This window comes from Hibiscus syriacus, unplaced genomic scaffold (genome assembly GCF_006381635.1).
Source record: "Hibiscus syriacus cultivar Baekdansim isolate YM2019G1 unplaced genomic scaffold, ASM638163v2 tig00110893_pilon, whole genome shotgun sequence".
NCBI lineage: Eukaryota > Viridiplantae > Streptophyta > Magnoliopsida > Malvales > Malvaceae > Hibiscus > Hibiscus syriacus.
Window position 1 is genome coordinate 863657 of NW_024062901.1, and position 144179 is coordinate 1007835.

The 144179-nt window shown below is 34.7% G+C and overlaps 4 protein-coding genes, 1 non-coding gene and 3 pseudogenes across 7 annotated transcripts; 3 read left to right on the forward strand and 5 right to left on the reverse strand.

Moving 5' to 3' along the window:
* The first annotated feature begins 10902 nt into the window (after positions 1–10902).
* LOC120145031 (ATP-dependent DNA helicase Q-like 4A) lies at positions 10903–20366 on the forward strand. The gene is given in 27 exon segments (XM_039158944.1): positions 10903–11043; positions 11612–11706; positions 11793–11966; positions 12420–12477; positions 12604–13029; positions 13394–13567; positions 13654–13784; positions 14066–14426; positions 14505–14636; positions 14981–15067; positions 15167–15294; positions 16073–16193; positions 16280–16431; positions 16503–16638; positions 17326–17449; positions 17530–17600; positions 17681–17749; positions 17926–18048; positions 18135–18293; positions 18393–18473; positions 18558–18729; positions 18852–18900; positions 19212–19347; positions 19431–19525; positions 19611–19688; positions 19796–19819; positions 19821–20366. Coding segments are annotated over 26 exon segments (3705 nt in total). The 5' UTR covers positions 10903–11043; positions 11612–11677; the 3' UTR covers positions 20236–20366.
* A 358-nt stretch (positions 20367–20724) lies between these two features.
* LOC120145187 lies at positions 20725–27035 on the reverse strand. Of its 3 annotated transcripts, none has more exons than XM_039159079.1 (11): positions 26695–27035; positions 25671–25795; positions 24940–25384; positions 24713–24822; positions 23691–24474; positions 23025–23486; positions 22615–22803; positions 22299–22526; positions 21844–22180; positions 21524–21692; positions 20725–21398 (listed from the first exon to the last, which is right to left on the reverse strand). In XM_039159079.1, the coding sequence occupies exons 1-11, from the start codon at positions 26872–26874 to the stop codon at positions 20918–20920; spliced, it is 3510 nt and encodes a 1169-aa protein (XP_039015010.1). In that variant the 5' UTR covers positions 26875–27035; the 3' UTR covers positions 20725–20917. The 3 variants fall into 3 exon arrangements, with proteins under 3 accessions (XP_039015010.1, XP_039015009.1, XP_039015011.1); XM_039159078.1 differs by having other exon boundaries at positions 21524–21707; XM_039159080.1 differs by lacking the exons at positions 24713–24822; positions 24940–25384 and having other exon boundaries at positions 21524–21707; positions 26695–27034.
* An 8956-nt stretch (positions 27036–35991) lies between these two features.
* On the reverse strand, positions 35992–37517 carry LOC120145359. Its single transcript, XM_039159214.1, has 2 exons — positions 36824–37517; positions 35992–36744 (listed from the first exon to the last, which is right to left on the reverse strand). Exons 1-2 carry the CDS (start codon positions 37187–37189, stop codon positions 36142–36144), a joined length of 969 nt encoding a protein of 322 aa, XP_039015145.1. The 5' UTR covers positions 37190–37517; the 3' UTR covers positions 35992–36141.
* A 1254-nt stretch (positions 37518–38771) lies between these two features.
* LOC120145343 lies at positions 38772–42821 on the reverse strand (annotated as a pseudogene).
* Positions 42822–43907: 1086 nt separating this feature from the next.
* Positions 43908–104990, reverse strand: LOC120145059 (annotated as a pseudogene).
* A 6793-nt stretch (positions 104991–111783) lies between these two features.
* Positions 111784–113852, forward strand: LOC120144960. Its single transcript, XM_039158887.1, has 7 exons — positions 111784–111942; positions 112297–112396; positions 112487–112607; positions 112696–112817; positions 113241–113362; positions 113446–113605; positions 113717–113852. Exons 1-7 carry the CDS (start codon positions 111816–111818, stop codon positions 113835–113837), a joined length of 873 nt encoding a protein of 290 aa, XP_039014818.1. The 5' UTR covers positions 111784–111815; the 3' UTR covers positions 113838–113852.
* A 275-nt stretch (positions 113853–114127) lies between these two features.
* On the forward strand, positions 114128–114212 carry TRNAM-CAU. The gene is given in 2 exon segments: positions 114128–114165; positions 114177–114212. It is a non-coding gene; the product is annotated as a tRNA-Met (tRNA).
* A 28227-nt stretch (positions 114213–142439) lies between these two features.
* LOC120145345 overlaps positions 142440–144179 on the reverse strand; it is a 3080-nt pseudogene continuing 1340 nt past the window's right edge.

Genomic DNA, 144179 nt, shown 5'->3' on the forward strand with positions numbered 1-144179 from the left:
TGGGATGTTACAGAAACGTTCCTTATGATTTTCGGTAAGTTATTTGCATACTTCTGCAGTCGTGTTGGTGCTTCTATAAATATTGTCACGGTATTTGTTTTCTGATTGGCTTGTTGGTGGTCACGTATTGTCAGATCCCCTCTTTTGTAAATGCTCGTTTGCTGATATAATCAGAATTGTGTAGCGAAGTAGTCTGCCAAATTGTTTGGTTTGCTCACCACTTCTTTATTACATCGTAAAGCATCTCATTCGACAAAAACAAGGAGTTTTATGAAGGTTACTAGATTGTTTTGATGTTTGGAAGGTTTCATTCTCTTCGTATATTTAAGCTTAATATTTTAATTTTATGTATGAGTTTATTGTGACTACTGTCTCTAATTTTCTCTTTAGATGCGTTGTAATTTTGATTCCTCCATTTTTATTAATGAAATTCAGTTGTTATTGTTAAAAAAATACTAGAATAAGGAGAAGAAGAATCAAACAATCAGTCAAACATGTTGAGTCAGTTGATTTAACGTGCCACGTCAGCATTTTGTTATTATAGTAATGACTGTAAACGACGGGTGATTGAATTGTAACAAATTGATAATGTTAATGATCGATTTGTTACTTTTGAAACTTTAATGAGAAAAAAACTTTATTCAAACATTAGTGATCGTTTATATAATTTACCCATAAAAATAAGACACCAAACTATACCTTTAAAATAACATCAACACATGTTGGTCGAATTCAATGTACGTTACTATACAAGAATTTAAAAAGTATGATGAAGAAACTATTAAGGGCAAATTTAGCACAACTTTTGAAAAATCACTTTTAAAAGTGTTGTAGAAACAAAATTTTAAAAGTATTGTACAAAAGTGTAATTTAAAATTTAATTGTTTGAGATTATTATTTAACAGTAAATTTTAAAATATAAAATATTCATTATAGTCATTATGTTGTAAATTAAAAATATAATATTTAAATTATATTTATACTTATTAAGACTATGATATATAAAACATATCAACTTAAACTATAGTAAAAATATAAAGAAATATTTTAAGATAACTCATTAATAATATTTTTATATATGAAATATTTTATTAAGAAAAAAATCTATTATTAGTATTTTTTAACATGTGAACATAAAATTATTATGAAATAATAATTTAAATACTTATTTTGACAAAAAAAGAATATTACATAAAAACATTAATAACTAAAATAAATTATTAAGTAATAAATATTTTTTAAAGATGTTAGTATCAAATTATTAAAATAAAATGTAAACACAAAATTGAGTGGAGTCAATGTATTTGTAAAAGTAAAAATATGACTTGCTTCCAAACGTAAAGTTGAAACTAAAAACTGAAAAAACTAGAAATATTAGTTTTTGCAATTAATATCATCATTTCTACCGTATTTTTTTACTTTTACCTTTTAATATTAATTTTGCTGTTGAAACATATTTTTTACCTAAAAGTGTTTTTAAAAAGTCACGCCAACGAGGGTTGAGTATTTATTTTAAGTGAATTCTTTTTAATGATATAGTTCAAACATTTTTTATTAAGTATTTTTTTTAAAAATAACAATTCACCATCAACTGTTAAATGATTAATTTCCTTCACAGGTCAAAACGAATTCGATTATAAAAATACGGGTATAAATTTCATTTTGACAAACGGGTCGAATTATCCCGCCTAGGGATGATAAACGGCAGGTCGAGTGTGGATACCCCCTCCCTTATCCCCATACCCACATAATATTTTTAAATTCACCACCTGCCCACCACCTATGATGGATAAATTTTTTCAAATCCACACCCGTCTCCGCGGGTACATTAATAAATACATCCCCATACCTACTACCCAACTAGAGACGTATTCGGCTAGACCCGTCTGACAACAACCTTAAGTTTTACACAAGCAACAAACATAAAACAAATACGTCCATTAAGAAGCATAATATTAGTCTCTAAAATTATACATAATATTTGGTTAAATTATAAGTTATATCTTATACAATATTAAGATTTATAAATTAGTCTCTGGGCAGTCGGATACGGGTGGGTAAGATCTTAAACCCATAATCCGCCCACTACCTACGATAAGTATCACTTTCTAAATTTACACCCGACCACTACCACTTAAATTATATCTATCTCTGACCCAATTAAAATAAGAGAAAATAACCTCAGTGACCGAAAATTCCTTATAATATACGATTTTGACCAACTTTTTTCGATTTGCCAAAATGACCAACAAAATCGTAATGCGATCTCTAAATCACAACGCGATCTCCAGTATCGTAAATCAGTTTTTAGATTCGCAACGCGATTTTGACTATCGCATTGCGATTTTCAAAATTCGTGTTGCGATTTTAGAAAATCGCAATGCAAATATGTAAATAACAACGCGATTCTGACTATCGTAACGCGATTCTGACTATCACAACGCGATTCTAACTATCGCGTTGTGATAATACAAAATCACAATACGATTTTCAAAGCGCCATTAGTATCGCAATGCGTATTTTATTTTCAAATTCCAAACACGAATATTAATACATCCCGTAATCGCAACTCTTAACCTAAAACCTAAATCACAACTCAGTCCCATATCCATTCTTACTCTCTACGGTGACATCCGTCCCCATCTCCGACGAAATCCGTCTATCTCCATCTCTCAGAGCCACCCTCACAATCATTCACGATCAGAAATGGAAAATCAACCAAATCAACCACCGAGAGTTAGTTTTTTTAATTATTTTTATTTTGAAATTTTTGCATTATTATTAGGCTTTTCATATTGAAATTGATGATAAGTTTACTGGTAATTTCAATAATAGATTAACCATTTCACTTAGATTACTTATTAAATTCATTCGATTGCTGCCAATACAGCTAAACTGTTTAGTCTTTAACCCTGTAAAGTTAGTATTTGTCTTTGTTTTGTCTTTTGGTTGAAGTAATGCAATTCATTCAAGTTTCAATTTTAGACAATGACTATTTGAAAACCGGGATTTCATTTTCGTGTTGCGATTTTAAGTTTCAGGAACTATTATTCTTCTGCAAATTGAAACTTGAATGAATTCATTACTTAAAAAACAAAGACAAATACGAAATTGACAGTGTTTAAATTTAAGTTTGAAGAATATACTACTACTCTTTATGCTTATTATTATTTTTGGTATATCTTCACAGTGTAGTTTTTCTAACTTGGTATGTTATTGTTTTTTAGAACTTTTTTTCGGCTCAATTGACCTTAAGGAATAAAATAAGCCTAGTCACTACAATTGCGTCGAAGCTTTCACCTGTACAAAAAAATTGTTTGAGGATACTTGCTTCGGGCCATGGCTGAAAGTACGACATCCGGAGATGCTATGTTGACCCATTTGTGGCTTCAGACCATGACTAGCAATCTACCGAGAGTATAAAACGTGATAATGAAGAGATATGGTTTCATTTTCCACCGGCGTCGTGTTTGGGCGGGAGGAGTTTGCTTAATCACTGGTCTACGCTTCGGACACGATGATGTAGGTCGATACACTAGTCATATTACCCCCCATCATGGTTATCCCGGGTTTTTCCTAAGCTGTCAATGAGAAGCGAATTTACACGTCGACGACTTGACGATTATTGAATAAGAAAGATAGTTTTACTCGGAGGATGACGTCGATGTTGTCCGAGTATGACTTTAGTACTTTTGCATGCCAGCTTTTTAGGCAGAGAGCCAGACAACCTATTCTAAGGACCTAATATATTGGTAGAGGACCTAAATGCATGGAGCTTGTTTCCGTGGGGTTCGTATCAATGGAAAACTACCTGGAATAAGTTGTCGTCTGCCTTTGATGACCGCAAAAGTTTGTGTGGTGATGGTTCCAAATACACTTTGTCAGGCTTTATTTGGGCCTTTAAGGTAAGAATTTCTATATAATGTTTCCAAAATTATAATTAATTATTAACAATACTAATGTTTGTGTATTATATGTTTTGTAGATTGGATATTTGAGGCTTTCCCGACATGCAGACATATGCATTAAAACTTCAAATGATATTCCTAGAGCTATTTCCTGGAAGAGGAAATGGCGGCTGTGATTTGGGAAGAGTTACTATGGTATACGACAATAAATGATGTAAGTTGACACAACTACATATATAAACAAGTTATTACTATATACGTTAACTTTGTTTGAGCTTTTATGTTAGGAGGCCAACACTCCATTACAGAGGCTGACACCCACGGAGGCTGAGCTTTCCACTGATTGGTGGCAAGCTAGTAAGCATTTTTTTGATGGCACGGATGATGAGTAGTCTCCACTTTGAGAGCCATCACCTCACCCAGAGCCATCACCTAATCGACCACACTATATACCTTTACAACGAGAGCCATCACCTATTCTGTCACATCATCGAGCCTCTTTTCCACCATCACCTCATGATAGGCAACCGGCAAAGATGCCACGACATTTATCTCCATGTTCTCCACCTCCACCTCCACATCCACCTCCACGGGATGAGTTAGGGGAGTTACGTGATGAGGTCAATGCCTTGCGTGAGGAGGTCGGTACTTTACGCGATGACAATGGTGCATGGCGTGACGAGGTATCTACTTTACGTGGTGAGGTAGCGGCTCTACGTGAGATGGTAGCATCGTTGCAAAATGAGGTCATACTCTACGCAACGTAAGTTTAAGATTTTTCATATATATTTAACTTGATTTACTCGTAATTTCACTTAGATTAACCATTTCACTTAGATTGCTTAGTAAATTCATATGGTTGCTGCAAATACTGCTAAACAGTTCTAAAATAACCCTGTGAAGTTAGTATTTGTCTTTGTTTTGTCTTTTGGTTGAAGTAATGCAATCCATTCAAGTTTCAATTTGCAGAAAAAGAATAGTCGCAACACGAAACTTAAAAATCGCAACGCGAAAATAACTATCGCAACGCGAATTTGACTATCGCAACGGGATAATCGCAATGCGAAATAAAAATCACAACGTGAAAAGCACAATGCGAAAATGAAAATCGCAACGCGAATTTAGTTTCGCGTTGCGATTTTCTCATTGCGATTTTTATATCGCATTGCGATTATCCCGTTGCGATAGTCAAATTCGCGTTGCGATAGTCATTTTCGCGTTGCGATTTTAAGTTTCGTGTTGCGATTTTAAGTTTCAGAAACTATTCTTCTTCTGCAAATTGAAACTTGAATGGATTGCATTACTTCAACCAAAAGATAAACACAAATACTAACTTCACAGTGTTGCAAATTTAAGTTTCAAGAATAAACTACTACTCTTTATGATGTCCTTGAACATGCACTAAACCTATATGTTGTCATTTTAAATGTTTATATATATTTATATAAGTGCTTACTTCTGGAATGTTATCTGATGCATTTTGTGAACTATGATAGAATAATGACTTGGGTGAATACCGTGCAAGTTTGAAACATATTTGTCTTTGTTTTCACTGTTTAATATCATGTCTGTCTATTTACTGATTTATGTATTAATTTATTTTTAGCGGCCCGATAAGGTGGATGCTTTACGTCGGGTTTTTCTTGCACGACGGGGTTTATGCATCAGAAGGCGTGCACATGCCATTACGTCTCCGTTTACCCCAATAGTGCGAAGACTCTGTAAGAAGAAGCCCGACTCACCTATCATCGTTCAAGAGGCCTCTCCTATCGTTAAAGAGGCCCCTATCATCCCTCAATAGTCCCCTCCCATCGTTCAAGAGGCCCCTGTCATTGTTGAAGAGGTTTCTCCCACCATTCAAGAGCCCAATTCATACGACGTAATATATTGAATTATTGAGAAACCCCCTCACGTGCCGGACATGATGGATAACTGTTGGCTTTCGTATGAGTTACCGGCCAGTACCATTCCGGCAGATGAAGTGAAGAGGAGACAACTACCGGAAACAATTCTGGATAATACCCTTTGGACTAAGACCGCAGTTGATTTTTATCTACATGAGCGGAGCCAGAGGTGTTACGCTGACATATACAAACTCAACGATGATATGCATTTGTTGATTGATCGGTCTTGGTAGGGTGTGTTATTAGGGGTTGAAGACAAAGGCTATTTCGATGGGGGGTAAGTCTTATATTTCTTCTTATATTTCATTTTGATTAATTTTTTTTTAAATTTATGTAATTCACTAATATATGTCTTTTTGTAAAACAGCATATTGATGCATGGGTGTCACGTCTTCTAATAGTAAGGAAATTAAGGAAAAATAAAAAAAAAACGCGATATACAATTATGCCGACGTCTTTTCACGTAGTTCACTTGAAGAATCAACGATAGGAATCATATGTGTTGGCTAATGGACAAGCTAAACTTTATCCTGCATGGTGGGAGGTCGATAAGGTTAGTATTTATTTTTAAAATATTTTAAAGGTGTTTATAAATAAGTGCGCAATTTGAATTATTACTTATGATTGCAGGTGTTTATCCCTGTTTTGGAACGTACTCATTGGCTTCTCGTCGAGCTTCAGCTCCTATCCCTGAAGACAATAGTATATGACAGCATGATAAATTACATATCATTGTCTGATTTGAGAGATATTATTAAGGGATTGAGCTCTCATTTGGCTAAATTCTTGGATGCGATTAGTTATTGGACTTATTATGGAAACAAGAAGCCAAAGAAGTTCAATGTACAGTCAGAGACGAGACCGCGCCACAACAAACGCAGGAAGCCAGAGTGGATTGTGGTCCTCTCGTATGCATGTGCTTGAAGCGTTTGACGACAGGAAGTACACAGTTTCTACCTCCCACCGATAGAGATAGAGGTGTAGTAGGCTTGTGGTTTTGGCATTTTATGGCTAGAGCGATATATGCGAGACGCTGCCTACCTGCATCCGTGTTATGAAAGTGTCCATAAACAATTTATAAGTCAAATGCAAGTGTTGTTAAGTACCTAGAATTCAATAATAATTTGTTGTTTGTTGGTTTTAGATGTGTAGAAAGTGTTGTTTGAGCAAATGTTTAGTTTCTGCAGGTTAATCCTGAAGTGAGCTGCGTGAAATTGATGTATGTGTGCATAAACAACTGTCTGGGGTACACTTTTTTTGATTGTTTAATTGATTCTTAAAAGTCTGATTTGTTTAAAAGTTGATTTGTTTAATTGATGTGTAAATAATTCTTATTTGTGCTTGTTTAATTGATTTGTAAAAGTTGATTTGTTTAATTGATGTGTAAATAATTCTTAGTTGTGCTTTATTTAATTGATTGAAATGTAAAAGTTGATTTGTTGATTTCAATCTACATCATATTGAAGGCAAAAGACCTGTTGAAGGTATACTTTCGCAACGCTAAACTCAAAATCGCAATGCGAAAGCCAAAATCGCAACGCGGAAGTTAATTCGCGTTGCGATAGTCTAATACGCTTTGCGATTTTCTCGTTGCGATAGTCAAATTCCCGTTGCGATAATCAAATTCACGTTGCGATAGTCAAATTCGCGTTGCGATAGTCAAATTCGCGTTGCGATATTCAAATGAATGTGTAATAAGTGATAACAACTTAACAGATCATAGCAATGTTCAAACTCAAGTTACTAATACATGCCTAACTGAAAATGTTAAAAGTTTACACATAAAATACACATAATAGTCAAATTCGCGTTGCGATATTCAAATGAATGTGTAATAAGTGATAACAACTGAACAGATCATAGCAATGTTCAAACTCAAGTTACTAATACATGGCTAACTGAAAATGTTAAAAGTTTACACATAAAATACACATAATACAACGTTTTCATTGAAAAATCACCTAAGTTAATAGTCCCAAAAGGTGAAGCCGGTTGTGATTAGGATTTTGATTTTGATTGCGATTTTGATTGCCTTTTTCTTGACACCATATGAGCTTTGGATTTTTATGAGGATCCATATTTTGGTAGAGGAAAAGATGATGTGATGCACTGGTGATCCATGTCAACCTTGTATAGCACTTTCCTTGCACCGACTACATGTCGATCTCTTCTTCTCTTCACCCTTAGACGGTATACGATCGTCACTTTTGGTCGGCCAGGTAGCCTTCTGTCCATGGCTGGTGGCAAACTGTTGTAATTCATCTGGTATGTCCCTCAGAAGGATGTAATAGGGTAGATAATCTCGGCATAAGTCTGTCGATATACTTCTGTAGTGTAGCATCCATAGCGTATGCGCTTGAATCATCTTGGTTTAGATGAAGAGCACTTTTATAACATGGCCACACGGATAACCAGATGTTTGCCATTTCATACAACTACAGTCTTTGCATTTAGATCGACAAGCCCATTTAAGTTATTATCCAGTACTTCAACAAGTGTTTGAACATGGTTCAACTCTCCATGACGTGACTCCATAACGTTTCGTTATCTTTTTTCAGTCCATGGTGTAACACGATGTTCCAATGTTCCTGTAAATTTAAATAAATAATACTTAGTAAAATATATGATAAGTTACGAATTTAAAGAAATAATACCTGCATGGTTTCTTTTCTTGTAGTACCACTGTTGAATAGAGGCTCGAAAAAAATCCATTAACATAGTAATGGGTAATTTCCGGGAATGATGACTTAGAGCGTTGATTGATTCTGCACTATTAGACGTCATGAAACCATATCTTGCTCCAAGTTGATGTACTCTTGACCATCTTTCAAACCCGACATCTTCTAGTGTTTGAGCACACTAAGGCAAAACACGTCTTAAACAATTTATATGCTTATTAAAATCCACTTCCCGATAAGCTTTTACAGCCTTCCAGTATGTCCATTTGTGATTTTTTATACCAGCAGACCTTGATTTTAGATTTCTATACAAATGAACACCACAAAGTCCATGAAAAGCATATGGGAAACACCTTCTAACAGCGTTGTCAATTGAGTTTGCCCTATCGGATATGATTGTCAGATTGCTAATAGGTGGGAGACACCCTGGTTCACACACACAAAAATAGATGGGAGACACCCTGGTTCAAGAACCCAAGTTTTTTCTCACCATAGACAGGCAAACAAAAAGGTGTTGGGTGGTTTTTTGGCTGAGTTAATGTTTTTGAATGGCAGGGTATATCGGTTCAATGATTAGTATATCTCATTTGCCACCAGCCAAAAAACCACCCAACACCTTTTTGTTTGCCTGTCTATGGTGAGAAAAAACTTGGGTTCTTGAACATGTATGTTTATCAATAAAAGTCCTAACTTGAAACATTTCAAAATCTTTTATCCTATTTGCAATCATATGCCACGTACAGTTTTTGTCAATCATACACCTTGTTTCGAAACGATCTTTGCTTGATTTGTTATCTTTTAGTTGATAGCCATCTTCCACACATTTCGTATACAAAGCTATCTTCAAGTCTTCCTTTGTATCAAAACAATCATCTTTCTTGATACGAATAATTTTTGTGTAACAATCAACTGCTATTTTTACCAACTCTTCTTCTAGCATCTGAAGTAATTCTGGCATATTACAGTTATACTCCCGTGGCATTTTCTTCGGGGATTTTTCTTCGGGGATTTCTTCTTCTTCTTTTTCTTCTTCAGGGTTATATGAATTACAGAATGGATGTTCAACATGTTCATTCACAGTCGTAACTTCCTCCTCATTATCATCAACAACATCTTCCTCGTCAGCGGCTGTTTCATCATCAAAATTCGGGTATTGACCAATATCAAAATCATTACACGCAGGGTCTGTTTCTTCTTCTGAAACATCATCAAAATCCGAGTATTGACCAAGATCAAAGTCCGGGTATTGACCAAGATCAAATTTCGAATACTGACTAGTACTTACAATTTTTTCTGTTGGCTCATAACTGGTCAATACGAAAACCGGAATTTGGTGCTGAAAGTTGATTGGGATTTGGATTAGGGAAAGGTTGTGGGTTTTGAGATTGTGTTTGGTATTGGAAATGTGGTGAAACAAAATTTGCTTGGTGATGAAATTGTGGTTGAACCATTAAATTTTGAGCACCATAAACTGGGGTTGAAAAACTTAGTTGATTACTACCCGCTACTGACCCAGCTTCACTACTTATAGGTTCAACAACATACAATGTAACATCATCTTACGAAACACTAATGTAAGCAATGAATCGTTCAACATCTTCATTGTCGGTTAACAAATAAACTTTACATTTTCTCTGATAAGATAGCCTAAATCCACTTAAGGGCTCTAAATTCAATTTATTTGCAACACGTAACATTAGAGTTTCATAAGTTAACTTTTTTAATGACAGTTTTAGCTGAAGATTCATGGGTAAAGGCATATATTGTAAAACACCATGAACATTCTCCCATGACCCTCCAAAACACAAATCTATCCAAACACGATCAACATTAGATGATTTCACTATTGTAAATTAATTTACTAAACAAACGAGCTGCGAAACTAAAACATGTTGCCGGATGGGGAAGGATGTCGTTGGATATAGGAACGGATGTCGCCTGAGAGAGTGATAGATGGAGATGGAATGAGTTGCGATTTAGGGATTTAGGTTATGAGTTGTTGCTGCTGCGTAGTTATATACCCAAAACATTTGTGTTGCGAAACTAAAACCTGTTGCGAATTTGAAATTCAGCGTTGCGACAGTCAGAATCGTGCTGCGATAGTCAGAATCGCGTTGCAATTTACATATTCGCATAAATCGCAACGCGAATTTAGAAAATCGCAATGCGATAGTCAAAATCGCGTTGCGAATCTGGAAACTGATTTGCGATACTGGAGATCGCGTTACGATTTAGAGATCGCATTGCGATTTTATTGGTCATTTTGTTAAATAAAAAAAATTGATCAAAATCGTATATTATAAAAAAATTTCGGTCACTGAAATTATTTTATCTTAAAATAAATACAATATAAAATCTACGAAATTGTATTTTAAAAGCGCTTTCTCTCCTTTCTATCATTTTGCAATTGCGAACTCCTTTTTTTGCTCTTCACAATTTTATCTCAGATTAAACCCTAAAAGACTCGAGATCAAAATAAGGCCAGATCATTCTTCGGTTCTCTTATCTCTTCATCCCATTCAATTCAAATTTAGGTTCACTCACTGTCATTCTGTAAGTGCATTTTCAAGTAATTTTAGGCACTGTAGCTCTTTAATAGGGTGATTTGTTTAGATTCTTTCTGTTAATTTGAATGAGGCGCAATTTATCTAACCATTTTATTTTTTTGCTTAAATAACCAATTTATCTGCTTACATTTTCTGAATTTATTTATTTTTAATTTTCATGATTAGTACAATTGTAAATGCCAGCGATTCAGTAAACCTGTGGAAATTTTATTTTTGACAGAATAATGTTTTTCATTGAAGCATTTGATGAAATGGTTACGTTTAAACTGTTATATTCCACTTACTGTGAGTGTTTTTCGAGGAATAAGTTATTGTGTATTTTTTTAGAATGCATGAGAGCTTGATTTTAGGGTTCGGGAGAGGGTAATGAGTTTTTACTTTCTTTCTTTCTTTGTTATTTTTTGGAAAAACGGTTTGGGTTTCGAAAATGGGGACAGTTCCTGCTAGGTGCAGGTATTACTCTTTCATTTAAGTTTTGTCGCTTTTTGTAGGTTCACCATCGTATCTCTCTCTCTCTCTTATTGCTCGCATGACTAGGTTTTTCCCTCTTGCAGGTTGTTTAATGTTGAAGTTTTAGAGCAATTAAACTTTCATTAAGAAATCAAGATTTATGGTAGTCAATGGCCAGGAAAAAGCATACCATGCCGGCGTACGACCTTCTTTGTTCTATAAATAATGATTGTCTGTTATTTGCTTATCTTGTTTGCCTAATTGTTTATAGTTTTTTATATGCAGTCAAAACAATTCAGGTGAAGGTTACCAATGTGATGAAAAACTTCCCAAAGTCAATTGGTTGCAGCATGTTGACGCTCATGATAAATTTTCATGCCAAAAGAAGTTTCTGTCAACGAATTTCCTTTTCTCCATGGGAAGGCAAAAACCTTGTACTCAAGGAGAAATGGTTACACAGTACGTCACTGTTCTATACTTTGACAGTTTTTCTTTGAGTATCACTTATCAACTACCCCCCCTCAATATTTTCCTTGTAATATGAATTATACTTATTGGTTTAGGTTTAGTACAATTAAACATTGTATAAAGCAAAATCAGCTGCGTGGTTCCTGCTTAGTAATCTGAGAGTCCACTCTGTAAAGATACTTTAAGAAGCAGAATTGCATAGCCTGACATTTGGTTATTAGATGAACAATAGGCGTTCTGGTAATTGCAGCTTTACATAAGGGATAGAAAACAATATAATGATGTTGCTATTAATCACAAAGCAATTATATTATAAGTTTTTTTGTAAGATTTATTTTATTGCATTATAGTACATAATTTAAAGATTCCAAGGTACATTATCTTAGTTTCATTCCATTGACCTATTTATTGATTCTTCTAACATACTTTTCTCATGTCTTTAAGGCTGATGTCCTGTCAGATTCAAGATTCCCAAAAATTCCAGCATTCTCAGGTTGAAAAGGTAAATTTGATCGGAAGGATTAACCAGTGTTAGACTTAGATTTTGTATTCTTTGATATCCACTGCTTGGATGTTCATTTATTTTGAATTTTGATGTCTTGGGTCTTTTTGTGGAAATATTCCGCAGGCTTGGCAGATTCTTTCCAGCCTTCCAACATCTTGCAGGACCTACTTAAGACCAGGAACAACTGCTCCAGTTAAGACTTCAGTTGATGAGATTTCAAATAATCGGAGAAGAAGCTCTACCCTAATGGAGTCATCAGACATGAAACAGTCTGAAAATATGCATGTCCATCCTAACAGCAATGAAACTGATGACATGATCAATGGATATGGAAGGTTCTTGACTAGTTATTTTCCATCAAATAATGCCAATTCTGTGGAAGGTGGAAATAATCAACGAGGGAACAGTGAGATTAAACCATCAGTGTTCAGCCATAGTAATACTAAAGTATTAGGTGGATCATTAAGGAACCAAACTGTCCATGCTGAGCAACTGGGTCTGCTTGCAGAGGTTTTGACTAATGAAATTGATGACGATGACCTACTTAAGGTAATCCCTTTTGCCTTATCTACCATGGTGATATTTTAGTTGAAACCGGTTATGTTTGTAAATTGATTTACTTCTCTGTCTCTCTTTCCAAGTCAAATGCATTTTCAACTTGAATTTGCTGTCATTTAGTTATCTTGTTGCAGTTGATTGGGCATAGTTTCTACTGTATTAAGGTTTTCTTTTGATTGCTTTAACTAGAGTACTCCTTGCTAGCTATTCTGATGTTGTTAGTTATGCTGATTTTATGCATTTCTTTCTCCTTTTACTGAACTAGTAATAAGGTTCCGTGATTTTATCCAACTTCAGTTATTCTTTCTCATAATCTATACATCATTATTAATCTATGTCTATTATTAAATTTCAGGATATTGACGTGGACCAGATTGTCTCAGAACATTATCAATCAACTTCTACACCTCAACCTTCAGTTTCTAAACTTCCACCCATTACACCAAGTGTGGATAAAAGTGCTTTTGCTGGACAAGAAGAAACTTATTTACCTCCTGAATTATGCTCAAACTGCAGTCATTGGTGTAAGGTATAAATCTTATCTTCATTTGTATTCAATCTGGTGTCATTTCATTTTCTCCTAGTTTATATTCCTTATTCCGGAAATCAATGCAGTTAGGACATTGCCCAGAAGCTGGTAGTCATGTGCAGGAGATGAAAGACACGTTGATTGCTGTGTCAAATGAATTACTTGACAATGCTACCAACCTGAGTCCAGAGCAGATAGAGAAGCTTCGTCAAGATAGGTTTGTCCTTATATTTTCAGTTTTCCACACTTCATTTGAAGGGGATTTATTGATATTAGTTTGTTTTGAGGCAACCATAATGATATTCACAGGAGAAGTAGAGTTAATGAAACCTATTAAATTAGGAATTATGGGGATAATGTGCAATGGGTGGCAATGGAAACTGGTCTTTGTTATTTCATTTTCTGCATTTTGTAATATGTTCAGACCCTTTTCAAAGAGTTAAAAACCAATAACTCCTATATTTGTGTGTCTATTAATATACTCATGTTTATGGTCAGGTTGCAGCTAAATAAGCAAATTCAGCAGCTTGAAAAATATATATGCGATGTGGAAAGGAAAAGCTCAAGTTTTTTAGCATCAACGACACACACTTCTCATTATGGAACACCACAAACAGCTTCATTCAACACTAACACAATTCAATTTGATGCCCAGGTTCATTTACGTAATGAACCAAATGGGTATGACAATTGGAATTCATCAACAGATACATTCTCCTCTGTAAATAGTTTTGGTGTTCCATCAGGTCCTATTGAAAGAGAACCATATGTTCCACAGATTATTGATGTAAATTATATTGAAGGCTCAAATGACCAAAAGTGGAGTAGTAGAGATTTTCCCTGGACTAAAAACCTGGAGGTGTGTGTCTTATTTGTTAATAAGTTTTCATGGTCCATACGTGATCTTTTCTAATGTTTTTTGCCACTTTCTGTTTAGGAAAATAACAAAAAAGTGTTTGGGAACCACTCATTTCGCCCCAACCAAAGAGAGATTATTAATGCTACTATGAGTGGCTATGATGTTTTTGTTCTTATGCCTACAGGAGGGGGGAAGAGCCTGACATATCAGGTAAAGAGGTTTTCTCAAGGCCTGTTTCTAGTACTTTTGTATTTAGGCAACTACTAGTTTGCTTGCCTCTCTCAGCCACTTTTGCTATTACATTCTGATGTATTTTAGTTGTATTGACTTACCTTGTCTCTGCTGGTCCACTTTTGTGGAGCTAAATCTTTTAGATGTCATGCAACATTTGTTTGTGAAACATATACTGTTTTATGGACTATGCTTTTATTCTTAACTTTAGATTTTGCTTTTGATCTCTAGTAACAAGGGATAGAAGTTTTCTAGATTAGGCTTTGGTTATGGTCCGCATGACCATAAAGGACTTTAAGCATGTTTTTGTTCTTCTATTTCAGCTGCCTGCTCTTATCTGTTCAGGAATAACATTGGTGATATCTCCCTTAGTGTCACTCATCCAAGATCAAATAATGCATTTGTTGCAGGTAATATGTTATATACACTTGTTTATCTTTTATTTGCATGGTTTGTAAGCTGCTTTCATGATGAAATGTACTTCCTTTACCCATTTGGTTGCATGATAGGTAAATATACCTGCTGCTTACTTGAGTGCCAATATGGATTGGACTGAACAACAGGAGATCCTTAGAGATCTTACTTCTGATTATTGTAAATACAAGTTGTTATATGTTACACCAGAGAAAGTGGCTAAGTGAGTATTATGTGAATCTTTTATATTATTGCATGTAGCATTGACAGATATCTGCAGTAATTACTTTGGTTGCAATCACTTGCCTGTATTTCCTTGAAATAAGAGAGTTCATTCTAGAAATCACGAAGTTGGTTCAATGGTGATTTCTGGAATTACTTGGTGAACCAGTTGGATTGTTTTTAAATAAATAAAAAAGGAAAGGAGACAAGAAGTTGGTTCACTAATGACTTTCTGTAACAGAAAATGATTACATTCTGTGGTTATTACTTTTTGCAAACTATACCTTTATTTCTTTTAACTGTAAATGTGCTGCATTTTACTGCACTAAAGGTTGGTATTTTGAAGTCAAAATTTTCATAGAACCTAACGTGATGGTTATCAATAAGGGAATGGTTTTGAGATAACATTTGTAGATAAAATATTGCAACTTAGCCTTCTAAAGTTTTGCTTGGTTATTTTCGAAACATTGAATACCCCTTTTCTTCCATTCGCCTTTCCATGGAGAAAGCCCATTCTTTCTGTACTGTTAAACTCCCTCTCTATGTAATGCTTGGAATTCTTCCCTTTATAATCTTCCTCGATGGTCATTTAATGTACATCTGGTGGGAATTTTTTAACTATTGTAATATTTTTCCTATGGAGAAAGCCCATTCTTTCTGTATCATTAAACTTCCCCTCTATGCAATGTTAGAAAATCTTAACTAATACATATATGAATAATGAGCAGCATACACATTTTTATGTAGTCTTGGTTGTATAACCTCCATCTTGATTACAGGAGTGATGTCCTGTTGCGGCACTTGAACATTCTAAATACATCTGACTTGCTTGCAAGGATTGTTATTGATGAAGCTCACTGTGTGAGTCAATGGGGACATGACTTTAGGCCGGATTATCAGGTTGTAAACTTTGAAATTTTCTATACTACTGGCCACATTCATGTAACTTCTGTTTGACATTAAGCTGGTCCATAAACTTTGTCTAGGGCCTTGGTATCTTGAAGCAGAAGTTTCCAAAAACTCCAGTTTTAGCTTTAACTGCAACTGCAACAGCCAGTGTAAAAGAAGATGTTGTGCAAGCTCTTGGTCTCAATAACTGCATTGTATTCAGGCAAAGTTTTAATCGCCCAAATCTATGGTAAGTGCTGAATCAAGATGGAGTTTTAACTTAATGTTTAGATCAAATCATCACTGGTTTTGATATCACAGGTATTCTGTTATCCCCAAAACAAAGAAGTGTGTGGAAGATATTGACAAGTTCATTAAAGAAAATCATTTTGATGAATGTGGAATTATTTATTGTCTTTCAAGAATGGATTGTGAAAAAGTTGCTGAGAAGTTGCAGGTTTGTCTTTCTGTTTTTTTAAACAAGCTGTTTCTACTATTTAAAAGCACACTACGATAGATTCTCTGGTGCAAACAAGGCATTCAGGCTCAAATCTAGGGCCTCTAACCCAAATCTTACCTCACACTTACTACATGAGTTAAGCCTTGGTGGCACACTTGTGATAAATTAGTTGAAAGATGTTTAATTCTATAGGTACAAGTAAACACATTAAGGGGTTAACATGTTTCTGTTGCCCTTTATTGAAATCTTCTTTGGTTCTCTTTTCCTTTTCTTGGTCAATAATGGTTACTGTGGCTATGAAACATTTTCATGATGAAAGATTTTAACAAAAATGAAAAAGAAATTGTAACAATATTTATAGTCAGGTTGAGGAAATTAGTTTGAATACAGATAAGCATTGAAGTTCTCTCATGTCTTTGGGCTCTAATTCTTCCATTTTATCACATTAGAGTTGTGTTGTCCACATCCAAGTAGTGAATAAGATTTTACAGCTTGATGTTTTGCCTCTCTGCTAGCAAAAAGACTGTTATTTGAACTAGGATATATATTATTAAGAAAAGTAGAATATTTTAGTCGCCTAATCCTTAAAACTTCATAATATTGAAATCCAAAGTACTAGGTTTTATGAGAAATCAATTATCCATTCTCATTTATATCATTCATGCCTGTTATGTTGCTTTTCAGGAATATGGACATAAGGCAGCATATTATCATGGTAATATGGATCCTTCACAACGTGCCTTTATTCAGAAGCAGTGGAGCAAAGATGAAATCAACATAATTTGTGCTACAGTAGCATTTGGAATGGGTATCATTCTCTTCCCCCCCCCCCTCCCAGTTGCTTCCTTGATTAACTAAATACAACCATGCATTAACACTTTTTTTCAGGTATCAACAAACCGGATGTTCGCTTTGTCATTCATCATTCTCTTCCAAAATCAATTGAAGGTTACCATCAGGTAAAAACTCGAGATTAAACATCATGCTGTGCTGCCTAAATAAATTTCTTCATGCTTAATGTGTTTTTACCATTTTTTAGGAGTGTGGTCGTGCAGGTCGAGATGGTCAACGCTCATCTTGCTTATTGTATTATAGTTACAGCGATTATGTAAGTTGCTCCACTTTATCTGATGCATATTCAGGGTTTTTGTTAAATCCTGAGGAAAGGAGTCTGTTTGCCTTGGGGTCTGTCTTCTTTCACATGTTAGGACTAGGATGAATCAAGTAACTGGTGAGGTATTTCTATTTTTTCCTATTTACTTATACATATTAATTCTTTTGAAGATACGCATCAAGCATATGATTAGTCAAGGTGCAGCAGAGCAAAGCCCCTCAATGAATGGATATAGTCGCTTTAATAATTCAGGGAGGATTTTGGAGACAAATACTGAAAATCTCCTGCGTATGGTATTTATATGAATTCCTGGTATCCTTGATTTTATTATTGTTATAATATTTCAATAATATCTTAAGTTATGATCTCAATGTTTCAGGTTGGTTACTGTGAAAATGATGTTGATTGCAGACGTCTTTTACAGCTTCTGCATTTTGGAGAAAAATTCAATTCTGCAAACTGCCAAAAAACTTGTGATAATTGTTGCAAGGTTAAAAGTTCTGTTGATAAGGATGTCACAAATATAGCAAAACAACTGGTTAGAAAGAGCTTTGCATTTCTTTTTCCTTCTCCTCCCTTTTCTTTGTTTAGAATATGAACATATAATTTCAATTTGCTCATATCACTTCTTGCATAGGTTGAACTAGTAAGATTAACAGGCCAGCAGTTTTCATCATCGCATATATTAGAAGTCTACAGAGGCTCCTTAAGCCAATTTGTGAGTCCTAAACATGAAGCTTGGCCGTTGCTTATTCTATTTTCTTTTCTGATTGCAATCTTTTTGGGGTAATGCTGAAACTAGGTCAAAAAACATAGACACGAGTCTTTCAGCCTGCATGGCGCGGGAAAACATTTAGCCAAGGGTGAAGCTTCCCGCATAATACATCATCTTGTTGTTGAGGAATTCCTTTTGGAAGACGTTAAGAAGAGTGATATTTATGGATCTATGTCGTCAGTGTTGAAGGTATCCATAGGTTCCTACCCATCTCAACGGTCACTTTGCCAAATCGATTATTTCAAAAAAAAGGAGCAAGATGCTTCTCTTCTCTTGCCTTGAATATCATACATACTCAATTGCTGCTTGACTTGTTTCTAGAATTGAAGGCTAAAACTCTTTTCCTTGGTGGGCAGGCAATAATAATAAGGTTCAGTGTTTTCTTTTGCTGTTCTTATTTTTGTCATAACTCGTAAGCAATTACTACAATGAAATATGTATGCTAATTAAGGATATATATGACTGTGAATTTGTAGTTAATAATAGTGTTAACAATGCATGTAATCATTATGTTTACTGGAATTCTAGTAGCTAGAAAGTTTATATCCGTGAGAATGCACAAAGCAATTTCAACTTTCTGCATCTCAAATATTTAATCAGGCTTGTTTACTGTTGTTGCTCAAGTTCATTTAGAAATATTACAATACTCTAATCAACCTGACATATGGTAAAACGATGTAGATTTGCTAGCTCTGTAAAAGCAACTAAAGCAAGCAAACCAGAAGCCAATCCAGCAAAAGGCTCCTTGACCGCTTCAGGGAAGATAAGTCCACAAAGTGTTGATACTTCAGCCCAATCCCACTCCATAGTCGACTTGGTACCATTTCTTCGATGCCTTGCTGTCTTATTTACCAGACATTATTTCAGGTTTCCTTCAAACTTATTTTATATTTTCAACAGAATCTGTCTGCAAAACTGTATTCTGCTTTGCGAATGATTCGAACTGCTCTTGTTAAAGAAGCCAGTGAAGGGGTCATGGCATACCACATATTTGGGTGAGCTTCTGAATATTCCGTCATTCGAACTGAAAAAAGGTCATTAGAAATTCAGCTTATTTATTATTATTTTTCCTTTGCCTAGAAATGCTACCCTGCAGCACATAAGTAAAAGAGTTCCAAGAACAAAGGAAGAACTCCTGGAAATCAATGGCATTGGGAAGTATGTTTTGATATTCAGTTATATGGTTGAAATAGCTTTTTCGTTTTTAGCTAATATATATATATATATATATATATATCAACAAAAATGTTTTGATCTAAGTTTAGGGCTAAGGTAATCAAGTATGGAGATATTATTGGAAACCATTGAAACTACCATAAAGGAACACTACAAAACAGACAAAATCGGCAGTGGCAGCAGCAATGACAGTAATGACTCGGCAAAGCGAAGAAGAGATGCAACTGCTGCTCCACCAAATGCGAATGCCGGTGATTACAACAACAACGATGACTTCACCAGAAGCACCGGTAGATCCAAGAAAAGGACAGTTGAAAGGAGGGCCAAAGCTGGTGATCCGTATCCTTCAAAAGACCCAGGTTATTATAACAATACTGATAATGATGATCTATGCCCTGCTGTTCATGACCTTCAATTTGATGATCTTGATTATTTACACGACGATGTTGAATCGAATGGGAACTGCCCAGAGGTAGGGGCCAACTTGAATGGTGTAGTGAGGGTGCTACCTTCTTGGTCAAGAACATGACATAACGGGTAAACTGTAACACGGATTTGTAGCTGAATGTTTTGATTTTGTTGAAGGAAATGTAAATTGTATACACTACATTTCGTCTAAAATGCCGGAACACGTGGTTTTGAGAGGCATTCTTTGTTCCGCTTAGACGGGAATTATTTAAATTGGATTATAAAAATATGTAAGTTTGAATTGACTTAAAATAATCTGAGCAAACAATTTTAAACTAATCTAAATTGAAAAATATAATTAACAAATTTGGATGTTTCAAACAGATCTGAATTCAAAATATGTTTAAGTTTAGAAAAATTTATACTCCAATGAATACATTCAATTAGATGGTCTGAAATATTATTTTATTTATTAAATAAAATAAAAATTAAATAACATGCATTGACTCGTAATATCAACCAGTTAATATGCCAAGTGCTGTTGTTTTCTTTCCTCTTTGCTCATATTTTAATAAATATATTCATTTTCTCCAAATTATTCGCAATATCATTAGAAAAATATTATATATTTTTTAATTCTAAAAGAAATTGTTCGAAGCACATACTATTAACAAGTTCTACTGAAACACAGGAACACGATATATGCTACACCGAGGGACTGCTCACTACGGTTTAAAGCAGGGTTTTAAGTTTGTACACTTGTAATTACAGTTATGCATTATTTATCCTCATCTTTTCACAAATCACATGTTACCCATCAAGGTCGTATACCATGGCCCGTGGATGCCGACAGAAACCGTGGCCACAACCACCAGCACCTCCGACGCTTTCACAACCCTCTCTGTCAGCAAACCCGCACCCTTCCCAGCCCCGACCTGCCGGAGAGCAATTTCCGCCAACTTTCTACCATAGACACCACTTCCCCCAAATACAACCCCTCTAAAAGCTAAATAAACAGCACGCCGTACCTTCTCAAATACTGCATCCCCAGCTTGCAAGCTCTTTGCCATCATCCTGCCCATCATAACTTTCCTCTTCCGAGCCTTCTCATCATCTGTTACTTTGGAGAACCCGCTGATTACTTCAACAATCCCTTCAATTCCAACATCTTCGACGCGGTCTAAGAGCTCCGAGAGCCGCTTGGTGCAACTTGATATTACGGTTTCCATATGAGTAGGGGATACTACTTGCTCGCTCAAGAAAATTTGACCACAAATAAGAATGCTGCATGTGAATAAATCAAACATTATATCAGATTCTTTTCCCGCTCTAAAAACGTTTTCCGACGGCAACAACAAATACTAAACTAACCCTAATTTATACAAATAAGAAATGGATCATCCAAATACCTTGTGGATATTACAATTATCTTCTGAATCTCAGCCTGAACACCCCTCAATCTAGCAAGGTTAAGCATGAAGGTTTCCGGCAGAGAACCTGGGGTTAGACTGGAAACTCCACTTACTAACTTCAGCAAACCAAGCCTCACCACAATATCAACGGTCTCTCCCTTGCATTCTGGTTGTTGATTATCTGACCAAATAACATAAGAATCACCAGTACGTTAAAAATGATTGCATAATATTAGCCTTTTCACGTTCAGAATAGTAATGTTTCTCTACACATTTAAACTCAGTTTCAAATGATTTGAACAGTTCCAAATCGAAACCTGTAACTTTAGGAGATTTGGAAAATGTCATTTGGCTTGCATTTGCTGAATTGCAGCTTCCACCAGTTTTAAGGATAATGGGAGTAAGAAGGTCCTGAGATGAACTATCCTGGGCCTTCAAAGTTGACACAGAATTTTGGTGTTCTACCCACTCTTGATCTTTGCATTGCCATACAGATGAAAGCCACTGCGTTGTCAATGGTAAAGATGACCGAGTATCAGAAGGAGACCCATAACAGTTTGCAAAAGCTTTCCGAAGGTAATCCACACCAGCAGGTCCCTTTAACAATGGCTCCATCATCATTATACGGGTTTTGCTAATCTCCCGCTTAAGATCCTGTTAAGAGAATGAATATCACACATTAGTAAAAAGAATTTCTTACCCAACTTAGCGCCTTATCAAGTGATACATGGAAAATTCATTTTATCAAGAGAAAAAGAACATTAAAGAATACCTGAATCTGTTCTAGGACAAACCGTAGACCTTTGACCATTGCAAGGGCAGGAGAATGATTCGGCTTATCTTTGGCTTCACAAATGTCAGCTAACTCTTTCAATAACATCTGGTTAGCAGCCTTCATTTCATCATCATTGGCTGGAGAGGAGAGCTTCTGCAAAGTGCTCAATGCAAACCCTAGAATCCTTCCAAGATAGTTGATGTCCAAGTTTCCCGACTTCAGCACCTTTGAAAGAGGGAAACTGTTAAATAATTAGGATTTAGATTTAATAGATAAGAATACTAAAATGGAAATAATAAAGGGGTGCTAGCACCTGGGAGAGTATTTCTAGATCAATAGTATCCATTATTTCTTCTCTCCAGCTCTTAGGAGCCATCTCACAAATTTCATCCCCGACTTCCTTCACAAGGTCAATAACTCGGTCATAATTGGGGTTATCCTGTCTCATGGATTCCATAATTCCATCCCAGAAAGCCTTCTCCATTGTTTCTCTTATCTTCTCCTGCAAAACATTAAGAAATTTCCAATATGAGTATTGAGCATGGTAGCCAAGAAAATGATCGATTCTAAGGCAAGTTCCTATACTTGAATATTCAGAAAATCACATCAAAACCATCATCATAACAATTATGTAGCTTGCAAAAGTGCCAAAAATCCTAAATATGATTACAAGTTTCAGATTCTTCTATCACATATAATAATAATAATAAGACATGTATAAACCTTTATGCCGTTCTGTTCTTTATCGATGACACTGAAGCTATCAACAAAGCCACGCTTTTCATGAAGAAATTCATTAACAATCAATTCATTCTCAGTGACCAGCTGCTTTTCAATAGAAGAACCTAACAGAGCACCTGAATGGCAGCTGCTAGGCACAGAGGAACAGGAACTTTTGGACTGAGATGTGCTAACTTCATCTTCCTTAAACAGAGAGCGGACAACAAGGTTTGGCATCCGAGTCGGATCACTTCTTTCATCTGTTCCAGAAGTCGAAGAACTAGGAAAACCATCTGTGCTTGGAGATAGAGAAGGCGTACTTGGTGATTCTATTGGGCTCCCGCTTTCCTTTTCTTGAAAAAATTTAGTGCGTGTTTCAGATATTGCACATTCCATTCGTTCAATTCCAGCATCTCCGCACAAATGTTGCACTTTCTCCCTTAAGAGCTTTTGATCTTCCATAACCTGCATTATAAAAAAATTGAATGAAGATCCTCTGCAGCATAATGTAAACCAAAGGCACAGCTTAAACTTTGGACCAAACAATTAGTTTATAATTAAAAAAGTCCGATAAACCATTAATAAAAGTCAAACTGATCAGAGTGTATTTGCCAATTTGCATCGATTTTCACTGATATCAAGAAAAGACCAACAGTCAGATAGTGAGACCTGTCTTTGGATAGCCTTCATATCATGTGTAAGAGCAGTGTTATCTCCTCCAGGAGTCAACTTGCACTTTTGAATCATTGAGAGCTCGAGCTGGCAAGCTGCTCTTACCAAGTCCTCTTCCAATGACTGAACGTCCTTGACCTTCCACACCACAAAACAACTCAGGTAGGAGCACCATGCTTTATCAAATGATGCGAGCTGTGACCTAAATGTCAAACGTTTACTTATTGCAGTCTCGGGTTCTTTATCAGAACTCAGTATGGGACCCTCTAAAATAATCTTTACCAACAACTCAAACTCTCGAACAAATGCTTCAGCAGACTTCGCCAAAGCAATCTCCTGTTCTCCCTGACCACTTAAAACAGCCTCAGGATGGCCCAATATCATGTATGCACAAAGAAATACTCTAACAGGATATCTTGATGATGATGTAAGACTTTTGGCAGCCTCCCTCCCAGAGACAACTCTCTTAGCCTCTCTGCTTCTCACAGAGGTCCTGGGAGTGGTCCTCCTCTTTGGAGTAGCAACCCTTTTAAGAAGATGGTCAATGTTATCCAAACAGGATAGATGATCAGTCGCACCAGCTTCCCTAGAGGCCTTAATGCGGCTCTCAATTCGGTCAAGCAAACCTTTCACAGTTTGAAGGGTACTATGTGATTCAATCAGGAGAGCAAGTTGTTCAAATGGCATTGACTTAACAGAATTCTCATTGATTTTCAATGAGTCAAAGGCTTTTGCCAAGTCTAAAGTAGTTTTTCTCTGCCTAACAAACCACCTCCAGCACCTGAACAATACAAAGGAATTAGATATTAGGACATTAATAGTTTTAACCATTAGTTGAAATCTGCTGAAAAAAATGATTTTATAATTATTCCTAATAAAATGTTATCTACAATAGCAAAAGATATTCTTTGAAAGACACTTTGAATATCACAACAACAGATAATAAACCATACCAAGCACGTGTAATCCATGAAACATATACAATCAAATGATCAACTAGGAAATGTTGGTAATTATACCTTGCTAGTTTTCTAGAAAGCAGATCAGCTTGCTTCCTGGTACAGTTCACTTGAATTGATTTATGTGGCCTTCCTCTCTGGCTCAAGTACTCTGCTCTCCGTCTCTTTGCCTATTCATCAATAATTAATAAGCGGCATTATATATGCAATAAAATAGAAATGGGGAAAAACACAATGCAATTGAAGATGGGAGAATCATTCAATAAAAATTAATAGAAAATGCATACCCTTTGCAGTCTGTCTTCTAACTGGCCTCTCATCCTCCTCCTCTCAACCTCACGCTGATGAGAGATAAACTTAGCAACTCGCCGAACTTGCAAAAATCTAGCACGGGCTTTCTTCTTCTCTGCTTCAAGCAGTCTCAGCCGGTTTTTCTCAGCAGCTGCACACTTTTGATGAAGAGCAGCAAGAACACACTCCCTGTACTTACTCTCTCTGGTCATCCTCCGTAACAATGATTGTGACAATCTCTCTTTTAGAGTTGCTGTCCGCTGGCTGTAAGCCTTAAAGATAAGCATTCTGTTAGCCTCTGCCTGCTGAACACGTGACTGAACTTTTGTGCCAAGCTTCTCACGTTCCTTCTCAAAACGCATTTCTACCCCAGTTTTTGCTGCCTGCCATAGTTCATCTAACTTTGCCAGGCGCATCTGAGCCTTTTCCAAAATGCTCAACCTGTTGATTCACCAGCCTGTGAGCTTTCAAATTATAGAAAATTCAACACCAAAGAATAAGAATTTGTTATATCCCTCGGAAAGATGTACTAAGATAATTCCATGCTGTCAAAATCCATACAGAACATAACAGCAGTACTAACAAATCACACAAGAAAAACTTATGTAAACAGCAAAATGATCACAATAGGTTTTGAAAGCAACTGAAAGATTCTATCAGAAGTGAAAAAATGAGAATGTGACAACATATACTCATCAAGGCAGCATAAAACTAGATTTGACGCTACCTTTTCTGCTCGGCAGCTTGAAGCCTTGCTTCAAGGCGCTGACCAAGGTCTTCCTCATTTGGTGAGGATCTGGAGGGGCTTCTTGGCTTTGATCTTGCCTTCCTTGACAGGTTTTCATGGAATTGCTACAATCAAACAACAACCACAACAAAAGGGGATAAAAGTGAAGAAAAGTGCATGTAAATTGAACAGTTGCGTGTAGATTAATGGAACCTCAACTGCATACGGCTAGCAAGTAAATGGATTAAACAACTTATTCAAAAGCAAACATGGAAAATACACGTTTTGGAAGAGAAAAGAGAAGTTTGCAGGTGAAAATGCAGTACCAAAAAGTATAAATATAAATCAAGAAATAACAATCCCACCTCATTTGTCTACCTGACACAATGAAAAAACTGCTGAACAAAGATTTTATGACCGGAAGAGTTTCATATTGTAAAATCTTTTAGATTTCATATAAGTATGATCCATAACATTAAAAATAGAATCATGAAAAATAGAGGGAAAATGTATTAAAATTAAATTTCGGTAATTTATTCATTATAATTTCTTTCTTTTTTAAAATTAAAAAAAGATCATGACTCAATCTAAAACACCACATAGCTAGATGGAGTCGCAGAGTATATCTCTTCTTGAGGTACGTAATAAATTTGAAATTCATCAGAAAAAAGTCGGTTAAAGAAATTTTCTGAATCCTTATTGAACTCTTTCAATATCGAGTTGTCTAAATATATACATAAAAGGGAAAGAAAAGAAAATTCAGTACTTATCTTCACTGAACAAATCAGACATTTCAGTTTAGCAGCATCTTAACCGCCCAAGTATCTTATCAAGTAATTATATAAGATTAAAATTTCTTCACGAATTTCTCTAGTTACTATTGTTTCCTCTTTAATTTCTCATTTCTTTACTTACTATTGTTTCCTCTTTAATTTATCACCAACTATGAAAAGTAATATTAAAAAAAAATGAGTTAGAGCCTAAAACTTAATTATAAAAGGAAAAGAAATGAAACTCGAGTTACCTGTCTACGACGATCGGCATGTCGAAGCTTGTCTTCAATTTTTTCTACAGTTGGAGGAGTCTTACACTCGGCAAGAAGCCTCTTCCGAATCCTCTTCGGCACACGCGAAGACGATGGCGTCTCACACACCGGAAATTCCAAAGCCACCGGTCTCCCACTCTCCGGAGCCTCCATCATCATCGTACACACCGAATTTACAAAAGAAAAATATAAAAACCTCTGTACAATTCCACAATCACGATTATCCTGGAATTCCTTTAACTAATCTAAAATTTTCACTCGATCGAAGCAAATTTCTAATTAATTATGAATAATTGAGAAGAAATGCAGCAGAAATTACAGTATTTTCTACAAGTTCTTGTTTCGAAAGCTTTGAAAGAGGATAGAGTTCTTTTTTTTAATTATTATTATTATTTTTTACTCTCAATTTTGTGGGAAATATTTGGGAAAATAAAGCGTGTTGGAATTGCTGATCTGATTATTCGGATGCTTGCCACGTCAGATCATACCTCCAACGTCTCTTAATTATTTATTGATCATTTAAATGTTCAAATAAGGATACAATATTTTATATGTTGTTCATACGTAGATGTAATTTCCTAAAAAGTTCTAATTTTTGCTACATTTAAATCAATTTTTTCAAAAACCACCTTTGAATGTTACTTTTCGATATCACTTTTCCAACACAATACCAAATTAACCCTAACTAATGACATTATTAAAATGGGTATCAAACTGTGCTAAATTGTATACGAAAACAAATCAATTTAGGCATAATGGAGGGATTAAAACCATGATTTTGACATTTTATTCTACTTGGCTGACGCTGTGCCCTTTCTTTTACATTATTTCAAAAGTCGGTTTGGTTAGGTGAAATGAATTAAAGAAAACCCTATAAAATTTAGCTTTTAAATTATTATTTTCAAATAAAAAAATAAATCCATTTCATGTATTATAATTATTCTTTTCAAAAATAAAGTCGGAGTGATACGATATTTTATTACAGTATCACTTACTCATACGTAGATATATTATGTTAATATTTTAATTTATGTAGATATGTCTTGTTAATAAAAATATTAATTAATTAATAATTATAATATATAATTTTTTGAACTCAAATAAAATAAAGAAATTTAAATATTTTAAAAATAAAAATTGATATTAAAATAATTATTCAATCGAATGATAAAAATAAAATATAATATTATATATTTGAATCAGACATTGTATCATCATATAACCCATAAAAGTGAGAAAAAAACCGTGACTTAAATCAAACTTTACGTACAAAACAATTATTAAATTCTTTTTTTATGAATTTCTTTTTCTTTAATCCTCAAATATAACATCACTAAAATTATTTAAAAAATTCATAAAAACTATTTTTTTTAAAAGATTATTATATCACTGGTATCCGATCTATTGACCGACTAATCCAGATCGGATACTGCAGAGGCGAGGGTGATCCTTCCAAACCAGTTTACTCTATTCGCGAATGTCAGGATTCGAACCCCTGACTTTACTTAATATATCTAATACATCATCTCACTAGATCGATTGGTTGTTGGTATTTCTAAAATTGTTAATTACACGTAATCTTCAAGAACGTATTGTATGTTTATTGCTTGAGTTATTTGTTTTGTTTTCCTACTCGTGGATGACGTGACACAAAATGTCTCCTAACATCAGTTCACTTACTGAATTTGTCCAACATTTATATCATTTGATCACTTTGTAATTAAGTTATGGAGAGTGTTTTGCTCTGCACACAATTATTTTACTTTTGAGTGAGGTACATAAATAATCTATCTTATCATAAAATATTATTTTTTTATTAAAAGTTATAAAATAATTTTAAATTATAAAATATTTTGTTGAGTTATTTGATAAATAAAAATTATAAAATAATCACTCGATTATTAATATATTTTAAATTCATTTATCGTTAAAATTTTGATAATCTATATGAGTTAATATATTTTGAACATCTTTGTTTTCCCGTATTTTTTAGGTCAAAATTATAGACCTATTAAAAATATCTATTTTTTTCTTAAAGTTATTATTTTTATTCTTTCTAGATAAAATTATTATTAGATTTAAAATTTATCAAAAATATATAGTATTTATTAAAAAGATATTGATGGATGTAAAATTTGATATTTTGGGACGTACCAATCATGCCACGATTGTACCCTTTCAAGTATTAATTGCAATCAATTAAATCGTAATCATAAATTCACTTATTCCATTCACATTTTTTCTCTTTCCATAAAAGGCATTGTTACTGAAGGGCAATGGCTCATACAATTAAATATGAAGTGGGATACTGTAATTTGGTGATTTATCTTTTAAAAAATTTGGATCACCTACAGTTAGGGGCGGGTGCACTTAACTTCTTAGTGATTATTTGATTTATAGAATGTAAGATTATCATTCGAAATATGATTATTAGAATATTACGTTACTAGCATATTACTCAATTATTGTATTATCTTATTTGGTTTATTTGATAAAAATATAAGATTACAGTATTTGAAATGAAGTCATATAAAATAAGAAAAATGTATGTTTTATCAAATTGTCCTTAAGACAGATTTTCTTTTTTAACAAATGAAAGTTCATAGAAAACATATTTTCTATTATTTATAATTTATATATTTTTAATAAAATGTATACACATTTAAATATATTTAATTGTTTATTTTTCTGAAATTATTAAAACATAGTTACACCAATATAATTATATGTTCTAAAATATTAAGAGATGAACATACTTACACCGGTGTAAATATGTGTTAATTGTTACACTTTTTCATTTATGCTACATGTATGAGTTGAGAAACAAAATATCATATCAAATTATATAACAAAATTAATACAAACTATTAAGAAATATAATATGAAAACCTTTTACAAAAATTAATCCTAAATTATACATGTAATAAAATATATACAAAAAATAAAATTTGAATCGAGCACATGTAAAAATAATCAAAATAAAACAAAAAATTGATATATTTTTATTTTATATGCATCATATTATTTTATAATAAGTATTAAAAATTTATAAATTATTAAAAATTAAAGAAAATAAATTTACACTCGTGTAATTATATAGAAAATGAAGATTATTTTGAATTAATTATATTATTCAGGAGTATTATTGTCCACATGGGAGGAAATTGTCTAATACTTAAAAAAAGGGGGGAATAAGGAATTCAATGTGAAAAAAGGTGATGTCTGAGGAAAGACAGACAAATATAAGACTAAGAAAATACGTTATCGAAAATGTTAAAATTCATGAATTCACCCTAATAATAAGAAACATCGACCGTTCTTTGCATGATATGACGGCGGTTGTCAATAGTACGTGTCATGTCACTGTTGAATATCACAACTTTGTTAACAGTCACAGTAGACAGTAACATATTCAGAAATTTAAAAATAAAATTAAAATTTTTTAATATTTCCTTCTTCAACATGATGGGTATATAGAAATTCTTATTTTATTCTATTTTTTAATATATACGACAATATTCAATAATTTATCTAAAATAATAGGTACGTACTTAGCTCTTAAGAGACGTTTGAATCAAGAAAAAGATCATTCAAGAAGAATATTTTTTTCCTAAATCACATATTTATGTTTGCTTCAAAAACATTCTCACCAAAAGATAATGAAATATTAACGATACTGTTTTTTTAAGGTAGTTATGTTGTCTAATATCCTAATATAAGGTTAAGAAAATACGTTACTAGAAATATTAATTTCGTTACCTAAAATTAATATTTTCGATATTAACATTTCTGGTAAAAAAAAATATTTTAAATAGCGTCCGATATTAATATTTTCAATCAAAAAAATAATATTTTAAATAATACTCTACTAAAAATATTAACATTTTCAATATCATCTTTCTTTAATATTATATTATACTACTTTTCTTTATACATCTCATTTCCGACCTGTTCTCGCGACTTTGTTTGATAAAACTTCAAAGTGTCTGTACCTCCTAGAAAATTCCACCTAGATCTAGTTTCCACCAGAAGTACATACCTGGTTGCTTAGGATATTTACGTAGATAGGGGTAAGATGATTTATACTATACTTGTTTTCTTTTATTAATTTAAGAGTGATTATGAGATAATATTTATTTAATTTTTTAATAATAAATATTCAAATATTTTTAAGATATAATGTATTTAAATTTAAAATCTTTAAAAAGAATAATCATCTATTTAATCACCGAGATAGTTTGATTTGTCCTACTATACTTAAATCTTAAACTAAAGAGATTAACATTAATTTATGATTACTCTATGATGTAGATTTCTCAATCAAATAACTTGCGAACATTATTTACTAACTTAAACAAACAAGGAGATTTAACCATCAATCTCTAACAGAATTTATTGAGTGATCACGATAATTAAAAATATTATTTTATTTATATAGTGTGAATTTGATATGTATTACGGATGGGCTAAGATTTTTTTTGGGGGGGTAAATTGGGTAGGCTCAGGCTTTACAAAACAACTTGGCAATCGTGCTCCAAATGTGTGTTTCATTCGAAGGTAGGAATGTGAAGCTGTTGGATTATTTAGGCCCAAATAACCCATTTGCCATTTTTATTGTCACTGCAAATGGGTCAGACATTTCCCAGTTAAAGATTGGCAATAAGTAAATGAACAAACATTCGTATCCGCCACTTTCTTAAGTTCAATTAAAAGAAATCAATTTTCTAGTAATATGATTGTTGAGCCGAATTCCAACCATCGAGTCTTTAACTTGCATAGTTTACACAACAAAAGAGGCAATGTTTTCCCCAACACACTTGTGTTTGAAAAGGCACAATTCTTAAAAGCAACATTTTCGTTGTTGCAATGGAGATCATGACTTTTTGAATGGAACATTGGTAATATAAATCCCATGGAAAACAAACAAACTTATTGAAAAAGCTGCATGGAGAATCCAATGGAACTCGACTCCTTTTTAGGGGTGTTCATTTGATTAAAACAATGGTCGAACGAATCGAATTACCTGTAACCGAATTAATCGAATTTTTTTTCTTTAACCGTTAATCGAACCGAACTTTTTTATGAAAGTATTAACCGAACCGAATAAATTTCGGTTAATTTTCGAATTAATTGAAATTTTTTAGAATTTTAGAATTTAATATTTTTATGTTTCAAAACAATCAATTATATCATTTCCAGAAGAACTCATTTCGAATAAGAGGGGGGAAACATAGGAGAAACGACAAACAAAAATATGTCAAAAGCAATTCGATTTCATTCAACGAAATAGTAATAATGATTCGAGTGATAACTAATAGATAGGAAAAATATGCAAATTCCAGAAACATTAAACAAATGAAAGAAAATAGCAAAAATCCCAAACACAGAAACGATATTAAACACAAATCCTAAATCAAATAAGTAATTAAAATTTTTAGGGGGAAGTAAACTAATCAAAGAGAAATCTAGAATTTTTAAGTTAGAAAGCTAACCTGAATCGAGATTCGAGAGAGTAAAACTGAGATTAGGGAGAGATAGATAGAGAGAGGGAACGAGGGTTTGACGTTTGATGAAGGCTCGGGTGGTGAGAATCGTGAGATGAGATTGAAAGTAAAAGTTTACATTTAGTTTTTAGGTTATTTTATTTAATTAAAATTGATTGGGACATTTGGGTTTTAATTTTCAAATGGATTGGGGCATTGGGCATTTGGGCTGCCTGACGGGCTGTATATATATATATATATATATGGTTAATTCGGTTAATTAATCGATTTCGAACCGAATTAATCGTTAATCGAATTTTAAAAAAATCCTTAACCGTTTCCCGACCGAATTAATTCGGTGACTTACCGAATTAACTGAACTAATTCGATTCGATCGATTAACCGAATTAGTTCAAAAATTTAAAAACCCCAACTCCTTTTTACTGCAGCAGCTTCAAACATTTTCATTACACACTTTGGGACAAGAGACAAAAGAGATTGTAGTTCTACAATTACGAGTTCCAATATCTAGTCAGGACATGTTTTTTTTCAATTAGACGTCTATTGCCTACTGGGTCTAAAATGGAACAATATCCTCTAGGTATCATGCCAGGAAAAAAGATTTCTTTTCCATAGGTCGCACCTATGCATGAAAAAAAAGTGTGAACATAAATTCATTTTACTAGTGTTTTAAAATGTTAACATAGATTTTTTTATTAGTATTTGACCACACAATTAAGGTAATGTGAAAATCCAAGTAATCATTTGTAATTACTAATAAATTTAGGGGTAAAGTATAAAAGTTATTTATAGACTATAAGATGTTATTTATTGAGCCATTTGATTAATAGTTATAAAGTGATCATCTTGTTATAGGGTGTTGCTTTGTTAGTTTGTTGTGTATCATTACTATTAAAAGTTATAAAATAGTCATCTGATTATTCATATGTTTCAAACTTGACTTTCGTTGTTAAAAAATGACGATAGTTTAAGTTGGACGTTAACCTGCTGACTAGGATGTGATAAAATATGATCTTGGAATCTCAAATGAATATCATATTCCAATCAACATGTTAACGTCCAAGGTTAGACGACCGTCAAATTTTTAACAGAAAATGATAAGTTTGGAACATATGAATAGTTGGGTGACCATTTTATAACTTTTAATAGTCAGGGACTCAATAAATCAATGCCATATAGTCGGAGGAACATTTTGTAACTTTTAATAGTCAGAGGATCCTATAATCAAGTACTACTCGTGTACTTTACCCTGAATTTATATATAATTGAATCCCTAAAATTCTTCCAAAAAAATCATGCTATTATTTTAACAGAAACTGATCAATATTATCAATTTAGATTAAATAATAATATTATAAAAACATAGATACCAAATGAAAGTATAGTAGGGGGTTAAAACCATCATTAGAGTTAATGTGTTAAGATTGACCATATCACATAAGTAATACTATTAGATTGAGTAATAAAAAATGTGATATTTTAAAGTAAAATTTTGGGTTTAAGTATTTTTGTAGGAGAAGAATACTGATGGGAGAGCCGTTGCTTAGGGGGTAAACCTATTTTTATGGGTAAATTATAAATTTGATAGCCCAATTTTATTCTCTCTCTTTTTTTACTCATTGTACTTTAAATATTTTCAATTTTCTCATCAAACTTAATATATTATATTTTTTGGTTAGATCTTTTCAATTTAAGGCTTAACTTCAACACACCACTCATATAAGCAAAATCTCCAAATATTCTTATTTAACGAAGTTCGTCTAATTATATATTGATTTGATTTATTTTATTATTAATATATACTATAGTTACTTGATTTTGATAGTAATAATATTTCATTTGTAACTAAGAATAAATGATTTGTGTAGATCTTAAATATAGAGTAAATCATACTATTAGCCACCAATCTATTACTTCTTTTCTATTTTGGTCACCAATTTGTTTTTTTTATAAAATCGTAGTTGATATTATGTTTTCCCCCCCTATTTCGATGCCATCTGTTAAACGATAATATTGGCGTAAAATTTCTTTTATTTATTTTTTCTTTCTCTTGAATCTCTTCTACTACTACAAATCACTTTACTAAAATTAATTTTAATGATCGATGACTTTAATAGTTATTGTAACATTTATCTTATTTTCTTAATTAATTCTTCATTTAGAGGGTGAGCAAAATTTGACTCGACTCAACAAATATATTTTTTATTCGATTTGACTTGAAAAAATCGCCTTAAATTGACTTCGATTTTCATAAACTCGACTCGGAAAAATTTTAAGTTCAAATTGAGCTATAAATACAACTTGAATAACTCGATTAGTAACTTGAATAACTCAATTTTTTTTAGTAATTACTAGATTAATTTTGAAGTTTGAGTCAAGTGCCTTGACTCTTAATGATATATGTATATCACATATGAAAAAGATATGAATAAAAATATATGTATTGTATATGATTATAAAAACCATTTAAATTGGAATCAAATGTTATCATAATATAATAAATATTTATAATTAAATTTAAACAGAAACTCAAAATTCGACTCGAAAAAATTTCAAATCAACTTTGAGTTGTAAAATATGACTCGTCAACTCAAATAACTCGAATTTTTCGACTGGACTCGATCCAATGCTCAGTTCTATCTCCACTATCTTCATTCTTTTTTTTTATAACATTAGTATTTCCCTAATTTAATATAAAATCCACCCAAATTAAAAATTCAATAATAGTACTAATGTAGATTAATTTAAATGTTAAGTAATTTGTTATCGCTTAAACAAATTCCGAGTTTAAAGTTTATATGCAAAAAAAAATCTCATTAGAAAATTTATCTACAAAAATTAAATGTAGGACGTGATCAGTTTAAACTAAACAAGTAAAAACCCTAGAAACGGAAGGGAAAAAAAACTCGGTGATAGCTGCAATGATAAGAAAGAAGGTATTAAAAGGAAAAGGAAAAGGGTGAAAGAGAAGTTAGGAAAGTGTATGGGTTTGGCACTGTGGTTGAGGCCACTTCTTCCATCATTGTTTCACGACCGAAATGATTAGTAATTTACTATCACAACTCTAGAGAATCGCCCATGGAAATTGCAAAAAGATACGTTTGAACCAACCATTTCCCAGTTTCATGAGGTCCACTGGTTTCCCAAAATCATTGAAACCCACCAGTATTTCAGATCTTGAGGGGATTTCTTTTTCCCACTCAAAATCCCCCCGCCAATATAATTATTGTAATTAGCTAAAGTGTTAAATCTTGGGGGGAAATTGGGTTATTTGAACATTTTACAAGTCAAGACCCACATTCATAAACAATAATTACCGAAAATGAGTCATTGTCTCATTAGTTTTTCAAGAGCGTCTTGTTGGCAGGTGGCAATCAAATCCTTTTTAGGTGTAATCTTTTCTTTAAGGGTCTCTTGTTCTTTTCGTGAATTCCAATCATCTTTTTGCATGGGAAATTGCTGTTAGTTTCAATGGTTAATTATTTGGTCAAATTGCTGTATCAAAGTAAAGGGCTGATTACCAAATCTTCATATGGCAGAGGTACTCAAACCACAATTCGACCTCTATTTTTGCATAGATGTAAGATTTTATAGCTGGATTTTTGCATTACTAAATTTTCATTCTCCTTAACCTAACAGAAGAAGAAGAATCGGCCTTGTGTGTTTGATATATTTATCTTTAAGAATCATATTCTGGGTTTTCATTAGAAAAAGAGTTTCCTTCAACACAATTGCAGCTGCAAACACTTGACTTCAAACAAAAATAAAAAGGTGGGGCAAAAGAGAAAAATATTAAAATAAAAACGAAGAAATAGAGTGACGTGACATGATGCCACTTAACAACTGATTCTCTTCTCTTCTATTCTTTTTCCTCCACTTTCTAAATCACTACTACAGCTTTCACATGTACACAAAGTTAAACTTACCTATGAGTGCACATGTCCAGAAGCTTTTTCCTCCCTTCAACTATTTCATCAAAGAAATCATCGATTTGTCCAATTATGGTCTCCACTCCACATCTCAATAACCCGAAGCAACTGTTCAAGTTGTCGATTTTGTCTCGGATTATTTCGCTTTCCAGTGATCCGTATTTCACCATCTTTTCAATTTCCTCCCTCAGCTCTTCCAAGGCCACCTTTGCTTCTCGGAATTCGTATAACATGATCCCGGCTTGTTGGCCGCCGTTTTGATACATTTCATTAGATACCCTTTGGTGGAGCCTTGATATCGAGACCATGAACGGTGACCCGAATATCATGTGCCCTTCGTGTTCGCCGTGGACGAAGCTCAGTTCCGGGCAGTAGTAGACGAGACCGCTAAGGAGGATCATTAGGATCAATGAACTGACGTTCCTCATTGCGTAGAGAACGCCTCGGAAGCCGTTGAAACCGTTCAGCTTCGATTCGACGACGATTTTTTCGTCGAATCCAAGTGACAGTTGTCTTGCTCTTGTTTCTATTAGGTTCCTGTTCTCCTCTTCCAGCCCCACAATTTCCCTTTGGCACCCCACTATTGCCCGTATCACCTACACAGAAAAATTTGAGTAATGGAGGGACCAAAAATAAAATTTAACCATTTGCTTTTGGTTTTTGCTTTGCACTAACCTGGCGAGAAAACTGTAGATTGAAGTGGTGATGATGATCAAGAGAAGAAGCAATATTTGTAGCCGAAGAACAATAGCTTTCAATCCCAGAAATACCAGATTTTAGCAAAAGACAAGCTTCCCAAAGCCTAGAGCTTTCATCCATGTATTCATCTAGCCATTTTTCTCCTACAGGAAGATGAAGCTTTTGGACCAAAAGGGTCAACTGGGAATGAAAAGATCGAAGCGAAGACAAGATCTTTTGAAGGAACTGGATCGACAACAAGTTACAAGAAACGAAGGAGCAATCCAGTTCCTCAAGCCCTCGGTTCAGCAAGTTGTAGAATCCATTTACGGATGAAGTACTGGAGCATGAAGAAGGATCCATAATAAACAATAAAAAAAAAAACTAACTGGTAAACAAAGAAGAAGAAGAAGAAGAAGAAGAAGAAGGTGGAAAAAGGTGATGGAGACTGATGGGTATTTATATTGGGAAAGGGTTAGTAGAGAAGAGAAGTGGTGAATATTAGAGCTCAGTCTTCAATGGTGAAAAGGTATTGTTGTTGTTGGGTGTAATCATGTGTGTTTCCCACAGAGTGGAGGCGATGATTGTGAATCTGTTGTCGCCTACATTTTTTTTAAGCAAAGAGAAAGTTGAATCAATGGAAACTTCATAAGCTTCTTTTCATTATAGTTTGCAGAGTAGGCAAAGGGATTTCTGTTTAGTATGATTAATATAAGTTAGATTTTGTTCCTTGGGGCTGTAATAGTTTGACTGTCTTTTGATTCAGATTCTTCTCCTCCTCCTTCCATTTTGATTTTGTTATCCTTTTGAATTGAGTGCCCTTCGGCTTTTGCCCCTTTTTTTCCATCTTCTCCAACATACTCTCCCTTTTTCTCTGTAGCGTGAACCCAAATCAACACCATGAATCCATTCATTCCAACATAAATTAATTTCAGTTTAGTTATTAAAATTTAAAATCATTTTATTATATATATATATATTTAAATTAGGAATTATATATATTTTCCCTAGATCGTGATGTTCTGTTTGTATTCCAAGTGGGAATAGAGATAATAGATTTGTTCTGAATTAGAGAGATTAAGCATTAATTTATGTTTACTCTTTACAATGTGGATTCTTTTGCTCTGCTTTTCAAGAACCAACATTCCATTTCAGGCATCAAATTTAAGATTGATCTGTTTTTAACTTTTGAAAGGAATATTATTATATTTAAGTCAAGAATTCGTCTTTTAATACATTCATAATAAATACAAAGGACCCCCCCCCCCCAAATTACGTGTTAATGCTGGTCGAACCTCATCTGCAAAATCTGTTAGTTGGAATAGATTAGGCAACAAGCTGTCCTGAAAGGACAACACTTTCGACAATGATCACTTTGCATTACAATACATATTCTTGTGGTTCAATCACGTCTTGTAACATCATTTTTCAATATGGATTTGGGTCCCAAAACATCACATCCAAACAAAAACCACACTGTAATGTGCACCCAATTTCCAATTTAAAAAGTTCAATTCATATGGTTTAAGCCATCTAACTATTAAAATTTATTTTATGGTATATATATGTCGATGGGTAACATTAAATATCACTTCTTTTTACGCGCAAAACATTTAATCTATTTATTTAAAGTGATTAATTTTATTTATTAAGGATATGATATTGGTATTACTGATTTGAAATTGTTCCATCATTTTCTCAAGCTGTTAGAAAAATAAAATGTTGTTAATTTCTAAAAGAGAATCCTAATCTCATTCTAAGGGAAGAAAAAAACAGTTCCCCGATTGTGTGAGCCTACTCATTTTTCAAACTGTAGAAGTTCGTGCCTTCCTTTTGGACTAAGCACGCTGCTGAAGAATCATCAAGTTCATGGAGTTTGTGTTTTTTCATATGGTGATTTGTTGTTCGTTTGAGACTAATCTCGACACCTCCTTTTGAGTCTGTCTATTTGAATCAACCCACCTAAGTTCAAGATCCAAGTATTGTATTTTCAAAAACGTGAAGTTTATCGTTGTCTCGAATCAGTTCGATGGACTCGATTTTGGCCCCTGCTTCATCTGTTACAGTTGCGATTCTGGCATCGATCCCGAGTTTTTGTCCTGCGACAAATGAGTAAAAATGTTATTTTTTCATGAAGAAAACGAGATATAAGACTATATATATATCTGCTATGATCTGAACCTGCAAGGTTCTTTAGCTCATCAAGTGAATCTGGCACCCTTATTAGCTTCCCGGGCTCCATGCAACTGGATTCTTTCCTAATTAAAGGATGGCTTTTATAAATGCGAACCCTTGGATTGCCTGCTCCAAGCTTTGACAAGAATGATACTGAGTCGGTCCCAGTGATTTGATGACCGATCTCTCGCTTCTGAAGCATTTCATCCAATGTCGAGGTAGAAAGTTCGTATATATTTGCATTTATGATATCTGCTCCATTCGTTACAAGTAGATTAACCATTTGGTTATGTTTCTCTTTTGTGGCAACCTGCAATGCTGTTAATCCAGAGCGATCCTTCGCATCCAAATCTAGTCCTTGTTTCAGAAGCTCTTGCATCACGGTCAGATCATTCCTTTTGGATGCAGTGCATAAGAGATCACCGGTGGTGAATGGGTCGGAAATGGAGGCACAATGGTATAGGATCCTGAATATTGAATGGTGCTTCGAGGATAATGCATCCCATAGTGCAGTGTTGCCATTCATGTCTGGTGCATATGATCAGTAATTTGATTAAATTCCGAGATAAATTGGATTTAAATAATGCATTATAATGTCTAATTCTTACCTCGTAAATGCACATTGCAAGCATGCCTGAGGAGCACCAATACACATTCTTCATGACCTTTTGGTGCAGCTATGTGCTAAGGAATCATACAAAGCGTGTTAATCACGATCCTTACATATATGAACTGAACTCGTCATTTTTCTTAGAACTAAAACTTACCAACGGAGTTCTGCCTTTACAATCTCCTTTGTTGGGGTCCAATCTTGCCTTGAGAAGCTCATCCAGGAAAGCAGCAATGCCGGTGTAGGCCACATCGAGTAAGCTGATAGACATGTTTCTCGGATCACCATCTTCTTCTCGACCCTCCATTTTTGAGCTTCCATTTGTAATATCCTTAAGCCTTTTGTGATGCTGCACAAGTTACATATGTTATTTAATGAAACAAGCAGGGGAGGGACAATAAATAAGGTATCGAAAACTAGCAAATGAACCGACCCAAAGGAAGTTTTTAAGGATAGCAACATTATCCTTATGTTTGGCCTCCATTGCTTGGATCAGATCGGCGGTTTTGAGCTTCAATATCTGACAAAGCGTCTTCGTTCGGAAAGTATACCTGTGTGGTCTGCTACAAAGTGCACCGGTTTCACCAAACATATCCCCAGAACATAAGATTCCTACAATCACTTCCCCTTTCTCCATCTCACACTCGATGATCTTCACTTCCCCCGACACGATGATATAGACGTCATCCGGCGCGTCATTCGGCATCATCATGTCCTCTCTCTGTGGTACATATTCGGCTTTCATTTTTGAGGCCTAATGAATTTTGAAAGATCATCCCAATATTCAACATTTCTTGTGCTAGCTGCATAAACACACTCTCATACATATTTTGACAGTAGCCTTACCAGGTGGAGAAGAGTTTCCCTTGAAACGCCAGTGAACAGGTATACTTTCTCTACCGTTGGTAAAAACAAATGCTGGCAAATGCTTGTATAAATGGATTTTGGGAATTGTTCAATGAGATGCTGTTGGTTCAAGCTCTCGGCTTGAAACCTCAAGCACATGTAAGCCAATATCTGCTCTCTTAACCTTGAGGGTAACCGGTTTCTAGACACAAAGTTTGGAGCTGATTCAATACTATCCCTCTGCACCATCCACAACAAAATTCATGAAAAATCGGATTTATATAATGGTCAAATTATGATTTAGGTCTCTCTACTGTTCTCAACATTGTGATATAGTCCTTTTACATGTTGGAATCCATCAGCATTTAGTCGGACTAACTAATGGCATTATAAAAGTAGACAGAAGTACTTACGAATTCCATGGTACGTCTAGTTCCTTCGACGACTAAATTTGTCATGTTACCGATTATCTAAACAGTCAAGCTGAGGTTGAAGATCATTTAGCAGACGGTAAAGATCATTTCAGCCATGTTCACAGCATGAAAGTCAGCATAACATACTGTGGTCATAGTGGTGATGGACCAGTATAAAGCTGAGATATAACGGAACCAAAGGCTTGTTTCCCTGAAATGCGGGTTCACTGTCCCGATCCACGTCCTTCCCCGTGCGGATACCTGTCAGCCATCAAGTAGTAAAAACAGGCAGCGCAATGCACCAGAAACAATGTCACCTGCATATCATTATGCATCAACAAATCGTCAGTACAGGGCTGATGGGTTGAAGAGAACGGAACCAAAAAACAAGGCCTTAGGTGATAACATAATAGTTTCAATTAAGTCCCACCTAAAAAAAGTTGTCCTTAATACACAGAAATTATGTTATCAATTTGGACTAGCTAATAAATTTTCAAGGGTAGAGGGATCAGATTATGAAAATTCAAAGAGGAATAAGTTCCGAATTTCGGTGCAGTAAAGGGACTAGAGACATAATTAGACCTAGCTTTCACTCACAGAAAGAAGCTTAGCACATCGGACGATGAAATAGCTGAATCTAATATCTTTCTCCAGCCTAAATGAAGAGTAGAAATATAAAAAGTTAGTTTGATGTAAAACAGAGATGAATGAAGATTTATTTAGATAGGTATACATAGTAATAAAAATAAAGCAAAAAAACCTGGTGAAAAACTCCTTGACTCGCCTAAGTCGCCAAAATCTGAGCAATTCTAGACAGGAATAAGAGAGGCCTAATTTGCTTTTGGTAAACAACAAACGGATAAGTGCCTCAAATGGGATAGTTGATGCCAAATCCATTATGAACCATGTTGAAAGGTACCTACACCCCAATTCCATTTTAATGTACTTATTCAATTTGATATTTAACTTACAGTTCTTATTTTTTATAGGGTAAACTACATTTTTAGTCACCCAACTATTTTTTTTGGTTCCGTTTTGGTCATCCAACTATTTTTCTCTCAAAATCATCACTAACGTTATGTTTTTGTTTCATTTTGCTCACTCGCTTCTAAAAAGTTAACTGTGATATAAGGTAATGTCACGTTATCATTAAAAAATTTTAAAAAAGTTTACGTAAGAAGTTCTAATAACTTTTTAACGGCATGTGACCAAAATAAAATCAAAACATAACGTTAGTGATGATTTTGCAAAACGAAAAAAGTTGAGTGACCAAAACGGAACCAAAGTGATAATTGTTTGATCAAAACGGAACCAAAGAGATAGTTGGGTGACTAAATAAGTAGTTTACCTTTTTTATAATATAAAGATTAATGTTTTTATTTAAATTAGTGAAAACCGTTTTTTTTATGCAAATGTGAAAATGAGTAGAGAAACAAACCTCTTGGCAATCTTTTCGCGGTCAAGGACGAGCAGTTGAGTAGTTGAATCGATGTAAGCAACAAGAAACGTCAAGACGATATCAACGGCGAAGAAAGAATTCGCAACGGTGTCGGCGACGTAGAGTGCAACGGGTGGAACCGGAGTCAAAAACGCTATTTCGAAAGGGTAAACAAATGCCAAATGATACACTAACATCACCATGAACGTTTCCCAGCACCTGCACTTATTATCCATTTCACAGTAAAACCCACTAAGCAATTTGAATCCATAATATTATACCATTATACCTGTATCTTGAATCCATAGGAGAGATAATCCATCTGGAATTGGTTTGGTTGCTGTGGTTATAGGTTGAAGAACCCAAAGGAGGAAGTATGATCTTAGACAAGTCACTCAAACTCAGATATGCGTCTTCGTCTAGCGATTCATTCCCCTCCTTTTGCGGCTGTGCTCCCTCGGCCCTCGGCCTCGAGAACGACTTTAATGATTCTAAAGAAGCTTTCATCTCCATTTTCTGAAGACCAGGTGGAGTAGTTTTAGCAAGCTGGGACACCGAGACAGAATTAACGGAGAAAGACTCAAGATCTATCGATTGAATTCAAGTTGGTCACTAAATTTCAAAAATATTTTAATTGAGAATTTAAAAATATCAATACTAAATCAATCAATTTTTTTATTAATATAGTTGACATAGAACATATTAAAATTATATTAATCAAATTGTGAATAACTAAAATGTGTTTTTGCAGCATTATATTTCCGGTAAGATGACTTGGGATTTAATTTTTGGGTAAGAAAGGGAGAAAGAAAACACCTTATTTTCCGGTAAGAAGAGTTGAGAATTAAATTTTGAGAAGAGATTTGACATGAAGACCTCTCTGCAAGTATTTGTGTGGCCAAAATTTCCTTCGTCTTCGCTTTTGGTTTATAGAATACAAATGAAATCCTTCCATCTCTTGCTCCTCCCAATAAGATTTAGATTTCTTTCTGCTATAGACTCTTTTCTTTACCTTGTTTACGCCGTCTGCTTCCCCCCCCCCTCCTCCCAATTTTCCTTTAATCTATCTCACTCTCATATTTTTTCTTTAAACACGTCCCCCCCCCCTTTGATTCATGCATGGCAATCTGATATGTTTTTTTTTTTTTTATTTCTATATTTAACTGAAATACTTGCGGATCACAACTTCACTATATTCATGGATGGAATTAAGATAATATAAAAGAAAAAAAATTCAATTAAAAATTAGTGTTGTATAATGATAGGAAGATATTGATAAATAAATTACTCAGTCGAAAGCATTTCACAATTGTCAAAAATGGTCTGATATTTGGATTTGTATTAAGTTAGAATTTACTAATTTAGCTAATTGCATGCAATTAGTTTCCACTCTTTCTACAATTTCATTCCATGGGAGAAAAAACCAGTTCACTGACTTTGTGAGCCTATTAGTTTTCAAACTGTACAAGAAACATCAAGCTCATGGAGTTTTTGGCAATAAACTCTTATTGGTATGACATAAGGTGATTTGTTGCTGGTTTTCTCTTACAAAAATAGCCTAATAATCTCGACACCACATTCTAAGTTGGGTTGTTTGAATCAACAGAGCTAAGTTTGAGATCCGGTGTTCTTTTCAAAAATGAAAAGCTTATCGTTATCTCGAATCAGTTCGATGGACTCGATTTCAGCCCCTGCTTCATTTGTTACAATCACGTTTCCGCCGTTTTTTTACTACAACAAATGTGTAAAAACATTATTTGTTCATGAAGAAAACGAGATACAAGATAATAAGGTTATATACATTGGTGCCATGATTCGAACCTGCAAAGTTCATTAGCTTCCCAGGCTCCATGCAATGAGATTCTTTCCTAATTAAAGGATGGCCTCTGTAGATGCTCACCCTTGGATTACCTACTGCGAGTTTGGTCAACGGTGATACTGAGTCGGTCCCGGTGATTTGCTGACCGATCTCTCGCTTCTGAAGCATTTCGTTCAATGTCGAGGGAGAAAATTATATATATTTGCATTGATGATATCTACTCCATTCATTACAAGCAGATTAACCATTTGGTTATGTTTCTCTTTCAATGCAACCTGCAACGTTGTTAATCCAGAGCGATCCTTCGCATCCGCATTTAGTCCTTGTTTCAAAAGCTCTTGCATCACGGTCAGATCGTTCGGTTTGGTGGCGGTGCATAAGAGATCACTGGTGGTGAATGGGTCAGAAATGGAGGCACAATGGTATAGGCTCCTGAATATTGAATGGTGCTTCGAGGATATAGCATCCCACAGTGTAGTGTTGTCATTCATGTCTGGCACATATGATCAGTAGTTTGATTAACTCCGAGATGAATTTTGATTTAATTTATGCATTATGATGTCTTGTTCTTACCCCGTAAACGCACATTGCAAGCATGCTTGAGGAGCACCAATACACATTCTTCATGCCCTTTTGATGTAGCTATGTGCTGAGTGTTGAAATTCAAAGCAGCCACAAATTCAAAGGCAAATTCAAAGCAGCCGACTGCTAATTGTTTGTCAAAGTTTGGCATGTTTTTTTGTTGAAAATGGTAAAGGGAAAATCACAATTAATCCATGGACTTTAGGGTATTTACAAGATTAAATCCTTAAGCTTCAACTATAAATACCCTAGCCCATTTAGCTTCAAAATCATCCCAAATCATTTCTTTCTCCCAATACTAGAGAGTTTTCTTGTGAGTAGTGAGTGTTTTGTAAACACCTGTAAATTTTCTCTCTTAGTAAAAGATCTGCAGTAGTCCGGAGACGTAAGCAAATTGGCTGAACTCCATTATCAATTTTGGGTATTATTTTTCCGCTTTTATTTCGCATTCTCACTAATCTGATTATAGGAAAATTACTCGTACTCGGTTATTTCCCAATAACTGGTATCCGAGCTTTTGGTTGTGAATTTTGTTAATTTTTGCGAGGTTACTATTCATAACTATTCACATGAATAGTGAATTTCGTGAATAAAAAAATTTTTGTCGGCGATACGAGTTTGTCGACGGAGATGTTATAATACACGGTGGTTCGCACAAATTGTCAGAAACGATCCGAAGAAGCCAGATTCGAGTGGGAGCGATGGCTGCAGATGAAGGGAATGTGAAAATTGAAAAGTTCGATGGTGCGGACTTTGGCTTTTGGAAGATGCAGATTGAAGATTTTCTGTACCAGAAAAATCTATATCAACCTCTCTCAGGAAAGCAACCAGAGGGCATGAAGAATGAAGACTGAGCTCTTCTCGACAGACAAGCCCTCGGAGTTATCCGACTGACGTTGTCCCAAAATGTTGCTTTCAACATAGCAAAGGAAAAGACCAAGACGGGTCTTATGGCGGCTCTCTCCAGTATGTATGAGAAGCTATCGGCCTCAAACAAAGTTCATTTGATGAGGCAATTATTCAATTTGCGGATGACGGAAGGGGAATCAGTGACTCAACACCTAAATGGTCTCAACACAATCACAACCCAATTGAGTTACGTGGAAATTGAATTTGATGATGAAGTTCGAGCTTTAATACTCTTATCATCTCTACCAGACAGTTGGAATGTTACTGTTACAGCAGTTAGAAGCTCGTCGGGAAACATCAAATTGAAATTCGACGATGTTCGGGATCTGGTACTGAGCGAAGAAATTCGACGAAGATAATCAAGTGAAACATCAACCTCCTCAGCCTTGCACACGGAGTCCAGAGGGAGAACTGCAGAAAGAAATTCAAATCATGGTGAAGATACTCATTTTTTTCATTTGAATATTATTATATATATTATTATTATTATTATTTTTATTTTATTATTAATAAATATTATTACATATTACAGGCCCAAATATATTACGAGCCCAACCCATATACATCAGGCCCAACATCGACCCAGACATGGTGGCCTAACTAAACCCTAAAACCAAATTAGGGTTTCCATCTCAGTACCCTAGCCGCCTCAGCATCACAGCCGTTGGATCTGAGAGATCCAACGACCCACACGCATCCAGAACAAACCCTAGGGTGATGATACCCTAGGGACCACGCGACGCCGTTTCTACTTCCAGCCGCTCCACGTCGCTCCGCCGTTGCCACGATGCCCCGTCAAAGTTTCTAGAAGAGCCCTTCCAACCGCACACATAGCTCAACATTGAGTCACCACTGGAAGTCTGGTGACTCACCAAGCGGTCACCTTATTAACTGGTCCGAGAGCCACACCGTCGATGGCTATAAAAGCCATCGACCACCTGCAAACAGAAGGACGCACGGCAGAGGAGAACACACAGAGAGAAAAGAAAGCAACCCATCAACCACGAATAGCAAGGAAAAAATGGAGAGATACTTACCGAGGAAGCCACGCCTTCACCGGAGTTCATACCAGTCTCGACATGTCATCAAAAACCTTCGAAAACCGAAGGTATTTTCCTAGATTTGCTATGATCGGTAGCTATTTAAGAAAAAAGGACACCAGAATCGTCTTTAGGACGGTCCGATCTACGTTTTGAGAAGTTTTGGTGTTTTTCGACCACCGGTGACGGTGGCCGACGGCGATATCGGCGACGGTGATCGACGCCGGATTCCCTCCGGTGAGGGAATCCTAGAGAGAGGTGAGAGAGTTTTCTTCTCTCTCAGTTAGAGAGAGAAGAGAAATGAGAATACTGGCCCTTCGGGCCAGCTGTCTGGGGAATTTATACCCCTTCCCAAACGACGCCGTTTTGGGGAGGGGGTATATCCGTAATTTCACGTTTGGCCAAATCCCGTCCGCAGTCCATTAGCTTTGTAACATTCCATTTTAGTCACTGAAATCAAATTCTAAACGTTTTAATTTGGTCTTCTAATTTTATTTACTTTATAATTTAGTCACTAATATGTTTATATAAATATTTTAGGTAAATGATAGATTTAGTCTTTTAATTTTAATAATTAATATTTTAATCCAGAAAGTATGTTTTAATTTGTTTTAATTTAATATTCGAATTTAATATAATTATAATTTAGTCACTAAATTAAATAAATGAAAAATAGTATGTCTAATCCCTGTAATTTCAAATAATTAATTACAAATTGGGTATTTAATTTTATTAGATTATAATTTAGTTCCTAAACTTAATATTTTCATTTATTTTACAAGCTTTATTACTTTTTACATTTTAATATTATGTTTTAATTTCATTTATTTTAAACATTGTTTAATCATATATTACTTTTATATATGAGAAAATAACCTCAGTGACCAAAAATCTCAGATAATATACGATTTTGACCAACTTTTTTTGGATTTGCGAAAATGACCAACAAAATCGCAATGCGATCTCTAATTCGCATTGCGATCTCCACTATCGCAAATTCGCGTTGCATTTCGCGTTGCGATTTTTCATTTCGTTCGCGTTGCGATTTTCCATTTCGCGTTGCGATAGTTTACAGTTGTCGTTGCGATTTGAGCATTACCAACACTTGTTCCCAATACTATGTGGGATTGAGCCTTAAATAGTGATATTATTTTTTGAATGTTTTGCTTAAAATTGCAATAATCGCGATTGATTGTAGATTGACTTTTAATTATGACATATTTAATCGTATAATACTAATGCAATTGGTTGCTAATTCAGTTGTTTTAAGGTGCATGATTGTTAATTGTTTCCTGAATAATCACATTGTATTGGAAACAAGTGTTGGTAATGCTCAATCCCACATAGTATTGGAAACACTATTGGGAATGGTATTTAAGGCTTGGCTTTCCCACTTCCTTGTTGAGTGATAGAGAACAAGGGAAACTCTCGCGCGCCGCCACCGCCGCCGTCAATCTCGGGTCGGGTCGTGGTCGTGGTCGTGGTAATACGTGTCTTCGACACGTCCGCGCGGATACTATCTTTTTAGAGAAAATTCTTAAGAAACAAACGACAACTGTAGACTATCGCAACGCGAAATGGAAAATCGCAACGCGATTTTCAACTATCGCAACGCGAATTTGCGATAGTGGAGATCGCAACGCGAATTAGAGATCGCATTGCGATTTTGTTGGTCATTTTCGTAAATCCAAAAAAAAGTTTGTCAAAATCGTATATTATCTAGGATTTTTGGTCACTGAGGTTATTTTCTCTTTATATATTTATATATATATCATTACTATTACTATTATTATTTATTATTATTATATATATAAATAATATTTATTTAGTATTATAAATATATATATAAATAATATTTATTTTATGGAATTACTATTTATAAATTTAATATATTAAATCATTTTAATCATATTTCAATATATATTTATTGATATTAAGAAAGGACAGTCTTAAAGCAACTGGATGTCTATTTTCTGATATTTTTAAATAAATACATATCCTATTTTTATAAATTATATATTAATCTATTTTTTTTAAAAATGTTTTATTAATATTTATTTATTTTTTTAATATCGAAGAAAAGAGCTGTCTTAAGGCACCTAGAAGTCCTTTTCTGATATTTCTTAATAAATAAATATCTTATTTATATATAAATTAATAGATTTTATTAAAGATACTAATAAATTTGAAATAACAAGATTATAAATTAAATATATTTTTGAATTTTTAAATTTCCAATAATAGAGACAAATTATAATTAATGAGTACCAATTTTGGGCGTTATAGGGGTGCTAATCATTCCCTAAACGTAACTGACCACGAATCCTTTTTATTAAATTTTTTTGGTTATACGCATATCAGTTTATCTTTTAAATTATGTTTTATTAAAAACTATTTTAAAAGATTGTTTTTAGGTATTTAACCTACCTAACCCAAAAAGGTCAATGGTGACTCCCAAAATATTTTTTAAATCAAAATTATTTATTTATTCGTTTTGTTTTTCCCGCCGAAGTAAAAATTCATGCCCGGGCGAAAACCGGTTACGACAGCTTGGCGACTCCGCTGGGGACCCAAGTCAAGCTTTAAAATTAATTATAAATTGTCTCTATTAATTAGAAATTAAAAATTCATATATTTAATTTTTAATTTTTTTTATTTTTTTTAAAAAAAATTATATATATTTATTATTTTCATAATATTTATATTATTTTATTAATGTTTTATTTTATTTTTCAAGTATTCAATTTCATTATTTATTGTCTGTAAGAGGTTTAAACATTTCTCCTCACACACAAACACATGCATTGCATAACATAAGCCTTTTAATCAAGCTTGTCCCTTTTAAGTGGGAGTGAAAGCGACGTCTTCGTGAGAATTTATTCTCCGTGTCAGACCTAGCAAGTAGCTTTCGGGGTTCATATGCTCTATGTCTTCGTGGGAATTTATTCTCCATGTCAGGCATAGAGAAGTGTATCCCCTCGATTTGAACTCGATCCACTTTAGTCTGTGATGGACTAGGATTGAGGGTTAACAGCCCAAGGGGGCACTAACATGGACAATTCAGGTACCTTTTATTCTTAGATCTGAAACCCTGCATATAATAAACCCTAGAAACTCTTCCGATCTGAAGCCATACCGAAAATTTGTCCAAAATAGGTGTACACACAGAATAAATGGATTCTAATTTTTTCTTTTAATTAATTAATTAATTTATTTTCTTACTGAATAAATTGCATGTGAATTTAAATTCTTTAAAGTATGAAGAAAACATGTTTAAATAAAGATATTTAGGTAAACATTATTATTAAATTAATTTTACTTCTTTATTATATGAACTAATTCATTTCTTTTTATGTGTTCTGCATAACATCATACAGGATTAAAGGTATTGATCTTCGTGTTAATCGTCTCATTGGAAAACCTTCATCTATGGATAAAAGGTGTTCAAATCAAATAGTTCCAAACTCAGAAGTAAGACAGTGGGCTGAGAACTTACAAAGACAAGGGGGAGACAGTTTGCAAGATGACTATGTATCTGAGTTAGCCAGTTATGCTCCAGTTTCTCTAAAAAAATGATATGCAAGATTTGCGAGGCATGTGGGAGAGTTGGGACTCAAACAAAAAGTTGCAATTTTATCAGACTTATGGGGACATCCCATATTTGCTCTATGTAGAAATTGATGATGACTTACTTCGAGCCCTGATTCAATTCTGGAATCCTAGTTATAATTGTTTCACTTTCAATAAGGAGGACTTGGTTCCTACTATTGAAGAGTACACAACTTTGCTACATATAGAAGGGGCATTGGAAAATCGAATTTATTCAAAGTCAGTTAAAACTCAACCTTTTCGAGTTAAATTAGCAAAGATTGTCGGAGTACGAGAGGAATGGGTGGTATCCCGCACAAAACAAAAGGGCGAAAGTGAAGGCATTGCTTGGACCAATATTAAAGAACTTATTCAGAGTCATCCAGATGATAAAGTACGATTCGATCTCTTTTCTCTGAGTATATATGGTATGGTCATTTTCCCAAAAGTATTGGGATATATTGAAGCTGCAGTAGTAGATTTGTTTGAGCAGCTACTAAAAAGGCTCAATCCTACTTCTGTAATTCTAGCAGAGACTTTCAGATCGTTAAATGCTTGCAGAAGGCTAAGAGGTGGACGATTCTCAGGATGTGCCCAATTATTATATGTCTGGATCCGTAGCCATTTTTGGAGGACAGAAAAGGTTTCATACTGGCGCTTTAGTACATACTACTCACCATTGAAAGAATTTCTGGAGCAAGAATGACCGAAAGAAATTACGAAAGATATGTGGATCAATGCCTTTCGAAATCTGCAAAGCGATGACATTGTTTGGCGAGCCCCGTGGCAAATCCAAAGGGAATTCTTTTACAAATGTGGTGATTACAACTGGGTGATGCTACTCGGATTGTGGGGAGAAATCGGATATGCACCACTTCTGGTCATAAGGCAGTATGAAGGTCGTCAATTTGTTCCCGTCACTACTGGATTATATTCTTCTGAGTTCGCATTCCACAACAAAAATTATAAAAGAAATATCGTGGAGGCCCTTACAGCTTGGAAAACAACTTTTTGTATTCGAACTAAAGCAGCAAAAGAAATGTTAACTCCCGATTATGAGGAATGGAGATCTGTCAGGAAAAATGAAAATATTCCTCTACCAGACCAAAATGAGGATATCTCTATGGAAGATCACATTAAGGTGGTTCCATCAGAAATTGAAATCCTGAGAGTTGAGTTTGAAGTAGAAAGATAAGGGTGGTTGAAAGAATAAGAGCAAATGTGATAGGATAAAGCTATGTTGGGCGTTGGCGTTGACTTTCATTCCGCACAATGTGTAATGCTGAGGGAAAATAAAGAAAGAGTTGATGGTGAATTCATAATATTAAAGAAGAATTACCATGAGCTACAAAAATCCCGGAGAGCATCAGGATCAAGCAAATCAACACTGTAGATGACCAAAGAATTAAACATCGAGAAAAGTCGGGTTGAAGATTTGAAAGGAAAGAATAGCCGTCTACTCAAAAACCTTGAGAAAGGAAAGCACAAAATGGAGGATTTTGAGGTTGACAGAAGGGAGCGAATCATAAAGCACAAATCTGAAAGCCGCGAAATCATGAATGAAATGCAAAGAGAAAGGGATCGAGCCAAAGAACTAGAAGAGATGAAAAACGGCATGCTTGAGAATTTTGAAGGTGAGAAAAACATCATGTTCAAGGGATTTGAATCTGAAATGAATAATATGATTGTCGAACTTGAAATCAGGGGCCAAAGGATTGAAGAGTTCGATGTTGAAAAAGAAAAATGGGAATTGGAGAAAAAGAATTTCAACACCAGACTTGAAGTAGAGCAAGAAGTAGCTAAAAATTGGATGCAAAGATGCAGAAACAAGAATGTTCAAATCCAAAAGCTTAGTCAAAGGACGCAAAAAGCACGAACAAAAATTGAAGAAGATCTGGATCAGTCTAGAAACAAAAACTCAAAGTTTAATGCTTATATTTTACAACTTGAAGAGTCATTATTTCAAGAAAAGGTTCGTCTAGGACCTAGTGATCTTAAAGAAAGTTATGAGGAGAATACTTCACTGCGAAGACGCATTAGAGATCTTGAAAGAACTATGCACAGTTGTCAAGTCAGAATCATTGAGTTAGAGCAGACTCTCGAGGGAACTAATGAACAATGGCAAAAATCAACTGATTTCTATGTAGAAAGAAGTGAAGAAAGAAGCAATATGATATTCGAGGCTATGGTACAAATAAGCGAAGTTGCCAGATATGTTGGGGAGTTAGCTATTGAAGCAAAAATTATTGAGCATCACGTTGATCCGGTTTCTAAGTTCGGAAAGAAGATGTCATGGCTGATGAAAGAAATAATAGAGCTTAATAAGAAAGCTATGCCGTATCTGTAATTATGAACTATTATAAAGAAACTTTTGTATGCCGATGGAAGTTGTTCTATGACAGTTAACTTTTTGGGATCAATACCTTTTTCATACATGCATTTTGCATACATTTATTATTCATTGCATTATTTTCTTTATGTATAATTTTTATTTTACATTAAGATAAACATTCATTAATTAAAATTTGAAAAAATAATATCAAAAGAATTTTCAATCGCAGTTATTCTGGCCAAACGAGAAATACAACATCACTACGGTACTAGACAAGCTACTAAGAAAATTATGGAGGATAAAATACAACGTATTGAGGAACATCATAACAAAGAACAAGCAGAGATGGGAATGAAGCTATAGAAAATTGAAGCCAGTATTGCAAACTCACAAGACAACATGATGCAGAAAATAGAAGACACGTTCAAAAAGCAGGCTACCATTGGGAAAATTCATGAAAATCATGTATCTTTCGACCAAGAATCTATGTATCCTCTAGGTTTCCCACCGGAACCAATTTATCACTCTTGTACTACACCTATACAAATCCATGCCCGCACATCAACACTTCAAGAGGCCAAACCACATGAAAATCAATAAGTGGATCATGCATCTTCAAGCAAAAATCCACTTATATCAAATGTGAAAATAGGGGATTTTAATGCTGAGCATCTAATCCCAGATTTAAATGAGCTGAATGAGAAAGAAAAAGTAAATGAAGAATTGACCAGACAGATCAAGAGCTTAGAAGAATGAATGAAATCCGTAGAAATAACTGTGTCATTCTATGGGTTTGACGCTAGCGAGTTGAGTTTGGTTCCGGACCTAATCCTCCCAATCAAATTCAAAGTTCTTGAATTTGAGAGATATGACAGTACCACATGCCCTTCATCCTACATTACTATGTTTTGTCGCAGAATGGCAGGACATGTGAAAGATGAGAAATTGTTAATTCACTGCTTTCAAGATAGCTTGACAGGACCAGCCTTAAAATGGTATACTCAACTGACCAAAGGCAATATTAGATCCTGGAAAGATCTGGCAAAAGCATTCCTAGAACAGTACCGCCACGTGACAGATATGGTTCCTGATAGATGGATTCTCCAAAATTTAGAGAAAAAGAATAACGAAACATTCAGACAGTATGCTCAGAGATGGCGTGACACAGCAGCCTAAGTTCAGCCACCTCTATCAGAAAAAGAGGCCACAGTAATGTTTATCCATACTTTAAAGGCTCCTTATTTAAGTCATCTAATGGGGAATGCAACCAGAAATTTTGCAGATCTGGCATTTCTGGAGAACTCAATGAAAATGTTTTGAAAAGTGGCAAAATTGAATCAAATGAGGGGTCTAGTTCCAAAAGACCAATGTACCGGAAAAAAGAGAACGAAGTCAACAATGCAAACTCTTACAACAAGGATTCTTCGAAAAGTGTTACAATAACCCAGCCAAGGGTTAAGAAAGAAGAAACAAACACTAATCGAGTAGAGTTCAGAGGATCTTGAAGGGAAAGTGAAAGATTGTCTTTTACACCTTTACCAGTACCCTATGCTGAAATCTATGATTCGTTGTTAAAACAAGATGTCATACGGACCTATCCGTTGGTTCCCATGCAACCACCATTCCCTCCATGGTATGATATAAAAGCGCACTGTGTTTACCATTAAGGAATTACGGGTCATTCTATTGAAAACTATTTGGCATTCAAAAGGGTGGTCCAAAATTTGATCAACACTGGAAAGTTAGAATTCAATTCACCAACTACATCAAATCATCTGCTGCCAAGTCATGGAGATAAAACATAAACGCAATTCATGAAGATAATAGAAAGAAAGCAAAAACTGACGTTTCTGAGATTAAATCTCCTTTTGGTTGGATATTTCAACAACTCTCCTTATCCGATATGATTCCACAAGAATTCAGGTCAAAACATAATGAAGGCAAGAATTATTATGAATATCATCAAGAGAAGGGACATGAAGTTCAACTATGTCCTGAATTTAGGGATTTGGTGCAAAAATTGATGAATAACAAATAGATAGAATTCTTTGATGAAGAACCAGGGAAAAGAGAAGATGACGTTTGCTCATCAGAAGATTCTAAACCTAATCAGAGAACAAGTGATCCTGTGATTATTAATTTGAAATCATCTACAGTGAATCCTGCACCAACAAAGTCGAAAGTGGTTATCACAACTCCTTTACAATTTTCATATAAGGACACCCGTAGGGTACCTTGGAATTATACTACCAATGTTTCAATGGTAGGAGGATCTGTTTCTCTGGAAAAAGTAGAAGAGAAAATACAGAGTGTGGATTTGACGTCTGAAGCAGTGAATGAAGTTGGATTCTTTATAAGAAGTGGGAGATGTTACTCTCCCGAAACATCAAATGCATCAGAACAGGTGAAAGCAAAAGGAAAAGCCATGGTAATACCCCAAAAGGTATTTGATGAAAAATCCTCTCCAGCATTCAATGAGCCTGTAACAGAAAAGCAAGCGCAAGAATTTTTGAAATTCCTGAAACATAGTGAATATAGTGTGGTTGAACAGCTACATAAACAGCAAGCGCAGATTTCTATTCTTGATTTATTGATGAATTCAGAAGCACACAGAAATGCCTTGATGAAAATGCTTAATCAAACTTTTATCCCTAAAGATATATCCCTCAACAAGCTTGACAGAATTGTGGGACATATAGCCGCTGACAATTACATAACATTCACGGATGATGAAATACCTGAAGGCGGAATGGGGTCAGTAAAAACTTTGAATATTACCACACATTGTCATGGTTATGTTTTTCCAGGAGTATTGATTGACAATGGATCTGCTCTTAACTTGATGCCTCTTGTCAGTCTTCAAAGAATGTCGGTGGATAAATCGCACATGAAAAGTTATCAGAATATAGTGCGAGTTTTTGATGGCACTCAAAAAGAGGTGCTTGGGAAAATAGAAATACCATTGTTGATCGGACCAGCTGTGTACAATATTGACTTTGTGGTGATGGATATCCACCCTACATATAATTGTTTATTGGGAGGCCATGGATTCATTCTGCAGGAGCTGTTCCTTCTTCATTACATCAGAAATTGAAATTCGTTGTTGATGGACAACTAATATGCGTAGGAGCTGAGGAAGAAATCATTGCGTCTATAACAAGTGATGTTCTGTATATTGAAACCAATGATGATGCTCTCGAATGCTCTTTTCGAGCTTTCGAATTTGTCAATGCAACCTTTATTGTTGAGGGAAGCAAAATTTCATATCCCATATTGTCTGATTGCACCAAGATGACCATACGACAGACTTTAGGCATTGGAGCTAAAACTGGGAAAGGTTTGAGAAAGAATCTTCAAGGGAGTTCAGTTCCTGTAAGTATGAAGATGAAGAAATATCGTTTTGGGCTTGGATTTAAGCCCAATTTACAACAAAAGAACAAAGAGATGAAAAGAAGATGCGAAGATAGAAAGGCAAGGTTGAAAGGAGAAGAAATCCCTTGGGAACACATGTTTTTCCCGTAGTTGAAAACCATGTTCAGATCAGGAGGAACTGTTAATGTAGAACAACAGCTTGTTGAGGCCTTTAAAGAAGAAAAGTTGACAAAAGATCAAAGCATAGTTGAAGAAGCTATGGAATGATTATTTATCAACATGATCATGAATGACAACAAGACTGGCAAATACTTGGCTAAGATTCGCCCTTGTTTTCCTGGAGAAACACTCAACAATTGGACTGCTGAAGACCTCCCTGTAGTTTTTAATATTAACATAGAGTAATATTCAGAACTAATCTTTATGTTTAGCCCAAGAATATGAAAACTTTTTGTTATCTTGTAAAGAAAATTATGTTAAGTTCACCCAATATAAGAAATTCTTAAATAGCAATCATTTTTTACATTCTTTACATTTTTTCCATTCATTAATTTTCATTTATTTTATAAATTTACTATATCCTTTTGGAAACATGTCTGAATTAAATTTGCAGGTGTCACAATGTTAATAGCATGCTTATACCTAAATTTAATCGAGAGATAAATTTAGAGCAGCCCATATGTCCGGAGGAAATCAATGAGTGTGAGGATGAACTAGAATGTGATATTCCTACTGAATTATTAAGACTGATAGAAAAAGAAGATAAAACAAATTTTACCTCACAAAGAAGAGATTGAGACTGTAAATCTGGGAACAGATGAAGAAATGAAAGAGGTGAAAATTGGTACTACTCTGACAATCCAGATAAAACAAGAATTGATGATTCTCCTTCAAGAGTTAAAAGATATCTTCGCCTGGTCTTATCAAGATATGCCTGGTTTGAGTACAGATATAGTGATGCACAAACTTCCAATCAGTCCAGAATATAAACCGGTTCAACAAAATCTCAGGCGAATGAGGCCAGAAATGTTGTTGCAGATCAAAGAGGAAGTGATGAAGCAGATTAATACAGGTTTCCTACAGGCAGCCAAATACCCAGAATGGGTAGCCAACATTGTTCCAGTACCAAAGAAAAATGGGAAAGTTCGAATGTGCGTGGATTACAGAGATCTCAACAAAGCTAGTCTAAAAGATAGCTTTTCATTACCTCACATAGACACATTGGTGGACAATACGACAGGACATGCATGGTTTTCTTTCATGGATGGCTTTTCAGGGTATAACCAGATAAAAATGAACCCTGAAGACATGGAAAAAACAACATTTGTAACCATGTGAGGCATATTCTATTACAAAGTAATGCCATTTGGATTGAAAAATGCAGAGACAACTTATCAGAGAGCAATGATAACTCTATTCCATGACATGATGCATAAATAGATTGAAGTATATGTGGATGACATGATTGCCAAATCCCGAACTGAAGAAAAACATATTCAAAATCTAAAAAAGCTTTTCCAGAGATTGAGAAAGTATCAATTAAAGCTCAACCCCGCTAAATGCACTTTTGGGGTAACGTCAGGGAAGCTCTTGGGATTTGTAGTCAGCAAAAAAGGAATCGAGATTGATCCAGATAAAGTAAAAGCAATTCAAGATCTTCCACCACCCAATACGAAAAAAGAAGTTCGAGGCTTTTTGGGAAGATTAAATTATATATCTCGATTCATTTCGCAATTGACTGACAAATGTGATCCAGTGTTCAAGTTGCTTTGAAAGAATAATCCTGAAGTCTGGAATGATGAATGTCAAGAAACTTTGGATATTATTAAGAAATATTTATCCAATGACCCCATTTTAGTATCACCAATGCCTGATAGACCGTTAATTCTCTACTTGTCAGTCTTTGAAAATTCGATGGGATGTGTACTGGGACAACATGATGAATCTGGAAGAAAGGAAAAAGCCATTTATTATCTGAGCAAGAAATTTACTGATTGTGAAATTTGATACCCACCAATACAAAAATTATGTTGTGCCTTGGTGTGGGCTACTCGAAGACTCAGACAATACATGTTATATCATACTACTTGGTTGATATCCAAACTTGATCCTTTGAAATTCTTAATGGAATCACCAGCTTTGACAGGCAGAATGGCTAGATGGAACATGTTATTATCCGAGTTTAATATTGTATACGTCAACCAAAAAGCGATAAAAGGAAGTGTCATAGCTGATTTTCTGGCCAGTCGTGTATCAGATGATTATCAGCCTTTGAGTTTTAATTTTCCAGATGAAGATTTGTTGTGTATATCCATGAATAAAGAAGTCAGAACAAATGATGAATCTTGGAAGCTTTACTTTGATGGAGCATCCAACGCCTTGGGACGAGGAATCGGGGCAATGTTAATTTCTCCAGAAAATATTTATTATCCTTTTATAAGCAGACTGGAGTTCTTTTGTACCAATAACATGGCGAAATATGAAGCTTGTGTTATGGGATTGAAAGCAGCCATAGAAAGAAAAATTAAATGTCTCAAGATATATGGAGATTCATCGTTAGTGGTGTATCAATTACGAGGTGAATGGGAAACAAAATATCCCAAATTGTTGGAATACCAAAATTTTACCCTCGAATTAGTGAAAGAATTTGAGAGTCACCTTCAATTATCTCCCTCGAGAGGAAAATCAAATGGCAGATGCTTTGGCTACATTAGCTGCTATGTTTCAGGCAACTAAGAAAGTTGATATGATGCCAATCAAAATGCAAGTATATGAAATTCCTGCACATTGTTACAGTGTGGAATAAGAGGCAGATGGTAAACCATGGTATTATGATATCCTGCAATATATCAAATATCAAAGCTATCCACAAAATGCATATGAAATTGATAAAAGAACCTTGAGAAGAATGGCTGCTGGATACTTCCTTGATGGCAAGACTTTATATAGAAGAAGCAATGATCAAATGCTATTGAGATGTTTAAATACTAGCGAAGCCAGAAGCATCATTGAGGAAGTCCATAGTGGGATATGTGGAACACATGCAAATGGTCTTTCCATGGCTAGAAAAATAATGAGATATGGATATTATTGGGCTACCATGCACACAGATTGCATTGATTATGCAAGGAAATGTCATAAATGCCAGATATATGCAGATAAGATTCATGTACCCCCATCTCCTTTACATGTAATGACAACACCCTGGCCATTTTCTATGTGGGGAATATACGTCATTGGGGCAATCATACCAAAAGCATCGAATGGACATTGTTTCATCATTGTGGCAATTGACTATTTTACCAAGTGGGTTGAAGCTGCTTCATATACCAATATTAAGAGGTCTACAATCTGCAAACTCATAAAGAAAGAAATAATTTACCGGTATGGGCTACCAGAAAGGATCATTACAGATAATGCTCTGAACCTGAACAACAAAATGATGACCAAACTTTGTGCACAGTTTAAGATCAAACATGCAAACTCAATGGCATATCGTCCAAAGATGAATGGGGCAGTTGAAGTGGCAAATAAGAACATCAAGAGAATCATTACAAAGACTACTGAAACTTACAAAGATTGGCACGAGAAGTTACCTTTTGCTTTATATGCATACCGAACTACTGTTCGAACATCTACTGGGGTAACGCCTTTTTCTTTAGTCTATGGGATGGAAGCAGTCTTACCGATTGAAGTTGAGATTCCATCACTTCAAATTTTGAGAGAAGTAAAATTGAATGAATCTGAATGGATCCAAGCTCGATTTGATCAATTGAACCTTATTGAGGAGAAGAGATTGAAAGCTATTTGCCATGGACAGATGTATCAGAAATGGATGATGAAGTCTCATGACAAGAAAATACATCCAAGAGAATTCCAAGAGGATGATCTAGTGCTGAAAAAGATCTTGCCTATACATAAAGATTTCCGTAGGAAATGGATGCCTAATTGGGAAGGGCCATACGTTGTAAAGAATGCCTTTTCCGGAGGAGCTTTGATCTTGATAGAAATGGATGAAAAAGTTCTGAGAAACCCAATAAACTCAGATTATGTCAAGAAATATTATGCTTGAAGAAAAAAAAAAAGAAAAAAAAGGAAAAAAATGTTGAAAAAAAAATATAGAAAAGGAGGGTCAGGATGAAAACCTGAGTTGAAAACCTAAAAAAGGCTGCTCAAATGCATGTTGGTATTAGGCATCTGGCAATTAAACCTTCTTAATATTTTGATAGTTTGGGAGGAACTTCACATCTACAAGCATTCTGACAACGTTTGAGATCTTCCAGACAAAAGCTTACTTCAGTGCTCTAAATTATATCAAGTTGATTAATTTAGAAATACTTGTGCTAATAATTTGTTGAGTCATTTGACTTTTTATCATTCCTATGATTGTCACGACTTTAAATATATCTTTATATATTTATCATTTATTCCAAGTTTATCTTTTTGAAATTATATTTATTTTTGAAATTCAATTTGTTTCATATAAACATCTTGTAAATAGATTAATATAATCTTAAAAACAAACAAAATATTTCTGGCTATTACTTCATGTTAATACTTTTAAGTACATGAAATCTAAAGTAAGTCTTATCGACATTTGCAATCACTGTTGAAAAGAAAACAAGATATATCCATTATAGAGTCATTTGGAAGCGGAACAAGATGAAATATGTTCTCAATTGGCAGATTATGAATATAGACCTTTTCCATGCAGCAGTACAAAAATGCTTCGAATCTACAAATTCTGGCTCTACATCATATAAGTACCGTGACATTTCAGCCCAAATACAACTGGAGCAAATACCACGTTATCATAGTAGAAATAAGGAGGTACAATAGCATCTTCTGAAAGTGTTATTTGAGTTATCTGATCTGGTTCAGTAGGAACTCCAAAACCAATCATTGGATTAGGAAAATGAACTGCATTATCGTCTTCATTAAGAAGTTTCTTTTCAAGCTACTTCTGTTTCTTCTTTTTCTAAATCATAGCCCAAGTTTCGCCTTTTCTTGTAATTGGGATCATTGCATAATGGCTTCCTATCTTTTACCGGAAGAAGTGTGTCAGCAGCTTTAGCCATTTGAGTAGCACATATAAAATCTATCAACTCTGCAATTGATGAATCGGGACCACATTTCTATGACTATTGAAGACTTAGCATTTGAGTATTTCATTTTCATCAAGTATAACAGTTTACTCTCCTCATCAGAATCAGAATTCAGGATTTCCTCGGTATCAGAAGAACTATCAATATCTGTGAAATCACCCTGAAAGATCGCTTCATAGTCAGATGAGTAATTATCAGAATCAACATGTTGCATGAGTGTAAACTTTTCAAGAGCCTATGCCATTGAGTTTTGTTCTCAAGGGGTTTTGTGACATCATACAAAAATTCAGGCATATCTACATCTACACTCTTCAAAGATGATAGATTCTCCGTTCAAAGAGGAAAATTTATTGGATCTCTACATAATTAAAGAAAAACTAAGTTTACCTCTTTGAAACCAAATAAAAATGAAATTAACATTCATGCATCATATTTAGGCATTTGCAAAATAGGTGCATTTTCATCCATTTTCTCCATGTTGAATTTGACAGGAATTTCAACCTTTTGTTCAAATCTATCACAATGGATCAACATTTCCAGAAGAGTTCATAATGAGAAGAACTCATCTGAAGAAGGAAGAAGAAGTTCATAATGAGAAGAGCTTGTTCAACCTTTTGCATGACTCTATCATAGAAAGAGATAGATCAACATAAATTTTTTTTCCAGAGAAAGTTCATAATGAGAAGAACTCATCTGAAGAAGGAATAAGAAGTTCATAATGAGAAGAATTTATTCAAACTTTTTGTTTGAATTCATCATTCGATGGATCAACTTTTTCAGAGAAGTTCATAATGAGAAGAACTCATCTGAAGAAGGAAGAAGAAGTTCATAATGAGAAGAGCTTGTTCAACCTTTTGCATGACTCTATCACAGAAGAAGATAGATCAACATCAATTTTTTTCAGAGAAAGTTCATAATGAGAAGAACTCATCTGAAGAAGGAAGAAGAAGTTCATAATGAGAAGAATTTGTTCAAACTTTTTGTTTGAATTCATTATTCGATGGATCAACTTTTCCAGAGAAGTTCATAATGAGAAGAACTCATCTGAAGAAGGAAGAAGAAGTTCATAATGAGAAGAGCTTGTTCAACCTTTTGCATGACTCTATCACAGAAGGAGATAGATCAACATCAATTTTTTCCAGAGAAAATTCATAATAAGAAGAACTCATCTGAAGAAGCAAAAAGAAGTTCATAATGAGAAGAATTTGTTCAACCTCTTGTATAATCTATCACAAAAGGAGATAGATTAGCATCAACATTTTCAGAAATATTTATAATGAGAAGAACTCATCTGAAGAATAAGGAGAAGAACTTGTTCAAACTTTTTGCTAGATTACATCACAGAAGGAGATGAGTTGTCATCCCCAATGGAAAAGTTCATAATAAGAAGAACTAATCCCAAAGAAGAATTTGTTCAACATTTCCATCATAATCAAGTGAAGTCAAATGAAAAAAAACTTATTATCTTTTCGTCTTTTCCATATTCTTGTTTACACAAGAATAAGCAAAGAGGGGCAGCTGAAGATACTCATTTTTTTCTTTTGAATATTATATATATAATTATTATTATTATTATTATTTTATTATTAATAAATATTATTACATATTACAGGCCCAAATATATTACGAGCCCAACCCATATACATCAGGCCCAACATCGAACCAGACATGGTGGCCCAGCTAAACCCTAAAACCAAATTAGGATTTCCATCTCAGTACCCTAGCCGCCTCAGCATCACAGCCGTTGGATCTGAGAGATCCAATGGCCCACACGCATCCAGAACAAACACTAGGGTGATGATACCCTAGGGACCATGCGACGCCGTTTCTACTTCCAACTGCTCCACGTCGCTCCGCCGCTGCCACAATGCCCCGTCAAAGTTTCTAGAAGAGCCCTTCTAGCCGCACACGTAGCTCAACATTGAGTCACCACTGGAAGTCTGGTGACTCACCAAACGGCCACCTTATTAACCGGTCCGAGAGCCACACCATCGATGGCTATAAAAGCCATCGACCACCTGCAAACTAAAGGACGCACGGCAGAGGAGAACACACAGAGAGAAAAGAAAGCAACCCAGCAACCACGAATATCAGTCTCAACACATCATCAAAAACCTTCGAAAACCGAAGGTATTTTCCTAGATTTGCTCTGATCGGTAGCTATTTAAGAAAAAAGGACACCAGAATCATCTTTAGGACGGTCCTATCTACGTTTTGAGAAGTTTTGGTGTTTTCCGACCACCGGTGATGGTGTCCGGCGGTGATATCGGCGACGGTGATCGACGCCGGATTCCCTCCGGTGAGGGAATCCTAGAGAGAGGCGAGAGAGTTTTTTTCTCTCTCAGTTAGAGAGAGAAGAGAAAGAAGAGAAATGAGAATACTGGCCCTCCGGGCCAGCCGTCTGGGGAATTTATACCCCTTCCCAAACGACGTCGTTTTGGGGAGGGGTATATCCGTGATTTCACGTTTGGCCAAATCTCATCCGCAGTTTATTAGCTTTGTAACATTCCATTTTAGTCACTGAAATCAAATTCTAAACATTTTATTTGGTCTTCTAATTTTATTTACTTTATAATTTAGTCACTAATATGTTTATATAAATATTTTAGGTAAATGATAGATTTAGTCCTTTAATTTTAATAATTAATATTTTAATCCAGAAAGTATGTTTTAATTTTTTTTAATTTAATATTCAAATTTAATATAATTATAATTTAGTCACTAAATTAAATAAATGAAAAATAGTATGTCTAATCCATGTAATTTCAAATAATTAATTACAAATTGGGTATTTAATTTTATTAGATTATAATTTAGTTCCTAAACTTAATATTTTCATTTATTTTACAAGCTTCATTACTTTTTACATTTTAATACTATGTTTTAATTTCATTTATTTTAAACATTGTTTAATCATATATTACTTTTATATATTTATATATATCATTACTATTACTATTATTATTTATTATTTTATATATATAAATAATATTTATTTAGTATTATAAATATATATATATAAAAATAATATTTATTTTATGGAATTACTATTTATAAATTTAATATATTAAATTATTTTAATCATATTTTAATATATATTTATTGATATTAAGAAATGACAGTCTTAAAGCAACTGGATGTCCATTTTCTGATATTTTTAAATAAATACATATCCTATTTTTATAAATTATATATTAATCTATTTTTTAAATGTTTTATTAATATTTATTTATTTTTTTAATATCGAAGAAAAGAGCTGTCTTAAGGCACATAGAAGTCATTTTCTGATATTTCTTAATAAATAAATATCTTATTTATATATAAATTAATAGATTTTATTAAAGATACTAATAAATTTGAAATAACAAGATTATAAATTAAATATATTTTTGAATTTTTAAATTTCCAATAATAGAGACAAATTATAATTAATGAGTACCAATTTTGGGCGTTATAGGGGTGCTAATCATTCCCTAAACGTAACTGACCACAAATCCTTTTTATTAAATTTTTTTGGTTATACGCAGATCAACTTATCTTTTAAATTATGTTTTCTTAAAAACTATTTTAAAAGATTGTTTTTAGGTATTTGACCTACCTAACCCAAAAAGGTCAATGGTGACTCCCAAAATATTTTTTAAATCAAAATCATTTATTTATTCGTTTTGTTTTTCCCGCCAAAGTAAAAATTCGTGCCCGGGCAAGAATCGGTTATGACACATGGCATATCCAAATCCAGAAGAGGAAAATCAAGAACGGGAAAGAAAGATTTTACCTGTTATAATTGTGGCAAGAAGGGTCACTTTAAAAGAGATTGCCGAGCACTGAAGAAAGATAACGGCGCACAGGATTCTGCCAATGTGACAGATGAGACAGGTGATGCCATGATTATAAGCGTCAATAGTCCGATTGAATTATGGATCTTGGATTCAGGGGCATCTTCTCACTCCACCCCATGTCGAGAAATCATGGAGAACTATGTCAGTGGTGATTTTGGGAAGGTCCATCTAGCTGATGATGAAACCTTGAAGATTGTCGAAAAATGAGACATACGATTAAAGTTGCCAAACCAGACCACCTGGACGCTGAAAGGAGTGAGACATATTTCTGGCCTCAAAAGAAATTTGATTTCTATAGGACAGCTTGATGGAGAAGGATATATCACAACCTTTTTCAGGCTGTGAATAGAAGATTACCAAAGGAGCACTCGTCATTTCTCGTGGTAAGAAGACTGACACTCTCTATATAACCTCAAATTTAGAGAATATCATTGCAATAGCAGATGCTGATGGAAAATCAAACCTATGGCACCAAAGGCTTGGCCATATGAGCGAGAAAGGGATGAAGACACTTTTATCAAAAGGGAAGCTTCCAGATCTAAAGAGTGTAGATGTCGGACTATGCGAGGATTGCATCTTTGGAAAACAAAAAAAAGTTAGTTTTGCAAAGATTGGAAGACACCCAAGGCAGAAAAGTTAGAGTTAGTTCATACTGATGTATGGGGACCATCTCTAGTTCCATCTCTTGTAGGCTCACTATATTATGTCACCTTCATCGATGATTTTACAAGGAAGGTGTAGGTTTATTTTCTGAAGAAGAAATCAGAAGTCTTTGATACCTTCAGAAAATGGAAGGCCATGGTGGAAAATGAGACTAGTTTGAAAGTCAAGCGATTGAGGTCTGATAATGAAGGAGAGTACAAAAATAGAAGATTCAGAGAATCTTACGCAAACAATGAGATCAAGATGAAGATAACAGTTCCCATGACACCGCAGCAGAATGGAGTAGCAGAGCGCATGAACATAACTATGAATGAACGTGCCAGAAGTATGAGGATACATGCCGGCTTGCCCAAAATGCTATGGGCTGAAGCTATCAACACTGCAGCTTACCTGATCAACCGTGGGCCCTCAGTTCCCTTGGATGGTGGAATAACAGAGGAAGTTTGGAGCAAGAAAGAAATAAACCTTTCACACTTAAGAGTGTTTGGTTGTATTTATTATGTACACATAGACTCTGTTGAAAGAAGTAAACTTGATGCTAAGTCCAACAAATATGTTTTTTTTTTGTTATGGCGGTGATGAGTTCGGTTACCGGTTTTGGGACTATGAAAATTGGAAGATCATCAGAAGCAGAGATGTCATTTTCAATGAAAATATGATGTACAAAGACAGGGCAACCATAGAATCAAGTAGCTCCAACACCAAAGCTGAAAAAAAGGAATTTACTGAGTTTGAGGAGATTTCTTGAAATGATGTTCAGATTAATCCTGAAGCAGTTCAAGAAGAACCACACACACCAGAACTGAGACGCTCCTCCAGAATTCCTAAACCAACCCAGCGTTATTCGCCTTCTTTGCACTACTTGTTGTTGACTGACAATGGTGAACCAGAGTGCTATGATGAAGCAATGCAGGAGGAGGATTCAGTCAAGTGTGAGTCTTCCATGAAAGATGAGATGGACTCGCTTATGTCAAATCAGACGTGGTAATTAGCTGAATTACCACCAGGCAAGAAAGTGCTCCATAACAAGTGGATTTACAGGATCAAAGAAGAGCACGATGGGAGCAAACGCTATAAAGCGAGATTGGTTGTCAAAGGTTTTCAGCAAAAAGAAGGTATTGACTATAATGAAATTTTCTCTCCAGTCGTGAATCTGTCTACAATCAGACTGGTGTTGAAAATTGTAGCTGCAGAAAATCTACATCTTGAGCAGTTAGATGTAAAGACAACTTTCCTTCATGGTGATTTGGAGGAAGAAATCTATATGAGGCATCCAGAAGGCTTCATAGAGGCAGGCAAGAAAAACCTGGAATGCAGGTTGAAGAAGAGATTGTATGGTTTAAAACAAGCTCCTAGACAATGGTACAAGAAGTTCGATAGTTTCATGAGTAGCAGTGGTTTTACCAGATGCCAAGCAGATCATTATTGCTAAATCAAGAGGTTCGACAACAACTTCATTATTTTATTATTGTACGTTGATAACATGCTCGTTGTAGGCTCAGACATGCAAGAGATTATACACTTTAAGCAACAATTGTTGAATCAGTTTGCTATGAAGGATCTGGGCGCTGCAAAGCAGATTCTTGGGATGAGGATCAAGAGAGACACAAAGTCCGGGACTTTGATGTTATCACAGGCTGAGTACATCAACAAAGTACTCTCCAGGTTCAACATGCAAGATGCTAAACCAGTAAGTATACCTTTAGGTGTTCATTTTAGACTCTCCAAAGAACGGTTACCAAAGACAGAGGAATAACGTGCACACATGGTGAAGGTGTCGTATGCCTCAACAATTGGAAGTTTGATGTATGACATGGTTTGTACCAGACCAGACATTTCTCAAGCAGTGGGAGCTGTTAGCAGGTACATGAATAATCCAGGCAAAGTACACTGGAAAGTAGTCAAATGGATCCTCAGATATATGCGAGGTACCACAAACAAAGCACTTTGTTTCAAAGGTAGAGATACGATACTTACAGACTATGTAGATGCTGACTTAGTCGAAAATGTCGACATCAGAAGAAGCACTACAGGGTATATCTATACTCTAGGAGGAACTGCAGTGAGTTGGGTTTCTCAACTACAGAAGATAGTTGCTCTCTCCATAACTAAAGCAGAATATGTCACTGTTACAAAAGCCAACAAGGAGATGGTTTGGCTCCAAAGTTTCTTGGAAGAGTTAGGCAAGAAACAAGAAAACAATGTCTTGTATTGCGACAGTTAAAGTGCTATACATCTAGCAAAGAATCTGTCTTTTCATCCCAGGACGAAGCACATACAATTGAGATATCATTTTATCCGGTCTCTTCTGGAAGATGGGATTTTGAAACTTGAAAAGATTAGTGGATCTCAAAATTCGGTAGACATGTTGACAAAGACGGTGACTACAGACAAATTGATGTTGTGTTGGCATGCTAGAATAATAAGACCAGAAATGCTGCTGCATTGATCGATGTGTGAAGACATATTAAAATCAGTCTTCAAGTGGGAGATTGTTGAAATTCAAAGCAGCCAAAAATTCAAAGGCAAATTCAAATCAGCCGGTTGCTAATTGTTTGTCAAAGTTTGGCATGTTTTTTTGTTGAAAATGGTAAAGGGAAAATCACAATTAATCCCTGGACTTTAGGGTATTTGTAAGATTAAGTCCTTAAGCTTCAACTATAAATACCTTAGTCCATTTAGCTTCAAAATCATCTCAAATCATTTCTTTCTCCCAATACTAGAGAGCTTTCTTGTGAGTAGTGAGTGTTTTGTAAACACTTGTAAATTTTCTCTCTTAGTAAAAGATCTGCAGCAGTCCGGAGACGTAAGCAAATTGGTTGAACTCCGTTATCAATTTCGGGTATTATTTTTCCGCTTTTATTTCGCATTCTCACTAATCTAGTTATAGGGAAATTACTTGTTCTCGATTTATTTCCCAACACTGAGGAATCACATAAAGCGTGTTAATTATGATCCTAACATATATGAACTGAACTCTTCATTTTTCTTACAACTAAAACTTACCAACGGGGTTCTGCCTTTACAATCTCCTATGTTGGGGTCCAATCTTGCCTTGAGAAGCTCATCGAGGAAAGCAACATTTCCAGTACCGGCCACATTGAGCAAACTAATAGACACGTTTCTTGGATCACCGTCTTTTTCTCGACCCTCCATTTCTGACCCTTCAACTGTACTATCCTTAAGCCTTTTGTGATGCTGCAACAAGTTGCATATGTTATTTAGAGAAACAAGCATGGGAGGGGTAATAAATAAGGTATCGAAAACTAGCGAATGGACAGAACCGAAGGAAGTTTTTAAGGATAGTAATATTATCCTTATGTTTGGCCTCTATTGCTTGGGTGATTCTGCTGTGCGACGCCTAAAAACGGCTAAAAAACGACGTGACCTGTTAAACAAGTGACCGGTTAAAATTTAGACGGTTATGTTATATCATTTAACCGGAAATATTATCAAGTACAATAATATATTAGGTAGCGCTTATATAATGTAATAGGTAGCGCTTATATTGACATATTTTCTAACTAAAAAGGTATATTTAAACCGGTAACATTGCAAATTTACCTATTACATTATAATTATCGGTTTTGATGTTTTTGGGATTGATATAATTTTAAATGTATCGATACTTTATGCGAGCACCTCGTTGTGCTTTCATTTTGGGAAAAAAGTATCGACACATATTAAAGAGTGTCGATACATAATGTAAACCTATTTGCTAAATAACCAATATATTTTTACCGGTTACATTATAAATTTACATGTTACATAATAATTATCGATTTCGATGTTTTTTGAATCGATACTTTTCATAAATGCATCGACACTTATACGTGCACCAGTTTGAGTTTTTCAATCATAAGTTTATTCTTTAAGAAACTAAAAATGTCCTAACTTTATCCTATGGAGATAATAAGAGTATATCATAAGTTTGCGTTGAGAGATGTTTGTTTCTGGGTTTTTGTTCTTTGAGAAACTGATAACATGGTGTGTTTCCCAATGTTATTCTTTTGTTACTGCAAAGTTTTTGTTATTTTCTTACTGGGTTTTGCTTAAAATATCCAACTTCTGTATTAAAAAATAAAAATTCTAAAATAAAAATGATCACACAAGCACACTTTTTACTACCGGTTTTGTCATTTCGAGATCGATTTTGTCATATTTTTACATGTTATATTGTTATGGATTGATACATTTTTATAAAGTATCGATACTTTATTGGCGCTATAACTTCTTTTCTTTTAAATTCCAAAAGTATCGATACTTATAATAAAATATCGACATTATTAATATATTCGGTAGCTCTTTACCGGTTTTGTCATTTCGAGACCGGTTTTGTCATATTTTTATCTGTTATATTGTTATAGATTGATACATTTTTATAAAGTATCGACACTTTATTAGCGCTATAACTTCTTCTCCTTTAAACTCCAAAAGTATCGATACTTATAATAAAGTATCGACACTATCAACATATTCGGTAGCGCTTTACCTGTTTTGTCATTTATAGACCGGTTTTGTCATTTTTTACTTGTTTTATTGTTATGGATCGATACATTTTTATAAAGTATCGACACTATCAACATATCCGGTAGCGCTTTACCTGTTTTGTCATTTATAGACTGGTTTTGTCATTTTTTTACCTGTTATATTATTATGGATATATACATTTTTATAAAGTATCGACACTTTCAATATATCCGGTAGCGCTTTACCTGTTTTGTCATTTATAGACCGATTTTGTCATTTTTTTACTTGTTATATTGTTATGGATCAATATATTTTTATAAAGTATCGACACAAACCGACAAACTAGATTTGCCGGTTGCCAATTTTTTTAATATTTCTTCATGATTTCCACCTACTACATTATTATTACTCGATATTTCCGGTAGCGCTAAATCGAATTTGGCAAATATATTTTAATATATCCGGTAATACCATATATTAGCCGTATATTAGTCTACCTTTACGGAGACAATCCCCCATTGCTTGGATCAGATCGGCGGTTTTGAGCTTCAAAAGCTGACAAAAAGTCTTCGTTCGGAGCGTATGACTGTGAGGCCTGCTACAAATTGCACCTGTTTCTCCGAACATGTCCCCATAACGTGCCGTTCCAATAACAAATTCCTCTTTCTCCTTCTCACACTCGATGATTTCCACTTCCCCCGACACGATGATGTAGACGTCTTCCGACGCTTCGTCCAGCATAATCAAATCCTCTCTCGGTGGTGCATATTCGACTTTTATATTCCCCCCCCCCACAAAAAAAAAAGTTAACTTTTCTTGTGCTAGCTACATAAACAAATTCTCTTTACAAATTTTGACAGTAGCCTTACCAGGTGGAGCATAGTTTCCCTTGAAACACCATTGAAAGGTATACATTCTCTACTATTGGTAAAAACAAATGCTCGCAAATGCTTGTATAAATGAATTTTGAAATTGTTCAACGAGTTGTTGCTGGTTCAAGCCGTCCGCTTGAAACCTCAAACACATGTAAGCCATTATCCGGTCTTTTAACCTCGAGGGCAACCGGTTTCTAGACACGAAATTCGAAGCTGAATCAATTCGATTCCTCTGCACCATAGACAAAAATTTCGATTCCTTCGGCATTTGGTCGGATTAACAAATGACATTATAAAAGTTGAGAGAGGTACTTACGAATTCCATGGTACGTCGAGTTCCTTCGACGACTAAATTCGTCATGTTACCGATTATATAAGCGGTCTAGCCGAGGTTAAGAGCATGTAGCAGATTATAAATCCCATTTCCTCAGTGTTCACTGCATGGAGGTCACCATAACCAACTGTGCTCATAGTGGTTGAAGACACTAGTTTTTTCCATTTGATTTTTTTTATTATATTTATTTATTACTATTATTATTATTATTAAATATTATTATTATTACATTGCAGGCCCAAATCAGACCTAACCCAATTACTATTACAGATCTAACAGTGACTGGCCCGAACAGATGGCCCAAACCCACAAGAAACCCTAAAACCCAACTAGAGTTTCCATCTAAGCTTCCAGCCGCCTCCCCTTGTCAGCCGTTGGATCTAACTTAGATCCAATGATCCAGATGATCCCAACAACAAACCCTAGGGTATCATCACCCTAGGGCCACGCGGCCGTCGCCGCCTCCAAGAGCATTCCAGCCGCCCCACGTCTACACCTCCACTGCCAGATGCCATGCCTCCACGCTACTACCCTCGTCGAAGGCTCCAGAAGACCCAGATGGCCACACACGTTGCTGCTCTAGGGGTGAGTCACCACATAGTTCGGTGACTCACCGAGAAATCCCTTTGGGACCGGTCCAATGAGAGCCTCATCAAAACTATAAAGCCTTGGCTCACCTGCGAACAACGAACAGGGAGGAAGAACCGGAGATAACAAAAACGGAGGCAACCAACGGACACGGGGAAACAGATCAAGCAAGAATACGCACCAAACAGTTCAAATAAGAGAGAAAATAAAAAAAGAGAGAGAAACGAAGATAAACTTACTCTGTTCATCGGAACCCCAACAAACCACCGGAGAACCAAACCGTCGAAGGGAACAATCCTAAATCTACGATGTTTGGTAAGTTTTAAGGCCAAAATAACCTTAGATCGGGCTTTAGGGTAATCGAAACTTTGATTTGGGGTAAATTGTAAATTTCTGGCCACTGTCACGGTGGCCGGCGGTGGTGGCCGGCGTCAGAGCACGACTGCCGACCGGTTCTCTCTCAGTTTTAGAGAGAGGCGAGAGAGAATGTTTAATTCTCTCTTTTAGAAAGAGAGGAAGAAGGAAGAAATGAGAAAGATTTGCCTAAGAGGGTCGATTATAGGGTTTATATACCATCATCAAAATGACACCGTTTTGATGAAGGGTATATACGTAATTTAGGGGATGGTCCAATTATGTCCGCAGTGTTCATAGTTTGCAATCTTTACGATTTAGTCACTGAAATCAATTTTAATAAGTTTTAATTCGGTCTTCTAATTTTATTAATTTATAATTTAGCCTAGGCCAATATTTATATATTTTAGGATAAATAATATGTGTAGTCCTGGTAATTTTGTTAATTAATATTTTAATCCCGAACAACATGTTTTAATTTATTTTAATTTAATGTACTAATTTAATATAATTTTATTTTAGTCACCAAATTAATAAATGGGTAAAATAATATGTTTAATCCCTATAATTTTAAATAATTAATTATGAATTAGGTATTTAATTTTATTAGATTATAATTTAGTCACTAATTTTTAATATTTTCATTTATTATAAAGTTTTATTGCTTTTAAATATATAGTTCTAATTTTATTATTGTTTATTTATGTCTTAATTTTACATGTTTATATATTTAAATATTATTGTTATTATTATTATATAGCCATATAAATATATATAATAAATAATACTTATTTACTTACTTTTACTTTATATATATATAATTTAATTTTACATAAATTACTTTTTTAAAAAAAATCATATTTTAATATTTATTTATTTTTCAATATTAAGAAATGACAGTCATAAAGCAACTGGATGTCCATTTTCTGATATTTTTAAATAAATAAATATTTTATTTTACTTTTATAAATTATATATATTTTAATTATCTTTGGATAAATGTTTTATTAATATTTATTTATTAATATTTATTTATTAATATTAAGAAAGGAGCTGTCTTAAAGCACCTAGAATCCATTTTCTGATATTTCTAAATAAATATATTATTTTAAAATATAGATATTAATATATTATATTAATAAGTTTGAAATAACAGGATTATGAATTAAATATATTTTTAAATTTTTAAATTTCCAATAATAGAGACAATTTGTAATTAATAAAGTACCAATTTTGGGCGTTATAGGGGTGTTAATCCTTCCCTAAACGTAATCGACCACGAATCCTGTTTTACTAAAATTTTTGGTTATACGCATATCAATTTTATCTTTTAAATTATGTTTTATTCAAAACTATTTTAAAAGATTGTTTTTTCAGGTATTTGACCTACCTAACCCCAAAAGGTCAATGACTACTCCCAAAACATTTTTTTTAAATCAAAATTATTTTTATCCCCGCCCAGTAAAAATTCGTGCCCGGACAAAAACCGGTTACGACAGCTTGGCGACTCCGCTGGGGACCATGGTCAAGCTTTTAAAATCAAATATAAATTGTCTCTATTATTAGAAATTTTAAAAATTCAAAAATATATTTAATTTATAATTCTTTCTTTTCAAAATTTTTATATACTTATTATTTTCATAATATTTATATGTATATTATTTTATTAATGTTTCATTTTATTTTTCAAGTATTTTATTTCATTATTTATCTGTCAGAGGTTTGAACATTTATCCTCACACACAACACATGCATTGCATAAACATAATCTCTATAACTGAGATTTGTCCCTTTTAAGTGGGAGTGAAAGCGACGTCTTCGTGAGAATTTATTCTCCGTGTCAGACCTAGCAAGTAGCTTTCGGGGTTCATATGCTCTATGTCTTCGTGAAAATTTATTCTTCGTGTCAGACATAAAGAAATGGGTCCCCTCGAATTGAACTCGGTCTGCTTAAGTCTGTAGTGGACTAGGATTGTGGGTTGGCAGCCCAAGGGGGCATCAACAAGGACAATTCGAGTACCTTTACTCCTAGAACTGAAACTCTGCATATAATAAATCCTAGAAATTCACCTGATCTAAGACAGTACTGAACCTCTGTTCATAGGTGTACACAAAGGAGAAATAAGTTCTAACTTTTCGTCTTTTGATTTATTTTATTTTCTTTTTCCTAAATAAATGCATGCGAACTAGAAATCATGCAGTTAGGTTAATTTTTCCAAACAAAGCATGGAACTAGAAAGCATGAGGTTAAGATTTATACATTGATAGATAGAATTTTTATTTCTATTAATTGGTACCAACCAATTTATTTTCCTTCCTCATTTTATTTTGCTCTAACTTGTTTGCATGAATTTCTTTTGTTTGCATTGCATGATCATGGCATAATCAAAAGGTGTTGACTTGATAGAATGTTCATCAAATTGGAAAGAAATCGTAAATGGACAAAAAGTTTTATGATCAAACAAAATATGATGCGGCCAAAGAAAGACATCCTGAGGAAACTCCGAGGATAGAAGCAAGCAAAACACACAGAGATCATGTTATATTAATACCAAAAGTATTCCACAAAGATCCTGCCAGATTGATACCAAAAGCAGTCTATGGTAAGAGTATCAGTCAGGGCATTCAAAGTAGAGGAGGTTTTTATGAAGCTCAAGCATGTTATTTGAAGGACTTGAATGACCAAAACAAGAAATTGAGCACAGAAGTGGAAACCATGCATGGAGATTTCCAAAATATCAGTCAAGCCTTTCGAAATGCTGGCATAGGAAACACCCCAGAAGAGTGGATCACAGGGGTCACCAAGCTGAAAAAGAACTGCAACATATATGAAGATCTTGTTCAAGAACTTCTTGGACAAAAAGGTTCTCTTACAAGGGAAAATGAGCAACTCTGAGAAATGACACAGAAGATGAAAGAGAATGTCATGGAAGAAGTTGCAGTCCAGACAAATAATATGGTTCTTAAGTGATAGATTTAGCTGATTTTACAAGGAGATGAAGCAGACTGAATACTCAACTTTTTGAGCATGAATGGAAACTAACTGGGCTTTGGAAAAGTTAGGAGTGAAAGATATCCTTATATGTAAAGTTTTGTTTGATGTACTGAAACTTTTGTGTTCAATGAAATCTGTTCTAAGATGATCACTCTTGAGTAAACACCTTTTCATACATGCATTTGCATTTTGCATTTTTCATTGTGCATTTATACTTTTATATTTGTTTTTGTACTATACAATTTGCATTTTTATTGTTACATTCACATATTTACATTTGCATTTACATTTGCATTTTTTACGTTTGTATTTACATTTTAATTTTTACATAATTACATTTGGTTTTAAACTATTTTACATACATTTAAACATGAAAACATGAGAGTAATTTGTGGAGGATTCCATGACAGAATTTCTGAAATCAAAGTGGAGCTAACTTGGTCTTCCTAAACAAGGATAAGAACCATGAATGATATTTTAGCAAGGGTTGGTAGAATTGAGAAACTACAAGAGCAACTTATCAAGACTTAACAAGAGATGATTGATCAAGTAGAAAAATCCCATAATAATTCAAAAGAGCAAATCACAAAACTGATGGACCTGATAAATATTGTACTCCATGGAGAGAAACCCTTAAAGGATCCCACTGTGAAGGCTGTGAATAAGGTTCTGAATGATAATGATGAGTTCGATGTGATATTGTCTGATGATCAAGAACCTATTAGAGAATATGGTAATTCAAGACAGATTCAAGATTTGGTCCCAAGGGGCAATCTAAGGAGTCTGGTGAACACTACCCCAATTATAGCTGAAATGAGCACCCAGAACCCCCTCGATAACATGAGAGCATTCAGTCGTTCAGAGCGATCAAAAAAGGTGATAGCCTCTCGAGCGAGAAAAACTTTGAAGGTGTTTCAAGAATCTATCTCAGACCTGTACCCTCATTTGGTTAAAGGTCAATATATTACACCAAGATTGGTGAAATGCCCATTGCTATGATCAAAATAGCTTCTGTAATTTTCACTTGGGGGCATCTGGACATTCAACAGGGAATTGTTGGTCACTGTTAAAGGAAATAGAGATGCTCGTCGACAAGGGAGTCTTGACACAAGAAATGATCAAGAAATGGGGGGCAAATAAGGATAAAAATCCTGGGCCAAGTACACACCCAACATTAGAGGAGTAATGATGCATAAACAAGTGGAAGTGTTATCTACCACTGTAGTACTTTCTATTTTCAGCATCTTGTTTGAACTTGTTTTTTGTTTTTTTCTCCGCTTTTGTGCAATAAATAAATGTGTGTTGCTTTTATGGTTATGAGCAAGGAATCAATTTTTAATCTTGAGATTATTGAGTATCAAGTAAATTAAATATTCTTTTAATTTTTCAAGAATTATATATCTTTGGCAAGTGATAAAATTATACCTTCCATCCAATGCCAATTACTTGATTCTTACTAAAACCAAATTTTGACCGTACATTTATCTGAGACTCTGAAGAAATGTCTCTACCTATTTTTGAGACACCAACTCTAGATGTTTACCTTCTCGGATAGAGTTGGTTGGTTTATGATATTACCCCTTCCACCATATATATGACCTCAAAAGTCATACATTTAACCTTCCAAATACATTGCCATCATAAAAAAAACCTCAAAAGAACCAAACGTTCAGTTATCCGTGAATTTTCCTGCAAGAAGAGATGAGATGAGGCATCATGGACCAACATATTCATCCCCCTGTGGATACCTCTTTTTACAAAGGTTTCTGTGTATGAGATGATGAACGACATTGTTTCATTTATCCTTTAATATATATATATATATATCCTTTGTTGTCCTCATTTAAGCCTGAATGATTTTTCTTCTAATTCAACCCTAACCAAGGATCACCCTCTACATTGGGGGGTAAAGTGAAGGATATTTGCTCACAAGAATAAAGATTGTCAATACAGTTTTATTACGAAGACAAGTTTCCATGAAGTCAATAAAGTTTTGAACTACAAGGTATGTCAAATACAGAGTGCTTGAAGATCAATCCAATCAAGAATAATGGAAAATCTCCAAAATGCAAAAGGAAAAGGAGGTGCTCAAAGCAATTGAAGTATTATACTCATCCAGCAAAGAAAGAAGAAGGAAAAAAGAAAAAAAAATAAAAAGAAAAAAAGAAAAAAAGGAAAATTGAATCAGGATGGGTGACTTATTGAGCCTCAAGTTACAAGGTTGATCAAGTACAAACAAGAAGAGCAAGAAATGTTGGGGATATGAGAAAATGGAAATGAATCCAAAATTTGGCAGTCTAGAGGGATCTAGATAATGGAAAAATCCCCAACAAAGCAGATCCAAGTTAAACAAGGCAAGGTGAAGGCATCAGAATGAATTGATCCTTGGTTTGATTACCTTTAAACACTTATTTGGGCCTTTTTATCCCTTTCTTTCGTAACCATAAGCCATGGCCTATGTTACGTACCTAAAAAGTCCATTCTAATCATACATGGATTTCTAAGTGAAAGAGAATATCTTCAGATTTCATTCCGCCTCTCAAGATTGATTCTTATTTGCAAAAATTGATTTTTAAAATCTTTAATGCATGATATGAAAAATGATAAAGGGGGTTCAAGATGTAAATTGTTAAATAACATCTTGAAACCAAAGGAGGATTCGAGTTGAAAACATAAAAATGTGGCTTGAATATTGAATGGTGCAACAAACAACATAAGAGAGGATCTTAAGCTCTTAAATGAAGCACCGCACATCCCAAAAGACGTTCCTGAGATTCTGGAATCAAGAAGTATATCTACAAGATGAGCATAACAACCATTTCTTCAAGTTAATGGAAGCCCAAAGAGACATATATATTGAATTAACCTGAGAGACCTTACTTTACCAGAACTAACCTACACCTCAAATCAGTCAATAATTTTGACACTTGCCATAGGACTATGATTTTTGAATGATTTAAAAGTGTAGCTGATTTATTTGATATTCATTAAATTCATTGTTTATGATTTGATTATATTGTGAACCTGAAAGGGGTAATACTTTACAAAATTCTTTCATTCTTCAATAAAGAAAGGAGAAAAAACATTTTTAAACAGTGCAGTCTCAAATGAGGAAGGTCCTTGAAGCAATTGTTGCTTATTCTACCTCTGTTTGTAGAAAAAGAATGAACAAGGCCAGAATAATGAAGCACTTCACATTTTTGAAGGCAAGTGGTCCAAGAAGCCAGAAAGTCTGAAGAATTGAACTTGTGACACTCTCCTATGACATTATTAGCAGCTCATCAAGAAAGATTATCGTTTATCTCATGCTGAGGGCGATAAGCATCACCAGACAGATTATTTTCCCCAACCATCAATTCATGTTCTCTAGAAGATTACATCATAGAGCCAAGAACAAGTCACTACATGCACTCTGGTTATACCGTGATGCTGGCTCAAGTCTTGATACATCATTGCTACTTCTTCTATGCCGATCATTTTCTTTGTCGAGATGATATCCATTATGTCCTTCAGAAGATTGTTGAATTTGAATTTGAGGACTTATGACACAGAATAAGACATTGGAACAGAATCTACCCTTATAGGCCTTTTATATAGGGTAACATTGGTTACAGGATTCCAAAAGTTGAAGATGACCAATTTTACTGTCAACTAAACCGTTCCATGATTCGAAAAGAGTGGGATATATTAGAGCAGCAGAAGAGACAGTTGTCGTAGCAGTCATTGCAAGAAAATGCACCAACAAAAATCTTCTAGTTCATCCTGATGATGTTTATTTCTTCTAGTAAGGTTGTTACGCTGGATGCCACTGACAACAAGGTCAAATTCGACAAATCTACTCATCAATTGCTCCAACCGATCATCATTCAGTTCTTGCACATCTGTTTTCAAAGATATGCTAAGACAGTAGAAGGCGACCTCTGCATCACTGATCCCAGAAAAAAAAGACAGGACATTGATATCACCGGAGAACATGTCTCTAACAGCTCCTCATGTATGGTTTTTAGGGAAACCTAGAAGCATTTCCACCTCATTAGGTTCAAGTGGAACAATTTTATTCCTTCCAACCCATACCATTTTCCATTTTCAGCACTCATCAAGAACATACTTCTGGACACTCGAAGGTGGCTCATCGTCATAAGCTTCAAGAGCCTTACAGATCCTTTCTGTCAATTTGGCACTTCCTGTAAATGTTTGTAAACAGTTCAACTTTATCCCATGAAGGTCACCAGTTTGTTGTCAATGGAAAAGCATCATGTATGGTGCAATGAGAAAGCAGAATAAGAGGAAATCTGTTCTCAATTGGCAGATTATGAATGTAGCCCTTTTCCGTATAGTAGCACAAAAATACTTTGAATCTACAAAGTCTGGCTCTACATCGAATAAGTACCGTGACATTTTGGTCCAAACACCAACTAGAGCAAGTGCCACGTTCTCATAGTAGAAATAAGAAGGCCCAATAGTATCTTTTGGAAGTGTTCTTTGAGTTATCTGATCTAGTTCGGTAGGAACCCCAGAACCAATCATTGGAATTGAAAGATGAACTGCATGATCGTCTTCATTAAGAAGCTTCTTTTCAAGCTTTCTCTGCTTCTTCTTTTTCAAAAAATCATAGCCCAAGTTTCGCCTTTGCTTGTAATTGGGGTCATTGCATAATGAATTCCTACTTTCTACTGGAAGAAATGCGTCAGTAACTTTAGCCATTTGATCAGCACATAAAAAATCTGTCAACTCTGCAATTGATGAATCCGGACCACATCTCTCCATGGCTATTGAAGCCTCAGCATCCGAGTATCCCATTTTCATCAAGTATAACAGTTTATTCTCCTCATCAGAATCAGAATTCAGGATTTCCTCGGTATCATAAGAACTATCAATATTTGTGAAATCATCCTGAAAGATCGCTTCATAATCAGATGAGTAGTTATCAGAATCAACATGTTGCATGGGTGTGGATTTTCAAGAGCCTATATATTTAGTCTTGCTATTGCATCAGATTACTGTTCACATAAATTGGTTTCTCTCCCACATAAAAGTATGTTCCAGAAATAGCCTTCACTGAAAACAAGGTTCACTATGTCAACCTGGAATGAATTACCAAGCAATTTATACTACTCTGTCTGACTAGATCCCTCCAGATCCAAAAAAATGGGCACCTCATTCAGAAGAGACACATATCTCAGACGTTTTTGTCAGAATAATTGAGTACTTCTTAAATTTGTGACAACATGAAGAGAATTCCTCCAGTTACCTGACAACACTGCTGTTTAGTGACACCAGAATGAGAGTATTCAAGATAAACAGATTTGGAGCACGAATAAAGCCACAAGTACTTACAACAGTTCATTGTCAAAATTGGACCTCGTGGGGATCATGACATTTCAGTCAAACAAACATTGAGAGTGAATCAGACAGATCTAGAGGGACATCTTGAGGGCCAATTTCAACCAGAAATAGAATATTGGGGCATTTTGAAGGCTCACAACAATATGAATATTTGGGCATTCTTGGAGGCTCATCTCAACAAGAAATAATGTTGAGCACACTTTTAACATCTGTATCAGCAAATGTTAGGGAATTTTAAAGGTTCTTTCAGACAGATCCATGTGGGGCATTTTGAAGGCTCAGATTAACAAGAAGCAAATATCAGGGCATGCTGAAAGCCCATTTCAATCAGAATTAGGACTGTTGATGCATTTTTGAACGTTCGTATCAGCAATGCTGGGACATACTGAAGGCCCATATCATCATATGTCAAGATCATTTACTTGAACAAATATTTCCAATGAGACATAAAGATATGAAGAATGAAAATGGTGAAACAGTAACAGTCGAGCTGACTATACATAATTGCTTCGTTCATCAGGCAGTTGCATTAGGGTCCTATTGTTGAACAAATATCTACTCAGCAAGTATGGTTTCAAATACCCAATCTTCTTAACCATGTGTCACATGACAGTGTGTTCTTTATTAAGCTACACCATGGTTGCATGGATAAAGATGGTCCCCATGTAGACCATTCGATCCAAGGTTTAGTTCTTCAAAATCTCGGCTTTGAATTTTGCATTCTCTGTATCAGTGATGATTGAAAATATTTTTTTGAGATTCCTGGCAGTTAGTTTCAACCATACTATTGAGGTTATGCAGCTGTTTTTCACATCAGTTTTTGTTTACTTGATGACATTGATAAAGAGGCTCGGCTTATGTATATTGCTCTTTCCCGATGTTACTGGGTTATCATTGCCAGCCAGGCTGAACTAAAGTTTTCATCTATTTTCGTTTTATCATGTGCGATTCATCCCCAACAACAAGAATTCCATGAACTCCCTTCCGTACATGGATCCTATAGTTGATGAGTTTTTACTTCCTACAACGCTCAGTTATAAAAGAAAACGTGATCGGTATCGCACTTGCTCTTACTCGAAATGATATCAAGATCAGTTGGTATCTCCTATTCAATTCGACACTAGCATATTTTGTGAATTTGACCAATATTTTGGTCAGGAAACACATCAGCATCTCACTTGCATTCCCATTGAGTTTTTGTTCTCAAGTGGTCTTGTAACGTCATACAAAAAAAAATTTAAACACTATGCAAAGAGCTTCATTGACCAGAAATTCGGGCAGAAGCCACAGGAAAGGATGAATGTGTTATCAAATGTTTTATGAACCAGCGATTATGGTGCTGAACCAATGTTGCGATCATACGGTTTCCATTTATTGATCAAGATAAAGTCTGTCTTCTTCAACCCCAAGATTAGAAGTGAGATATGATGAAGATTTCTTTCACAGAAGGATAGTTGAAATTTTAACAACAATAAACTATTGGAGCCAACTAAGATCAAACAATAGGTTGTTGTTAAATATCTCTACATGATATGGTTTGAGTTGCTTTGTTCGAGATTCAATTAGATGTGGAGACATGAAAGTGAAGATACTATTTTTTTTACCCATTTTATTTATTTATTATTATTATTATTATAATTATAATTATTATAATTATTATATATATTATTATATATATTATTATTATTATTAAAAAATAATTACAGGCCCAATGAAAACTGGACCGGCCCAGTTACAAACAACCAGAACCGGCCCAGACCAAAATGAAACCCTAAATGTTTAGGGTTTTAGTTAGGGTTTCTAAACCCTAGCACTGTTGCCGCCGCCGCTACCTCCAAGAACTCCCAACAGCCGCCTATGCTGACACTTCCCAAGCCAGATGGTCCAACCAGCTGCTGTCAACGCCTTGCTGCCACGCCGCCGCCTCAAGGAACACTCCAGAACGCCAGATGGCAACCAACAGCCTTCCCTACAGTGAGTCACCAGCCTAGCTTTGGTGACTCACCGAACTTTTCATCCTTCAGACCGGTCCGAGCAAGCGACCGAGATGGCTATAAAGCCATCGTACCTGTAAAAATGAAAGAGGGGAGGAGAACCGAAAGACAGGGAGAACAACAGGAGAACCCAAATAAACCCAGCAACCACAAAACACTAAAATAATCAGGAAAAGACGGAGAAATATTTACCGAGGAAGCCACGCCATCACCGGAATTCATACGAACCTCCACGCGTCACCGAAAACCTTCGAAAACCGAAGGTATTTTCTTATATTTGCTCCGATCAGGAGCCATTTAAGGAATAAAGACACCGGAACCGTCATTAGGACGATCCGATCTATATTTTGGTGTAAAAATGATATTTTCCGGCCACCGGATTCGGTGGCCGGCGGTGGGGATTACGGCGGCAGACGGCTGCTGGCCGATGATCGGCTTCCCTCAACTAGAGAGAAGCGAGAGAGAATTCTCTTCTCTCTCAGTTAGAGAGAGAAGAGAAAGAAGAAAAATGAAACGCTGGCCCTTCGGGCCAGCTGAAAGGGGATTATATACCCCTTCCCAAACGACGCCGTTTTGGGGAGGGGTATATCTATAATTTTTCTTTCGGATAAACTATTCCCGCAACCACTGTAACTTTAAAAAGTTTCAATTTGATCCTTATAGCATGTTTTTATATATTATAATTCGATCTAGTAATTTTATTTCATTTTATTTTAGTCCTTTACATAATATAATATATATATTTAGGATAAATACCTAATTTAGTCCCTTATAGTTTAGTAATTATCATTTTAACACGAATTAATTAAATAAGGATAAATTACATTATTAGCACTTAGATCTTTTTATTATTCGAGTTAGAGTCTTTAATTTTAATAATTATAATTTTAATCACTTATTAATAATTAGGTTTAATTACATCATTAGTAAATATATTTTTATAATACTATAAATAAGGGCTATAAATTTTAATATTTTATATTATTTTAATTTTATATGTTTTAGTCACTAATGTTAATTATAAGTCTTATTGTTTTTTATACTTATTTTTAAATTTATTTATCTTACTCATTATTTATATTTTAATTTTATATGTTTAAATTATTATTTTCATTATTATTATATTAAAATAAATTATTAAAAAAATGTTTTTAATTATTTATTTTATTTTTTAATATCGAAGAAAAGAGCTGTCTTAAAACACCTAGAAGTCCTTTTCTGATATTTCTAAATAAATAAATATTTTATTTATACATATTAATATATTTTCTTTAAATTATTTGAAATAACATAATTATGAATTAAATATATCTTTGAATTTCTAAATTTTCAATAATAGAGACAATTTATAATTAAAAAGTACCAATTTTGGGCGTTGTAGGGGTGCTAATCCTTCCCTAAATATAACCGACCACGAATCCCTTTTTATTATTAAAAAGAACGAATTTTTGGTTAAAAAGCATATCAGTTTATCTTTTAATCGATATTTTCTTAAAAACTCTTTTAAAGGATGATTTTTAGGTATTCGACCTACCTGACCCAAAAGGCCGATGGCGACTCCCAAATTATTTTAAAAAACCATTTATTCACATCACTTTTCCCACCAAGAAAAAAATTCGTGCCCGGACGAAAACCGGTTACGACAGCTTGGCGACTCCGCTGGGGAACTGGTCAAACTTCAAAACCAATTATTAATTGTCGCTATCAATTAGAAAATTAAAAATTCATATATTTAATTTTTTATTCTTTCTTTTCAAAATTTTTATATATATACTTATTGTTTTCATAATATTTATATGTTATTTTAATTAATGCTTTATTTTCAAATATTAAATTTTATTATTTATTTGTTAGAGGTTTGAACATTTCTCCTCACACACAACACTTGCATTGCATAACATAAGCTATCTAATCAAGCTTGTCCCTTTTAAGTGGGAGTGAAAGCGACGTCTTCGTGAGAATTTATTCTCCGTGTCAGACCTAGCAAGTAACTTTCGGGGTTCATATGCTCTATGTCTTCGTGAGAATTTATTCTCCGTGTCAGGCATAGAGAAATGTGTCCCTCGAATTGAACTCGATCCACTTAAGTCTGTAATGGAATAGGATTGAGGGTTTGACACCCCAAGGGGGCATCAACAAGGACAGTTCGAGTACCTTTACTCTTAGAACTGAAAACCTGTATATAATAAACCCTAGAAACTCTCCCGATCTGAAACCATGCCGAAATTTTGTCAGTAGGTATACACAAAGGAGAAATAAGCTCTAGTTTTTAATTTATTTCTTTTTCTTTTTTCCTAAATAAATGCATGCGAACTAGAAATCATGAGGTTAGGTTAAATTTTCCAAACAAATCATGGAACTAGAAAGCATGAGATTAAGATTTATACCTTAATAGATAGATTTTTTCCATTAGTTGGTACTAACTATTCTATTTTTTCTTATTTTTGTTACATTGCTCTAATTTGTTCATATTGATTTCTTTTGTTTGCATTGCATGATCATGGCATAACCAAAAGGTGTTGACTTAAAAGACTGTTCATCAAATTGGAAAGAAATCGTAAATGGACAAAAAGTTTTATGATCAAACAAAATATGATACGGCCAAGGAAAAACATCCTGAAGAAACTACGAGGATCGAGGGAAGTTTTGTACATAGATAACCGGTTATATTAATACCAAAAGTGTTACACAAAGATCCTACCAGATTGATACCAAAAGCAGTCTATGGTAAGAGCATCAGTCAAAGCATTCAAAGTGAAGGAGGTTTTTATGAAGCTCAAGCATGTTATTTGAAGGACTTGAACGACCAAAACAAGAAATTGAGCACAGAAATGAAAACCATGCAGGAAGATTTTCAGAAGATCAGTCAAGCCTTTCAAAATGTTGGCCTAAGAAATACCCCAGAAGAGTGGATAACAGGGGTCACCAAGCTGAAAAAGAGCTGCAACATATATGAGGAACTTGTTCAAGAACTTCTTGGACAGAAAGGTTCTCTTACAAGGGAAAATGAGCAACTCTGAGAAATAACACAGAATATGAAAGAGAATGTCATGGAAGAAGTTGTAGTCCAGACAAATAATATGGTTCTTAAATGATAAATTTAGCTGACTTTACAAGGAGATGAAGCAGACTGAAGACTCAACTTTTGAGCATAAATGGAAACTAACTGGGCTTTGGAGAAGTTAGAAGTGAAAGATATCCCTATATGTAAAGTTTTGTTTGATGTACCGAAACTTTTGTGTTCAATGAAATCTGTTCTAAGATGATCACTCTTGAGTAAACACCTTTTCATACATGCATTTGTATTTTGCATTTGTACATTTTTACGTTTGTATTTACATTTACATTTTTACATTTGCATTTGGCATCTTTGCATTTGTATTTTCATGTTTGCTTTTGTATTGCACAATTTGTATTCTTATTATTACATACACATATTTACATTTGCCTTTGGCATCTTTGCATTTTTTATGTCATAATACATTAAAACATTCATTCATTAAAATAAGGATTTCAAACGAAGTGATCTTGGTTTTTCTTTGAAGGAAGAACACTCAGCACGACACAAGAAAAATGTCTAAAGAAACTGAGGATAGGCTAGCCAAATTTGAGATAGAGCAGAAAGAAATACAAGAGGAATTGAGGAGCAAGTTGGCACAAATTGAAGCTAATATCACAAATTCTCATATCGATCTACTGAACAATATGAAATGAATGATTGAGAAGCATCAGGCCGCTGGAAAGAGTCTTGTTGAAAACCCCATAAATTCTTTGGATGTTACACCTGTTCATATTCCTGAGTTCACCTCTATACCCCAGGAAATTCAATCACCGATTTACTTCGCTGTTAAGAACTCACCATATCAAGCTGGAGCATCATTCCCCACTGATTGTCCTACTACTTCTGAGTTGAAGCCTGATGAATTTTGTATTAGTAATGAGGTCCTTGACCTAAACAAATCAGTTGAGAAGGAAAAATTCACTCAACGACTGGTAAATATAGAAGAGGTGATAAAATCTATAGAGACAGTTGAGTCATTTTATGGGTTTGATGCCAAAGATCTAAGTTTGGTCCCTGGCATGGTTATTCCACCAAAGTTCAAAGTTCCAGATTTTGAGAAGTATAATGGGACCACATTCCCATCATATCATATCACTATGTATTGTCGTCGTATGACTGGCTATGTAGAGAATGAAAAGTTGTTGATCCACTGTTTCCAAGACAGTTTATCTGGGTCTGCATCCAGATGGTATAATCAGCTAAAACGTACTCAAATACGTTCTTGGAGGGATTTAGCTCAAGCTTTTTTGGGTCAATACAAGCACATGACTGATATGGCCCCTAATCGAACAATGTTGCAAAGCATGAATATGAAGTGCAATGACAGCTTTCGACAATATTCACAACGATGGAAAGACGTTGCTTCTCAAGTACATCCACCATTGACTGAAAAAGAGTTCACTACTTTTTTCATCAGCACATTAAAATTTCCTTATGTTAATCACATGATAGGGGTTGCCCCTAATAATTTCTCTGACATCATCATAAGTGGAGAAATCATCGAAATGGCTATCAAGAATGGCAAGATAAGAGGCTCTGACAATACTAAAGTCAAGAAAGAAGATGGGGTTAATACAGTGAGGTCTTATTCAGTTAAACATGGTGCCAAACCTTATAGAGTGATCAAGAAGAAGAAAAATGTGCAAGGATTTCAATTTCCTCCCTTCCACTGTTCGAGTGAAAAATTGCATCCAAAAATGCTCTCAGCCAGATCAATTACTCCACAACTTGATCAATCACAGTGGCCTCCAAATGAGAATTGGACCTATAAGGAAGTTCCTTGGATAAATCAGACTGGAATTCCAAATTGTTCAACTAAGGTTCATGGTAACCTTAAGGGAAATTTCCAAGACCCTTTAGAGCAAGCAATTCAAAAATGCAAGATAAAAGAAGGGGTTAAGGTTCAATGTTCAGAAACTGTTGTTGCAACAGAAACTAATGTAACCAAATCCTACGAAAAATATCGGGCACAAGAAAATGGGAAAAGAAATCAAAAGGCTCCCATGGATGTAATTCGAGATTGGCCTATAGGTCTAAGAAAGAATGAGGCAGATATAACCCAGAAGACACCTCAAATACATATATCAGATTTTTCGAAAACCAGTAAGGCAAAGGATAACTTAAGAAATCTGGTTAATATTACCCCAGTTATAGCTGAAATGAGCATTCAGAACCCCCTCGATAACATGAGAGCATTCATTCGTTCAAAACGATCAAAGAAAGTGATAGCCTCGCGAGCGAGAAAAACTCTGAAGGTGTTTCAAGAATCTATCTTAGACCTGTACCCTCATTTGGTTAAAGGTCAATACATTACACCAAGATTGGTGAAGGTGTCACCAAAGCCTTATGCCCATTGCTATGATCAAAATAGCTTCTGTAATTTTCACTTGGGAGTATCTGGACATTCAATAGGGAATTATTGGTCACTGTTAAAGGAAATAGAGATGCTCGTCGACAAGAGAGTCTTGACACAAGAAATGATCAAGAAATGGGGGGCAAATAAGGATAAAAATCATGGGCCAATTACACACCTAACATTATATTGAGGCATGATAGATAAACAAGTGGAAGTTGATATCTACCACTGTAGTACCTTTTTACTTTCAGCATCCTGTTTGAACTTGTTTTTTTTGTTCCCTTTCTCCACCCTTTGTGCAATAAATAAAAGTGTGTTGCTTTTATGGTTATGTGCAAGGAATCAATTTTTAATCTTGAGATTATTGAGTATCAAGTAGATTAAATATTCTTTTAATTTTTCAAGAGTTATAGATCTTTGGCAAGTGGTAAAATTATATCTTCCATATCCCATCCAACGCCAATTACTCGACCCTTACCAAAACCAAATCCTGACACTACATTTATCTGAGACTCTGAAGTAATGTCTCCACCTGTTTTTGAGACACCTACTCCAGATGTTTACTTTTTCGGGTAGAGTTGATCGATTCATTATACTACTTTCTACCATATATACGACTTCAAAAGTCACACATTTGTCCTTCCAAACACAAAACCACCATAAACCAAATAACCTTAAAAGAACCAAACTTTCAATTATCCGTGAATCTTCCTGCAAGAGGAGACGAGATGAGGCATTATGGACCAACTTATCGAAGATAATTTCGAGTGATTGGAGCATACTCAGAGAAGAAAAAATGATTGATTTAAATAAATATATCATGCATTAATTACATTTTTTTCATGTAAATGAAAGTTAATCTTGAAAATTCATCCCCCTGGAGATACATCTTTTCACAAAGACTTCTATGTATGAGACGACTAAACTTCGCGCACAGATCAAGCACGCCAACTCAGTGTCATATCACCCAAAGATGAATGGGGCATTTGCAGAAGCAAATAAGAACCTTAAGAGGATCATTACAAAGACCACTGAAGCTTACAAAGATTGGCACGAGAAGCTAACTTTTGCCTTATATGCATATTGAATTACTGTGCGAACATTTACTGGGGCAACACCTTATTGTTTAGTCTATGAGATGGAAGCAGTATTACCAATTGAAGTTGAGATCCCATCATTTTGTATCCTAAAGGAGGACAAATTGGAGAAGACTGAATGTATCCAAGCTCGATTTGATCAATTAAACCTTATTGATCAGAATCAATTGAAAGCTATTTACCATGAGTAAATGCATTAGAAACGGATGATGAAAGATCACATCCTAGAGAGTTCCAAGAGGGTGATCTAGATGTAAAAAAAACTCAGATTTTGGCAGAAATGAATGGGAAAGTTCTGAGAAACCAAATAAACTTAGATTCTGTCAAGAAATATTATACTTGAAAAAAAAGGAAAAAATGAGAAAAAAAAGGATAAAAGGAAAAAATTGAACCAAGATGGGTGACTCATGGAGCCTCAAGTTACAAAGTTGATCAAGTACAATTAGTTCAAAGATTCATATTTGGCAAGAAGAGCAAAAAAATGTTGAAGATATGAGAAAATGGGAATAGACAAAAAAAAATTGGCAGTCTAGAGGGATCCAGATGATAGAAAAATCCCCAACAAAGCAGATCCAAGTCAAGCAAAACAAGATTGAAGGCATCCAATTAAGAGAGAATGTCTTCAGAATTCATTCCGCCTCTCAAGATTGATTTTTATTTGCAAAAATTAGTTTTTAAAATCCTTAATGCATGATATGAAAAATGATAAAAGGAGGGTTCAAGATGTAAAATTTTAAATAACATCTTAGAACCAAAGGAGGATTCGAGTTGAAAACCTGAAAAGGCGGCTCGAATATTGAATGGTGCAACAACGAGATAAGAGACGGTCTTAAGCTCTTAATGAAGCACCACACATCCCAAAGACGTTCATGATATTCTGGAATCAAGAAGTATCTCTACGAGAAGAGCATAACAACCATTTCTTCAAGTTAATGGAAGCCCAAAGAGACATATATGTTGAATTAACCTGAGAGACCTTACTTTACCAGAACTAACCTACACCTCAAATCAGTCAATAATTTTGACACTTGCCATAGGACTATGATTTTTGAATGATTTAAAAGTGTAGTTGCTTTATTTGATATTCATTAAACTTATTTTTTATGATTTGATTATATTGTGAACCTGAAAGGGGCAATACTTTACAAAATTCTTTCATTCTTCAATAAAGAAAGGAGGAAAAACATTTTCAAACAGGACAGTCTCAAATGAGGAAAGTCCTTGAAGCAATTGTTGCTTATTCTACCTCTGTTGTAGAAAAAGAATGAACGAGGCCAGAATAATGAAGCACTTCACATTTTTGAAGGCAAGTGGTCCAAGAAGCCAGAAAGTCTGGAGAATTTAACTTGTGACACTCTCCTATGACATTATTAGCAGTTCATCAAGAAAGATTATCGTTTATCTTATGCTGAGGTCGATAAGCATCACCAGATAAATTATTTTCCCCAGCCATCAATTCATGTTTTCTAGAAGATTACATCATAGAGCCATGAACAAGTCACTACCTGCACTCTGGTTATACCGTGATGCTGGCTCAAGTCTTGATACATCATTGCTACTTCTTCTATGCCGATCATTTTCTTTGTCAAGATGATATCCATTATGTCCTTCAGAAGATTGCTGAATTTGAATTTGAGGACTTATGGCACAGAATAAGACATTGGAACAGAATCTTCCTTTATAGGCCTTTTATATAGGGTAACATTGGTTACTGGATTCCAAAAGTTGAAGATAATCAGTTTTACCGTCAATTAAACTTTTCCATGGTTCAGTAAGAGTATGATATATCTTGAAGTAGCAAAAGAGACAGTCGTTGTAGCAGTCATTGCAAGTAAATGCACCAAAAAAAATCTTCTAGTTCATCATGATGATGTTTATTTCTTCCAGTAAGGTTGTTACGCTGGATGCCACTGATAACAAGGTCGAATTCGACAAATCTACTCATCAATTGCTTCAACCGATCATCATTCAGTTCTTGCACACCTGTTTTCAAAGATATGCTAAGACAGTAGAAGGCGACCTCTGCATCACTGATCCCAAAAAAAAAGAAAAAAAAAGACAAACAGGACATTGATATCACCGGAGAACATGTCTCTAGAAGCTCCTCATGTATGGTTTCTAGGGAAATCTAGAAGCATTTCCACCTCATCAGGTTCAAGTGGAACAATTTTATTCCTTCCAACCCATACCAGATTCCATTTTCAGCACTCATCAAGAACATACTTCTGGACACTCGAAGGTGGCTTATCGTCATAAGCTTCAAGAGCCTTACAGATCATTTCTGTCAATTTGGCACTTCCTGTACATGTTTGTAAACAGTTCAACTTTGTTCTTGGATCCCAGGAAGGCACAATTTCTTTGTCAATGGAAAAAAATCATGTATGGTGCGTGGAGTAAGAAAAATAAGAAGAATTTGTTCTCTATTGGCAGGTTATGAATATAACCCCGTTTCCGGGTAGCAGCAAAAAAATACTTCGAATCTACAAATTCTGGCTCTACATCGAATAAGTACTGTGATATTTCAGTCCAAACATTAACTGGAGCAAATGCCACATTCTCGTAGTAGAAATAAGGAGACCCAATAGCATCTTCTGAAAGTGTTCTTTGAGTTATCTGATCTGGTTTGGTATGAACCCCAAAACCAATCATTAGATTTGAAAGATGAATTTGCTCATAGTAGAAATAAGGAGACCCAATAGCATCTTCTGGAAGTGTTCTTTGAGTTATCTGATCTGGTTCGGTAGGAACCCAAGAACTAATCATTGGAATTGAAAGATGAACTGCATGATCGTCTTCATTAAGAAACTTCTTTTCAAGCTTCCTCTGCTTCTTCCTTTTCCAAAAATTATAGCCCAAGTTTCGCCTTTGCTTGTAATTGGGGTCATTGCATAATGAATTCCTACCTTCTACCAGAAGAAGTATATATGAAATATGTCAATTCTGTAATTGATGAATTCGGACCACATCTCTCCATGGCTATTGAAGCCTCAACCTCTGATTATCCTGTTTTTGTCAAGTATAACAATTTATTCTCCTCATCAAAATCAGAATTCAGGATTTCCTCGGTATCAGAAGAACTATCAATATCTGTGAAATCATCCTGAAAGATCGTTTCATAATCAGATGATTTGTTATCAGAATCAACATATTGCATGGGTGTGGATTTTTAATGAGCCTGTACCACTGTATATGTAGCCTTGCCAATGCATCAGATTACTATTTGCGAAATTGGTTTCTCTCCCACATAAAAGTATATTTCAGAGATGGCCTTCACTGAAAGATGATAAGCCACTGTGTCAGCCTGGAACGGATTACCAAGCTATTTTTACTGCTCTGTCTGACTAAATCCCTCCAGATACAGAAAATGGTCACCTCATTCAGAAGACACATATCTCAGACGTTTCTGTCAGAATGATTGAGTACTTCTTAAATTTGTTACAACATGAATAGAATTCTTGTTACTTGATAACATTACTGTTTAGTGACACCAGAATGAGAGTATTCAAGATAAATAGATTTGGGGCACGAATAAAGCTACAAGTACCTACAACAGTTCATTGTCAAAAATTGGACCTCGTGGGGATCATGACATTCCAGTCAAACAGACATTGAGAGTGAATCAGACAGATCTAGAGGGACATCTTGAGGGCCCGTTTCAACCAGAAATAGAATATTGGGGCATTTTGAAGGCTCACAATAATATGAATATTTGGGCATTCTTGGAGGCTCATATCAACAAGAAGTAATGTTGAACACACTTTTAACATCTGTATCAGCAAATGTTGAGGCATTTTAAAGGTTCTTTTAGACAGATCCATGTGGGGCATTTTGAAGGCTCAGATTAACAAAAAACAAATGTTGGGGCATGCTGAAAACCCTTTTCAATCAGAATCGAGAATGTTGATGTATCCTGAATATTTATATCAGCAAAATGCTGGGACATGCTGAAGGCCCATATCATCATGTGTTAAAGATCATTGATTTGAGAAAATATTTCCAATAAGATAGAAAGATATGAAGAATAAAAATGGTAAAACCGTGACAGTCGAGCTGACTATACATAATTGCTTCGTTCATCAGGCAGTTACATTATGATCATGTTGTTGAACAAATATCTACTCAGCAAGTATGGTTTCAAGTACCCAATCTTCTTAACCATGTATCACATGACAGCGTGTTCTTTGTTAAGCTACATCATGGTTGCATGAATAAAGATGGTCCCCAGGCAGACTATTCGATCCAGGGTTCAGTTCCTCGAGATCTCAGCTTTGAATTTTGTATTCTCTGTGTCGGTGACAATTGAAAATATTTCTTTGAGATTCCTGGCAGTTAGTTTCAACCATACTGTTGGAATTACGAAGCTGTTTTTCACAATAGTTTTCGCTTAATCGATGACATTGGAAAGGGAGACTCGACTCACTTATATTATTGTTATTCCCTTTGTTACTGGGGTTATCATTGCCAGCCAGGCTGAACTGAATTTTTATCTATTTTGGGTTTTATCATGTGTGTTTCATCCCCAGCAGCAAGAATTCCACAGATATCTTTCTGTACATGGATCCTATAGCTGAAGTATTTCTACTTTCTACAATGCTCATTACAGAAGAAAACGTGATCAGTATTACACTTGCCCTTGCCCAGGATGATATCGAGATCAATTAGTGTCTCCTATTCAAATCGACACCAGCACATTTTGTGAATTTGACCAACTATTTTTGGTCATACCAGTATTTCACTTGTATTCCCACTGAGTTTTGTTCTCAAGTGGTTTTGTGACATCATACAAAAACTTTGAAAACCATGCAAAGAGCTTTATTGACCAGCAATTCGAGCAGAAGTCTCAGGAGATGAAGAATTTGTTGTCAAGTGTTTTATGAACCAGTGATTATGGTGTTGAACCAATGTTGTTATCATATGGTTTTCCTTTATTGATACAAGATGAAGATTTCTTTCCACAGAAGGAGAACTGAAATTTTAAACAAGAAACTAGTAGTACCAACTAAGGTTAAACGACATGTTGTTGTTAAGCATCTCGATATGATATGGTCCAAGTTGCCTTATTCGAGATCTGATTATATATGGAAACATGAAAGGAATTGGAATAAATCTTCCTTGTGATGTGTTTCAAGAGTTAAAACAGAACAGACTCTACTCTCCCAATTAATTCTTGCTGAGTCAGGCATATCTACATCTTACCTCTTCAAAGATGATAGATTCTCTTTTCAAAGATGAAAGCTTTATGGGATTTCTACACAAGTCCAAGCAAATAAAGTTGGTGTTATCCAAGACAAAATGAGGCATCAAGGTCAGTTCTGACTACGACAAGAGTTCCACAAATGAAACAATTCTTCTGAGACTTTCATGAAGCAAAGAAGACATAAAGATACAAGTTGATCAGATGGTTTTTCAGAAATGCAAGCTTGGTAGCATAAGTTACTACACTGATATCCAAAGGTGACCCTGGCAATAAATGATGAAGTGGAGGAAAACCGAGTTCACCATTTTGAAGTCAAATGAAGATTGCATCAACATTCATGCATCATATTTAGACATTTGCAAAAATAGGTGCATTTTCATTCATTTTATCCATGTGAATTTTGACAGGAATTTCAAAGATTTTAGCAAAGACTCAAATCCATCATTTGATGGATCAGCTTTTCCAGAAAAAGTTCATAATGAGAAGAACTCATCTGAAGAAGGAAGAAGAAATTCATAATGAGAAGAATTTGTTCAACCTTTTGCTCAAATCCATCATTTTATGGATCAGCTTTTCCAGAAAAAGTTCATAATGAGAAGAACTCATCTGAAGAAGGAAGAAGAAATTCATAATGAGAAGAATTTGTTCAACCTTTTGCTCAAATCCATCATTTGATGAATCAGCTTTTCCAGAAAAAAGTTCATAATGAGAAGAACTCATCTGAAGAAGGAAGAAGAAATTCATAATGAGAAGAATTTGTTCAACCTTTTGCTCAAATCCATCATTTGATGGATCAGCTTTTCCAGAAAAAGTTCATAATGAGAAGAACTCATCTGAAGAAGGAAGAAGAAATTCATAATGAGAAGAATTTGTTCAACCTTTTGCTCAAATCCATCACTTGATGAATCAACTTTTCCAGAGAAAGTTCATAATGAGAAGAACTCATCTGAAGAAGAAAGAAGAAGATCATAATGAGAAGAATTTGTTCAACCTTTTATTTGAATTCATCATTTGATGGATCAACATTGCCAGGTAGAATTCATAATGAGAAGAACTTATCTGAAGAAAGAAGAAGAAGTTCATAATGAGAAGAACTCATCTGAAGAAATAAGAAGAAGTTCATAATGAGAAGAACTCATCTGAAGAAAGAAGAATAAATTCATAATGAGAAGAACTCATCTAAAGAAGAAGAAGAAGTTCATAATGAGAAGAACTTATCTGAAGAGGAAGAAGAAGTTCATAATGAGAAGAACTCATCTGAAGAAATAAGAAGAAGTTCATAATGAGAAGAACTCATCTGAAGAAAGAAGAAGAAATTCATAATGAGAAGAACTCATCTAAAGAAGAAGAAGAAGTTCATAATGAGAAGAACTTATCTGAAGAGGAAGAAGAAGTTCATAATGAGAAGAACTCATCTGAAGAAAGAAGAAGAAGTTCATAATGAGAAGAGCTTGTTCGACCTTTTGCATAACTCTATCACAGAAGGAGATATATCATCATCAGCATTTCCAGAAGGAGTTCACAATGAGAAGAACTCATCTGAAGAAGAAGAAGTTCACAATGAGAAGAACTTGTTCAACCTTTGCTAGATTACATCACAGAACGAGATAAATTGTCATCCCCAGTGGAAAAGTTCATAATTAGAAGAACTAATCCCAAAGAAGAAATTATTCAACATTGCCATCATAATCAAGTGAAGTCAAATGGATAAAAAAAATTTATTATCTTTTCGTCTTTGCCCTATTCTTGTTAACACAAGAATGGGCAAAGAGGGGCAGCTGAAGATATTAATTTTTTTACCCATTTTATTTATTTATTATTATTATTATTATTATAATTATTATTATTATAATTATTATATATATTATTATAATTATTATATATATTATTATATATATTATTATTATTATTAAAAAATAATTACAGGCCCAATGAAAACTGGACCGGCCCAGTTACAAACAACCAGAACCGGCCCAGACCAAAATAAAACCCTAAATGTTTAGGGTTTCAGCTAGGGTTTCTAAACCCTAGCACTGTTGCCACTGCCGCTACCTCCAAGAACTCCCAACAGTCGCCTCTGCCGACACTTCCCAAGCCAGATGGTCCAACCAGCTGCTGCCGATGCCTTGCTGCCACGCCGCCGCCTCAAGGAACACTCCAGAACGCCAGATGGCAACCAACAACCTTCCCTACAGTGAGTCACCAGCCTAGCTTTGGTGACTCACCGAACTTTTCATCCTTCAGACCGGTCCGAGCAAGCGACCGAGATGGCTATAAAGCCATCGTACCTGTAAAAAAGAAAGAGGAGAGGAGAACCAAAAGACAGGGAGAACAACAGGAGAACCCAAAGCAACCCAACAACCACAAAACACTAAAATAATCAGGAAAAGACGGAGAAATATTTACCGAGGAAGCCACGCCATCACCGGAATTCATACGAACCTCCACGCGTCACCGAAAACCTTCGAAAGCCGAAGGTATTTTCTTAGATTTGCTCCGATCAGGAGTCATTTAAGGAATAAAGACACCGGAACCGTCATTAGGACGGTCCGATCTATATTTTGGTGTAAAAATGATATTTTTCGGCCACCGGATGCGGTGGCCGGCGGTGGGGATTACGGCGGCAGGCGGCTGTTGGCCGATGACCGGCTTCCCTCAACTAGAGAGAAGCGAGAGAGAATTCTCTTCTCTCTCAGTTAGAGAGAGAAGAGAAAGAAGATAAATGAAACGTTGGCCCTTCGGGCCAGCTGGAAGGGGATTATATACCCCTTCCTAAACGACATCGTTTTGGGGAGGGGTATATCTGTAATTTTGCTTTCGGATAAACTATTCCCGCAGCCACTGTAACTTTAAAAAGTTTCAATTTGATCCTTATAGCATGTTTTTATATATTATAATTCGATCTAGTAATTTTATTTCATTTTATTTTAGTCCTTTACATAATATAATATATATATTTAGGATAAATACCTAAGTTAGTCCCTTATAGTTTAGTAATTATCATTTTAACATGAATTAATTAAATAAGGATAAATTACATTATTAGCACTTATATCTTTTTATTATTCGAGTTAGAGTCTTTAATTTTAATAATTATAATTTTAATCACTTATTAATAATTAGGTTTAATTACATCATTAGTAATTATATTTTTATAATACTATAAATAAGGGCTATAAATTTTAATATTTTATATTATTTTAATTTTATATGTTTTAGTCACTAATGTTAATTATAAGTCTTATTGCTTTTTTATACTTATTTTTAAATTTATTTATCTTACTCATTATTTATATTTTAATTTTATATGTTTAAATTATTATTTTCATTATTATTATATTAAAATAAATTATTAAAAAATGTTTTTAATTATTTATTTTATTTTTTAATATCGAAGAAAAGAGCTGTCTTAAAACACCTAGAAGTCCTTTTCTGATATTTCTAAATAAATAAATATTTTATTTATACATATTAATATATTTTCTTTAAATTATTTGAAATAACATAATTATGAATTAAATATATCTTTGAATTTCTAAATTTTCAATAATAGAGACAATTTATAATTAAAAAGTACCAATTTTGGGCGTTGTAGGGGTGCTAATCCTTCCCTAAACGTAACCGACCACGAATCCCTTTTTATTATTAAAAAGAACGAATTTTTGGTTAAAAAGCAGATCAGTTTATCTTTTAATCGATGTTTTCTTAAAAACTCTTTTAAAGGATGATTTTTAAGTATTCGACCTACCTGACCCAAAAGGTCAATGGCGACTCCCAAATTATTTTAAAAAACCATTTATTCACATCACTTTTCCCACCAAGAAAAAAATTCGTGCCCGGACGAAAACTGGTTATGACAGAAAGGAATTAGGATAAATCTTCCTTATGATCTATTTCAAGAGTCAAATCAGAACAGACTCTACTCTCCTAATTAATCTCTGCTGAGTCAGACATATCTACATCTACATTCTTCAAAGATGATAGATTCCTTTTTCAAAGATGAAAGCTTTATCGGATTTCTGCACAAGTCCAAGCAAAGAAAGTTGGTTTTATCCAAGACAAAATGGGGCATCAAAGTCATAATTCTGACTACGACAAGAGTTCCATAAATGAAACATTTCTTCTGAGACTTTCATGAAGCAAAGAAGACACGAAGATACAAATATGCAGATTGATCAGATGATTCTGCAGAAATGCAAGCTTGATAGCATAAGTTTCTACACTGATATCCAGAGGTAACCCTGGCAATAAATGATGAAGTGAAGGAAGACCAAGTTCACCACTTTGAAGTCAAATGAAGATTGCATCAACATTCATGCATTCATAAGAATATCATTTGCATAATAGATAATGCATTACATTGATACATATAATTGCATTCAAACATAAGGTTTTGCAGATCTTCGTATGAAAAAGAAGATTCATGATGAACAATACCTTACAAGAAGAAGGTAGAATTCAAAACCTCGAATGTAGGAATCACACCAACATTTGAAGAATAGATGGACGCAATCCACAAGAATGAACATTATTTTGAGATTGGGTCATGTTACCCAATCAACATGTTATTTTGAAAAATAATGAGAAAACGATTTCCATAGTTTCTCATTCAATCTTTTCTAAAAATAAAATTGTTGAAAAGTAAGAAAACGATTTTTATAGTTTCTTACTTAGTAAACTATTTCCCACATCTGTAAGTCCTACAGTGCATGATGTTTCCAAAAAGCCTTCGGGAGCTTTTTGATGTTTTCAAAGCCTTAGGGTCATCTATAAGTCCTACAGTGCATGATGTTTCCAAAAAGCCTTCGGGAGCTTTTTGATATTTTCAAAACCTTCGAGTCAGCTGTAAGCCCTACAGTGCATAATGTTTTTTTAAACTTTTCCAGGTAGAGTTCATAATGAGAAGAACTCATCTGAAGAAAGAAGAAAAAGTTCATAATGAGAAGAACTTGTTCAACCTTTTGCTCAAATTCATCACTCGGTGGATCAACAATGCCAGTTAGAGTTCATAATGAGAAGAACTTATCTGAAGAAGGAAGAAGAAGTTCATAATAAGAAGAATTTGTTCAACCTTTCGCTTTAATTCATCACTCGATGGATTAGCTTTTCCAAAGAAAGTTCATAATGAGAAGAACTTATCTGAAGAAGAAGAAGAAGTTCATAATGAGAAGAGCTTGTTCAACCTTTGTATGACTCTATCACAGAAAGAGATAGATCAACACCAACTTTTCCAGAGAAAGTTCATAATGAGAAGAACTTATCTGAAGAAGAAGAGGAAGTTCATAATGAGAAGAACTTGTTCAACCTTTTGCATGACGCTATCACAAAAGGAGATAGATCGACATCAACATTTCCAGAGAGAGTTCATAATGAGAAGAACTCATCTGAAGAATGAGAAGAAGTTCATAATGAGAAGAATTTATTCAACTTTTTTCTAAATCACATCACAGAAAAAGACGAATTGTCATCCCTAGTGGAAAAGTTCATAATGAGAAGAACTAATCCCAAAGAAGAAATTGTTCAACATTTCCAAGTGAAGTCAAATGAAAAAAACTTATTGTCTTTTCATCTTTGCCCTATTCTCGTTAACACAAGAATGAGCAAAGAGGGGCAGCTGAAGACACTAGTTTTTTCCATTTGATTTTTTTTATTATATTTATTTATTACTATTATTATTATTATTATTATTAAATATTATTATTATTACATTGCAGGCCCAAATCAGACCTAACCCAATTACTATTACAGACCCAACAGTAACTGGCCCGAACAGATGGCCCAAACTCACCAGAAACCCTAAAACCCAACTAGGGTTTCCATCTAAGCTTCCAGCCGCCTCCCCTTATCAGCCGTTGGATCTAACTTAGATCCAACGGTCCAGATAATCCCAGCAACAAACCCTAGGGTATCATCACCCTAGGGCCACGTGGCCGTCGCCGCCTACAAGAACATTCCAGCCGCCCCACGTCTACACCTCCACTGCCAGATGCCATGCCTCCACGCTGCTACCCTCGTCGAAGGCTCCAGAAGACCCAGATGGCCACACACGTTGCTGCTCTAGGGGTAAGTCACCACATAGTTCATTGACTCACCGAGAAATCCCTTTGGGACCGGTCCAATGAGAGCCTCATCAAAGCTATAAAGCCTTGGCTCACCTGCGAACAATGAACAGGGAGGAAGAACCGGAGATAACAAAAACAGAGGCAACCAACGGACACGGGGAAACAGAGCAAGCAAGAATACGCACCAAACAGTACAAATAAGAGAGAAAAAAAAAAAAAAAGAGAGACGAAGATAAACTTACTCTGTTCATCGGAACCCCCCACAAACCACCGGAGAACCAAACCGTCGAAGGGAACAATCCTAGATCTACGACGTTTGGTAAGTTTTTAGGCCAAAATAACCTTAGATCGGGCTTTAGGGTAATCGAAGCTTTGATTTGGGGTAAATTGTAAATTTTCGGCCACCGTGACGGTGGCCGGCGGTGGTGGCCAGCGCCGGAGCGCGGCTACCGACCGGTTCTCTCTCAGTTTTAGAGAGAGGCGAGAGAGAATGTTTAATTCTCTCTTTTAGAAAGAGAGAAAGAAGGAAGAAATGAGAAAGATTTGCCCAAGAGGGCCGGTTATAGGGTTTATATACCCTCATCAAAACGACGCCGTTTTGATGAAAGGTATATGCGTAATTTAGGGGATGGTCCAATTATGTCCGCAGTGTTCATAGTTTGTAATCTTTACGATTTAGTCATTGAAATCAATTTTAATAAGTTTTAATTCGATCTTCTAATTTTATTAATTTATAATTTAGCCTAGGCCAGTATTTATATATTTTAGGATAAATAATATGTTTAGTCCTTGTAATTTTGTTAATTAATATTTTAATCCTGAACAACATGTTTTAATTTATTTTAATTTAATGTACTAATTTAATATAATTTTATTTTAGACACCAAATTAATAAATGGGTAAAATAATATGTTTAATCCCTATAATTTTAAATAATTAATTATGAATTAGGTATTTAATTTTATTAGATTTTAATTTAGTCACTAATTTTTAATATTTTCATTTATTATAAAGTTTTATTGCTTTTAAATATATAGTTCTAATTTTATTATTGTTTATTTATGTCTTAATTTTACATGTTTATATATTTAAATATTATTGTTATTATTATTATATAGCCATATAAATATATATAATAAATAATACTTATTTACTTACTTTTACTTTATATATATATAATTTAATTTTACATAAATTACTTTTTTTTTTAAAAATCATATTTTAATATTTATTTATTTTTCAATATTAAGAAATGATAGTCTTAAAGCAACTGGATGTCCATTTTCTGATATTTTTAAATAAATAAATATTTTATTTTACTTTTATAAATTATATATATTTTAATTATCTTTAGATAAATGTTTTATTAATATTTATTTATTAATATTAAGAAAGGATATGTCTTAAAGCACCTAGAAGCCCTTTTCTGATATTTCTAAATAAATATCTTATTTAAAAATATAGATATTAATATATTATATTAATAAGTTTGAAATAACAGGATTATGAATTAAATATATTTTTAAATTTTTAAATTTTCAATAATAGAGACAATTTGTAATTAATAAAGTATCAATTTTGGGCGTTATAGGGGTGCTAATCCTTCCCTAAACGTAATCGACCACGACTCCTGTTTTACTAAAATTTTTTGTTATACCAGATCAATTTTATCTTTTAAATTATGTTTTATTCAAAACTATTTTAAAAGATTATTTTTTTAGGTATTTGACCTACCTAACCCCAAAAGGTCAATGACAACTCCCAAAACATTTTTTTAAAATCAAAATTATTTTTATCCCCGTCCAGTAAAAATTCGTGCCCGGACAAAAACCGGTTACGACAGTGGTGATGGACCAATGTAAAGAGCAGATATAACGGAACCAAATGTTTGTTTCCCGGAAATTTGGGTTCAACGATCCGAGCCACGTCTTTTCTCGGTGCGGATTCCGGTCAGCCATCATGTAGTAAAAGCAGGCAGCACAATGCACGTGAAACAATGTCACCTGCGTATCAGTGTGTATCAACAGACAGATTCAATACAGGGCTGATGGGTTGAAGAGAATGGAACTAAAACAAGGCCTTGTGTGATAACACAATAATTTTAATGAAGTCCCTCTACTATGTTGAATTTCATCATTTTACTTTGGTCAAATTATAGAAGGTCCATGTATTATGTCTTTTTGGATGAATTTAGTCCCACTACTATAAGTTGACCACTATATTTTTTGAGATATATAGTTAATTCTATCAAGTAATTTGCATAAATCATCTGTCTAAAATATACGATTATACGACAAAAAGTTAGAAAGACATTAAGATATCTATGGTATATCTCTCGATAGAGAAATTATTAGATGAACCCGATTCACCACATCATTCAGGGTTCGAATCAATAATATTTGTCCATATCATTTTTTTAAGATGAATCTTCACATCTTTCCTACTTGTAAATAAGAAATGAATAATTATTTAGAAATTATTTTAAAATTTGTGGCTCTCATTAACTGGGACCACGGATAAAGTGGTGAGTTAAGTCCATCAAATAATTCTCCTCTCAACATCATGGTTTTAATATTTCTTACTTTAAATTCATCTCTCAATTTATTTTCTTCTCTCTTTTACTCTTGCAAAATTCATTGAACTTTATGTTTAGTATTATTTATTGAAAATGTATCCGTTTTCGTCTCTTAGCTTTTAATATTTCTTATTTTTAATTCTTTTACAGTTATTTCAATTTCAATTCTTTTTAAATTTATGAAGAAAAAAAACAAAATTCTCATAATTTATGAGCATTTTTATTTAATATTTTAAATTTTATAGAATTAAGGGCCTATTTGAGTAAATTTCTCAATTCGAGGGTAAATTTTTTAAAAAATTACAGCATTTTAATTACTTGTTGACGTGACATATAAGATAAAGTAATTACATCATATAAATCATCTATGTGAATTTACTGATATCATCATATGTTAATTGCCACATCAGTAAATTTAATAGTCAATATAGATTAAACAAATATTTGATTAAATTTCATAGTTGGAGAGTTCAATTAGGTGTAAAAAATCACATGAGATGTTTTATTTATTTATTTTTTTTTAAGTTTGAGGACATATTTTATCAATAATATATATTAAAATCAAATAATTATTTTAGTGATAGAAACAAACAATTATTAATTTGGACCTACTAAGAAAATGATAAAAGTAAAGGATCAAATTGTAAAATATTAAATTTCATTTTTTAGCATAACAGAGAGTGCAGCTGCAAACATAATTAGGCCTAGCTTTCACTCACAGTGACAAGCCTAGCAGATCGGATCCAGAAATAGATGACTCGAATATCTTTCTCCAGCCTAAAAACGTATAGATTTAAGGGTTCGGCACCCAAATTTTGATCTAAAACATGGAACAATGAAGATTGTAAATACATACGCAGTAATGAAATAAAGAGGTAAAGAAAAACCTGGTGAAGAACTCGTTGACCCGCCTGAGTCGCCAAAATCTGAGCAAACTCAGACAGGAATAAGGGATGCCTAATATGCTTTTGGCATTGAACAAATGGCCAATTGAATCAAATGGGATTGTTGATGCCAAATCCATGTTGAACCACGTCGATAGGTACCTACACCCCAATTCCAATAACACGCAATTCATCGTTAAATCGATTAATTGAATGATTCGATTATACATAGATACTATCAAATTTCGAACAAATGTATTTGAGTGTAATATAACTCAAACCAACATCTTAAATAAATAAAAATTATTATTAAAGAGTAATTTAAGATAATTCATGTAAAATTCCCAACGTTCATGTTCAGTAGTGGCTGTTTCAATTTTGATTTTAATTTAATTATAATTTAAGTTGTGCTCCTTTCATGTAAAATGTTTCCAGAAAATATTCTTTGTTTTTTCGGTGTTTGAGGACTAATTTAAAATGATAGTCATAGTTTAAAGATAAAATTGAAATATTTAAAAGTTTAAGGACTAATTTAAAATAAAGATCATAATTTGAGAACATATGATGCAATTATCTCAGCAAATAAATGCTAAATGCGTTGAATTCCGTTCTTAAAATTCATATTTTATATTTAAATTATTTAAAAAAAATTAAAAAAAAAAAGAAGAAAAAGAGTAGAATTTTGTAAAATGGATAGATGAGTGAAGAAAGCAAACCTCTTGGCAATCTTTTTGTGGTCACAGACAAGCAGGTGAGTAGTTGAATCAATGTATGCAGCAAAAAACGCCAAGACGATATCAACGGCGAAGAATGAATCCACAACGTTATCGCAAACGTAGAGTGCCGTTGGTAGAGCCGAAGCGAAAAACGCTATTTCGGAAGGGTAAACCCATGCTGAATAAAACACTAACACCACCATAAATGTTTCCCAGCACCTGCATCCAATCAATCGTATCATCTCTAATTATTTTAATTTCAAATTAGAGGATCGGATTAATTCGAATTCGACCTGTATCTCGTATCCATGGGAGAGATGATCCATCCCGTGGAACTGGTTTGGCTGTTGTGGTTATAGCTTGAAGCACCCAATGGAGGAAGTATAATCTTTGACAAGTTACTCAGACTCAGAGAAGACCCTTCATCTATCGATTCGTTTTCCTTCTTTCGCCGTTGAACTCCTTCCACCCTCAGCCTCGACACACTCGAGATCGACTTCAATGATTCCGTAGAAGCCTTCATCTCCATTTTCTGATGGCAAGGGTGAGTAGTTTTAGCAAGGTGATGACAAGGTAGTACTACAAATAGAAGAGAGTTGATATTGTCATTGTCATTGTGGAATGGCATTGGCAGTGGGAGAGGGTCATTGGGGTCTTTTAAATTAAATAAGGTCTTAATTCAAGTAAAGGTTCTCAAACTATTGATTAAATTTTAATATATTCTTATTCATTTAGATTTTACGATGAATATATTTGAAATATTCGAATAAACAGTTTGAATTCAGTTATACTGTAATGATAAGGGTACAATTAAAACGTTTTAAAGTTTGAAGGTAAAGTTAAAACGGGTAAAGTATGTATTTAGTCACCAAATTATTCGAATGATTCGTTTTGGTCACTCAACTATTTTATGTTTCAAAATCACAACTAACATTATGTTTTTGTGGCATTTTTTTCTAATGATGATGTGATATTGCACACATCAATATCATTGTTAATTTTTTAATAACGGATGACTAAAATAAAATGAAAACGTAATATTAAATATGATTTTAAAACAAAAAAATAGTTGGGTGATTAAAGTTCGAATAAATTTGAAGATGTAGAATGGAATTAACTGGAAAATATAAATAAAAAGTGATGGAGCAGAAGAAGAAGGAGAAAAAAAAACCTTTCCCTCGAAAGATGGCTGCGGATTAAATTTTCGGAAGACATGCTACGTTTCTTCCCCCCTTCATTCATTTCTCTCTTCTTCTGGTTTACATGCACGTACAAGCTTTCTTTCCTTTATTTTCACCTCCTACGATTTTACTCAGTTTTAATCTCTTTCACTTTCGTGTTTTCTTTGTATGATTATGGTGATCTTATATGCTTTTATTTATTTATATAATCTTTATATTCAGTTAAAATACCCACGGATTTAACACTCTAATCCAATAATACGTTGATTTTTTTTAATGGGTTTATGTTGATTCCAAACTAGAACCTCTTCTATATATCTTTTGAGTTTACCTTCTTTGTCATGGTTTACTTATAGGGTTGTACTAAATCCTAAAAATCTGGTGTGCCGTTTCTTATAAATAGTGCGTGTATAATTAGTCAAATTTATGTTTCATAATTTATTTTTAGTGAAAGTAAGAGACCTTTAGTTCATAAAATGGAAACCACGGGCACTAAATGGTGTAATTTTGGAAAATATTGGTGGGATGTGCAATATTTGGCTTTTCAGGTACTAAATTTGCATGGCATTGACTGTATGTATAGTTATTAATGTATAATTTGCACGATTTTATATTAGTTTATTTGTAATTTTGTTCGATATTTTAATGTATTCAATGAAAAATATTAGGGGGTATTTGGTTCAAGGATTGTGGGAATCTCACATTCTCATGTTTGGTTGGCCGGGAATCTCATTCCCGGTAATGTTTTATTACCAATAGTAGATTTGTTGGGGTATATTACCGGGAATGTCATTACCTCCCTTCCCTTAGGTATTGTAACATTACCGGTGTTTTGGACTAAAATGCCCTTAAATTTTTTTTTTTTTTTCAAAAATATCATTCTTCTGTCATTGAATAATAAAAATTCTACGAAGGTTAAATTACAAATTTATCCTTAAATTATTTTAGATTTACAAAAAAAAAGTCTATAATTAAAATTTTATATAAAGTTCAGGGGTAAAAAAAATTTACCCTTTCATTAAACATTTTTTATATTTTTAATTTTGTAAAAAAAATTATATAAATATTATGAATTTAATTTTTTAAAGAAAATATATAAATATTTTACAATTTGTAATATTATACAAATATATAATAAGGACAATTTGGTTAAATATACATTCCAATAATCTTTTATTCCTTTAACCAAACACGGTAATCTTACATTCATACTAAACCAACCAAACACAAAATACAACATTCCCAGTAATCCTATTCCCTGGTAATCTTTTATTCCCACTGGTAATCTTACATTCCGTGAACCAAACGCACCCTTAGGGTAACCTATAAGATTGATCACTTTTGTCTAAGTTTTGTATATTTTTTTCTCGTTAAATTCAAAAAAAATATAATATTCGGTCACTTTCATTTATTTAGTTAAGATGTGGTGACCGAGGGTTAACTGTCGTTATACCTTTATAATGAATTTATAATATTAAAAAGGTTAAATTACACAAATGATAACTAATATTTGAGTAAGTTTATGTTTTCTCCACTAAAGTTTTAAAAGTAATAAATTGTTCACTGAAACATCAAATAGGTCTTTGGACAATAGTTTTTTTTATCTAATTTACCCAAAAAAAGCTTTTTAATTGTTCCAATATATATATATATATATATATATATATATATATATATATATATATTGTAATACTAAAATTTTGGTTAGTGACCAAAATATAAAATTTGAAAGTTTAGTGGTCAAAGTAGAAAGTTGGAAAATTTTAGGGACCAAAAGAGTAATTTTTAAAATTTAGGTATTTTGACCCCATAAATGAATATTTCAACCCAAAGAATGATGTTTTTGTGGGAATCAAAATTTTGATCTGGAATTTGTGTTAAAAACTATAAAGCAGTAAAGTCCGAAAGAAAATCGGATAATCGGATCAAACCAAAATTTTACGAAAATTTAAAGGATGATATATAAAGGTTGGAAATATTATTTCCAAATTTTAGAACAGTGAAATTTAATGTGGATCGGTGGAATTTAAGTTGATTTTACATATTTAGCTGAAATTGGAAAATTTAGAGACTAAATTGCAGTTTTGAAAATTTGCAAGGACAAAGGTGGAAAATGAATTTTTATTTGTTCACATTTGACTTTGGAATATTAAAAGGGATGATAATGCAATGGCAAGTTGAAATTATCATGTTTCATTAAGGGGAAAATGATAATATCACATTAAATGAATTTTAAATTCATTTATATTAAGCCAAGTGTATTATGTTTTAATTGAAGAAAAATCAGAAATTTTAGCCCCAAAACGTGCACCACCATAGCTTCAAGATTATGATTGAAATCAAGATCAAGCAATGTTAAAGCTAAGGAGAAGCTTAAGGACGTAATATGAAGTTCTAGGAAGATTTACAAGCTAAAGACATCAGATGAGTGCATATTTAATTCGTATTTGTGTTATCGAACAAACATTGGCTTGCGATGAGTCAATGATGGAATTACTATGGTAAGATGTAACTTCTAACTATTATGTGAATTGTGATTCATACATATATGTGCAGTTAATATGCTAATATAATTAGTGAATAAGCTGAAAATATAAGTTAGTGAAATCTACCCATATTTGTGTCATGAACAGTAAATTTAGAAAATCATCATAAATTATAAAGAAATGATTAGAGGATGATTTTTACACGTTGGATTCGTATGTCAGTATAATTTCATTTAAAACAAATGTATACTGGTTTCGATAGATATACGAAAATATATGAATTTTTAATTGAGGATAGGTCAGAAAGCAAGGCAGCAGATTCTGCTCAAAATAGCTTCTATAGGTCAACTTCGAAAATTCACTATAAAATGTATAAGATGAACTAGAAAATGTGTCTTATATAGTTAGATTCGTATTCGAGTCTAGTTTCTAGTGGTATAAATAAAATAATTTTTAATTGTGTATATTAATACATAATAATATTTCTTTTCATGTTATTGCCAGCATATAAAACTTGTCATAATTTATGTTTTCATGTTACTCATATGTTATATGTTATTATAAATGCTCAAAATAAGTAAACTTTATTACAATTGGTATCATAGTTATGATATTTATTACATGATTAATATAAAGTTTTTATGTTAAAGAAAGATAATTGACGATGATTATAATATATAAATGTTATGTGGAAATGAAATGTTTAGGGTATGAACTGCCCATTATGTTATGATATGAAGAGTTGAATATGTTGATATATTGATATCTTTGATAATTGAATAATATTTAATGATTAATGAAAAAACCTATTGTATGTTGCATTGAGAGTCGTAGGTACATTTGACATGCCATTAAGTTGAGTACTTTCCAGTTAAGTTATGGTACATTCATGTACATTATGATCTGCACCGTTGGTGCTCATGTTATGATTGCACTTGGAGTGCATTATATGTATAAGTTAAAGATTGACATCGTGATGTGCCCTATGTGCACCTTATGTTCTACTCACATACCTTGTATTCTCATAAATATGCATTGAGTTATGAATTTGAAAATAAGGTATGAATATGAAAATAAACTATGAGTCTGGAAATAAGTTCTGATTCAGAAAATAAATCATGAAATGTGAAAGTATTTATTATGAACATGAAATATAAAATGAATATGTGAATGGATATGAAAGTGAAAAATGAGAATAAAATAAGAAAGTTCTGAAAAGTATTTGAATGAAATAGAGTATGAGATGATTGTTATGTTTATTATTGATTATCATGATTTTGACAAAATCATGAGATGATAATTTTTAGGTATCTAATGTGGAAAAACAGCTTGAATAAATCAGTTTGGATATTCAATGATTTTATTTGAATTTAAGTTTAATGTTTTGAATTGTTATGATACTTTAAGATTTATATAAAGAAAAATAATGTTATGATGTTTTTAAGTTGTTTAATATTTTATGTCACCTTAGTTTGTTTATAATGCTTCACTAAGTGAATGCGTTATCGTGTGATGATTTTCACACGTAGGTAAAGAATGGCAAGTGAAGTAAGGAGTCGAGTTGACATCAATCAACAAATAACAACTACATGTATTAGTAAAGGCATCCTACTATTTTAAATTTTCTAAATGACATGTATACAAATAAGAAACGTCTAAGATATATTATTAGGGTTATAAATATGAATTAAAGTTTTATATTTTAGATAAAAATTATATTTTATGAGAAAAATAAATATTTTAAAATTAGGTAGTTTTTAAGCAGTATTGTTATTATTGAACTATTAAACTTCTGCCTAAAATTAAACTTGATTTATATGATAATTATTATTTTATGATTTTATACGATTAATGGAATAATTGTAATGTTAATAATGAAATGTTTTATAATGGAATAAAATTTTAAGCATTTATGATCGGTAAATATTTGTAAAGTTGACGTGACATCTTTAGCTCATATTTTGAGACGTATACGGGCTATGAATGTTACATACATATATATAATGGATAAACTATAGATTCAATAACTAAATTTTATTCTCTCTCGTATTTTATACAATGTACTTTTAATTTTTTTTCAATTTAATGATTCAATTTTATATATTATTTTTTATCACTCAACAGTGGTATGAATTATTTTATTATTATTATATGATGTGTTATATTTTATTAATATTTTTAATACCACATAAGATTATAATAAAAATAAAATTCCAAAATATTCATGTAAAATTTAGATCCAAATCCTAATCCCTAAATTATAACTAATCTCCTAAATTATACCCTAAATCCTAAATTCCAAATTATATCCAAACCCTCCCACCGGTGAATGGTGGCTCACCGTGGTTCAAGCTTAACTCAAGAACAGGCTGACCACATGCTGAAGATGTCCATGAATTTGATAAAAAAATAATTTACTTTTTTTTAATAATATAGGGTAAGTATAATGTAGTATTTGTTCGAATATAACTCTAAATCTTTCAACATTGAACGCTCACACCTCTAACATCTATAGTACTCGAACTCGGGTCCTCAAGAATAACAATAATTCATTTACACGGATGTCACTTGATTCGTGCAAAAAAAAATAATTTACTTTAAATGTGTATATTTGTCATATAAACTTCTATCTCTTTATTACTAATTATATTTTATTCTTCTGATATCTTTGTTCTGTTTATATTAACCGAAACTATTAAGGACATGGAGGAGCTATGGCCCCCAATCTAACATTTTTTTTTACATTTGATTTATATATAAAATTTAATTATTTATGATATAATTATAAAATTGTCTTTCTAATTTAAAAAAATATATTTTATCCTTCTCAAATTGAAATTCTGGCTATGTTTCTGTATATTAATAAAGCTACAATAAAATAAGGTGGCAAACACATTGACAAAACTTGTATGGATACACCATAATGAATTATATGAATTTACCCTAATCTCGGATGAGATGCGTCTACGTAATATTTAGAGTAAATTATATATTTAGTATCTAAATTATTAGTTTTAGTGTCTTTTACTATTTAAAATTTTAATTTTTTAAAGTAATATCTCACGTTTAATTTTTATTTTATTTTAGTACCCGTCATTAAAAATTTAGAGCATTTAATACTTAAATTATTAATTTTGATCCGTTTTAGTACCTATACTTTAAAAAAATCAAAATTTAACGTTAAATTTTGAACATGATACTAAAATGAAATAAAAACTAAACTTTATGTATTATTTTAAAAAAATTAAAAATTAAAAATTAAAACAAACTAAAACTGATCATTTAAGTACTAAACATATAATTTACCCAATATTTATTTTGTAAATGAATTAAATTGTATCTAGATAAATATTACTTTTCCTAATCAAAATTATTAATAAAAAAATCCTACAACAAAGAGTAAAACACACAAGGGGAAAATTGAGAACCTAAGAATGAAGTCCGACCATCACTTTCCACCAATAATGCAAACCGCCATGGAAACATGCTTTGAACAGAAAAGCTATACCATTCAATTCAACAAGTGGACGTTAATGAAACTTAAGACTTAATCCATAAGAAACAAAAACGAGATCGACTTTTTGTAAATTACAATTATTCCAAAGGATTTATATTTTTAACCATCAAACCCAAAGTACAAATCTGAACACCTTTGTTTCCACTCCAGCGCCAAAAGAAGAAGAGACCATGAGGAAACGCACCCTTTACGCTTGGGGAGTCGCTATTGTATGTTTCCTGGTGTTAATGATCGTCACTCCAGCTATCCCCCAGTCTCAAGAGTACCACGATTTCGCCGATCAACTCGATTTCTTTGGTTAATTTCACTTCACCTCTCATTAATCTTTGCTTTGTTTTTTCATATATGAATGCTCCTTCTTTTGAATCTCGGAAGAACAATTCCCAAAAGCTAGGTCCCTGTAAACCCTCAAAGAAAATCTCAGTTTTTCTATGTGATTCAAGTCCAATACCTTGCTATTAGGATCAATTTTTATAACTTGTTGTTAGAAAAGTGAAAACTTTAATGAGAAACGGAATCAGTAATTAAGTATATTTTTCCCTTTTTTCTTTTAGCAACTGGTTAAAATCCATAGTTTAAATCACCTTAGCTATTCATATAGTTAACTTAGAATTATTACTCTAATGGGTTCTTATTGTTGCTCTTTTCCAGGTATACCCAATACGTTAAATGTGGTTTCGAATTTTCCCTTTCTAGTTATTGGTGTTATAGGTCTTGTATTGTGTTTTTATAAGGATTATTTCAAGTTTAGGTAAGTCGGGTTCCTTGTGTTTATATCAAATTGTTTGATGAGTTCCTCTGTCTTATTGATTGTTAACCGAGTTTTAAATCTGTAATAAAGTTTGCAAGGGGAACTATGGGGTTGGACTTGTTTTTTCATTGGTGTGGCTGCTGTTGGGGTTGGTTCCTCATACTATCATCTCGACCCGGATGATGCTCGGCTCGTGTGGGATAGATTACCAGTCAGTTTGTTTTCCCTTGATGCATAGTAGGCTTCGGATTTTTGGAATGCTTTTGTTTTGACGGTTTCTTTAACTGCATTGTGTATAGATGACAATTGCATTCACATCGATCGTGGCAATATTTATCATTGAAAGAATTGATGAGCAAAAGGGAACAGTTTCCATCATACCACTTCTGCTGGCTGGTGTAATCAGTATCTTGTACTGGAGGCAAGCATGCTGCTTAATAGTCCTCTTCTAAATGAAAAAAAAAAAGTTTTCTGCCACAGTCCGTTCTTGTAGGTCTTGGTTATAGAAATTGATTTAGGAGTTGAGGATGTGATTCTCTTATTTGTAGACGAACTTCTTGTCTTGGTCCTGTGAAATAAGCGATTTTGCTTCCAATCTGGAAATGAATCCCCCCCGTTCCTTTTTCCTGTTGGACTAGTTTTAATAGAGACTAGGGAGGATGTTAAATGTTAAACTAAATGATAGGTTGGGATTGTAATCAATGATGTCTTAGGAAATGTGAATTGTGATCATGATATTTTTGTAGTCTATTGGTCTGTTTAAGTTGGGATTTCTGAAGATTTTGCAGCGTATTCTCTTATGCTGGCTCTTTCAACATGTCTTACTACCGTTTTTCTGCTGCAGGTTTTTTGATGACCTCCGACTTTATGGCGTTGTCCAGTTTGTTCCTTGCATTGCCATCCCCCTCATGGCTATCTTGTTGCCGCCAATGTACACACATTCTGCATATTGGCTTTGGGCAGCAGGTTTGTTCTTGTCTTCCATGGCCCTCAGGATTCCAAATACATGATATGAATACGCATCTCTTAACGTAAATCTACAATCGCAGGATTCTATCTTTTAGCTAAGATAGAAGAAGCAATGGATAAAGTAATATACAAATGGACCCATCATGTTGTAAGTGGGCACACCCTTAAGCACTTGTGTGCTGCCATGGTTCCTGTGTTTTTGACACTTATGCTGGCGAAGAGGACGATTGAAACAAACAGGTAATCTTCTTAGTTACTCTGAGCACCTCGATCGAACCGTATTTAGGTTTTTGAGAATCGGTTGGGATAAGTCAGTAATGGGTATACTGATGAAGGTCCTTACATATGCAGGATAAGCCTACTGAAGACATGGAAGGTTTCGTGGACAGAGGTGAATGGAAATGGTTGCCAGGTGGAAAGTAGGGAGTACGCCTACACCAGTGTTCAGTCAGAGGATTCACATTCACGTTGAGCTGCAATTATATTTTGTTTCTAACTACATTCATACTCTCATGTAACAAGAATGTTGAACAATATCCTGCTACAAACACTGCCATGTTTGTAAATACTTGATAGCCAAAAAACCGATATATTATTTTCTTAAGCGTTGATCGATTTCTTACACCTTTAACCCTTTTGCGTCTTCCATTTAGAGATTCAGTTCTGCAATTGAGACTTCAAAAGAAAAGGCGTGTTTGAATATAAAGTGGAGAAAACCAAACTTATGTGTTCTATACTTTAAAAAACAGCTTTCGGTAACAAGGGGTGGTGGCGCAGTTGGCTAGCGCGTAGGTCTCATAGCTTCTGAGTTATCCTGAGGTCGAGAGTTCGAGCCTCTCTCACCCCATAATTTTTATTATCTTTTCAGTTAAATCTTTGAAATAAAGCTATTTGCATGTGGTTTGTTGTCCTTTATAACAAGGATAAGCCGAAGTCATTGTGAAATCAGATAACTAAACTCTCATCGAACGGTGTAAGATTAAAAAAAAGTCTTCTAAAGATCTATTGAATGTTGTTTGTAAGCTTGGATTGTTTCTTTCAGTTTTATTGTTGGAATTGTAATATCATGGCAGATTGAATGATGAATAATACTTGCAATCTTCCATATTTGAAGAAGTTAGATGATTTTGCCCCTACTGGGTTGCGCTCTCTGCTGTAACCTTTTGCTTCTTCTGTTAATGACAGAGCTGGTTGGTAAAAAAAAATATCAACTGCGATACAGGCATTTAGGGAAAATATAAATGACCACTGACAGTGATGGTTTGCAATCGCAGCGACGTCCATGTTGCATGGGAATTTTTATTTTTATTTTTAAAAATTCGATCAAACAGAAAATCATTTGATAATGAAGACAAATAAAAAGTCAGGATTTTAGAAAAATGTAACAAGAATAAGAAAATAAAATAACGTGCATGGAAATTGTTCAGGTCGAATTGAGGACTGATTTCGACCTCAATTTTGAGACATGTCAAAATCAAGTGGAAAAATCTTGAAGTCCAGAATCATCAATTTCTTTTCTCTAGCTCCAATATCACCGCCAAAAACCGGGGTAACGATCAACCAACAAACCTTTTTGCGAGCTGAAACTGTAACAACCCGACTATTTACAAAATAATATTAATTGAAATTGGAGGTAAATTGTGAAAATGGGTGAAATTAAGTAACTAAAGTATAATTTATAAAAATTTGTATGCTATTTTCGAAGTAAAGGAAATTCAGGGACCAAGCCCTGAATTCCCCCTAAAAATGTCGACATGTTTGGTTATAACTTAACGTGTTTTCTGATTTCAATCAGAAAACACAAAAGCTTTTCTTAAACTTTCACTCCTTCCGCACCTCGACTTTCAAGTTCGATTCCGACGCCGTTCGACATCCGATCGTCAAATTGAAACCACCATCGTGTTCGTTATCGAGTCAGGAACAATCCCCATAAATTAATTGAAGCGAAACGCTGCTAAACGTCGGGAATTTCAAGTCAAAGCATCGACTTTTTTTTAGCTCTATCGCCGAGAAAATCTCAAATTCACCGCCGATCGTTGCTCAGTTTACGACACCTCCTGCACCATCGTGTTCCTTGTGTCGTTTCGAGTTCACCGGTGTCAACCTTGTCCGCCGTCGACGGCGGCGCGTGAGGAGGTGGTGCAGTCAAAGATTCGGCCGATTTGAAATCGAGCTCTCCGCCGTTCAAAAATTTGAACCGATCGTTGTAAGTATCTCGAAATCGCTCAAAATAATTTTTAGAAATTTTTCCGGGATTTTTAGGGCCCCGGAGGACGTCTCACGCGCCACACGTGCCGCCACAGGGAGAGTGGCTGCTGGAAATCGGTTTATCCGGTTTTCAACCGGTTCTGATCGGTTTGACCGGTTCGAACCGGTTTGACCGGTCTGACCTGACCGACCCGACCCGACCCGACCGTTGACCGTTGACCGTTGACTTTCTTTGACCAAAACTTAAAATGGCTTTGACCGAGCATTAAACGACCGTTAATCTTTTCCGAGTATACCTATCCTGATAGTTTTCGACGTGCCGAATCCATTTCCGCTGTCCGTTTTGTCAAATTCGAACCCGAAGACCTCCAAATTGACGGTCAAAGTGGTTGACTTTGACTTTGACCAAGAATCTGAATTTTTGAAAAGTCATACTTTATGTTTTTTGACGTCCTGATTCCGATTCCGCAATCCGTTTGGCCAAATTCAAACTCGAAATACCCCAAATTGATAGTCAAACCCAAAAAATGCTTATATACTTAAGAAGTCTAGTTTTGAACAATTAAATAGGATTTGGGACTGATAGATTATTATTGTTTGAAGGTACAAGAGACTCTATGGATCGTTCGACAGCTCAACCCAGCTCTTCTAGATCAGTTAAACCACGTGTTCCATTATTCACGCGTTCGAAAACTGTAGCAGAGCGTGGTGAAACCAGCAATCAGTAGATTTGCTATTTGAACCTATTGTCGAGGTGTGTTCCCTACTTATTACTGAACTGTTTTATTGGTTTTAATATGTGGTACACCGAATTCATTGGTTATTGTTTTATGGATGCACCAATTTTATGTGACAATTTATGGAATATGGCTGCTATCTAATTTTTGTTTTGAAATGGTATATGATTACCATGTTTTTGGATTTATGGAATTTATGTCACGGTGCAATTGAATTTTGGAATTGTATGACGATGGAATAGCTCTGATCAAGCTAAATGGGCCTAATGTGACTCTTGAGGGCCCCAAGATGTTTCATTAGGTCGGCTTTCCTTTGCTGTGTGCTTAGGGTAAGCTATATGGACTTATTTACTTGGGCTTAAGGATACAAGCTTCAGAGCCTATCCTTAAGTCGGCTTTCTTTTTGCTATGTGCATAAAGTAAGCTATATGGAAAATAATTTTGGGAACTACTGATGGTGTACCAGAAAAGGGTTTAAACTATGATTTTCAAAAGTTAAACTCTTTTACGAATTTGTGAGATTACTGGACTATGATTTGTACCTATTGTGATTTTATGGAAATGTTGGGACACACTGAGCCTAGCTCACATTTTGAAAATGTTTTCCCCCTTTCAGATACTGTTGGTTAGATACCTCGGTTCGAGCACTTGGAGGATCAACATATCTCTTGAAGTAAAATCAGATAGTAATGTTTTTATCTTGCAAATTGATTTATTTTGGTGATATGGACCTTATTTTAAAATATCGGATTTTATAATGATGACTCTTTTGCTATTATTGCTCGGTTTATTGTGATTTTGAATTTGAAGACATGTTTTAAATTAAATTATTATTTATTGGTACTATATTTACGAGTTGGATTTTGATATTATAATTTGTTTATAATTTCATGTTATTTATAATGTGATGGAATAACGGTTTCGGAAAATGTCTTTAATAATCATAATGTGATCCACTAGACTTAGTCGAAACGCATAGGCCAGGTCTAGGGGGTTACATTTATTGGTATCAGAGCTTTTGGTTTTTAACCCTCGGACTGTGTATGAGTCCACATTGAAAATACAGTTTTGAAATATTTTACAAAACGAGTTACTAAGGCCATGTCACAAAGTTATTAAGATTTTAACTATGTTCGAGACTCCAAGTGCTTATCTAACCTTAAGTTTATCTTCTGTAGTAATCTCGATATCTACCAAAATGAGTGCTAGACGTGGTCGTCGAACTAGTCGTGGACGAGGTCGAGTGGCTAGATTTGCAGATCCGATTGATGAGATACGAGTAGATCCCCCACCTACGATAGGTGATCCTGCTCCTACGACCCCAACGAATATGCCACCTACCGATGGTATTGCATGACTACACCGATCATAGGAGCGACCGATATTGAGTCAGAGTCTACTGGAGCTGCATTGGATGAGAATTTTAGTAGACAGTTTCTGCAGTTAATACAGGGAGCAGTTAGAGCTATTGGTGTTGTATCTGAGGTTCCTATTTCACATACGTTGATTGCCAAGGGAGTTAGAACTTTTAGGGGACAGATTGGTGGAGCTCCTACTGAAGCTGAGGATTGGCTCCAGGATACAGAGAGACGCATGGATCAGTTGGGTTTGGACTCAACTAAGAGATATCTGGGAGCTGTAGCAATGTTAGATGGTAATGCCTACATTTGGTGGGAGTCAGTGATCAGTAGTGTTCCTACCGATCGTTTGACCTGGAATTTCTTTAAGGATCGCTTTCGGAGTCGTTTTCTGGGAGAGCGCTACTTAGCTCAGAGACGACAACAGTTTCAAGACTTGGTTCAGGAAGACATGACTGTTTCTGAGTATGAGATCGAGTTCTTGAAGTTGCTGAAGTATGGATTCAGTATGGTACCTACTGAGAGAGATCGATGTCGTAAATTTGCCCTTGGACTCAGATACGAGTTGCGTAGGCAAGTTGTAACCCATCAGGATGAAATATTTGATGTGCTGGTGGGCAGAGCCAAAGATGCTGAAGAGGTGGAGGTTTTAGCTTCTGGTAGAGAGCGTGTTGATCAGGAACGATCTAAAAAATTTTCAGGCCCGATGGAGTCATCAGCACAGTTCGGGAAGAGGACTCGTACTTCAACCCCTCAGAGAAGCAATACACGTTTCAGGCCTGCAGCATCCTCACCGTTAGTTGGCAATCGAGGCGGTTACTCGTCCTATTATAATGGGCCCCTTTGTGAGTATTGTGGTAAACAGCACTCAGGAGAGTGTCGTAAGAAGATGGGTCTTTGCTATCAGTGTGGATCTAGTGGTCATTATTGGAGGGATTGTCCTCAGCTAGTTTCGTTTGAGCAGACCACTACCCAAACTCCTGTGTGTTCGCATACTACAGTACAGACCCCAATTAGAGATCGTAGTCAAGGAAAGACTCGAGGATCAGCGTCCAGGACAGACAGTAGAGCCCGACCTCAGCAAAATAGAGGGCCAACAGCTTCTGAGGCTAGACAGCCAGCTTTGGTTTATGCAACTAGACGTCGTGATGACAGAGATGAGCCTGAGGTTATTGCAGGTACATTTACTATTTATTCTACCCCATACTTTGCATTATTGGACAATGGCTCCACTCACTCCTATGTATCGAGCTCAGTATCTCGAAACCTTCATATTCCGATCGAGAACACTGAAAATACTGTTACAGTTACAAGTCCAGTAGGACAAGCGGTATTAGTGAATAAAGTATTTCGGCGTTGTCCTCTCGAGGTTCAGGGAGAAATTTTTCTCGCTGATCTTATGGAACTTCCTTTAGGGGAGTTCGATCTAATTCTTGGAATGGATTGGTTGAATAAACACAAGGTAAAGCTGGATTACAAATACAAGCGGGCTACTCTGAAGACTTCAGATGGTCGGACTGTTGTGTTAATTGGTGAACGGCGTGGTTATCTCTCCAATATAGTTTTAGCGATGGAAATTGATCGTATGATCCGGAAGGGATATGAGACCTTCATTGCTTGTATTTTGAACACCAAAGGTGCATTGTCCACGATCGAGGAGATTCGTACAGTTAGCGAGTTTCCTGATGTTTTTCCGGAGGAGTTGCCTGGGTTACCTCCTGATAGAGAAGTAGAGTTCGAGATTGAGACTTATCCGGGATCTTCACCTATTTCTATGGCACCTTATCGTATGGCTCCAAAGGAACTTAAGGAGTTGAAAGTCCAATTGCAAGAATTATTCGATCGAGGATTTATCCGACATAGTACTTCACCATGGGGAGCTCCAGTTCTATTCGTGAAAAAGAAGGATGGGTCGCTAAGATTATGTATTGACTATCGGAAATTGAACAAGATGACGGTCAAGAATAAATACCCATTACCCAGGATTGATGACTTATTTGATCAATTGCGAGGAGCTACTGTATTCTCTAAGATTGATCTTCGTTCGGGGTATTATCAATTGAAAGTTAAAGGATCTGATGTTGCAAAAACGGCCATTCGCACTAGATATGGTCATTATGAATTTTTAGTGATGCCTTTTGGTTTGATGAACGCTCCTGCAGCTTTTATGGATTTGATGAATCGGGTGTTCCGACCATATTTGGATCAATTTGTGGTGGTTTTCATTGACAATATTCTGATCTATTCTCGTACTGAGGCAGAGCATGACGAGCATTTGAAGATCGTTCTGCGGACTTTGAGAGAGCATCGTCTATATGCCAAACTAAGCAAGTATGAGTTTTGGCTTCAAGAAGTGTCGTTTCTGGGGTATATTATTTCTGCGCGAGGTGTTCAGGTCGATCCCAGCAAGATAGAGGCTATTATGAATTGGAAACGACCTAATAACGTATCTGAGATCCGCAGTTTCTTGGGCTTGGCTGGTTATTATCGAAGTTTTGTTGAGGGCTTCTCGATCATTGCTTCTCCTTTGACAAAGTTGTTAAGGAAGAATGTGCCATTTGACTGGGGCGAGGCACAACAGGAGAGCTTTGAGAAATTAAAGGCGGTTTTGACTCAAGCACCGGTGTTAATTCAACCAGAGTCCGGGAAGGATTTTACAGTGTATAGTGATGCTTCACATTCAGGACTTGGTTGTGTTTTAATGCAGGAAAGTAAGGTGGTGGCTTATGCATCCCGTCAGCTGCGGCCGCATGAGAGTAATTATCCTACTCACGATTTAGAGTTGGCAGCAGTAATATTTGCCTTGAAGATTTGGAGACACTATCTTTATGGAGAGAAGTGTTACATTTTCACGGATCATAAGAGCTTAAAGTATCTTCTGACCCAGAAGGAACTTAATTTGAGACAGCGTCGCTGGTTAGAGATTCTAAAGGATTATGATTGCGTGATTGATTACCACCTTGGTAAAGCTAACATTGTAGTGGATGCTTTGAGTCGAAAGACGGTATCGGAGTTGAGGTCTTTAATGGCCAAGATGAATTTAAATGATGATGGCACTTTGTTAGCAGAATTGCAAGTTAAGCCGACCTTGGTTGATGAGATCAAAGCTAACCAGCCCCTTGATAGCTCCTTGCTTTCCATCTTTGAGCAAGTAGAGCAGGGGACAAACTCAGATTACGCAATTGATCAGGATGAAGTTTTATGCTTTAAAGGTAGATATTGTGTGCCTGATGATGCTGAGTTGAGGCAGACTATCCTTACTGAGGCTCATAGTAGTCCATATGCTATGCACCCCGGAGGAGATAAGATGTACCGGAATTTGAGAGAGAGGTATCATTGGATTGGGATGAAGAAAGACCTATCTGACTTTGTGGTTAGGTGTTTGACTTGTCAGCAAGTTAAGGCATAACATCAACATCCATCAGGTTTGTTACAGCCTATCAAGATTCCTGAATGGAAATGGGAGCGTATTACTATGGATTTTGTTACTGGCTTGCCTATGACTCCTTTGAAAAAAGATTCAGTTTAGGTGATTGTTGACAGACTTACAAAGTCAGCTCACTTCATTCCTGTGCGAGTAAATTATACTTTGGATAAGCTGGCAAGATTGTATATTTCAGAGATTGTCAGATTGCATGGTGTTCCATTGTCTATTATTTCTGATCGAGATCCGAGATTTACTTCCAGATTTTGGAAGGTGTTACATACGGCTTTGGGAACAAGATTGGATTATAGTACATCATTTCATCCATAAACTGATGGTCAATCTGAGAGAGTAATTCAGATTCTAGAGGATATGTTGCGGGGTTGCGTAATCGATTTTCATGGTAGTTGGGAGAACTTTTTGCCGTTGGCTGAATTTGCTTACAATAACATTTATCAGACCAGCATTCGTTTGGCACCCTATGAAGCACTCTATGGGCGTAAATGTCGTACTCCGATCTGTTGGACTGAGTTACGTGATAGGAAAACGTTGGGACCTGAGATAGTGCGAGAGACGGAGGACACAGTCAGATTAATCCATGACCGTCTGAAAGAGGCATTTGATAGGCAGAAATCTTATGCAGATCAAAGAAGGAATGATATACAGTTTGAAGTGGGAGATCAGGTCTTTTTGAAAGTTTCACCCTGGAAGAAAGTATTGAGATTCGGGCGTAAGGGTAAATTAAGTCCAAGATTTATTAGACCATTTCGTATCTTGAAGAGGGTAGGACTTGTTGCATATCAACTTGAGTTGCCTTCAGAGCTAAGTCGTATTCATGATGTCTTTCATGTATCAATGTTGAGGAGATACCGTCCAGATCCAGGTCACATTATTCAGGTTGAAGAAGTAGAGCTAAGACCTGATTTGTCATATGAAGAGGAGCCCATTCAGATCTTAGAGAGAGATGAACGAGTTCTTCGGAATAGGCGAATTCCAATGGTCAAAGTTCAGTGGAGTAATCGAGGCCCCTCAGAAGCTACTTGGGAGACATTGGAGTCAATGGAGTCTCAGTTTCCTCAACTATTCTCATAAGGTAAATTTCAAGGACGAAATTTCTTGTAGAGGGGGAGAATTGTAACAACCCGACTATTTACAAAATAATATTAATTAAAATTGGAGGTAAATTGTGAAAATGGGTGAAATTAAGTGACTAAAGTATAATTTATGAAAACTTGTATGCCATTTTCGAAGTAAAGAAAATTCAGGGACCAAGCCCTGAATTTCCCCTAAAAGTGTCAGCAGGTTTGGTTATAACTTAACGTGTTTTCTGATTTCAATCAGAAAACACAAAAGCTTTTCTTAAACTTTCACTCCTTCCGCACCTCGACTTTCAAGTCCGATTCCGACGCCGTTCGACATCCGATCGTCAAATTGAAACCACCATCGTGTTCGTTATCGAGTCAGGAACAATCCCCTTAAATTAATTGAAGTGAAACGCTGCTAAACGTCGGAATTTCAAGTCAAAGCTTCGACTTTTTTTTAGCTCTATCGCCGAGAAAATCTCAAATTCACCGCCGATCGTTGCTCAGTTTACGACACCTCCTGCACCATCGTGTTCCTTGTGTCGTTTCGAGTTCACCGGTGTCAACCTTGTCCCGCCGTCGACGGCGGCGCGTGAGGAGGTGGTGCAGTCAAAGATTCGGCCGATTTGAAATCGAGCTTTCCGCCGTTCAAAAATTTGAACCGATCGTTGTAAGTATCTCGAAATCGCTCAAAATAATTTTTAGAAATTTTTCCGGGATTTTTAGGGCCCCGGAGGACGCCTCACACGCCACACGCGCCGCCGCAGGGAGAGTGGCTGCTGGAAACCGGTTTGACCGGTTTCGACCGGTTTGAACCGGTCTGACCCGACCGACCCGACCCGACCGTTGACCGTTGGCTTTCTTTGACCAAAACTTAAAATGACTTTGACCGAGCATTAAACGACCATTAATCTTTTCCGAGTATACCTATCCTGATAGTTTTCGACGTGCCGAATCCGTTTCCGCTGTCCGTTTCGTCAAATTCGAACCCGAAGGCCTCCAAATCGACGGTCAAAGTGGTTGACTTTGACTTTGACCAAGAATCTGAATTTTCGAAAAGTCATACTTTATGATTTTCGACGTCCTGATTCCGATTCCGCAATCTGTTTGGCCAAATTCAGACTCGAAATACCCCAAATTGATAGTCAAACCCGAAAAATGCTTATATACTTAAGAAGTCTAGTTTTGAACAATTAAATAGGATTTGGGACTGATAGATTATTATTGTTTGAAGGTACAAGAGACTCTCCGGATCGTTCGACAGCTCGACCCAGCTCTTCTAGATCAGTTAACCCACGTGTTCCATTATTCACGCGTTCGAAAACTGTAGCAGAGCGTGGTAAAACCATCAATCAGTAGATTTGCTATTTGAACTTATTGTCGAGGTGTGTTCCCTACTTATTACTGAGCTGTTTTATTGGTTTTAATATGTGGTACACACCGAATTCATTGGTTATTGTTTTATGGATGCACCAATTTTATGTGACAATTTATGGAATATGGCTGCTATCTAATTTTTGTTTTGAAATGGTATATGATTACCATGTTTTTGGATTTATGGAATTTATGTCACGGTGCAATTGAATTTTGGAATTGTATTACGATGGAATAGCTCTGATCAAGCTAAATGGGCCTAATGTGACTCTTGAGGGCCCCAAGATGTTTCATTAGGTCGGCTTTCATTTGCTGTGTGCTTAGGGTAAGCTATATGGACTTATTTACTTGGGCTTAAGGATACAAGCTTCAGAGCCTATCCTTAAGTCGGCTTTCTTTTTGCTATGTGCATAAAGTAAGCTATATGGAAAATAATTTTGGGAACTACTGATGGTGTACCAGAAAAGGGTTTAAACTATGATTTTCAAAAGTTAAACTCTTTTACGAATTTGTGAGATTACTGGACTATGATTTGTACCTATTGTGATTTTATGGAAATGTTGGGACACACTGAGCCTAGCTCACATTTTGAAAATGTTTTCTCCCTTTCAGATACTGTTGGTTAGATACCTCGGTTCGAGCACTTGGAGGATCAACATATCTCTTGAAGTAAAATCAGATAGTAATGTTTTTATCTTGCAAGTTGACTTTATTTTGGTGACAAGGACCTTATTTTAAAATATCGGATTTTATAATGATGACTCTTTTGCTATTACTGTTCGGTTTATTGTGATTTTGAATTTGAAGACATGTTTTAAATTAAATTATTATTTATTGGTACTATATTTACGAGTTGGATTTTGATATTATAATTTGTTTATAATTTCATGTTATTTATAATGTGATGGAATAACGGTTTCGGAAAAAATGTCTTTAATAATCATAATGTGATCCACTAGACTAAGTCGAAACGCATAGGCCGGGTCTAGGGGGTTACAGAAGCACAGATCTCGCTCGTCTGCTGGTGTGATCTACGATGACAGCACCCGGTTTAAGGTTGAGAGAACACCTTCTGGGTCGGATTGATGGGAGAGTTGTTTTGGGGAGTTGACAAGATGGGCACCTGGGGATAGGAGAGACGAGGCTTTTGATTGGGTGCAAGCATACATGGTGACGGAGTAGTCAGCTGAGAGGAGATGAGAATCCATGGCTGCCTAAGCAGGTTTGGGACCTGAGATGGGTTTTGGGTACGAAGTTTTCATGGAGTCGAGTAGAGATGGAGCACCTAAACAAACAGCTGGGGATATTTGAACAATTCTCTAATACTGGCTCGCACGTCCAACTATCAGGAGATACGAGAAATTCAAGGAAAATGGAACGTATGGTTTACCATAGAAAAAGTACGAATGCTAAAGCAAAGGCACCAAACAAACCACTAAATCCAACCAGAGAATCAAGTAAAATTCCATTTGTTTCTCACACAATTACTAATGTACAATGTATAGTCCCACTTTGAGTCCATAAAAATGGTTGTGAAGGCCAAATCATTCGTGAAACTTGAAAGATGATTATTTTGCAACCATAAGCAAAAAAATAGCGTAATGTATTTCAGCATTCACATCCAGTTGACCTTGGTTGGCTGCCTCGGTTGCCAACATTGATTGAAACATTGGGAACATATTCTGTTTTATGTACAAAGAAATCAATTTGACTCTACACCTGCACCAGTCTAGTACATGCACAAAAGACCGAGAGGAGGAAACCGAACCCTCTATCATTGAGACGGCACTGAGGGGGTGACTAATCGCTTAACAGCCTACCGCCACCATAGTGCAAATGCACTTATTTCTAATCGAATAGGTTGAGCTGCCAGGCAAAACCATGTATTGAAAACTCTGATCAAGTGGGGGCAATCTTTGACATTTCGGGTTGAGAAGTTGAGACATTGTTGCAACAATACTTGTGCATCCGAAGTTGGCAGTGTCGATATTACAATTCCAGGTAGAGTGTTTTATGCCTGGGCAGCATAGGTGAAACATTCACTAAGGTTAGTGTTTCTTTTTATTTATGGCCGAAAAGATTAGATTCGTTTTTCCTTTTCTTTTTCTGCTTGTTAAATTACAATTGACCTCTATTTTATAGGTTTCCACTGTAGCCTGTAGGTAGTATGTATACTCTGTTGTGATGAAATTTCCTTTTTAACTGACCATTTGCTGATGTTGTATGGATAGGTGGAAGCTACAGAAGTTATCTTTGTTGTGACTAGGCTTTTCCAATCAAAGGATATAGGCTTTCTGAGAATGGTCTATGTGATGATAAAGGAGCTATCTCCATCAGCATATTAGGTTGATACATCTTGAATTTTTTATGCTTTCTGAATAAGTTGTTTTGCTTGTGGATACTAATTTTTGCTTATCCTTTCTGAGAATAAGTTATCATTGTCACTAGCTTTCTTATGAAGGATATTGTGTAACCGTTTTTCGTCCGGGCACGAATTTTTTACTTGGCGGAAAAAGTGATGTGAATAACAACAACAACAACAACAACAAAACCCAATTCCCATATGCAATGGGGTAAGGGGGAGGTAGGGTAGTAGGCTGCCCCCAACGCCAGGTTGAGAGTAGCTTCCGTGGAAGACCTCCGGCAGTCAGAAAATTAAAAATATAGATAAGATGCAATGCATGTATAAATAAATACATAAATACGTAGTTGTACAGTATTCATCTGCAGTCATTAATATCATTAATGTCATATGCGTGTCTGTAATGGGCAGTAATCTTTGTATATGGACAGAAACGTAAGACCCGACTAAATTTAAAAGTGATGTGAATAAATGGTTTTTAAAATAATTTGGGAGTCGCCATCGTCCTTTTGGGTCAGGTAGGTCGAATACCTAAAAATCATCCTTTAAAAGAGTTTTTAAGAAAACATCGATTAAAAGATAAACTGATCTGCGTTTTAACCAAAATTTCGTTCTATTTAATAATAAAAAAGGATTCGTGGTCGGTTACGTTTAGGGAAGGATTAGCATCCCTACAACGCCCAAAATTGGTACTTTTTAATTATAAATTGTATCTATTATTAGAAATAAAAAAAATTCAAATATATTTAATTTATAATTATGTTATTTCAAATTTTATTACTATAATTTTTAAGAAAATATATTAATTTAAATATATTTATAAAAATATTTATTTATTTAAAAATATCAGAAAAGGATTTCTAGGTGCCTTAAGACAGCTCTTTTCTTCGATATTAAAAAAATATTAAAATTTTAATAATTTAAATAAAACTAAATTATAATTTTTATAATGTTTAATTATTTAAAATACCAGAATAGGACATCCAGTTGTTTTAAGACTGCCTTTTTCTTTGATATTGAAAATAAATAAACATTATTATTTAAAAGAATGTAGATATATATTTATATGAATAAAATAATTATGAAAATTTAAACATATAAAATTAAAATATAAATAAACAATGAGTAAAATAGATAAAATTAAAATTAAATATAAAAAGTAATAAAACTTATAATTAAAATTGGTGACTAAATTATGACATATCAAGATTAAAAGCTCTAGTTTGAAATATTATGAAAACTAGGTGTTACTAATATAATTAATCCTTAATTAATTAATTAGAGGTCAAAATAAAAATTATTAAAGTTATAAGGACTAAATACGGTATTTACCTTAAATATATATAAGTATACAGGCCATGACTAAATTATAAACTAAATAAAATCGAAAGACCGAATTAAAAGAATTTAAAAATTGATTTAGTGACTAAAATATAAAGTTACAAAAATGATGGACTGTGGATGGGGTTTACCCATATGTGAAATTACACAGATACCCTCACCAAAACGGCGTCGTTTTGATGAGGGTATTTATACCCATTTAAGCCGGCCCTTAAGGGCCATGATTTCATTTTTCTTGTTTCATCTCTCTCTCTAACTGAGAGAGATGAAATTTCTCTCTGTCATCTCTCTAAAACGGAGATGGAGAGACCACCGGCCGGCAGCCGTGCTCCGGCACCGACCACGACCGCCCGCCACCGTGAGTGGTGGCCGGAACTTACAAAACCATACCAAATCAAAGCTCTTTTAACCCTAAAGCCAAATTTCGTATCCTTTTCTCCTACAACCCCATAGTATTTCCTAGATCTAGGATTTTACATTCGAAGTTCGAAGGTTTCCGGCGACGTTTCGAAAGCCTCCAATGACAGAGTAAGCTCTCTCTTCTTTTCTTCTCTTTCTGTTATATTGGCTGTTGTGGGTTCGTGTTCTTGTTGTTGTCTGTTATTGGTGGTTCCTCTCTTTTTTTTCTGTTGGTTCCCGTACTTTTCTTTGCAGGTTGGGTGATGGCTTTATAGCCATCGACGGTGTAGCTCTCGAACCGGTCCTAAATGGTGACCCTAGGTGAGTCACCGGACTATGGTGGTGACTCACCATAGGGTTTCAACGTGGGGCAGAAACGAGGTGCTTCTGGAGGCTTCGGTTGAAGGTGACTTCGTGGAGGTGTGGCAGCTGGCTGAGACGTTGACGTGGGACGGCTGGAGGCAGAGGCGGCGCCGCGTGGTCCCTAGGGTATCATAACCCTAGGGTTTCTTGTTGGAGAGCTTTGGACCGTTGGATCATGCCAGATCCAACGGTGGAGATCATTGGCGGCTGGGGCATGAGATGAGAAACCCTAGTTGGGTTTTAGGGTTTATGTTGGGCTTCTGTATCTGGGCCACATTGTTTAGGCTTGTAAACTGGGCCTGAGTTCTTGTAATTGGGCTTTGTAATATTTAATAAATAATATATAATAATAATTATAATAATAATAATAATAATAAATTTAAATTTAAAATGAAAAAATTGATATCTACAGCTGCCCCTCTTTGCTCATCCTTGTGTTAACAAGAATAGAGCAAAGACGAAAAAGACAATAATTTTTTCATTTGGCTTTTATTGAGTAGGATGAAAATGTTTGAAAACATCATGCACTGCAGGGCTTACGGATGACCCGAAGGCTTTGAAAACATCATGCACTGAAGGGCTTACAGATGACCCGAAGGCTTTGAAAACATCAAAAAGCTCCCGAAGGCTTTTTGGAAACATCATGCACTGAAGGGCTTACGGATGACCCGAAGGCTTTGAAAACATCATGCACTGAAGGGCTTACAGATGACTCGAAGGCTTTGAAAACATCAAAAAGCTCCCGAAGGCGTTTTTGAAAACATCATGCACTGAAGGGCTTACAGATGACCCGAAGGCTTTGAAAACATCAAAAAGCTCCCGAAGGCTTTTTGAAAAACATCATGCACTGAAGGGCTTACAGATGACCCGAAGGTTTTGAAAATATCAAAAAGCTCTTGAAGGCTTTTTGAAAACATCCTGCACTGCAGGGCTTACGGATGACCCGAAGGCTTTGAAAACATCATGCACTGAAGGGCTTACAGATGACCCGAAGGCTTTGAAAACATCAAAAAGCTCCCGAAGGCTTTTTGAAAACATCATGCACTGTAGGACTTACAGATGACCCTAAGGCTTTGAAAACATCAAAAAGCTCCCGAAGGCTTTTTGGAAACATCATGCACTGTAGGACTTACAGATGTGGGAAATAGTTTACTAAGTAAAAAAACTAAGGAAATCATTTTCTTACTTTTCAACAATTTCATTTTTAGAAAAGATTGAATGAGAAACTATGGAAATCGTTTTCTCATTATTTTTCAAAATAACATGTTGATTGGGTAAAATGCCCCAATCTCAAGATAATACTCATTTTTGTGGATTGAATCCATCTTTTCTTCAGATGTTTGCATGATTCCTATATTTGCGGTTTTGAATACCTTCTTCTTGTAAGGTATTTCTTACCATGAATTTTCTTGTTCTTCCGAAGATCTGTAAAACTTCATGTTTGAATGCACTCAATTGTATCAATGTAATGCATTGTCTATTGTGTAAATGATATTCTTATGAATGCATGAATGTTGATGCAATCTTCATTTGACTTCAAAGTGGTGAACTTGGTCTTTCTTCACTTCATCATTTATTGCCAGGGTTATCTCTGGATATCAGTGTAGAAACTTATGCTATCAAGCTTTCATTTCTGCAGAATCATCTGATCAACTTGTATCTTGGCGTCTTCTTTGTTTCATGAAAGTCTCAGAAGAAATGTTTCATTTGTGGAACTCTTGCTGTAGTCAAAATTATGACCCTGATGCCCCATTTTATCTTGGATAAAACCAACTTTATTTGCTTGGACTGTTAAATCCCATAAGCTTCATCTTTGAAAAGAGAATCTATCATCTTTAAAATAATCTATCATCTTTGAAGAGTGTAGATGTAGATAGCCTGACTCAGCAGGGATTAATTAGGAGAGTAGAGTCTGTTCTAATTTAACTCTTGAAACATCACAAGGAAGATTTATTTCAATTCCTTTCATGTCTCCACATATAATCAGATCTCGAATAAGGCAACTTGGACCAATATCATGTCGAGATGCTTAACAACAACCTGTAGTTCAACCTTAGTTAACCCCATTAGTTTCTTGTTTAAAATTTCAGCTCTCCTTGGAAAGAAATCTTCATTATATCTCACTTCTAATCTTGGGGTTGAAGAAAACAAACTTCATCTTGGATCAATAAATGGAAACCATATGATTGCAACATTGGTTCAGCACCATAATCACTGGTTCGTAAAACATTTGACAATACATTCATCTTTTCCTGTGGTTTCTGCTCGGATTATTGGTCAAGGAAGCATTTGACAACACATTCATCCTTTTCTGTGGCTTCTTCCAAGATTTCCCAATCATTGAAGCTCTTTGCCTAGTGTTCAAAGCTTTTGTATGATGTCACAAGACCATTTCAGAACAAAACTCAATGGGGATACAAGTGATATGTTGGTATGACCAAAAAGTTGGTCAAATTCACAAAATGTGCTGGTGTTGAATTGAATACGAAATACCAACTGATCTTGATATCATCTCTGGCAAAGGCAAATGTAATACTGATTATATTTTCTTCTATAACTGAGTGTTATAGAAAGTAGAAACACTTCAGCTATAGGATCCATGTACAGAACTATATCCGTAGAATTCTTACTGCTAGTGATGAAACGCACATGATAAAACCCCAAAATAGATAAAAATTCAGTTCAACCTGGCTTGGAAATGATAACCCTAGTAACAGCGGGAATGGGTAATATGTGTAAGTCGAGCTTCTCTCTTCAATGTCATCAAGTAAACAAAAACTGATGTGAAAAACAGCTTCATAACCTCAATAGTATGGTTGAAACTAACTGCCAGGAACCTCAAAGAAATATTTTCAATTATCACTGATACAGAGAATGCAAAATTCAAAGCTGAGATCTTGAGGAACTGAACCCTGGATCGAGTAGTCTCTTGGGGATCATTTTTATTCATGCAACTATGATGTAGCTTAATAAAGACCGCGCTATCATGTGACACATGGTTAAGAAGATTGGGTATTTGAAAACATACTTGCTGAGTAAAATTTTTGTTCACAATATGATCATAATGTAACTGCCTGATGAACGAAGCAATTATGTATAGTCAGCTCGACTATCACTGTTTTACCATTTTCATTCTTCATACCTTTTTGTCTCATTGGAAATATTTGTTCAAATCAATGATCTTGACATAGGATGTTGTGGGCCTTCAGCATGCCCCAATATTTGCTGATATGAGCGTTCAAAATACATCAACATTCTTCATTCTGATTGAAAGGGGCTTTCAGCATGCCCTAGCATTTTGCTGATATAAACATTCAGGATACATCAACATTCCTGATTTTGATTGACAAGGGTTTTCAGCATGCCCCAACATTTGTTTCTTGTTAATCTGAGCCTTCAAAATGCCCCACATGGATCTGTCTGACTTGGACTTTCAAAATGCCACCAACATTTTAATTCTGGTTTATTTTCAATGTCTGTTTGACTTGAATCTCATGATCCCTATGAGGTCCAATTTTGACAATGCATTATGTGGATTTATTCGTGCCCCAAATCTGTTTATCTTGAATGCTCTCATTATGGTGTCACTAAACAGCACTATTGTCAAGTAACTGGAAGAATTCTCTTCACGTTGTCACAAACTTAAGAAGTACACAATCATTCTGAAAAAAATGTCTGAGATATGTGTCTTTTGAATGAGGTGACCATTTTCTGTATCTGGAGGGGTCTAGTCAGACAGAACAGTAAAAATAGCTTGGTAATCTGTTCCAGGCTGACACAGTGGCTTATCATCTTTCAGTGAAAGCCATTTCTGAAATATACTTTTCTGTGGGAGAGAAACCAATTTATGCAAACAGTAATCTGATACAATAGCAAGACTACATATACAGTGGTACAGGCTCATCAAAAATCCACATCCATACAACATGTTGATTCTGAAAACAACTCATCTGATTATGAAGTGATCTTTCAGGATGATTTCACAGATATTGATAGTTCTTCTAATATCGAGGAAATCATGAATTCTGATTCTGATGAGGAGAATAAACTGTTATACTTGATAAAAATGGGATACTTAGAAATTGAGGCTTAAATAACCATGGAGAAATATGGTCTGGATTCATCAATTGCAGAGTTGACAGATTCTAATTTCATCAATTGCAGAGTTGACAGATTTTATATATGCTGCTCAAATGGCTAAGGCTGCTGACGCACTTCTTTCAGTAGAAGATAGGAATTCATTATGCAATGACCCCAATTACAAGCAAATGAGAAACTTGGGCTATGATTTTTGAAAAGTAAGAAGCAGAGGAAGCTTGAAAAGAAACTTCTTAATGAAGACGATCATGCAGTTCATCTTTCAATTCCAATGATTGGTTCTGGGGTTCCTACCGAACCAAATCAGATAACTCAAAGAATACTTCCAGAAGATGCTATTGGGTCTCCTTATTTCTATTATGAGCAAATTCATCTTTCAAATCTAATGATTGGTTTTGAGGTTCATACCAAATCAGATCAGATAACTCAAAGAACACTTCCAGAAGATGTTATTGGGTCTCCTTATTTTTACTACGAGAACGTGGCACTTGCTCCAGTTAATGTTTGGACTGGGATATCAAAGTACTTATTCGATGTAGAGCCAGAATTTGTAGATTCGAAGCATTTTCATGTTGTTACACTGAAAATAGGCTATATTCATAATCTGCCAATTGAGAACATATTTCCTCTTCTCTTGTTTTCTCCACGCACTATCATGATTTTTTCCATTGACAAAGAAATGATGGCCTTCCTGAGATCCAAGAACAAAGTAAACTATTTATAAACATGTAGGAAGTGCCAAATTACAGAAAGGATCTAAGGCTCTTGAAGCTTATGACGATGAGCCACCTTCGAGTGTCCAAAAGTATGTTCTTGATGAGTGCTGAAAATGGAATCTGATATGGGTTGGAAGGAATAAAATTGTTCCACTTGAATCTGATGAGGTGGAAATGCTTCTAGGTTTCCCTAAAAACCATACACGAGGATCTGTATAGAGACATGTTCCATGGTGGTATCAATGTCCTGTCTCTTTTCTCTGGAATCAGTGATGCAGAGATTGTCTTCTATTGTCTTGGCATACCTTTGAAAACAGATGTACAAGAACTGAATGATGATCGGTTGGAGCAATTGATGAGTAGATTTGTCGATTTCGACCTTGTTGTCGATGACATCCAGTGTAACAACCTTACTGGAAGAAATAAACATCATCAGGATGAAATAGAAGATTTTTGCTGGTGCATTTTCTTGCAATGACTGCCACAGTGACTGTCTCTTCTGCTGCTCCAAAATACACACTGTCATATCCCACTCTTCCCTAACCATGGAAAGGTTTAGTTGATGGTAAAACTGGTTATCTCAACTTTTGGAATCCTGTACGCATACAAATGTAGAATTTGTTCCAATGTCTTATTCTGTGCCATAAGTCCTCAAATTCAAATTCAGCAATCTTCTGAAGGACATAATGGGTATCTTGACAAAGAAAGTGATCGGCATAGAAGAAGTAGCAATGATGTATCAAGACTTGAGCCAGCATCACGGTATAACCAGAGTGCAGGTAGTGACTTGTTCATGGTTCTATAATGTAATCTTCTAGAGAACATGAATTGATGGTTGGGGAAAATAATCTGTCTGGTGATGCTTATCGCCCTCATCATGAGATAAACAATAATCTTTCTTAATGAGCTGCTAATAATGTCATAAGAGAGTGTCATAAGTTCAATTCTCCAGACTTTCTGGCTTTTTGGACCACTTGCCTTCAAAAATGTGAAGTGTTTCATCATTCTGGCATCACTTTTTCTACAATAGAGGTAGATTAGGCAACAACTTGCTTCAAAGACCTTCTCCATTTGAGACTGTCCTGTTTGAAAATGTTTTTCCTCCTTTCTTTATCGAAGAATGAAAGAATTTTGTAGAATGTTTCCTATCATAGGTTCACAATAAAATCAAATCATAAGCATGAATTCAAAGAATATCAAAAGAATCAACAACTCTGTAATGTTGAGAATTATAATTCTTTGACAAGTATCAAGATTGGTTTGGTTTCAGGATGGCCTTCCTATTTTCTATGATTACATCTATTTAAGATGTCACTCATCTCCGCTCTTTGTGAACTTTGTCACTGTCTCACTTTGAGGATTTGGTATTTTAACCGGATGTGTACAAAATGACGCAACTAGGATTGCCAATCATAGACCTTCTAGAGTCTTTCCATTTCAATTCTCTGGAATCTTTCATTTAGAATTATCTAATCAAAGTAGTGCGAAAATATCGGTCTAAAATGAAATTTCTGAGTGCTTGTGTGAAGTTGACTATAACAGGTGTTTCACAACTCCCTTAGTCCATTTGTTAACACATTTGCCATTTTGGCTAGCTGAATTCAGCTTTATTGTATATAATAATCACCTTTATCAGGTTAATTGAAACTTATCCATAAAGCCAGGGTTATTAACCAATTGCTCTAGAGGGACAATTTTATTACATATAATAGTATAATAGGCTAGTTGAATATTATCCATAAAGCCAGGGCGATTAACCAATTGCTCTAGAGGGACAACTCAAGCTTATTGTATATAGTATAACATGGTTATCCAAATCAATTTCTTAAGCTTGTTAGAAGAACCTGTTATAGTCTAGGTGTTTTGGTGGAATTCAGAAAATCTCTTTGTTAGAATTCAATTCTCAACTGACTTAAACTAGATTTACCTATTTGTGAAGATTATGTTTATCATTGAACGTCATCAATAGAAAAATACTTTAGTCGGTTTTGTAATGTAATACACCAACGATGCCCCAAAAGGCGGAGAAAGGAACAAAAAACAAGTTCAAACAAGATGTTGAAAGTAGAAAGGTACTACAATGGTAGATAACACTTCCACTTATTTATTTTATCATGCCTCATTATTCCTATAATGTTGGGTATGTAATAGGATCAGGGTTCTTTTTCTTCGCCTCCCCATTTCTTGATCATTGTGTCAAAACCCCTTTGTCAACAAGCATCTCAATTTCTTTTAACAGTGGCCTACAATTGCCTGTAGAATGCCCCTTTACCCCCAAGTGGAAATTACAAACACTATCTTGATCATAGCTATGAGCAGAAGGGTTTGATATCACTTTAGTTGGTCTTGGTGATGTATTGACCTTTAACCAAATGAGGATACAAGTCTGAAATGGAAGTTTGGAACACTTCCAAAGTTTTTCTTGATCGCATGACTTTCTTTGGTCGATCCGAACAACTATTTGTTCCTTTTCTTTTGCAATTGCGGGGACTTTGGATGTGATACTCATTCACATTACCAACTTTAGCTCTCTGATCAATCGGGTTATTGGATGTGACTTTTGAGTTTCCTTCACTGATTACATTCTCAATTAAATCTACACTTGTCGTAAGATTCTTGAATTCCTTCGTCGGATTTGCCTGCATTAACTCGCAGAAAGGAGCAGGAATGGAATCCCGAAACATATGTGATATCTCTTCTTCTAACATGGGAGGTTGAACTTGTGCTGCCATCTCCATCTTAAGGCATATTCTTGAAATTTCATTGGTTTCTTCTTTACTCTTCGAAGATCCATACGTGTTGAAGCTAAGCCTTTAACATACCGATATTGTCCCAAAAATGCATCAGCTAGATCTACCCATTTCTTGATCTGTTCTTGGGTCAACTGATTGTACCAGACTACTGCTGGGTTAACAAGGCTATCATGGAAAGAGTGAATTAACAGGTCATCAGAATTTAAATATCCTCCCATTTTTCTGCAAAACATTCTCAGGTGGATTAGGGGATAACTTGTTCCATCATATTTCTCAAAATCAGGCATTTTGAATTCATGGGGAATAATCAAATCTGGAACCAAGCTAAGCTTTCTTGCTTCTAATTCTTTGTGGGAAGTATCAATACATTTCATATTTTTTATTGCTTCATCCATCTTCTTGAATCTTTCCTCATATTGCGAATAATGAACAAGGCTATTCTTTGGGTTCAATTGGGATGCCCCAGAGGGTTTTACCATTTTTGACTCTTCAATCTGACAGCATGGTTGCTCTTTATCAATTATCTCTTCTTTATCAGATGTCACATACTGAATAATTTGATTTGATCCATCTGGTACTGAATTTTATGTTTCTTTCCTTATATCCGGAGGTAACCCTATCAATTGTTCTGGCCACTGGTCTTGTAGTCCCTTATAAGATTGCTCCATTGTTTTCATGATGATAGTAAAGTAATATGAATGAATGGTCTTGGTTTTTACTGTTACAGAACCTTTCAAGAATTATTTACATGTTTTTATAATTAAAGTACATAACAGTACTTAAATAAAAATGTGAAAAATGCATATATGGAAAAATAAGAATGCAAAATGTGCAATTCAAAGATATAAAAAGTAAAAATACAAATTGAACACAAAAGCTTCAGTACATCAAACAAAACTTTTACATGTAGGGGACAACTTTCAGTCCTAACTTCAACAAAACTTTACATATAGGGAATAACTTTCCCATTTTCTTCTCTAAAACCAAGTTAGTTATCAGCTTATGGGCATATTGCTTGTCTGGACTGCAGCTCTTCCATGATATTCTGGTGTTTCTTTCATCTCCTATGTCAATTCTCGGAGTTGCTCATTTTCCCTGTGAGAGAACATTGTGTTCAAAAGTTTTTGGACTCTTCATGTATGTTGCAACTCTTTTTCAGTTGGTGACCCCTACTATCCACTCTTCTGGGGTGTTTCCTATACCAGCATTTTGAAAGGCTTGACTGACCTTCTGGAAATCTTCATGTATGGTTTCCATTTTGGTGCTCAATTTATCATTTTCAATCTTCAAATGACGTATTTGAGCTTCAAACCTCAGCAAATCGTTTTCTCTCTGGGCGCCCCTACTGATATTCTTACCTTTGAAGACTAGCAGGACCCTCGGTTACCAAACTAGGTCAATCATTTACCATAAATTGCAAGGTTCCATGATCCAAAAGACTTTGGACTCGACGTTTGAAGGCAAGACAATTCTCGATGGTATGTCCTTGAGCTCTGGATGATATTCACAATGAACGTTGATGTCATACCAATTTGGATACGGAGGTTGGAATGGTTTTATGTATATGGAGCATTCCGTGCTTCAAGTAACTTCTCATACAACTCTTTATATGATATAGGGATAGCATCAAAATGAGAACCAACCTTGTTTTGGATTGAACCTGAGTTTTAGACGTCGGGAGCAGACCAAACTTTGATGATTTTGATTACCTGATTTTTCTCATCTCTGGGAGCTTTTACGTGGTCAACATTTCTTTGGTATCTCCAGACGATTTGGAATACAAATGATGATTGTCTGCAACTTCTCAAATTGGTTAGGATCAAAGGCCCTTGCATATATGAAATTGCAGGATTATCTTCATTAAGCTTTCTCTCTTTCTGTGCAGGAATCTCTTCTTTTGGCCAAAACAGATATTGGATTGAACCTGAGTTTTAGACGTCGGGAGCAGACCAAACTTTGATGATTTCTGATTACATGATTTCTTCTCATCTCTGGGAGCTTTTACAGTGGTCAACATTTCTTTGGTATCTCCAGACGATTTGTGAATACAAATGATGATTGTCTGCAACTTCTCAAATTGGTTAGGATCAAAAGGCCCTTGCATATATGAAATTGCAGGATTATCTTCATTAAGCTTTCTCTCTTTCTGTGCAGGAATCTCTTCTCTTTTGGCCAAAACAGATATTCTATCCATCATCTTGGACATCTGCTCTCTTATTTCTCGTATCTCCTTTTGCTCTTCAATGGGCATACGATCTTTGGGTGCATAGCTCTTCTCTATCTTCAGAGTTCCCTCATGATGTCTTTTCTTGGCCGCATCATATTTTGTTTGATCATAGAACTTTTTGTCCATTTACGATTTCTTTCCAATATGATGAACAATCTTTCAAGTCAACACCTTTTGATTATGCCATGATCATGCAATGCAAACAAAAGAAATCAATATAAACAGATTAGAGCAATGTAACATGCATGAAAAAATAAAAAAAATAGAATAGTTAGTATCAACTAATGGAAACAAATCTATTTATCAAGGTATAAATCTTAACCTCATTATTTCTAGTTCCATGCTTTGTTTGGAAAATTTAACCTAACCGCATGATTTCTAGTTCGCATGCATTTATTCCGAAAAAAGAAAAGGAAATAAAATAAATTAAAAGCTAGAGCTTATTTCTCCTTTGTGTATACCTACTGACAAAATTTCGGCATGGTCTCAGATTGGGAGAGTTTCTAGGGTTTATTATATGCAGGTTTTCAGTTCTAGGAGTAAAAGTACTCGAACTGTCCTTGTTGATGCCCCCTTGGGCTGTCAACCCTCAATCCTAGTTACTTGCTAGGTCTGACACGGAGAATAAATTCTCACGAAGACGTCGCTTTCACTCCCACTTAAAAGGGACAAACTCAATTATAGAGCTTTGTGTTATGCAATGCAAGTGTTGTGTGTGAGGAGAAATGTTCAAACCTCTAACAGATAAATAAAATAATTAATAACTGAATAAAAAACAATATTAATATAAAAATAATAAATAATAAAAATTTGAAAGAAAAGAATTAAAAATTAAATAAATGAATTTTTAATTTCTAATTAATAGAGACAATTTATAATTGATTTTAAAGTTTGACAATCCCCAGCAGAGTCGCCAAGCTGTCGTAACCGTTTTTCGTCCGGGCACGAATTTTTTACTTGGCGGGAAAAATGATGTGAATAAATGGTTTTTAAAATAATTTGGGAGTCGCCATCGTCCTTTTGGTTCAGGTAGGTCGAATACCTAAAAATCATCCTTTAAAAGAGTTTTTAAGAAAACATCGATTAAAAGATAAACTGATCTGCGTTTTAACCAAAAATTCGTTCTTTTTAATAATAAAAAAGGATTCGTGGTCGGTTACGTTTAGGGAAGGATTAGCATCCCTACAACGCCCAAAATTGGTACTTTTTAATTATAAATTGTCTCTATTAATATAAATAAAAAAATTCAAATATATTTAATTTATAATTATGTTATTTCAAATTTTATTACTATAATTTTTAAGAAAATATATTAATTTAAATATATTTATAAAAATATTTATTTATTTAGAAATATCAGAAAATGACTTCTAGGTGCCTTAAGACAGCTCTTTTCTTCGATATTAAAAAATATTAAAATTTTAATAATTTAAATAAAACTAAATTATAATTTTTATAATGTTTAATTATTTAAAATACCAGAATAGGACATCCAGTTGTTTTAAGACTGCCCATTTCTTTGATATTGAAAATAAATAAACATTATTATTTAAAAGAATGTAGATATATATTTATATGAATAAAATAATTTTGAAAATTTAAACATATAAAATTAAAATATAAATAAACAATGAGTAAAATAGATAAAATTAAAATTAAATATAAAAAGTAATAAAACTTATAATTAAAATTGGTGACTAAATTATGACATATCAAGATTAAAAGCTCTAGTTTGAAATATTATGAAAACTAGGTGTTACTAATGTAATTAATCCTTAATTAATTAATTAGAGGTCAAAATAAAAATTATTAAAGTTATAAGGACTAAATACGGTATTTACCTTAAATATATATAAGTATACAGGCTAGGACTAAATTATAAACTAAATAAAATCGAAAGACCGAATTAAAAGAATTTAAAAATTGATTTAGTGACTAAAATATAAAGTTACAAAAATAATGGACTGTGGATGGGGTTTACCCATATATGAAATTACACAGATACCCTCACCAAAACGATGTCGTTTTGATGAGGGTATTTATACCCATTTAAGCCGGCCCTTAAGGGCCATGATTTCATTTTTCTTGTTTCATCTCTCTCTAACTAAGAGAGATGAAATTTCTCTCTGTCATCTCTCTAAAACGGAGATGGAGAGACCACCGGCCGGCAGCCGTGCTCCGGCGCCGACCACGACCGCCGGCCACCGTGAGTGGTGGCCGAAACTTACAAAACCATACCAAATCAAAGCTCTTTTAACCCTAAAGCCAAATTTCGTATCCTTTTCTCCTACAACCCCATAGTATTTCCTAGATCTAGGATTTTACCTTCGAAGTTCGAAGGTTTCCGGCGACGTTTCGAAAGCCTCCAATGACAGAGTAAGCTCTCTCTTCTTTTCTTCTCTTTCTGTTATATTGGCTGCTGTGGGTTCGTGTTCTTGTTGTTGTCTGTTATTGGTGGTTCCTCTCTTTTTTTCTGTTGGTTCCCGTCCTTTTCTTTGCAGGTTGGGTGATGGCTTTATAGCCATCGACGGTGTAGCTCTCGAACCGGTCCCAAATGGTGACCCTAGGTGAGTCACCGGACTATGGTGGTGACTCACCATAGGGTTTCAACGTGGGGCAGAAACGAGGTGTTTCTGGAGGCTTCGGTTGAAGGTGACTTCGTGGAGGCGTGGCAGCTGGCTGAGACGTTGACGTGGGGCGGCTGGAGGCAGAGGCGGCGCCGCGTGGTCCCTAGGGTATCATAACCCTAGGGTTTCTTGTTGGAGAGCTTTGGACCGTTGGATCTTGCCAGATCCAACGGTGGAGATCATTGGCGGCTGGGGCATGAGATGAGAAATCCTAGTTGGGTTTTAGGGTTTATGTTGGGCTTCTGTATCTGGGCCACATTGTTTAGGCTTGTAAACTGGGCCTGAGTTCTTGTAATTGGGCTTTGTAATATTTAATAAATAATATATAATAATAATTATAATAATAATAATAATAATAATAATAAATTTAAATTTAAAATGAAAAAATTGATGTCTACATATATGACAAGCTATACTGATATATGTATCAAGCAAATGTTATTTGTGTTCTTTGTGGATAATGGATGGAACACTTTCAACTCAGCTAGAGCCATACATGAAACAAGCAATCGTCGACAAAAATCCAGTTGTCGCAAGTGCAGAATTAGTCAGTGATATCCATTTTCTGCAGGTAATGCTTTTTTAAGGGTTGCTTTATTGTATAGTTATTAAATTAGTTATCGAAAGTCTGATGATTTATTAACATGGTATAAATATTTTGGCAGACAAACGCTGAGATTGTGAAAGGATGGAGTAAAGAGGTTCAAGAAGCTGTTCAATCAAGAGCAGCCATCCCTTGTGCAGTTTCATGCTCTGTCATGGCTTCACCAGGTAAGCTACATTCCTTGCTAACAAAGTTTTCGGATTTTATTTGGTAGTTGAAGTCAGCTTCTCTGTTCAAGCCTAACCTGTTGACCAATTTATATCTCGCCTCTAATTCCTTGTAAATAGGTTGTGGCTCACAGCTTTTTGATTTCTTATGACTAATTTAAGCAGCTTGTGTTATGTTTAGAAAACATATAATTTCTTCTGACAATTTGACATGGAGAGTTTAATTTCTGACCAAAATAGAAGCATTGCTTTTACTACCCTTCTAAGACTGGAAAATGAGTCGAGTGTGGATCGCTTGATGAAGCAGATAACTAAGTTTATGTCCGATGAATTCAAAATTGTTGTTGCGGAAGCTATAAGATCACTATGCTTAGAATTTGCATTGAAGCACAGAGTTTACTTGGCTTTGCATTATTTGTCACTTGGCCTCGCCTAATGCTTCTTTTCTAGTGCATTAAAGCATTATTCATGTGTGTTCCATGCATGTCAAGGTGCTTGTGCGGCTACAGTTCGGACTTGACGATCCAAAGGATGTGGCAATGAAATTTGGTGTTAGATCTGAAGATGAAGCTGTTAGTGATGCAATTCATGAGATTGTAGACAGTGGTTAGGTTGTCGTAAATTGACTGTTTTTGTCTCTAATCCGGCTCCAAAATATATAATTGTTTTTGTGCATTTACGTCGGAAGTAGATGCTGCAAAAACAGGATAACCTCGTAGCCTTATTGTCGTTTTACCATACTATTTCATTCTACAGAATTTTTTATGTTGGATTATTGCATCCATCAAGCTTTGATCGAGAGCTACATTGCGTCTTCTCAATTGTCATGAATAGAACGTTTCATTACTTTGCATGTAACCCCCTATTTGATAACCAGCCCCTATTTGAAGGTCTATATAAGATTTGGTATCAGATTTAAACAAATTTAGAGAACCCTAATCGATAGGTTCGTTCTAGGGAACCCTATTTCTAAGTTTAGGGTAATGAGCCCTACTTGATCGTTATATATAATTTATTTTCATTAATAAGACATTATTAGATCCTTTATAATATATCATTAGTCGGTTACTTATTTCTCAAGTAACCATTGTCAAAAAATTTTGAATTAAGAGAATATTTTACTGTTAAATTTATTTTATTACATTTGCAAAAATGATGTTGTAAAAAAAGTCACATATTGCTTGTAAATTAATTTAAGATTTATGCATATATCCAAAGCTTTCAGTTTTTGCCAACATTGATTGAAACATTGGGAATATATCCAGTTTTATGTACAGGGAAACCAGTTTGAGTCTACACATCACTGCACCAGTCTAGTACATGCACAAAAGACTGATGGAGAAAACCAAACCCTCCATCATCGAGGCGGCACTGAGGGGGTGACTAATCGCCTAACAGCCTACAGCCACCATAGCGCAAATGCAGTTATTTCTAATCAAGATTTTCCATTCGAGGAGGTTGAGTTGCTCTGCGAAACCATGTACTGGAAGCTGTGATCAAGTGGGGGCAATCTTCGACATTTCGGGTTGAGAAGCCGAGACATTGTTGCAATCCGACATTGGCAGCGTCGAGATGATTCTCAGGAATGTCTCCTCCAATTCCAGGTAGAGAGTTCTATGGCTGGGCAGTATAGGTGAGACATTGTCTTTGCACACAAGCAAGACGGGAAGCCATTCTTTCACAAGCTTCATTCCAACCTGAAATGTATTGAAACTAAACCATTTTAACAACTTATGACAGAAGAAAACAAGAAATACTTGTCACCACCTCTAAAACTCAAGAACCACAAATGCATAACAACCGAAGTTTTAAATGTAATGAAGAATTTTTAAAACTAAACAAGAAGCAGTAGACCGTTTCCTGGTAAATTTCGGAATTATCCTCGGATCTTGTAAGAATAAATTACGTTTTATACTCTTCCATTCGTCATTTTAATCCTAGATTCAACACATGCTCGGACCATTGTAATTAGTCTTCAGAAGATCTTAAAACTTTGTCCCAACTAAAGCCTAAATATCCTTTCAGCAACTCATTGAACATAGCAAACTTGGTTTGTTTGTTTTTTTAACTTTTAGAATCGGTTTATCATCAGAGCTTTGAAAGACTGGAACAATATGTTCACATACCGTATAGGTAATACAATATGGATTTTAAATTGAATTCAACTTGCTCCTATGGGCGATCAGTTCTCACAACATAGCAAAAATTCGCATTCACATACCTAAAGAGCAATCCTCACCAATCAGCAGCAATTCATTAGAAATATCAGCAAAAGCTTATAGGTTCCAATAAAAAGCGCAACTTCAAATATACCAATTTATCAGACTTTGTATGATAAACACTGCATATTCCTCCAAGCATCATCCCTAAACACTACATATACCAATTCATTAGAAGTACCATAAAAGGCCTATAGACTCCAATATACCAAGAAAGCGATACCTGTGTAGCAGCCAATGTAGTTCCGCAAGCAACCGCATTGGCAAGCTTACAAGTACACCGAAGCATAACAGCAGGGAATCCCGGAACAATTTTCCTCTAAGCATCATCCCTAAAAGCTCTTTGCAAATCCGCTGTAAAAGAAGCTTGCTCACGGATGAGCTTTTTTATTTGTTACTAAACATTACTTCGTGTTATCTCTTTGATGTTGCCGATTTGAGTTGTTTAAATTCGATTTGCGCAGGATTCTATTTTGATTCTATTTTTCAGAAAACAACAATTAAAGGGCGATTTCTGTAATTTTTTTATTTTCTTCTGAAATCAAGGTTGGACACATGGGTATGACTTTGGGCACGACGATATCGACGTGGCAGAATCTATAGTCCAGTCAACAATAACTTCTAGAAGGCGACACAGTCAAATCAAGAAGAAATGACAGACGGACGAAAACTCCTTTTGTAATTGAATTTAAATGTTTGGAAATTATTATTTTAATTATTAATTATATTTAAGTATTTGAATGTTCTTACGATTA

Excerpts from the sequence above, each read along its gene's own strand:
- LOC120145187 (XM_039159078.1), bottom strand. The coding sequence starts at position 26,874 with ATGATGATGGAGGCTCCGGAGAGTGGGAGACCGGTGGCTTTGGAATTT. Across the intron at positions 22,804-23,024 it reads AAGAACAGAACGGCATAAAG|GAGAAGATAAGAGAAACAAT; the intron begins GTTTATACATGT and ends AATGTTTTGCAG. Across the intron at positions 21,708-21,843 it reads CAAATCTCCTAAAGTTACAG|ATAATCAACAACCAGAATGC; the intron begins GTTTCGATTTGG and ends TTATTTGGTCAG.
- LOC120145359 (XM_039159214.1), bottom strand. The coding sequence starts at position 37,189 with ATGGATCCTTCTTCATGCTCCAGTACTTCATCCGTAAATGGATTCTAC. Across the intron at positions 36,745-36,823 it reads ATCTACAGTTTTCTCGCCAG|GTGATACGGGCAATAGTGGG; the intron begins GTTAGTGCAAAG and ends TTTTCTGTGTAG.
- LOC120144960 (XM_039158887.1), top strand. The coding sequence starts at position 111,816 with ATGAGGAAACGCACCCTTTACGCTTGGGGAGTCGCTATTGTATGTTTC. Across the intron at positions 111,943-112,296 it reads CGATCAACTCGATTTCTTTG|GTATACCCAATACGTTAAAT; the intron begins GTTAATTTCACT and ends GCTCTTTTCCAG. Across the intron at positions 113,363-113,445 it reads ATATTGGCTTTGGGCAGCAG|GATTCTATCTTTTAGCTAAG; the intron begins GTTTGTTCTTGT and ends CTACAATCGCAG.